The sequence below is a fragment of the Ruditapes philippinarum genome, unplaced genomic scaffold (assembly GCF_026571515.1).
Source record: "Ruditapes philippinarum isolate M1 unplaced genomic scaffold, ASM2657151v2 ctg384_1_1_1_1, whole genome shotgun sequence".
Classification (NCBI taxonomy): Eukaryota; Metazoa; Mollusca; class Bivalvia; order Venerida; family Veneridae; genus Ruditapes; species Ruditapes philippinarum.
This window is the reverse complement of record NW_026853376.1, coordinates 224,687-368,865: the sequence shown is the minus strand read 5'-3', so window position 1 is coordinate 368,865 and position 144,179 is coordinate 224,687. Positions and strand designations below refer to the sequence as shown.

General features: G+C 34.5%; 1 protein-coding gene and 2 long non-coding RNA genes across 10 annotated transcripts; 1 reads left to right on the top strand and 2 right to left on the bottom strand.

The window, feature by feature from the left end:
- Positions 1 to 25,829: 25,829 nt before the first annotated feature.
- On the bottom strand, positions 25,830 to 115,837 carry LOC132736687 (nuclear transcription factor Y subunit beta-like). 7 transcript variants are annotated; one of them, XM_060723873.1, is made up of 9 exons: positions 115,690 to 115,837; positions 102,243 to 102,338; positions 96,431 to 96,507; positions 96,061 to 96,126; positions 80,136 to 80,203; positions 79,264 to 79,393; positions 78,459 to 78,540; positions 65,955 to 66,031; positions 25,830 to 26,235 (listed from the first exon to the last, which is right to left on the bottom strand). In XM_060723873.1, the coding sequence occupies exons 2-9, from the start codon at positions 102,322 to 102,324 to the stop codon at positions 26,197 to 26,199; spliced, it is 621 nt and encodes a 206-aa protein (XP_060579856.1). In that variant the 5' UTR covers positions 102,325 to 102,338; positions 115,690 to 115,837; the 3' UTR covers positions 25,830 to 26,196. The 7 variants fall into 7 exon arrangements, with proteins under 7 accessions (XP_060579856.1, XP_060579857.1, XP_060579860.1 ...); XM_060723874.1 differs by having other exon boundaries at positions 102,243 to 102,348; positions 115,690 to 115,834; XM_060723877.1 differs by having other exon boundaries at positions 102,243 to 102,335; positions 115,690 to 115,818.
- Positions 49,228 to 55,345, bottom strand: LOC132736689 (uncharacterized). The gene is made up of 2 exons (XR_009626615.1): positions 54,686 to 55,345; positions 49,228 to 53,168 (listed from the first exon to the last, which is right to left on the bottom strand). It is a non-coding gene; the product is annotated as an uncharacterized LOC132736689 (long non-coding RNA).
- Positions 115,838 to 127,979: 12,142 nt separating the features above from the next.
- On the top strand, positions 127,980 to 143,266 carry LOC132736684 (uncharacterized). Of its 2 annotated transcripts, XR_009626612.1 has the most exons (4): positions 127,980 to 135,730; positions 136,167 to 136,293; positions 136,687 to 136,876; positions 141,151 to 143,266. It is a non-coding gene; the product is annotated as an uncharacterized LOC132736684 (long non-coding RNA). The 2 variants fall into 2 exon arrangements; XR_009626611.1 differs by having other exon boundaries at positions 127,980 to 136,293; positions 141,151 to 143,265.
- Positions 143,267 to 144,179: the final 913 nt, after the last annotated feature.

The following is a 144,179-nucleotide window of genomic DNA, read 5'->3' as shown; positions in this document are numbered from 1 at the left end:
CGAAAACAGAAAGGTGTAAATAAAATATAAAAACATGCAGCAAATTTTCTATAATCAAAGAACATTGTAAGCTGTGCAAGAATGCTACACTTACAACAGCGTGTGTAGGAGTTTTTGACGGCATATTAAAATGCATGTCAATGCATTCCATCTACTCGTAATTAATGTTGTTGCACGAAAATCACTAAAATTGCTTATATAAACTGTGAAATTTATCAATGCCCAGTCGCACATAGATATGAAACATAAGCAGAATGTGATTTTCAAGGACCCGTTTGATACGTTTGAATATACCAATATAATTTTAAAACCTTTTTTAAAAATTAATATGGTAATATAAATAAGCGAATCGCAAACCTTTCCCCTGTCTCTCGAAGGCTTAATTGTTTCCAAATGTTCAGTGATGGTTTAATCGTGAGCACCTATAATATACAAGAAAGATACTCTTTTTCATTTTGTCAACAACAGCGTGCTCCAACTTTTTTCAAGTGTACCTTTGTCAATATTTACACGGCTTTATTTATTGTGATAATAACACCAGTTTCGTCATAAAAGATGACTTTTTATAAAATTATTCACTCTTTTTTTCAATCAGTTTTACAATGATCGTATACAGAATACGATAAATTATCGGTAACACGATAAATTAGGATAAGTGTTATATTTCAAATATTCTTCACAAATCAGTCAAAACTATTTCAATACGATACATCAAATGAACGAACTAGATCTATAAACAAAACGGTTTCATTTTAATAAATCAATGGAAGTGCGTAGTTTTGTATATGCTTCTTATATATTTATGTACTTCATGCGTCAGGGTCTTTAAAAATGACCGAAAACAACACGGCATTAACCGCTCGATCACCTTGATAAAACATATGAAATATCAATATTTATTACATGCTTTTCGGTGGTTTATAGAAATATATCAGTGATATAAAACTAGTAATTTCACTGTTTGAAACAGTGAAATTACCACTTTGTTAATTTCACTGTTTTGAATATAAGCCCCTTACGTTGTTTCAGTGAAATACCAGCGTGCACAGTACTGGGTACCAACTTAATGACGTGACGTCGTAAATGACGTCACGTTGTATTATAATTTGGCGCGCTTTTCATTCAGTATTAGGTTGGTTTAATATATTTCACCGAGTGAGCACCAAAAGGAATATTTCACGAGTGGCACAGCAATGTTCAACAATAAAAACGTCTCAAAAAGAGCTATTTCATCGCCACATACGAAAAAAAATGTCCCAGATCATTGTAAAAGTGATTGAAACTTTTTATAAAATTATTCACTCTTTTAGTGAATAATTTTATAAAAAGTCATCTTTACGTAACTTTTGTATTACCTGTATTAAATGTTGAGATAAAAAACCTGATTACCAGAAAGATTGTATCTATGATACACGCGTGCTTAAACAATTATTTCACATTGATTTAACATGATAACTAAACAAGATTTCCCCTTTTTTCACAATTAATCGAAATTGCTTGGTATACTATTACTATTTGAGATAGTTTTGAAACTATGTGTTAAGGTTAGAAAAGAGATTTATGTATACTTTATGTTTTATGTTATAGGAACTATATTGAAGAGTGCTTAATCATATTTACAGTGAGAGCATATATCGGTGATAATCTCCATAATTGTGTCCTATGAACGTTCGATATTATTGACAATAACCGTATGTTTAGATATCAATGTTGAACAATAAAAACGTCTCAAAAAGAGCTATTTCATCGCCACATACGAAAAAAAATGTCCCAGATTGTTGTCAATAAACAAAAGTAAATAGATTGCTTTATTACATGCTTTTCGGTGGTTTATAGAAATATCAGTGATATAAAACTTGTAATTTCACTGTTTTGAATTGGCTGTTTTGGCTCACCCGTACGTTGTTTCAGTGAAATACCAGCGTACCAACTTAATGATGTGACGTCGTACATGACGTCACGTTGTATTATTTTTTGGCGCGCTTTTCATTCAGTTTTAGGTTTAATGTCTTTTTAAAACGTTTCTTCAAATAAAAAGAAATTTGTTTAGCTTAGTGTAAGAAATATATTTGACCTTGTGAACACCAAAAGTTCATATTTCACTCGTGGCTGCGCCACTCGTGAAATATACCTTTCGGTGTTCACTCAGTGAAATTATATTTCAATCTTACATGCAAAACAAACAAATATCCTCTATGTAAAAGTTGTTGAAACTATTTAGAAAATTGCAGCAGAGTAATGTTGCAGGAACAATTCAACTTGAATGAAAAATGTTAACGCCACATATGTCAGCTGTATTTCTTGCAACATTGATTACACAGGACAATCCAAATTATATCTCTGATAATCTAGGACGGTGTATAAATTTTAGTACTTGTGACAGAAATTAAGATTTTTATCACATAAACCGCGGCGCAGGAGTGTAAATAAAAACGATATTACACTAGTGTAATAACACTTTGACGTGACGTCATTTGCGTTATATATAAACATAGCGTTAAAGCGCGCTTATGTTAGCGCGTCAATGAAAAATTACTCATTTGTTCTTATTTTATATATGTGATAAAAAGAATATTATATTCGTGTAGATTCAATACTAAATTCATTGAACTGGTTGAATAAAACAATATTATGCTCGCATAATATGATTTTTTTTCAACTCGTTCAATAAATTTAGTATTAAACTATACTCATTCAATATCCACTATTTATTGAATACAGTGCGTATTGCGATTTCGGTTTTGAGAAACATGACTATTCTATGATAAACAGTAAATCTGATTGCTTCATATTTTAATTATATGATCCCGATTATATCAAACAATGTGTATAATTTTTTAATTTTAGAAAGTAAAAATTAGATATTTAACAATATGAGAATCGTACATGAACAGCTTAAAATCCAAAGAGATAAAATATAAACATTGGATGGAAAACATGTATTTTAAGCATATACTGTTCATCAAACAATTTAAAACATAAACTTTTCATCAAATGAAAACATCTCTTTCCAGTTAAATATTGCTACAAAAGTTAACAATTTTTTATTCTAGGCCTGTCAAAAATCTTTCTATCAACTATCTTTGTATCAACAACGCCTGTTTCGTATATCCTGGCACTAGATGTATTTTTTCTACATTAATTAAACATGATAACGGAATAAGATTGTCCCCGATCAGCACCAATAACCAGAGCTGCTGTTAATTAATTGAGATAATTTTGAAACTGAACAGTAATCTATGTTTTAAGAGTATTAAAGAAATTAAACATACATTATGTTGTAAGAGCTGTTCAACTACAACGGAAGAGTGCTACGTCATCTTGTTCACATTATATATGTATGTGCAAATCTATGTAAATTTCACCTAATATCGTCATTTACAAGAAGTGGCTTGATGAGAACAACAAAATCACAAAGGGGCTACCTAACACGAAACATGTTAAATTAAATGTGACCACATTATTGAGCATTATTGACCACATTAGTGACCACATGTGACCACATTATTATATACCAAAATTGTCTGAATTGTTATCAATAAAACTAAATGGAGTGTGTAACTTGATTGAGATTGCTACATCGAATAAAAACCACTAAAATAATTTGTCGTGCTATAACTATACGTAAAATGTATTATATTCCCGATTCAAAATCACAACCGAGGGTATTACTTGCTTTGAGTTATGATGAATTTAATTCAATCAAATCAAGAATCTTTTAATGTTGTACGCCTGTTAACTATTAAATACGATGCATAGATGTTTTGTTATTACCACATTGATCTATGCATTTCTCAAAATTAATAAATTTGTCCCCGAAAAGCGAAAAAAATCCAAAACTTGAGAAAAAAGTTCAACATAAGATGGATATTATTCAAACTTACAAGTCTCGCTCTTTTCCATTTCTAATAGTTTCATCATCATCGTCTAGATTTAACAAATATTCTTTGAGCATATACTGTTCATAAAACAATTTCAAACATAGACTGTTCATCAAATAAAAACATTAAATTTTTTAATTTTCTTTCTGCGGGAAAGAAACGAATCTCAATTGTTACGTTTTATGTTGTACAAATTAAACAATTTTCAATGATACACGCCTGTTTCATAATTGCCTAACAATTGAATTTTGTCCGCATTAATTAAACATGATTAACATAATTAAATTATTTTCAGGAACAGAGTTTAAAGAAAAAATCAAAACTTGAATTCAGAGAAAACCAAATATTCTTATGTTAGATCATCTTTATATTCTTATATTCAAACATACAAAATATCTAATTAATCAATCAATATCAACAGTACTGTACATACGCTCCTTTTCTCCTACTACATTAGAATGAAAAGGCCGCATATGGCAAATATGACCTTATGCCGCCAAGGGATTTCAAGTTAATAGAATAACTGTTCATTCTTATCAAATACACAAAACTTACACACACTTAGGGTGACATATGACACATCTGACCTTTACCACTGATTTTTATCTGAAATCGTGCACATTCACAATAAAATTTAAAACAATTATTCCTTTTGAAATACAATGTACATTGAATATAACTGTTCTTCATATATATATTGAGAATAATGGGTCACAGTTACTAAAATGATAGTTTGCACGTGTGTGTGGTGTAACAGGAATATGGTTTTCATTCCCACAATGTTCCATTGAATTAACTCTTGGTGTATTATCAGTGGGAAGTTTGGTATTGTCTGGTTGTATAATAACTGGTTTGCTTACATCATATTTCAGAATCGATTTGCTTGTAATGTCTATCTTTTTCCCAGTTTAATGGCTTCACATTAATAAATGGAGCCGAAGTCGAGCTTGAATATATCCGCACTTCACAATTGAAATAGTTTTTGTCAAATATGCCCTTTTACCGCTTATTTAGTTTCACTTATTAAGACCTTTTACGGCTCAATAAAATTTTAAAATAGTTGTTATGGCCCTTGATTCCTTATCAATAACAAAGTCAATAAATGGAATATAGCCAAAATATTTTTACAGAATATGCATATTGCTATGTGTATCACAGAAATGTTTAAATCTGATTTTCGACAAAAATGTTAGTTACGACCTTTTACCACTCAGGTGACGAGGAACTATTGTACGACCATGGAAGAGTGCTTCATCATACTCGTAGTGATAGTCGTATTTTGTCCATATTATTTATGTGCATAAAAAACTGATTTAATGGGTCCTGTCAAATTCCCCTATTTTCATCATTATCAAGAAATGATTTGTTTAGATCTCCATCTTAAAAAATAATAATGCTGCAAAATAAGTCCCCGATTGTTGTCAATAAAGCAAATTGGTGTGTGAAATTGCTATATCGCATACAAGTAATGAGAAAATTGTTTTAAAGTATAGTGTGTTTTAACTGTCATATTAGCGTGTTTTTTATGCCAAGCTAAATTTATATATATAATATGTCCTCTTCAACTATACATAAAATGTACTATGTTCCGGTTACCTAAAAAAACACTACTTGCTGTCAGTTTTGATAATGTTTGTTTATTTCATTTTACGCCTTTTCCCTACATTATTTCAGTCATTTCCTGGAGAGTTACACCAGACTACCTTCCTCCCTGCTAAACTGCCAAAGCATCTCCCGGGGATCGAGCCCACGCCAGAGAGGTAACTGTTAGAAGTCATCGACTCTAACCCCTCGACCACGAAAAATCAAATTGAGGATTGAACATATTGTACGCCTACGAAACATAGGTGTGATGTAATAACCACATTGATCGATGCATTTCTCCAAATTAATTGTCGATAAGAAAAAATACGATTGTCCCCGATTACCGAAAAAATATCAAAATGCTGTGTATTACTGGTTGTAGAATTTGAACCTGAAGATTTCTTTTTTTAATGAAATATATGAGATAATGTAAATATGATAGGAACTATCTAAAAGCCATGGAAGAGTAAGTTGCCATGCACATTATTTATTCAATACAAATACTCTTAATATGAGGATGTAAGATTCATTTTTTTACAGCATTATAATGCATTTTTTTAATGGTTGAAAAGTATTTTCTGTTTACATTGTAATATTAACCTGTTTGAAAATGTAAACTGTTTTTATACTATACAAACAAAATGATATACTATATCAACTCAGGGTCTTTCAAATAGAGAAACTCTGATCAACTATAAACTAAGTGTTTCCGGTTAAAATATGTGAATGAAAAAAATATTCAACTAGTTCAACTATAATGAAAAGTGTAACACCATAACAACAGTTTCACATTGCTTAAACATGACAAATCAAATTTATATATCTCTGTTCAAAATTTACACTTATTATCTAAGACGGTGCTTATTACATGTACATTTTCAGTTTTGAAAAAAAAATACATAATAACCAATAAATCTGCTTCGTGTTTATTAGGCATTATGCCCGATTAATTTAAACTATACAAAAAATGTGTATTATTTTTTATTAACTTGGGAATTGGTAAATGTATGAAAATCTGAGAATTGCTCAATATAAAAAATGTATCATGAACTGTATACTAAAAATCTACCGATGATTATTGTAACTTAAACGCCTCAGTATATTTTCTCAAAATTGATGGACACGAGAAACTACATAATTATGTCCCCGATTACCGCCTTTTACCCATAATACTGTGATCGAAAGTGATTTTATAACTGATGAGTACTTTGTGAAACAATATGATTTATTTAGTGGTTAAAGAACTATTCAAGCGCCATTAAATAATAAAGTAAAGCTATATTTGTTATAAAACATAAACGGCTCAACGAATATGACCCCGATTACCCACGAAAATCCAAAAGGTTGTGTACAACTTGAGATACATTAGATAGATATCATTGAAACTTACATGTCTCGCTCTTTTCCAAGACGTTTTCAACTGTTGTTCAACAAGGTCATAATTTTCAGTAGATCCACCTTCAATAGTATAATCAACATCGCCGTCCGTTTGTCTGTCACCTAAATTTAACCAATATTCTTTAAGCATCAAACAATTTCAAACATAGACTATTGAAAAAAAACAACGAAACATATCTTTCCATGGCGGCAGAAAAGTAAAGAATCTAAATGTGTTGAGTATTATGCCGTTAGCCTGTTAATAATTTATCTATGATACAAGCCTGTTTCATAATAGCCTTTAGATGTATTTTGTTCATAGTGATTAAATATGAAAACGAAAAAAGACTGTCCCCGATTAGGACCAATAAACAGAATTGCTATGTATCAACTGCGATGATTTTGAAACTGAAGAGTAATTTACAGTAGTAAAGAGTAAAGAGATTATGTATACATTATGTTGTAGGAACTATTTAACGACCATAGAAGAGTGTTTCATCATATCCACAGTGAGAGCCGTACCTTGTCCATATTCTCACCACATATATTGTTAAATGTGACCATATTTTACGAAAAATATTGTTGTCAATAAATCAAAATGGTGTGTGTAACTGGTAAAAGAAATTGCTTTATCGAATGGTGTTAATAGGTGAACAAAAAAGTTTGAGAAAATTGTTTTATAGTACTATCATAATATGCAAAACTGAACTTGTTGATACAAGTATTAACTTTAACTATACATAAAATGTATTATGTTCCCAATTTCCTATAAAAAAAAATAATACAAAACTGACTAATACTTGCTTTCAGTTTTGATAAATTAGACAATGTGGAATTTGTATCATGCTGTTGAACTGTACGATAACAAGTCTTACGTTAAATTCAGTGTGACATTTAATATCAATATTTAAGTACATGAAAAAGTGTGTCCCCGATTACCGCCAATTATCCAAAATAGTGTGTATTATTTTGAAAGAGGATTAATTTGTGAAACAATATGATTTTCTTTAGTGGTTACAGAACTATCTAGTGCCATTGAATAGTGTTTCTTCGCAGACACAATGAAAGCTTTATTTTGTCAAAATCAATCTAAAGAATAAACGGCTTAACGAATATGACCCGATTACCGCCAAAAATCCAAAATAGTGTGTATAACTTTTAAAACAAAAAATTAGATAGATATCATTTAAATTTACATGTCTCGCTCTTATTCATGACATTTTCAACTATTTTGTCCATTGAATCAAGGTCAGAATTTTCTGTTATTCTGCCTTCAATTCTGCTTTCACCTTAACAAATATTCTTTGTGCATGAACTGTTCATCAAACAATTTCCAACATTTACTGTCGTATCTTTCCAGTGAAATATGACGGCGGAAAGTAATTTTATAAAGTAAAGTTTTCAAATTGTTATACGATATGCCGTTAGCCTTTCGTAGACACCTGGCACAACATAAATTTTGTCAAATTTGATAAAATATGAAATCGAAGTAAAATATAGCACAAATAATCATAATTGCTGTGTATTAATTGAGATAATTTTTAAAACTGAAGAATAATTTATGTGTAGTTGTAAAGAGATTTTGTGTTGTCAAAACTATTAAACGACCATAGATGAGTGCTTCGTCAAGATTTTTTAAGCATATTAAAATCAAACAAACAAAATCATGGCGACGGAAAAGTAACAATTTATATTTGATATACTTACCTGTTATCGACAAATCAACCTCCTATAAATAAAATCAAATTAATTGAAAATGTTTTCTTGTCAAGTATTATATCTTTTATGAAATTAAATGTAAAATTATTCAGCGTCTGCAGACATAATAATCACAATCGATTCTAGATTTCTTATTTGGACTTTTGGTGTAGAAAATATTAAGTTATATAGATTTTGCAACATTTCAACATACCAGGAATTCCTTCTGTCTTTTCTATTCTTCACGGCTACAGGATCATTTATTATGCCAGAATGTTTGTAAAAGAACAAATTGTCCTTAATTTGGCCATGTTACTTCTCATGCTTCTAATGCTTTAATTCTTGAAAATCTATGCTTATTGTTATGATGTTAATGTTACGCAAGCAGCAGTTATCAAAATATATATGTTTACTGGCTTTCCATTACTAAATACATTCTAGTATTTCGGTCATGCCGAGTTAACAGTTCTGTTGGAATTTAAAATAAATGCTCACCTTTTAACCTTTTCCTAAGTTTCCTAAAGTTTTGCAGAAAAAGTATGCTTTCAAAACTATTTTAGTTATCAGTTAGTTAAACGGAACCGTGATGTAAAAGTAATTATTGTGCCTTTCTCCACGGTAAGTTTGGCACTCCCATAGTCAAATCCGAGCTCTTCGTCTGTAGTTATTTCACGAGTGGCAAAGGCACATAGATGCGGCTTGTTGTCAACAAAAACTGTAAAAATCTTTACATAAAAAATAATCGAATATTAACACTTTTTTTTAATATTGATTGTCAATTAATCCTAAGTACAAGAAAAAGTTAACCCTAAGGCCTGTAACTTGAGATTTTTAAAATACTTTTGTTTGACCAATGCAAAATACGTTCATTCATAAAAGATACTTAAAGATATAAATGTGTGGTAATATTACGAAGAAGTTTTCTCTAAACCATCGACGAACACGTAAGATAGTTTTTATTTGCGTATGAAAATGCAATACAAGAGGATATGAAATATGAAACAATTACTATAAATGTATTTAAGAAAAATACATAAGCTTCCATGGTCTTTCTCTGCATATTTTTTTTCTCGACGAATGGCTTCGTCAAGCAGAAAATTGCCTTGAGAAAATGACTGTGTTGTGATGAAAATCATTACAGTTTTAATGTAATATTTGTCGTTACCGGTGCAGATGTAAACGTAATCAATCCTTGACCCCCACACAGGCATTTGTTCGTTAATATCAGTTATCAGTAGAGGATTCAATCACAATAAATATGGCATGTCAATGTCATAATAATTTCAGACCGTTACATTGAATGTGTTACACCGAACGTCTAGAATTTTATCATTTTTATAAATAGAATACTTAGCTACTTAGCTGAGGAAATATTTGTGTATTGCTGTCTTCACATTATATTTAAAGTGATTGCGACTAGATGAGTGTGTTCGCTCATTGAAAGAACAAAAAAACATAATGGAGAATAATGAATGAGTGTATATATTGAATTTATTGAATGACTTAAAAATATTGTTATGCGAAAAAGTTCAATAAATTTTTCAATTCATTTGATGGGCGTGACGTCGAGGTACTTTGACGCAAGCTATTTGAACCGATCGACAATGTGACATCGCGACAACACGCCGCACGATAACGCGGCGTTTGGCGTGCCGCGCTAGAGTCAGGATGACTGATTAAGATTCAAAAGCGGCCCAAGAAAGCGCATGTGCAAATTTATGCAAATGACTATTTTTACAAACGCGGTTCTTTGAAGCACTTTGACAAATAGAAGACGACTATGAACGGAATTTAATATAGTATCGACTTTTGTTCTTCTATGAAAATTAACACATAAGTAAGTTTGAAGTGGATGACACGCATTTCAGATGAAGTACGGGACGAAACATCATAAAATAAAATCATGTGTGCTAGGAAAATTGTGGAGTTATTATATGTACATTTAAACAAGTACAAAACAAATTTCAGAGAAAAAAGGGAAAAACCTACTTTTTGGCTGCATCCGCCATCTTGTTTGTTTGGAACAGATTGATTCTCCCCCTTGAATTATATATGCATATTTGTGTTAAATATACATATATACATATAAACTTGCTTCTCTACATGTACAAGAATGATAGCAATTTGCACTCTGATTGTGTTAATCGAACCGATCTTAATAATAAAGTATCTTTCGAATATGACCTTGGTCCCACGTGTAAGCCGCCCAGGAACAAGGTTTACTTCTATTTATGCATTTTCCTCTGGTTCAAAAATAATTAATAAAAAATATAGATCTTCAGGTCTCGCCTAGATTGGCAACAATAAATAAATACAAATAAGATTAGTCACAATTATGTTAATCATCATGATGCGGTGCAAGTCTAGCGCTAATGTATACGGTGCTACAATTTTCGGTGCGGACCCATTATACGGTACCAAGAACTCGGTCAATTGTCACACTTTTATGACTTGTTAAGAAATTAAACAGCTTAAATCTGTGTGCAATATTCTGTGTATGCTTACAGTTATATTAAATAAATATTTTGATTGACAACATAATTATCTCTTTAAGAAGTTTTCCAAATGCTCATTTTCCCCAAGCCAGCTCTAGCTGTTTTCATTAAAACAAAGAAATCGTTAAAGTCTTAGATAAAAATTAGCTATAGACATAAGCTTCAATATTCCGTAGACACACTTACTTCAAAAGTGTGACTTTCAGGTCTTTTTCCATCATCCATGTTGTGTTCAGTGTTTCTTTTGACTAAAATGATACGGTGTTGCGCGCAGGATAAATTATCGACGGTACGCGATATAATGATGCGTATACCCTTCACACCCTTTACAGGACTGCTATATCTATATCGAGTTATTGCAACCAACTATTACAAACCGTAACTGTAAACCAACATAAAATCGTTGAAGTTATCGAAGTGAAGTCTGCACCAAACGTTCGATGTAAAACTGCCCATGTATTATTTTTTCTTACAAAACAAATCTTAGAAAAGTAAGCAGTACATCATTTGTGTACTTATTGTAACAGTTTTAGAAACTGTCACGTTTTTTATAGAATGTCAGACGATATAACAACTGTTAATTTCGTCAATGCTAAAAGTTCCTGGAAATGGCCGTCCAATTTCTCGATAAACTGGATTTTCTCATGAGATACATCGGTTTCTATAGTGTCCTGTTTGGGACAGTTAAAATATGGCCTGTTAAGATTGACTAAATTTCTTGTTTTAGCTCAACTGTTCGAAAAAAAGGAGAGAGCCATTGTAATTGTGAATATTGACAGAACTATCGCCCTGATTGAAAATTCTTAGGACTCTTGTTTTATTATCAAGCAGCGCACTTGCTCTTCTTAATATATAAGAAGCGATATTTAACATTCTCTTTTGTGGACTTTTTCTATAGTCAGTGGTACTAGATTTTTATATTTCGATTCGCAAAGCATAAGACAAATTAAATGTTGAATGGCACGAAAAGTATCTTGCGAGAATGTAAAATCTTGCTACTTTATCTATTAAAATACAGAAAGTCGGACAAACTTTTAGAAAAAATCGTGCATGTAGCAGTCCTTCAAATGTCCCAATAAGGACACCATATATCCACGTGGAAAGTAACGGTTATTTATAAGTGTCTATCAAGTGGCTGATTTGGAACGCTTTAGTGCGTTAACATGCTATCGCAAACACGACAAAGCGCCAAACGGCGCGTTGCCGGGCTTTCGTCTTGTCGTCCTGTCGCTAAACGGCGCGTTGTCGTCCGGCGTGTTGTCGCAATGTCACATTGTCGCTCGGTTCAAATAGAAGGATTGGCTTGTAAGCCAGCGACAGGGCGACATCACGCCACACGACAACGAGCCACAAGAGCGCTGTTTTGCGCTTTGTCGTGTTGTCGCTAGAGACAAGACGAAAAGGCGATAACGATACCGACAACGCAACGGGCAATGTACCAAATCAGCCACCATATCTTACCACGGATTTACATTACAAGGATCGGACACTATCGTGGACAGAATGAGAGATGCGAATGCGGAATGCGAAATATGACAGATTTTCACAAGAGTAGTGGTGTTATTTGCAGCTTTGTGAAAACTTTTACACGTATTATTTTGTGCCGCTCAAGTATAATTTATATATATGAAAATATACCGATAGAACGCTGCAACGCTGAGTTAAAAAAAGTACCTAATTTAAAAAATATTCGCCTATTGTTTAGGCATACTCTCTACACATTGACACCCTTTTACTTCAAGCACAAATTATTACCGCGATTCAAATTAAGATAATTATTTTTTACATGGTTGCATTGCAAAAAAATGTTTCTTGATTGCTTAAAAAACTTTTAAAGAAATACATGTTTGAAATTTGTCTTTATTCCTGTGAATTATTTCCAAATGATTTGTACATTTTTTATTTGATTACCTGAATATTAGTATAATTAGTAAAGATGTTTATTGTTTTATCACAAATATCTTTGTGATAAATAAAAAGAATAATTACAATAATTTATATGAGTGACATTTAAAAGGCCGGAATCGTAACAAGAGAGTACTTTACTGGTTCGATGAAAACAGATTTACAAAAAAATAATAAATGATGAAGGAAATTTAAATATTCTATGAAAATGGCAATATTGACAATATCAGCAATATCTTGTATTAAAAAAGTGAATAAAATTACTTTACGTGTTGAGCGAATTGTAAAGCCCGCAATACATTACCTGTAAAATAATTGTGCGTCAATTAATTTGACTACATAACCAAATAAATCTTAAATATTGCATCTTTGATCATCTGCGGCTTTTTTTTTATTTTGAAATTGAATTTATTATGTTACCGTAATAATAAATTTCAAATACCTTGCTTTCTATATAAAAAAAAATGTAAATTTACCGCGGATTTCGTCAAGTTGATTCTTTAATCATCGTTGCGGACAGATAGTCTGTATCTTTAAAAAATAAATTAAGATATTTGAATTAAACAAGTATTCTTCTTGAAAATAAACTTTAAATTTCCAAAATCGGAACATAAATGGGAAACCTATAAGGTATTTTGTATCCTTTGCAAACGGGCATGCCGGTAAATTATCGATCAATCGGGTTATCGATTTATCGGGTGCGTGACAAGATTATATAGGGTTAACTGGGAGTGTCTGAGCCCTGTAATATAAATTTGTGGGTGGGCCACGGCCACGGACCTTAAAGAAAATGTGGAATTATATCTTTTATGCAAATGGGAGTCAACTAAATTGTTGTTGAAATAGTTCATAAAAAGATAAAAGAAATTAATAAGCATTCTGAAAATAGTCAGAACAGGCTCTGTGCATTTTAGTGTTCAGTTTACCGAATTTTATCTAAAGGATAAAATCAGATAATTTTTAAGTCACAAATATATTTTAAATAGTTATTTTTTTTTTCAAAATCTTTAAGGAAACACTTTAATAAAGGCCTCAACAGACGGTAGGATTTTGAAGTACAACACCAATTAAAACTAAGATGTACAGACAAATCTTAATGTGTGAAGGCTACTATTTCTTGATTTCGGAAACCTTATGTCGATATGTAAGGGATAGAACATGTTCTATTTTGAAAATCTTGTTGCACCGATTTTTACAGACCTCCCTAAATGACAAGTAACAGATAAGCAAATTATCTCCTGATAATGGATGTAATGAATGAAATTCCAGAACAATTAGGGCTAAAAGGTAAGATGGGGTAAAAATGATGTTGAAAAATTCTTCAGGAGACCCAAAGTTGTGTTGTGTTCTAATCCCAAATTATTCCGAAAATGATTATGTCACGGTATTGAGTTGTTTGGGGAGGGGAGGTAGTTTGTAGGCGGCCACATAGCTTAGTCAGTAGAGCCGCAGAACGGTATTCCGAGGGTCCCAGGTTTAAGTCTCGGTCTGGCTTCACATTAAAAATATATATATTTATTATATACTTATAAATGAAATATTGAGAAATATTGATGAAATAAAATGCGTATTTTCATTTTCCGTATTTTCACTGTAAAAATTTATTTTTCACTGCAGTGAAACATATTTTCCGTATTTTCACTGGTGTCTTGCCGGACTACTTTCTTTTAAATTCTGCCAGTACACAAAATTTAAGGGAAAATCTTTCAAATTTTAATATCAAAAAAGAGAAAAATGTATATAATAAACAGAAAATTCAAGTTTTTTCTATAAATACAAGATTTATTTTCATTGAGTGGTATGAAAATAAATATTTCATGAGGTGTTTCAGTCATTACTCATGGCGAAAAAAAGTATTAAGTGAGTAAAGTATGTAAAGGATCCTTTTCAGGGGAAACCTCAGAAGATTCTTACAGAATAGAATTACCGTCTCAATACAAGTGTTGTATAGCTTTGAAAATTGTACATCTTATCTCTAATTAGTGCTGTACAACTAAATCCTACCGTCTGTTGAGGCCTTAACACTCATTTCATCCGGTTCCTCGTGACACATGTTAATATTTTTTAATGCAATTGTCACTTCACAAATTAATAAACATTGATGAGATCGGTGTAATACGATTTTCATAATTTTACGTGATATAGTCATAGTTCTAAAACGTCCCGTTGAATGATATTTATACAAGATGTAGCTGGAAACAAAACAAAAAAATATCTTCTTAATACAGAGGTAATAAAATTTAATCTTTAACACCCTGCTGTTTAAATTTAAATTACGGATGAAAAAGTCGTCTTATATATGATACCTTTAACAGACGTCTTTTGTATGCGCCTTTTGACCATTGGATTAGTCCTGCATATTTATTATATCTGTTATAATTATCAATAGACGTTTTTAGTACTTACCGCTTTAAGTCATCCCAAAATTACTATTTTCTGGTTGAAATAACATGGAATCACAACTAATAAAGCCTTAAAGTATCATACACTATTGTCAATTTTATAGGCTTTTGCCCTGCGCAGAATGCGCATGCGCGAAATGCAACATTGGTTGCTATGGAAGAATCGTATTGTAAAAACGTCTATAGTTCCGCTTTATACAGCCAGGTTAGTTTAATGTTAGAACACCATTTGAGAGAAATTCCTATGGAGGTTTGGGTTCAAATCCCAACGCTGGCTCATAGCAAGAACATTTTGATATCATTATTACTTTCAGATAAATAAGGGATACATTGCTATAAATTACATAATTTTACTCTTTCATTAAGCACTTCTTTACTTGAATTTCTGGCCAAAAAGACATTCATTAATAAATACAAAAAAATATATCCACAAGGGAGTGTATGGTCATAATTTTATTTAGTAGTAATTTCTAGCTGTTATCAATTATCCCTTGGTGTCATATAATAAGACTTTTGGTCTAAAGATAGGCAAATTAAAGAAGCAACAGACAGATACAATGTTGGCAGTTTTAAGTGACAATGATTGCATCTGTTCTCTCCCAACTGGGTATGGCAAATCCTTGGCCTATGAACTTTTGTCATTTATCGAACCAGCATGTTTGGTAATTGTGGATGTCCCCCCCACCCCCACAATGCCATTATTGTAGGCCTGTTTAAAATGCAGAACTTTAGCTCTCTCTCTGCAACTGTGACAGAAAATGGGCAGAAGCAGATCAGAGATAACCGTTTTACTTCAGTGTGTGCTAGGACGGCAAAAGACAATATTGTCCTGATAGTTTCAGGTAGGCCAAGTGTGCCAAAGGAAACTGTGCAGAAACACATCTTCAATCCAATATTGGAAGAACTGATAAAATTCCCTATCACTATCATCTATTGCAAATCATTACAGTGGATTGGTTATGGTTACCAGATGGCAAGGCAAATACTAGGAAAATATTTCTATTCTGGTGAAAGTAGATCTGAAAACTCCAGAGAAGTAATGTTCCATTCCTCAATGAAGAAAGATTCTGGAAAAGTAAGTTACACTATTTCTCATTTCTTAAATTTCATTTTATTCTTCCAACATCCTTGTTTAACCTAAAACCACCAACTTTCAACATAAAGTAAAAGTGGCGGCATGGCCGAGTGGTTAAACGCTTCGGACAAGAGATCGCTAGCCGCATGGGTTCCAACCCCGTCAGGGGCAAGTCGTTGTTTCCTTGAGCAAGAAACTTTATACTCATTGCTCAGTACTGGTTGTTTCCAGGAACAGATTCGAAAGTTTTTCTATAATCTTCCTTACACAATCAAACTAAAATAAATTCTGTATAAACCGAAGTAAAAGGTACTTTTATCAAAATTTCAGCTGAAGGCCATCCGTCTCTAATTTGCAGAAACAAGATGAAAAATGCCATATAAGACTTATCTTTTCAACTGTGGCACTACCTGAAACAATTTAAGACGGTTATCCATGCAGGTCCTCCAATTTCAATAGAAAGTATATTTGTTTCTACATTTAATACGTTTGAAAAAACAACTAGATCTGTACTTATGTAATTTAGGAGTAGAACTAAAGTTTATTGGTAAACTTAAACTTCTAAGTAAAACAATTTCCCGTATCATGCACTGTGTTTATAGTCATACTTGGAGGAACATATTAACGTAATTTGATCAATGGCATGCAGCGTAACTTAGACTACAATTGTTTTATGGGACGTTACTTTGATTTAAGCAATAGCAACAGAAAACACTTCTGACTTATTTCATAATGTTACTATTACTTTGACACAAAATACAAAAGAAATGCAAATAAATATGTTTATCTAAAGTATTTCTGTGAATACTGAAAAATATCAGTGTAATAGAATTCATATCTCACTGCTTGTAACAGTGAGAAATATTGATGTTCTGTTAAAATCATGAGTAACGTGAAAAAAGTCAACATAATTTGGCACAGTCTTTCTATTTCAATGACCAATTGTTAGACAGAAAATGACATTGGTTTGTTTTTACCTCAATCTTTATTATATATCTCACAATGAAGTAAGATATTTATTCTCACCTGCGATTTAAAACTCACTTGATAATGGTTGCGCCGATTAAACAAACTCGAAGCTTAAACAAGAGGGCCATGATGACCATAGATCGCTCACCTGACCCATCGAACTCATCCGACATGACAGGTGAGTCAAAAATGTGACCACTAGAGTGTAAACAAGGATAACAACCATATTTGAGCAGTGTGATCTGGTTTTTTAACCCAGGTGACCCATATTCGAACTTGACGAGTGTTAACAAGGTTTATCCATATTTGGGCGGTGTGACCCAGTTTTTCATCCGAGATGAACTATGTTGGAACTTGACCTAGAAATCAACAAAACAAATTTTCAGACCAATTTACAGGATATTTGGATCAAAACAGTAGCCACTAGAGTTTTAAAAAGATTTTTCTATTTTTAGCTCCTGTGACCTAGTTTTTCATGAGAGATGACCCATTTTCGAACTCCTCCGAGCTATCACCTAGACAAGCATCCTGACCAAGTTTGATGACAATTGAGTTAAAAATGTGACCACTAGAGTGTTAACAAAGTTTTTTCTATTTTAAGCTCCTGTGACCTAGTTTTTCATCCGAGATGACCTATATTCGAATTCATTTGAGCTATCGCCTAGACAAGCATCCTGACCAAGTTTGATAACACTTGTCAAATATGTGTCCGCAAGAGAGTTAACAAAGTTTTTCTATTTTTAGCTCCTAGATTTTTCATCCGAGAAGCATCCTGACCAAGTTTGATGATCATTGAGTCAAAAATGTGACCGCTAGAGTGTTTTTTCTATTTTAACTCCGGTGACCTTGTTTTTCATCCGAGATGACCCATGTTCGAACTCGTCGGAGCTTTCACCTAGACAAGCATCCTGACCAAGTTTTATGATGATTGAGGCCAAAATGTGACCGCTAGCGTGTTAACGAACAAGTGTGGACGGACGACAGACGACGGACATTCAACGATCCTAAAAGCTCACCCTGAGCAAGCTATATATTTAGCAAGCTATATAATTAACTACGGCCTTCGTGGTCAATTCATACGCATCAAAACTCCAAACTGGTGTTAAATAGGCGATAAACACCCCTAGACCGATATTATTTCATAAATATGCAGGAAATAATAAGACCAGGGGACCATCCTAAAATATTGTCTGTGAAGTTTTAAGACTAAATCTCTTGACTAAATCTCTTGTTTTAGCTAGACTATTCGAAAATTAGGGAGAGCTTTTGTAATTGTGAATTTTGACATCAATACAATCAAAGCATAGAAGGCGCCAAATTTGTTTGGGTCTCAGAATGCCAGAAAGGTGAAGGTTGTGAAATTATAAAACAATTTGTTTTTGTATTTTCTGATCGTAAGATCAGTAAATACATAGCTAACATCCACGGTCTAACACACAATTTCCTCACAGTCCTAACAACGCAAAGTAGTTCTAACTCAAAACTGCTTAAAAACCAGCAATTTAAAAGAAAGAATAATTTTTAATGTAGGCATTTAAAGAATTACAGTGCATTAAAAGTTTAGATTATCCGAGCAATTACCTGGACAACCATCCTGACCAAGTTTGATGATAATTGAGTCAAAAATGTGACCACTACAGTGTTAACAAGGTTTTTTCAATATTTTGACGGTGTGACCTAGTTTTTGAACCTAGGTGACTCATATTCAAACTTGACCTAGAAATCATCAAAACAAACTTTAAGACCAATTTCCAGGATATTTGGATCAAAACAGCAGCCACTAGAGTGTTACTAAGATTTTTCTATTTTTAGCTCCTGTGACCTAGATTTTTATCCAAGATAACCCACGTGTTCGAACTCATTCGAGCAATTACCTCGACAAGCATCCTGACCAAGTTTGATGATAATTGAGTCAACAAGAGCCCCCACCGGGCGGGGCAACGTTTGACTTTTTACTTTCTCTAAAAGCAAACAAAGAAATGTTTAAACAAAATCTTAACGTTTCCTTTTTAATCGGTAATTTTTTTTAATTAATCGGTCTGTCTTGTCACATTAGTTTTGTCTATATATATATATAAATAGAAACAAGCAGTTCTATAAATAGAAAATTCTATAAATAGATACACGTGGAGATACACTTCGTGTCACGTGGTGAAGTCACGTGGTGGATTCACGTGGTGAAGACACGTGGTGGAGTCACGTTGTGAAGTCACGTGGTGGTGTCACGTGGGGGAGTCACGTAGTAGAGTCACGTGGTGGTGTCACGTGATGGAGTCACGTGGTGAAGTCACTTGGTGGAGTCACGTGGTGAAGTCACGATAAACAACAAGGTCTTGTCCACTTTTTCTTATCAGTGTTAACTGTCAAATGCCATAATTTACAATAATCAAGCATGCAGTTTAGTGCTGTTTGAAGGCCAGTTTGACTTTCCGCGAAAACAACTTTATCATCAGCATGGAGTAATCATTACAACTTCAGGAATACATCAACTTCATCATTACTTAACTGTTCGTTTATCTGGTCTGATAAAAACTGCAACCCTTCACAATGTGTAGACATATAAAAAACCAAATCATTAAGGAAAATTGAAAAGAAAATTGGAGAAAGATTTTCTCCCTGACGCACACCTAAACAGCTTACAAATGTATCTGACAATGCATTATTCACTTTAACATAGTGTTAGCTTTGTGTAAAACATCTAAGCAAAAGAGAACAATCGTCGGTCACAGAATCCTTCAAAATAACCAATTGAAAATATTTGTGATACGTTTTAAATAAACGTACTTTTTTCACTCAGTTAATCTGTTTTAGAACTTAAATGTTAATTATTTTAATGAATTCCATGCTGCACACGTTTTGCCTGTTTTGCAAAAAATATTCCCGCTGCAAATAATCTCCGTTGGGTATTTTAGTGTCTGTGTTGAGCTAAGGGTTAAGGGAGAACCGCCTCTCTGATATCATAGTGGGCGTGGTTTAGGCTTTGTAACTTGTTATGTAATAATTCGTCAAATTACATTGATCATAATTGTCCTGGTTTCCTCCCCCCACCCCCGTCAACGAAGACTAAATGCTAGCATATTGAATTTGACGACAATTTAAGGCGGAGACGAACTTCAACAGATGCGAACCAAGTGACACTGCTTCAGTCATTACCTCTCTCAACGGTTAAGCTTTAGAACGATCGACTAAAGACTGGTTCATTGGGACGTTATTTATAAGCTAGATAATAATAAAAGAATATGATATTCAAACATGACACTATCACTTCAGTTAAACATTTATTTTAATCCCTTAAAGCTCTGTGACATGTTGTACATCAGAAAAGCTATTTTTATTAGAAAAATTGAAAACAATGTGATTTTGAAAGAAAAAAATGCAAAAAATCAAGTCTAAAATTTTCCCCATTGCTATACGAACAAATGCATACTAGACGGCACGCGCCGTCAAATAAAACACTGTAAAACACAAGTAAAATGGTTTCCTGCGGGGAACATTTTTAATGATATAAAGATATTTCATTTAACTATTTTCAACATTGTTTTGGAGATAAATAAACGTTTGTATCAGGAATATAGTTGACAATAAACGATCAATATAGAAGTAGGTCTTTGAAAACTGGTGACCGTTGAATACCGGAGAAGGTTGAACATAAAACAATTATTTCTGTTTAAGAAAATTATTAAATAGGACTACCATTTTATGAATAATTTCTTGCAAAAAAAACCCCAAAAAACACAAAGTTTACGCAGAAAATATTTCTATTTATTATGGCAGATGCCACTACGTATATTTTAATCTTGTAGATTTTCAGTATAAACAATTTATTGTTTATAAAATTTGAGATAGATTCTAAAGAATCATTGAAAATTTCAAACACATCATTCAAGTTTTTCCACCTTAAACGGTAAAATAATTATAGAAAATTAGAAATATCACGTTATAGCTTTTTGTTAAGTGTAATTCGGACTAATTCCCTAGAGGTAAATCCGTAACATACCCGCAAACGGTATTTAGCTAGGTTTTCGAAAGGTCAATTAACCAATCATGTCAGGTTTACAGATCACATGCTCCTCCATGTACCGAAAACAGGTCACGTGCTCCTCCATGCCTCAAAAGTTAAACGCGTACCAATACCCTGCTGAGACCGCAGGGTCCAGGTCAATCACGACTAAAGGCGGAATGTGATGCCAGTATATTTTTGGAGAAACTAATAATTAAAAGACTTTCGTCTTTAAGCTGATAGGACGACTTCCATATTCGTATATTTTTTTTTACTAAATTTAATTTTTAATAAGTCCGTAAAGCCACATTATCCTTTCCTTACTTAGACTTTACTTTTCTAGAGCCGCTTTCACCACCAGTCATATCCGTCTCTAAAATTCTCGCTTTGCTGTTCTGCCATTATTCATAGATGATGTCAGTCTTACTTACGTAAGTTTTAAGTCAACAAATTTTAAGCGTAACTATACGTAAAAACTTACGAAATTCTTACTTAAGCAAATTTTTAGTAAAACGTTTTTTACGTAAGAAATTAGACGCAAGTTATAACTTACGCAAATCTTAGGCGAAAGTACGTTAGTAAAACGCTGCCCTGGACAATGTTCAAAGTGTAAAAATGAACAAAGGGCAATAACTCCAAAATTAGGCAAGGCCTAGTTATGGTTCTTATGCACTGTACATCTACTCAATGTGATCTATCTACCTACAAAGTTTCATGTTAATAAATCTTGTTGTTACAGAATTATGTCCCAGACAAGAAAAACGGGCAGATGTCCGACCGAATAGGGATAAAGGGTCATTTCTATTATTTTCTTTTGTATTAAAGAGGGCCATGGCCCCTTATTCATTTGTTACTGAATTTATTCTATTGTTTTATTTGTTCTGTTTACAGTTAGATGGCCCCCTCTCCCTATTCGGTAGTGCGGACAGACGGACGAACAACCGGACGGGCAAACAAAGCGGCGACTTTATGCTCACCCTTCGGGTAGCATAATTATAACACACAGCTATAACTAGATCTATCATTCAGGGGTGTGGAATTTTGGATTTTTCCACTTGCCCACGTAAAAGTTGGACAAAAATTTCTACTTGTCCGCAGCTGAAGTTCACTTGCCCAAATAAACAGTAAAAAAAGTTTATTACAATGGCCTTATTTAACTAATGGGTCCTTGCTTACTGGGATTTTGCTAAAACTCGTATTAAGAGACACGTTTGAACAACATTTGATGTGATGTAAGAGTGTCCTTTCTTATTAATGATTTCCCTACATAAAGGGCCAAAGGCGTATCAACCATAGGCATAAGATAACCATTTGAGAGGTTTGTAGAACTCAAATATAATTGAATGTTACAATTTTTTTAACGTAGACGTCTCTTTTCTAAAACCGTCATTTTCCCGATATTACTGTTTTTTTAGTAATATCGGGAAAATGACGGTTTTAGAAAAGAGACATCTACGTTAAAAAAAATTGTAACATTCAATTATATTTGAGTTCTACAAACCTCTCAAATGGTTATTTTATCCCGAAACCAAGTGCCTATGGTATCAACAGTTTGCAACATGACAAAGTTTGTTTTCGGAGCGAAGTAAAATATCTTTAAACACACGAATGCGTTTGCGGTCATATTCGTTGTCTCTCTGCACTTTTGATGTATGCTTTTCAGATTATTTTCAGACCTAGCGAAAAATTAATCCACAATTTACAACAAATCACTTAATATATGATGCTGCACATTATTTACTTAGGCACCGTTTGGTTACCTTGATACAACCAATCGCTAAGCTTGTTTTCCAGTAGAAGCGAGAGGCCTCATACGGGGTTAAATAGCATCGTATAGTACAGATTTATTTGCGCTGTTGCAGATGGTGAACAAATAAATTTTACGCATTGTCCACTGGCATCAGAGCTTCAAGTTGCTGTCAGTTATTTTTTTATGCCACCACAGCATCTGCGATGGCATATACCGATTCACATCTGTGTGTGTGTGTGTGTGTGTGTGTGTGTGTGTGTGTGTTCTATATATTATATAGTGAACTTAAAAAATCCTCTTGTTAAAAACCACTAGTCCAATTTCAACCAAACTTGGCAGGATTGATCCTTGGGTAAAAGGCTTCCTAAGTTGTTCAAAGAATTTCATTCCATGCAGAAATCTGGTTGCCATGGCCAAAAGGAATTATAAGAATAAATTAAAAAAATATTCTTGTAAAGACCCAAAAGGCCTAGAGCTTAGATATTTTGCATAAGGCATTGTCTGGTAGACCTCTACCAAGAATGTTCAAATTATAGCCCTGTGGTCAAAATCGGCACCGCCCCAGGGGTCATTGATTTTCACTATATGTACATATAGTAAAAACTTAAAATACCTTCTTGTCTGAAGGTACGAGGCTTAGAGGATTGATACTTGGTATGTGTTATTATCTAAAGGTAATCTACCAAAGTTGTTCAAATTTTGCCTCTAGTATCAAAATCAGCCCGGCCCCGTGGGTCACATGTTTTCCTTATATGTATATAGTAAAGATCAGAGTAGGAATATATCAATGCACTTGAGTCTAGTGAATTTGGTGGTGAAGGTCATATTTCACACAACCTAAATTTCATGCCTACATCAAAGGACAACACAGTAAGACACTGTTCACTTTACATCTTAATCTGTGCACATGGTTCAAATTTCATAGCTGTACATCAAGGGACAAGAAAGAAGGTCACTGTCCCCTCGGGCAAGGCAAAATTTTGACCCAAGGGTTTAATTCAAAGCAATCTTGATACAGGTCCACCACACAACATTTCAAGTCAAATATCTAAGCTGTAGCTTTCTCCCATTCAGAAAACATTTGTTTTATTTTCTGTTTTTACTATGTTTACATAATGAGAATCACTGCCCCCGGGCAGGGCCAATTTTGACACCAGGGGAAAAATTTGAACAACTTTGGTAGAGGACCTATAGATGATATTATATAACAAACATCAAAGCTCTGCCTTGTACCTTCAGACAAAAAAATTTTAAATTTTTTTTACTATATGTACAAAATGAAAATCAATGACCCCCCGGGCGGAACCAATTTTGACCCCAAGGCTATAATTTGAACAATCTTGGTAGAGATTCACTTCGCAAAGTCTCATGCCAGCCTTTGTCAATTCAGAGAAAAAGAATTTTCAAGTTTTTCTTTATGCATATAAGGAAAACCAATGACCTCCACGGCAGGGCTGATTTTGACCCCAGGGCTATAATTTGAACAATCTTGGTAAGGGTTTATCAGACAATGCCTTATGCAAAATATCTAAGCTCTAGGCCTTTGGGTCTTTACAAGAAGGTATTTTAAGTTTTTACTATATGTACATAAAGTGAAAATCAATGATCCCCGGGGCGGGGCCGATTTTGACCCCAGGGCTATAATTTGAACAACAGACAATTCCTTATGCAAAATATCTAAGCTCTAGGCCTTTTGGGTTTTTACAAGAAGTTTTTTTAAATTTATTCTTATAATTCCTTTTGGTTGCCATGGCAACCAGATTTCTGCATGGAATGAAATTTTTTGAACAACTTGGAAGCCCTTCACCCAAGGATCAATCCTGCCAAGTTTGGTTGAAATTGGACTAGTTGTTTTTCACAAGAAGATTTTTTAAGTTCACTATATAATCTATAGAACACACACACAAAACACACCAACACACACACACACAAACAAACACACAGGTGAATCGCTATATGCCACCGTATCGCAGATGCTGCGGTGGCATAAAAATCCGTTCCTATATTACTAGTTAGTGTTGTATTAATGCGGTGGCATAGCATTTTTCACAAATGCAATCTTGTTTTTTTTTTTGGTGATATAAAATATATGTGCTCCAGTTTGTTGATACAAAACAATAAAATTATCAAAAACTACACTTTCACTCTTAGTCTCTTCTCTATAGTCTTCTATAAATTAACTTTGAACACAACCTATAGTAAATCAAGTATCAACTGTGTACAAAGAATTATTTCAATTAATTGCAATCCCAACCGAGATCTTCTTATAAGCTTGCTATACACCAAGTTTGATTACAATATCTTAATCCTTACTCTAGTTATTGTATGGAAACCACTTTTATACTTTTAGTGACCTTGACCCAAGGGGGTTCAAATGCAATACCAACCGGGGTCTTCATATGAGCTTGCTATGCAGCAAGTTTGATTACGATATCTCATTCCTAACTTTAGTTATTGTCCGGAAACCATTTTTCTATTTTTAGTAATGATAACCTTGACCCCAGGGGGCCCAAATGCAATACCAACAGGGGTCTTCATATAAGCTTGCTATACACCAAGTTTGAGTGAAATATTCTAGTTATGGTTTGGAAACCATGATGTGGATGGACTGACCGACCGACCAGCTGACTCCTATATAGCCCCAGCCCCCACCCTTATACTTCATTTAAAATTACAACAATGTAGCAACATAATCCATTTTTTTAAAGTTTTATAATCAAGTTTACAGGAGTTTATTAGCATATCTATAAACATGTATATATAATATTATACATATAAAGAGATAAAAAAAGTTTGACAATTTCAAAGGAGACAATATGATCATATTGTACAAGTATCTCAATGAAATTTCTTTCACACTAAAATAATCTCTATTTTGAGATAAAATCCTCATCATGTCCTGAATAATCAAATATTCACACTCTCTCCCATGGTTAAAAATTTGTAATGTCAATTTTGGCCAGCCAAATCACTCCATGTCCAGGACAAGACATAATAATATACAACAAGACAGCGTGCATCGTAGTAGCAGACTCTTGTGTCACATCGAGCTACATCTGATCACATCCCAACCCCTCCAAAATTTATCTGCTGTAAAGTCTGAAAGGTAAAAATGGCAATTTTTGTGAAAAGTGAGTTTAAATCTGGAAATATGATAAACAAGACCTTCCCTGAGACAGGACAATATACACCTGATAGCATATTTACAAGAAGTTATCATGGACATTGGACAAGAAGTGTCTAAAGAAAAAAGCAATTATCATAGAATTGCAAGCAATCCATAAGGTCCCCTACCGGTTAGAACCCTAGCAACATTCTGATGGGCCATTGGCCATTCAATTATACCATTGAATGAATGAATGACATGAACAAACTTAGATCTTTTGAGTTCTAAGTTTGTGTGTTAGTTTCCCTGCCAAGTAAGGAAATTATGTTTATACAACAGATAATCAAAAGGTCCAATTTTCTCAGATGAATAAGTATAATAAATGTTTCAACTTTTCTCTATTTTAAGTAAATTTGTTGGAAAACATCTTTAAAAGAGATCTCAGGAAACAGTTTTTATGAACAGACAGACAGACTGAAGGAGACTCTAAAGTTATTTTTTAAATATCCCTGTTACCAAAATATAACAGAGGAGATAACTCCTGAAATAAAGATGCTAGATTTATGAACATTGTCATACATGATGATACCATTTATAGTCACAAAGAAGAAAAGTAAAAAAATAACACTTTTCAAATATATCATTAACATGTATAGAAACAAAGATGAAAATTAAAACAAGAGGGCCATGATGGCCCTGAAGTCGCTCACCTGTATATAGGCCCCCGGAGCGGGGCCAGTTTAAACCCCAGGGCTTTTATTTGAACAAACTTGGTAGACACACATTAGAAGATATTTCATACTTAACATCTAAGGTCTAGCTCAGGTCAAGTTTTTTTCTTTACACATATAGTTAAAAACAATGACACACCTGGGGCAGGGCCAGTTTTGACCCAAGGGCTTTTATTTGAATAATCTTTGTAGACACTTACTAGAAAATGTTTCGTGCTTAATATCTAAACTCTAGCTATTCGGTTTTTTTCAAAGAAGACTTTTAAGTTTTTGCTATACACATATAAGGAAAATCAATGTCAGCCGGGGCGGGGCCAATTTTGACCCCAGGGCTTTTATTTGAACAAACTTTGTAGACACTCACTAAAAGATGCTTCGTGCTTAATATCTAAACTCTAGCTATTTGAGTTTTTTCAAAGAAGATTTTTTAAAGTTTTGTATAACACATATAAGGAAAAGGAATGACCCCCGGGGCTGGACCAATTTTGACCCCAGGGCTCTTATTTGAACAAACTTGGTAGACATCCATTAGAACATGTTTCATGCTAAATATCTTAGCTCTAGCTCTATGGGTTCTTTAAAAGTAGATTTTTTAAGTTTTTACTATATGCATATAGGGAAAATCAATGACCCCCTGTGGCGGGGCCAATTTTGACCCCAGGGCTTTTATTTGAACAAACTTGGAAGACACCAATTAGAAGATGTTTCATGCTAAATATCTTAACTCTAACTCTTTGGGTTCTTCAAAAGAAGATTTTTTAAAGTTTTTACTATATGCATATAGGGAAAATCAATGACCCCCTGGGGCGGGGCCAATTTTGACCGCAGGGCATTTATTTGTACAAACCTGGTAGACACTCACTAGAAGATGTTTCATGCCAAATATCTAAGATCTAGCTCTTTGGGTTTTTTAGAAGAAGATGTTTAAAGTTTTTTCTTTTGGTTGCCATGGCAACCAGAGTTCTGCATGGAATGGAATTCTTTGAACAACTTTGTTAAGGCTTCACACAAGGAACATCCCTGTGAAGTTTCATTATGATCTGCCTTATGGTTTCAGAGGAGATGTCGTTTGAAAAGTGTGAACAGACAACGGACGACGTACGACAGACGACGGACGAAGAGTGATCCTAATAGCTCACCCTGAGCATATGCTCAGGTGAGCTAAACCCAAGGAAATGTCGGAGGACAGTAACGCTCGACTATTCGAAAAGTTGTCAGTTTCATTGAGTATAATAATGCTTACCTATATGAATACATAAAATTGTCCGAAAAGGTACAAAGGCTTGTTATTAAGAAGTTTTATTCAGTTAATTACTGCTTTATTATTATGAATGCATAAAATTGTTCCAAAAAAGACACAAACCCTTCAGTAGTTATGGAGATATTTGCTTAACCAAGAATTTCTAAGTAGAAAAAGGGGCATAATTATGCAAAAAAGCACATCAGAGTTATTGGACTTGTGTCAATCATGTAAGATAATCACTGAGAACAAGTGTGTGAAGTTTCAAGCCATTCCCTTCAGTAGTTATGGAGATACCAGCTTGCAAGCAAAAACTTAACCAAGAATTTCTAAGTCGAAAAAAGGGCATAATTATGCAAAAAAGCCAGAGTTATGGGTCTTATTCAAATCATGTAAGATAATCACAGAGAACAAGCGTGTGAAGTTTCAATCCATTCCCTTCCGTAGTTATGGAGATACTGGCTTGCACGCAAAATCTTAACCAAGAATTTCTAAGTCGAAAAAGGGGCATAATTATGTAAGAAAGCAAATCAGAGTTATTGGACTTGTGCCAATCATGTTAGATAATCACAGAGAACAAGTGTGTGAAGTTTCAATCCATTCCCTTTCGTAGTTATGGAGATACCAGCTTGCACGCAAAAACTTAACCAAGAATTTCTTAGTCGAAAAAGGGGCATAATTATGTAAAAAAGCAAATCATTGTTATTGGACTTGCGCTAATCATGTAAGATAATCACAGAAAACAAGTGTGTGAAGTTTCAATCCATTCCCATTTAGTAGTTATGGAGATACCAGCTTGCACGCAAAAACTTAACCAAGAATTTCTAAGTCGAAAAAGGGGCATAATTATGCAAAAAAGCAAATCAGAGTTATTGGACTTTTGCCAATCATGTAAGATAATCACAGAGAACAAGTGTTTGAAGTTTCACACCATTCCCTTCAGTAGTTATGGAGATACCAGCTTGCACGCAAAAACTTAACCGTCGAAAAAGGGGCATAATTATGTAAACAAGCAATTATCATAGTATTGCAAGCAATCCATAAGTCCCCTACCGGTTAGAACCCCAGCAACATTCTGATGGGCCAATTTGGCCATTCAATTTTACCAGTGAATGAATGACATGAATGAACTTAAATCTTTTGAGTTCTAAGTTTGTCTATATCACAGTAATGTGTTAAGTTTCCCTGCCTTGTAAGGAAATTATGTTTATACAACCTTGTCATATTATTACGGTGTGGGATTTTAAGTACCGTAAATCCTATAAGGAATGAAGAAGTTGGAGTAAAAAATACCAATTTCTCAAAAAAAATCTAAGTTCAAAGGGGACATAATTCTGGAAATAGTCTTGCTAGAGTATTTAACCTTCTCAAAAATGTTGAGTGATAATAAGAAACATATATATGAAGTTTGAAGTAGATACATTAGGAAATTATTTAAAAAAGACAACATTTTTTTCATAAAAATTCTAAGTTCAAGGGAGGTAATACTGATAATTTTTGTGCTAGAGTTGTAAACCTTGTCACATATGATGTGGTTGATGACCAGAAACTTATATTTAAAGTTTGAAGTAAACACCTTAAGAAATAAAGAACTTATAGTGAAAAAGCTGAAAAATTTAAATCAGAAATCTTGAAATTCAGGCTATTTGTTGCCATAGCAACCAGAATTTTCAACATAGGAAGAAAAGAAAAAGATGTGCATAATCTCCAGACTGCCATCTACCCATATTTCAAGTTTCATAAAAATATGTTCAGTACTTTTTGAGTTATCACTGGATCCAGTTTATGTGTTAAATTTGCCATATTTTCAGACTATTTGTTGCCATAGCAACCAGAATTTTCAACATAGGAAGAAAAGAAAAAGATGTGCATAATCTCCAGACTGCCATCTACCCACATTTCAAGTTTCATAAAAATATGTTCAGTACTTTTTACATTATCACTGGATCCAGTTTATGTGTTAAATTTGCCATATTTTCAGTCTATTTGTTGCCATAGCAACCAGAATTCTCAACATAGGAAGAAAATAAAAGACATGCATAATCTACATACTGCCATCTATCCATATATCAGATAGTTTCATAAAAATATTTTCAGAACTTTTTTAAGTTATCGCGGGATCCAGTTTTGTGGACTGACGGACTGACAGACATCCGTTCTAACAGGAGTGTAATAATGTGGCTACTGTATTGTTCTCTCTTTTGTTCTTTTTACCCTCACAAAAGAAAATAGCCACATAAAAGCATTATGGAATGAATGAATAAAATGAAATAAACAAGAGCCATGTCAACATGGCCATCCCCCGCCGAATGTGTTTGCTCATTGGAAGAATGTATATGTAGTAGAGCAGAATAATTCCATTTTAAGAGGTCTTTTGGTAATGAAAACTGATGGCTATAGTGATTACAGATTTGAAACCTATGTGAATACTGATGGCTGAAAATAACAAAGGGCAATAACTGAAAAATAATGCAGGGTAGATTATCATTCTTGTGTGCTGCATCCCTCCTCAATAAAATCTATCCACCTATGAAGTTTCAAGTTGATACCTCAAATACTTTTTGAGAAAAAAATTGAATTGAAAAATTAAGTATGAAAAATAACAAAGGGCAATAACTCAAAAATTATAAAAGGTAGAGTTATCATTCTTGTGCACTGCACACCTCCTGAGTTAGATCTATGCACCTATGAAGTTTCATAATGATATCTCAAAGGCCTTTTGAGTTATGCTCTGGACAAAAATTAATTTTGAAAAATAAAAAAAGGGCAATAACTAAACAATTATGCAGGGTAGAGTTATCATTCTTGTGCACTGCACTCTTCCTCAATGAGATCCATCCACCTATGAAGTTTCAAGTTGATACCTCAAATACTTTTTGAGATAAATTCCAGACAAAATAGTATGAAAAAGAACAAAGGGCAATAATTCAAAAAATGTACAGGGAAGAGTTATCATTCTTGTGCACAGCATTCCTCCTCAATAAAATCTATCCACCTATGACATTTCATGTTGACATCTCAAACACTTTTGAGTTATGCTAAAATTAGGTATGAAAAATAACAAAGGGCAATAACTCTAAAATTATGAAAGGTAGAGTTATCATTCTTGTGCCCTGCACACCTCCTGAGTGAGATCAATGCACCTATGAAGTTTCATGTTGATATCTCAAAAGCTTTTTGAGTTATGCTCTGGACAAAAATTGATTTTGAAAAATAACAAAGGGCAATAACTCAAAAATTATGCAGGGTAGAGTTATCATTCTTGTGCACTGCACTCCTCCTCAATGAGGTCTATCGACCTATGAAGTTTCAAGTTGATACCTCAAATACTTTTTGAGATAAGCTCTGGACAAAATAGCATGAAAAAGAACAAAGGGCAATAACTCAACAAGAGGGCCATGATGGCCCTGAAGTCGCTCACCTTTTATTTGAACAAACTTTGTAGACACTCACTAGAAGATGCTTTGTGCTTAATATCTAAACTCTAGCTATTTGAGTTTTTTCAAAGAAGATTTTTTAAAGTTTTTGTATAACACATATAAGGAAAAGGAATGACCCCCGGGGCGGGGCCAATTTTAACCCCAGGGCTTTTATTTGAACAAACTTGGTAGACAATCACTAGAAGATGTTTCATGCTTAGTATCTAAACTCTAGCTATTTGGTTTTTTTCAAAGAAGATTTTTTAAGTTTTTGCTATACACATATAAGGAAAATCAATGACCCCCGGGGCGGGGCCAATTTTGACCCCAGAGCTCTTATTTGAACAAACTTGGTAGACATCCATTAGAACATGTTTCATGCTAAATATCTTAGCTCTAGCTCTTTGGGATCTTTAATAAAAGAAGATTTTTTAAGTTTTTACTATATGCATATAGGGAAAATTAATGACCCCCTGGGGCGGGGCCAATTTTGACCCCAGGGCTTTTATTTGAACAAACTTGGTAGACACCCATAAGAAGATGTTTCATGCTAAATATCTTCGCTCTAGCTCTTTGGGTTCTTTAAAAGAAATTTTTTTAAGTTTTTACTATATGCATATAGTGAAAATCAATGACCCCCTGGGGCGGGGCCAATTTTGACCCCAGGGCTTTTATTTGAACAAACTTGGTAGACATCCATTAGAACATGTTTCATGCCAAATATCTAAGCTCTAGCTCTTTGGTTTTTTAGAAGAAGATTTTTAAGTTTTTACTATATGCATATAGGGAAAATCAATGACCCCCTGGGGCGGGGCCAATTTTGACCCCAGGGCTTTTATTTGAACAAACTTGGTAGACACTCACTAGAAGATGTTTCATGCCAAATATCTAAGCTCTAGCTCTTTGGGTTTTTTAGAAGAAGATGTTTAAAGTTTTTTCTTTTGGTTGCCATGGCAACCAGAATTCTGCATGGAATTAAATTCTTTGAACAATTTTTAAAGGTGACCACCAAAGGAACATTCCTGTGAAGTTTGGATGAAATTGGCTTAGTGGTTTATGAGGAGATGTCATTTAAAGCAAAAGTTTACGGACGGACGGACGATGGACGGACGGACGCCGGACGAAAAGCGATCACAAAAGCTCACCCTGTCACTTTGTGACAGGTGAGCTAAAAATTGTATAGGGAAGAGTTATCATTCTTGCGCACAACATTCCTCCTCAATAAAATCTATCCACCTATGACATTTCATGTTGATATCTCAAACACTTTTTGAGTTATGCTCCACTCAGGTGAAAAATTAAGTATGAAAAATAACAAAGGGCAATAACTAAAAAATTATGAAAGGTAGAGTTATCATTCTTGTGCACTGCACACTTCCTGAGTGAGATCAATCATGGTTCATACCAAATTCTCAAATCAAAATTCAAGGACTTTTCAAGGACTTTTCAAGGTAAAATTGTCATTTTCAAGGCATTTTTTTCCCGATTGATCTTATTTAAAATTATACTTTTACAACCATATCTGTGATATACATTTTTATTGCAATTGATCTTATTTAAAATTATACTTTTACAACCATATCTGTGATATAAAACATGTAAATAAAACATGTGTATTTCAATTTAAGGTTCAAATGACTAGAATTGCAAAACAGTGACTATATTTAGAAAATCAGCACAGTCAGTAGAATATATGAACACCAAAACTGTAACATATAGGTGATTGAGTAAATTCACACAACTCTATCTAGTTTTTCCTTAGTTTCTTTTTTGGATTTCTCTTCCAATTTCCTCAACTTCCAGTTTCTTTTCTTTGAAGCCCTTTCTTAGAATGTTTGATTCAGTCACAAATCAATGATTACTAGAAGTGGGTGGGGGTGGTATTGTCATGTCATGCACAGTTTCCGTTGTGGATTGGGATGGCACAATGTTATTATTTGAATCAGATCTACTGCAATTTTCAGTTTTGACATTTATAGTTCCTTCCTGTCTGACAAATGCAAGGCCACACTTCGTCAATGACGACTTGATGTCTAGATTTTTTAGGTGCTTTGCACCCCTCGCATGCGATGTTAATGCACTCTCTCCCATTTGCGACAAATCGATGTTTTTCATACACATGGTACATTGTGCTTTTCGTGGGTCTTGTATAACTTGTTTTACCCAACTGTATTGTTGAAGCCATTTGAGCTAAAACGTACATTTCTTAGTGTATTTTCCCATTTTTTACTTCGCAATGGAAGCTGACATTTTGTACACAATTTGCGATGACGTCATACACAAGTGCTTGTTAAAATCCGTGCCAAAACCGTAACGCTGGCTAAACACTACTAAAACAGATCCAAATGGGCGCACTTGATCGGGCTGCCTTCGTTCACATGTCTGATTTGTAGCGGAAAATTTGCCTGACCTTTACAGCGACAGGTTTTATACCCTTTTGGATTTTCAAGGCATTTTACCGAAATTCAAGGGGGTTTACTGAAATTCAAGGACAATTTTAGTGTTTTTTCAAGGCAACCCTGAATTCAAGGACTTTTCAAGGTTGAAACCAAATTCAAGGACTTTTCAAGGCCCGTGCGAACCATGTCAATGCACCTATGAAGTTTCATGTTGATTTCTCATAGGCTTTTGGAGTTATGCTCTGGACAAAAATCAATTTTGAAAAATAACAAAGGGCAATAACTAAAAAATCATGCAAGGTAGAGTTATCATTCTTGTGCACTGCACTCCTCCTCAATGAGGTCTATCCACCTATGAAGTTTCAAGTTGATAACTCAAATACTTTTAGAGATATGCTCCGGACAAAAATGTCGGACGGAAGGACGGACGGACGGACGGAAGGTCGGACGGACGGAGACTATTTCTATATCCTCCGCCGAAATTTTTCGGCGGGGGATAAAAAAGGGAGAGATAGAAATATCATAGTAGGGAGGACAGAAAATGTTTAATGTGTTCAAGAAATGACTTAGAAGATGAATATCATTTTGTGCTTGTATGTGACGCTTATAAAAGTTTAAGGAAAAAATATTTATCAGAAATATATACAAAAAAGACCAAGTATGTTTAAATTCATAAGTTTGTTAAAAAGCGAGAATAAATACATTCTGCATAGACTTTCCATTTTTATTTTGAAGGCTTTTCAATTAAGGGATTCCAACACGAATACTCAAAATCAAATATCATTATACAGATGTCTTCTCTCTCATGTGCAACAAATTAAAACAAATTAAATACATTTATATCTAACCGTAATGATGCATACACAGTTAAACTTTGTTCGCTCGAACTCGGATCGCTCGAATACCTCCCTTTGCTCGAACTCATCGCCCAGTCCCGGCAAAATTGCTATATAATATATATTGTTCTACCTGGGCTAGCTCGAACTCTCGAACCTGATCTCTGGTCTCTTTGGCAGAAATATAGTGTAAATCACACCTTTTCAGTCGAACACAAACAGACAACAAAAGTTGCGGGTCGACATGTTCTAAATAATTTACAGTCGGTGACACAATTGTTTTTAACACCTCGTGATCGTGACAAAGGCAATTAAGGTTAATTGATACAAAATAAAAGGTGTTGTAACCGATTTGTTTGTTTTGATACAATTGTTCATTTGCCATCTTTAGTAACGATAAAAAGAAAATAACTCCTAAAATGCAAAAGGCAATAAATAAATGACGTTTACACGGACGGCTTTAATTACAACCGTGGTTCATGTAACGTGAATTGTAACAGTGTAATGTATTTATAGCATGATACTTGTATGTGTGTTTATTTTAGTAAATGACTACAAATAAATGCTGCTGTAAAATGTTGTTTTTTTATCACATACCCGTGCTGATTTTGTGACTCCGTAAATATGGTATTGCACGACTGTGCATATATTTTGACGTGACGTTATTAGCGTTATACAGACATAGTGTAAAGACGCGCTAAATGTAAGCGTTATACTATAGGCGCGTCAATGAAAAATGACTCTTATTTCACTTTAAACGGTCTTTATTTTGGGTATGTGATAAATAGAATACTGTAACCCAACGAATATTCGCAACCAATTAATATTCGCTTTATTCGCGGATGGCCACGAAGCGCGAATATTTGTTTGTGCGAATAAGTCTGCACGATTTCGCGAATAAATTGGAGAGACCATTTTTATTTTAGACGTTGTTCATGTAAAGCTACTTGACCGGATATATTCGAATTTTACGGGCACTTGTTAGGAAGTAATGAATTGTTATGAATATTGCCATAAAGCATTAAAAACACAAACTAAGTAAACTACTACTATTTTATAAATATCAAAAGAACTCTATGCCAATATAGCAATCAAAATAAACATCCACATTTTAATACAATTTATGAAATACTTGTAGGCCTATTGTCAATCACGTTCCGTATAGGGTACTATACGGAGCATGTGTCAGTTTTAAGATTCTTCACATTTAAATGTTTGAATAAATCGTTTGACAAAAGTGGGAAAACTATCGAGCATCACAAAAGGCTATTGTTTTTTGGATCCTATGAAATAATTGTTTGAGTGAATTGTTAAGACAAAGGTGGTATAAACCTATCGAGCATCACAAAAGGGTATTGGGTGTACATAATTACAAACAGAGAAATACAAGATGGTTTCATACTAGTATCCATTTTTACCCGTCAAACTTAACAGCCTGTATAGCTCAGTTGGTTAGATTGCGGACTCATATAACATAATTTTCTCGACGTGGGATCAATCCCTGATTGGAGATTTGGTGATAAAATATTCGCGAATATGTCCGACCTCGGCAAAACGCGAAAATTTGTATTCGCGAATATAAATTGGGTTACAGTATTAAATTTGTGTAAGTTCATTACTGAATTTATTGCACTCGTTGAATAAAATAATATTATGCTCGCCAGAGGCGAGCATAATATAATTTTATTCAACTCATGCAATAAATACAGTATTGAACTTATACTCATTCAATATCCTCTATTTAATATTTTATCAATTCATTGTTTAAAATAAAATTCATCCCATAATAAACATATAAATATATTTTGAACATTGTTCACAGTTTGGATAATGATCGACAAATCGAACTCAACCAATTACAATATGTATGAATATAGATTAACTCATTGTAGCGTTAATACTGTTTTCAATAGGATAATAATTATAAATATGACGTATTCGACAAACAGATGTACTAACAAACAATTATATTGACGTATTTATCATTTGACCAATGTAAGCTGGAAAACCTTTAAGCCTATGTTTTATGGAATAATAGTTCAACCTCTGTTGGCTCGAAATTCCGGTCTCTCGAACAAATTTGCACAGGCCCTCCGAGTTCGAGCGAACGAAGTTTGACTGTAATTCAATCCATGATTTTTGTATGCTACTTATTTATTTGTAATTATTGTATATGTATGTACCTAATGGTTGATGATGAAAAAACTGTAATGCTTAAATCTTAAACTATAATTATAATTTATATAGCACACGCACGTACGCACACACACACACACACACACAAGTGAATTGCTATATGCCACTGCATCACAGATGCTGCAGAGGCATAAAAATTACTTAATTTAACACTATCATTAATGAGTTGATTGCAAAAAAAAAAGAAACTTGACTCTGAGTGCCCTGATTGCCCTGGATCACACGTGATACATTACTAGAAAAGGTCATTTTTCAATGTTATAGTTAGTAAGATCATATCTGGTTTGTAACTTTTTTTCAAAGCTCCAATATTTTTTAAAATTGCTATGAAATGCTGCATGACAAATATCGAAACTCTTGGCAAAAGAAGACTTAAATATATTTTCTATACAAGTCTCTTGTCTCCCCCAGAGTGGGACCAATAATGACCCCGGGGGTATGATTTATACTTATTTTATGGAGAACCACATGGTGATTCTTCATGCAAAAAAAATATCTTAGTTTTATACTTCCAGAAGAGAATGTAGAAAATGTTTGCCTAATTGTAGCCAATTTTCACCCCAGGGGCATGACTTATGTAGAGATGCAATGCAGCATACCAACTATCTAAGCTCTTGGCACTGCAGTTTTACAAAAAAAATACTTTTATGTATTTTCCTATACAAGAGTACAAAAAAAACTAGAGTGAGGCCAATTTTGACCACAGTGACACGATAAATTAACTTTTTGTATGCAACTTGCCAAATATGTAAGCCCTAGGTGTTGTAATTTCTGAGAAGAAGTCTTTTAAAATAATATATGCAAATTGAAGCATGCAGGTTAAGTAACAAGAGCTGTCACAGGAGACAGCAAAGCTGGACTAATTAAATACTGAACACAGTAAGGAAGACAAAACTATGAAAGAATCGAAGCACTGAATGTACTGATGGGAGACTATGACAGAATGCTTCAGAGTAATAGTTTCTTGTGCTGTCATAACAAATATTACCAAAATAAGAAGATCTGTCCATTGCGTCATTTATCCATACTGTGTTTATCCATTCATATGGTTAATATGGTGGACTAATCATTTTGTTAATATTCCAGAACTTTTCATTACTACATTCGCAAACATCATGCAAATTTTGAAGACCTAACTGTGAAATGATATGCCAGCAAGTAACATAATTGAGATCAATAGACCCTTTCATTTAAGCGATCAGCGTCGAGGAAGAGTTACTTCCCTTACCGGATGTGACGTAAATGGTGGGATTGTACTATACAAAACCGCATAGAATGTTAGCTTATTGAAAGTTGAATGGTAAATACTGATCGTTTAATTAAGATTATAACATGAAAAATTTGACTCATGCATACACAAATTTTATATCAAGAAAATAAAAAAAATAAATACAAAAACTAAGATTAAGATTAATTCTTGCTATGGGGTAAAACAACGGAATTTCAAAGTGAATATATCTATTAGATTTTCTCTAATGCCAGGGCCAAAACCTAGTTACAAAATCAAATTTTTATATTTCATAAACACCCATCCTAGTTTCTGTGTGATTTTTCTGTCATTTAGAAAATTCCGGTGTATTTGTGACAAACATGAAAATAAGATTGTCAATGTCTTTTTTAATGATTGTTTACCAAGCTTCTGCTCAATAGCTATAATCACTATATACTATGTAGAAATTTTGTGAAAGCAACTCTTCTTAAACCGGATGGCAGATTTTGCTTAAACTTCCAGGGATGAACAACCTTAATGTGTAGATGGTTGTAAAGGAAGGAATTTTTCCTGCGACCAAATTTATCAGAATTATGGCCCTTTGTTGATTTTTTCACTATATACTTTGTAGAAATTTTGTGAACGCAACTACTCTTAAACCGGATGGCAGATTTTGCTTAAACTTCCAGGGATGAACAACCTTAATGTGTAGATGGTTGTAAAGGAAGGAATTTTTGCTGCGACCAAATTTAATAGAATTATGGCCCTTTGTTGATTTTCAGTTTTCAACTTGTGGCACATGTAGTCCAAAAAATATTTGACCTAGAGTCATAAGATTGAGAGAACTGTGGCGTGTGGGGGAATCTGTGTCCTATGGACACATTTCTAGTTTTCATAATTATAAGAATATATTTGTTATATCAAAATTATAACGTTATCATCTGTTGCGAATCTTAGCCACATGGTCTTCGTTCATTCAGGAATATTTATAAAATTTTATCCTTCACTGGTTCCTTGAAAAATTTATTATATTGTATAATGAAAAGGGACAAGTTTTGTGACGGACAGATGGACAGACAGACAGACGGACAGACAGACGACGGAGAAGTGATCCCTATATGTCGCCACTACTCCGTAGAGGTGACACAAAAATCAACAAAGGGCCAAAATTCTGTTAAATTTGGTCGCAGCAAAAATTCCTTCCTTTGCTGCCATCAACACATTAAGGTTGTTCATCCCTCGAAGTTTAAGCAAAATCTGCCATCCGGTTTAAGAGGAGTTGCGTTCACAAAATTTCTACATAGTATATAGTGAAAAAATCAACAAAGGGCCACAATTCTGTTAAATTTGGTCGCAGCGAAAATTCCTTCCTTTACTACCATCTACACATTAAGGTTGTTCATCCCTGGAAGTTAAAGCAAAATCTGCCATCCGGTTTAAGAGGAGTTGCGTTCACAAGATTTCGGGATGTATGGACGGACAAGTGCAACGCTATATGCTCCCACTTTGTTGGGAATAATAAAAGACCTTTTTCTCAGTAACTTATTTTATAAATAAATAGATTTGAATATATAAGCGCCACTGGGCCGTAACATATTAATTAACAGGGTGCATAATTTTATGTTGTATTTACAAGCGGCACTTGGTAGTGTTATCATAAATCACCAGGGTGCATATTTTAGAGTTAAAACATTACATCAAATTACGTCACTTTTGTTAAGTGTCAAAATATTTATGATCCCAGCATCCATATTTGGTTATGGATCATCCTAGGGACTTTATTGGTCATGCCTTACTGATTTGATACTCCAGAATGACTACATCATAATTCAGTTAAAAACGAATTTCTGTGTAACTGTTTCTTAACTTATTATTTGGTGATTTAAAATCATGATAAGCAGAATATGAATAAAACTAGAACTCCGCGAGTTGGATGTGTAGCCTTGTGAACAATATAGTTTAGGAGAAATGGCCAGGACAAAAATGAAATATGAAAATTAACAAAGGGCAATTACTCAAAAAATAAGAAGTGCAGAGCAGCAGTTTCTGTGCACTGCACTTCTTATCAATAAGATCTATCATCCTATGAAGTTTCAAGTCCATAGTTTTTATAATTTATGAGAAATGGCCTGGACAAAAATAAAGTATGAAAATTAATAAAGGGTAATAACTCAAAAATAAGAAGTGCAGAGTACCGCTTCTTGTACACTGCACTTATTCTTAATGTGATCTATCATTCCATGAAGTTTAAAGACCATAGCTTTTAAACTTTAGGAGAAAAGGCCTGGAAAAAATAAAGTATGAAAATAAACAAAGGGCAATAACTCAAAAAATAAGAAAATGCAGAGTAACGGTTCTTGTGCATTGCACTTCTTCTTAATGAGATCTATCATCCTATGAAGTTTCATGTCCATAGCTTTTATACTTGAGGAGAAATGGCCTGGACAAAAAAAAGTATGAAAATAAACAAAGGGCAATAACTCAAAAAATTAGAAATGCAGAGTACCGGTTCTTGTGCACTGCACTTCTTCTTAATAAGATCTATCATCCTATGAAGTTTCATAACCATAGATTTTAAACTTGAGGAGAAATGGCCTGGACAAAAATAAAGTATGAAAATTAACAAAGGGCAATAACTAAAAAAAACAAGAACGTGTTTGTTAAACACAAATGCCCCCGGCTCAGATTCTTGTGAGTAGCAATATTTCAAAAAATGTTCACCCATTCACTAAGTAATGGACAGAAAAATTGCCAAAAAATTGTAAACACAAGTTTTATAGCTTGACAAAGTCATGGCATTTTGTAATTGTGAAAAATATAAGTTGCCAAGTCATTGCTCTGACTTGTGAAGTTGAAAAATATTCAACTTCCTGCAAGTTATCTTCCTACCAAATATGAAATACATCTGTCATTAAATAAAGGCTGTATGGGCAAAAGTGTAAAATCTATTTTGAGCACTGGTGACCTTAACCAAACTGACCCCTAACTCTATCCAAAAGAAGAATATAATGTAAGTTATCTTCCTACCAAATATGAAATACATCTGTCAAAAAATAAAGGCTGTATGGGCAAAAGTGTAAAAATCTATTTTTAGCACTGGTGACCTTAACCAAACTGACCCCTAACTCTATCCAAAAGAAGAATACCATGTAAGTTATCTTCCTTCCAAATATGAAATACATCTGTCAATGAATAAAGGCTGTATTGGCAAAAGTGTAAAAATCTATTTTTAGCACTGGTGACCTTGACCCAACTGACCCCTTACTCCATCAAAAGGAAGAATACAATGCAAGTTATCTTCCTACCAAATATGAAATACATCTGTCAATAAATAAAAGCTGTATGGGCAAAAGTGTAAAAATCTATTAGCACAAGTGACCTTGACCCACTGATCCCTACCCCAATCAAAAGGATGAATACCATGCAAGTTATCTTCCTACCAAATATTAAACATATCTGTCACTTAATTAAAGGCTGTATGAGCAAATGTGTAAAAATCTATTTTTAGCACTGGTGACCTTGACCCAACTGACCACTAACTCCATCAAAGTTTATGTTTCTATCAATTATAAATAACATCTGTCTATAGAATAAGGTCAATACACTTGTAAAAATGTAAAAATCTATTTCTAACATTGGTGACCTTGACATTGGTAACATTGACCTTGACCCAAATGACCCCATACTACACCCAAAGAAGGAGGACCTCCCTTGGCATGTTTGTATTAAACTAAGACATCAACTAAAAAAAAAGGCTGTATGAGCAAAAATGTTTATATTTATTTTTTAAACCAGTGACCTTGACCCTAGAGACCGCTTACTCCAAAAAAATTAGAGGACCATCAAAGGTATCCACCTACTAAATATGAAAGATATCAGTAAAGAAATTAAGCAATTAGGAGAAATTTTAGATAAATCCAACTTGCCGAAATAGGTTAACCAGACAAGGCCCTATTTTTAAAGTGAAAAAAGGGAAATAACTGGGAAATATGGATGACACAGTTATATAACTTGGCAATATCATAAACTTTGTATTGATAAGTAAGTGTGGAAATTATAAAGCCATTAGTATAGATAGAACTTAAGATATTTCCAACTTGCCGTTTTAGGTTAACTATTATTCATTTTCTAAGTGCTGAAAAGGGCAATAACTTGGTAAATATGAAAGCCAGAGTTATGTAACTTGCCCAGATCATGTACATTGTATTGATTAGTAAGTATGTAAACTTAGAAGCCATTGGTACAGGTAGAACTTAAGAACAAGAGGGCCATGATGGCCCTATATCGCTCACCTTAAGGAATAGATCTTAACTGGATTTTTCTTATTTCAAACAAGCAACATGTTTATAAAATACTTTAATGTTATTTAGTTAGTGTCAAATGTAAAGTATTTTTGGCCAACAGCAACAGGAATGCAATCAAGTGTATAGAACTACCTCTTTTTTCTTTTCTTTAAAGTATAGGTTCCTAAAAAATACACTTCCTGTAGTGTGTTTACATCATGAAAATTTTAACATTGACATCATAATTAACAAGGCGAAGTACAAATTTGGATAATACTTCAATAAAAATAAGTCAAAGACAAAAATGGCCGGGTTGCATTTGTATACCAAATAACATGACTAATAAGGCTGTGATGTTACAAAAATGTACTACCATTGACCATTAATGTCGAACATTTAACTAAGTCGGTAAACAGGAAGTGGATAAGCGATAGACCTGAACTTGGGACCACATATTAATGCAGTCACATTACCAAATATCAAGAGGCTGTGTTATGTAGTTGCTGAGAAAACTGTTACGGAACTTTCCTTCCATTTACAACAAGAATTTGTAACAGAGTTACCAACGTTCCCCGCCTCAGGGAAGTTTTATATGAAGCATAAAATCAATGCTAGATCTGCAAATGCAACAATAAATTTATTACAGAAATAAAATGAAACACTGAATTTAAAAATCTATCATGTTAAGCTTTGACCTCTAAGTGTGACCTTGACCTTGGAGGTAGGGACACTGGTGTTACGCATGACATATCATCTTATCATTGTGACTATTTGTGCCAAGTATTTTCAAAATCCCTTGATCTATGAAGAAGTTATGGATGGGACACAAAATATACCATATAACAGACTCTGTTATTTTGACCTCTAAGTGTCACCTTGACCTTGGAGGTAGGGGTGCAGGTGTTGTACTTGACATATCGTCTTATTATTGTGACTATTTGTGCCAAGTTATTTCAAAATCCCTTGAACTATGAAACAATTCTACATTGGACACAATACAATGTATATACCCTATAAAAGGCTATGTTAACTTTTGACCTCAAAATGTGACCTTGACCTTGGAGGTAGGGATGCTGGTGTTGCTCATGACACATCGTCTTATTATAGTGACTATTTGTACCAAGTATTTTCAAAATCCTTTGAAATAAGAAAGAGTTATAGACCGGACACAAATTATACCCTATAACAGACTATGTTAATCTTTGAACTCCAAGTGTGACCTTGACCTTGGAGGTTGGTGACCGATTGTTGCACATGACACATCATCTCATTATTGTGAACAATTGTGGCAAGTATTTACAAAATAGCTTCAAAGATAAGAAAGTTATAGACCGGACACGAGATATACCCTCAAATAGACAATGTTGACCTTGAATGAGCAAGTGCAACCTTGACCCTGAGGTAGGGGTCTGGTTGTTGCGCATGACACATCATCTTATTATAACAAACATTTGTGCCAAGTTATTTCAGATTCCTTCAATAAATGACAAAGTTATGGACCGGACACGAAATATACCCTGTAACAGACTATGTTAATCTTTGACCTCCAATTGTGACCTTGACCTTGAAGGTAGGTGACCGGTTGTTGACCATGACACATCTTCTCATTATTGTGAACAATTGTGGCAAGTATTTACAAAATCCCTTCAAAGATAAACAAGAGGGCCATGATGGCCCTGAGGTCGCTCACCTGTATATAGCCCCCCCCCCACCCCCCGGCCAATTTTTACCCAAGGGCTTTTATTTGTTTATTTGAACAGACTTGGTAGACACCCATAAGAAGATGTTTTTTTATGCTAAAAATCTAAGTTCTAGCTCATTGGGTTTTTTAAAAGAAGATTTTTTAAGTTTTTACTATACACATATAGTTAAAAACAATGACACCCCTGGGGCAGGGCCAGTTTTGACCCCCGGGCTTTTATTTGAACAAACTTTGTAGATATTTACTTAAAGATGTTTCATGCTTAATATCTAAACTCTAGCTATTTGGGTTTTTTCAAAGAAGATTTTTAAGTTTTTGCAATACACATATAAGGAAAATCAATGACCCCCGGGGCGGGGCCAGTTTTGACCCCAGGGCTTTTATTTGAACATACTTGGTAGACACCCATTAGAACATGTTTCATGCTAAATATCTTAGCTCTAGCTCTTTGAGTTCTTTAAAAGAAGATTTTTTAAGTTTTTACTATGTGCATATAGGGAAAATCAATGACCCCCTAGGGCGGGGCCAATTTTGACCCCAGGGCTTTTATTTTAACAAACTTGGTAGACACTCATTAGAAGATGTTTCATGCTAAATATCTTAGCTCTAGCTCTTTGGGTTCTTTAAAAGAAGATTTTTTAAGTTTTTACTATATGCATATAGGGAAAATCAATGACCCCCTGGGGCGGGGCCAATTTTGACCCCAGGGCTTTTATTTGAACAAACTAGGTAGACACTCACTAGAAGATGTTTCATGCCAAATATCTTAGCTCAAGCTCTTTGGGTTCTTTAAAAGAAGATTTTTTAAGTTTTTACTATATGCATATAGGGTAAATCTATGACCCCCTGGGGCAGGGCCAATTTTGACCTCAGGGCTTTTATTTTAACAAACTTGGTAGACACTCATTAGAACATGTTTCATGCTAAATATCTTAGCTCTAGCTCTTTGGGTTCTTTAAAAGTAGATTTTTTAAGTTTTTACTATATGCATATAGGAAAAATCAATGACCCCCTGGGGCAGGGCCAATTTTGACCCCAAGGCTTTTATTTGAACAAACTTGGTAGACACTCACTAGAAGATGTTTCATGCCAAATATCTTAGCTCTAGCTCTTTGGGTTCTTTAAAAGAAGATTTTTTAAGTTTTTACTATATGCATAAAGGGAAAATCTATGACCCCCTGGGGCGGGGCCAATTTTGACCCCAGGGCTTTTATTTGAACAAACTTGGTAGACATTCACTAGAAGATGTTTCATGCCAAATATCTAAGCTCTAGCTCTTACGGTTCTTTAAAAGAAGATTTTTAAGTTTTTACTATATGCATATAGGGAAAATCAATGACCCCTGGGGCGGGGCCAATTTTGACCCCAGGGCTTTTATTTGAACAAACTTGGTAGACACTCACTAGAAGATGTTTCATGCTAAATATCTTAGCTCTAGCTCTTTGGGTTCTTTAAAAGAAGATTTTTTAAGTTTTTACTATATGCATATAGGGAAAATCTATGACCCCCTGGGGCGGTGCCAATTTTGACCCCAGGGCTTTTACTTGAACAGACCTGGTAGACATTCACTAGAAGATGTTTCATGCCAAATATCTAAGCTCTAGCTCTTACAGTTCTTTAAAAGAAGATTTTTTAAGTTTTTACTATATGCATATAGGGAAAATCAATGACCCCCCTGGGGCGGGGCCAATTTTGACCCCAGGGCTTATATTCGAACAAACTTAGTAGACACTCACTAGAAGATGTTTCATGCCAAATATCTTAGCTCTAGCTCTTTGGGTTCTTTAAAAGAAGATTTTTTAAGTTTTTACTATATGCATATAGGGAAAATCAATGACCCCCTGGGGCGGGGCCAATTTTGATCCCAGGGCTTTTATTTGAACAAACTTGGTAGACACTCATTAGAAGATTTTTCATGCCAAATATCTAAGCTCTAGCTCTTAGGGTTGTTTAAAAGAAGATATTTAAAGATTTTTCTTTCGGTTGCCATGGCAACCAGAGTTCTGCATGGAATTAAATTCTTTGAACAATTTTAAAGGTGACCACCAAAGGAACATTCCTGTGAAGTTTGGATGAAATTGGCTCAGTGGTTTATGAGGAGATGTCATTTAAAGCAAAAGTTTACGGACGGACGCCGGACGGACGGACGGACGCCGGACGAAAAGCGATCACAAAAGCTCACCCTGTCACTTTGTGACAGGTGAGCTAAAAAGTTATGGAACGGACACGACATATACCCTCAAATAGACAATGTTGACCTTGAATGAGCAAGTGCGACCTTGACCCTGGAGGTAGGGGTCTGGTTGTTGCGCATGACACATCGTCTTATTATAACAAACATTTGTGCCAAGTTATTTCAGATTCCTTCAATAAATGACAAAGTTATGGACCGGACACGAAAGTGTGACGGACGGACAGACGGACGGAAAGACGGACGGAGCCTATTTCTATATCCCCTTTTTTTCTTTGAAAAGGCGGGGGACAATTAATGCCGAAAATTTAACTAAGTCATCAAACGGGAAGTGGATGAGCCACATACCTGAAATCATATCTCATTGTCTGTGATTACATGTTGATGCTGTATACCAAATATCAAGAGGCTGTGATAAGTAGTTGCTGAGAAAATTGTTAGAAAAAATTCCTACCATTGACCATTATTATGAATTTAACTAAGTCAGTTAACATGAAGTGGATGAGTCACAGACCTGAAATCCAATCCCATGGTATGGGACAATGTGTTAATGCTGTATACAGAATATTATGAGGTTCTGTATAGTAGTTGCTGAGAAAACTGTTACCAACAAGAGCCACCGCCGGGCGGGGGCAACGCTTGACATTTTACTTTTTCTAAACGCAAACATAGAAAGGTTTGAACATATCTTAACGTTTCCTTTTTATAAATTTAGTTGGTCTGACTTGTCACATTAGTTTTGTTTATATATTTTGTATATATATATGAATAGAAACATTACGCAATTTCTAAAAATAGCAACATTGCGCAATTTCTAAAAATAGCATTATGACGCAATTTCTAAAAATAGAAACATTGACGCAATTTCTAAAAATAGAAACAATGACGCAATTTCTAAAAATAGAAACATTGACGCAATTTCTAAAAATAGCATTATGACGCAATTTCTAAAAATAGCAACAATGACGCTGACGCAATTTCTAAAAATAGAAACAATGACGCAATTTCTATAAATAGAAACAATGACGCAATTCTATAAATAGAAACATTATGCAATTCTTGTTGTTGTTGTTGTAAATATATATATATACAAACACACACACACCAATAAATATATAATTATGGTCATTTAATGCACAAATCTGAGAAAATTCAGTAATTTAACCTTCAAGGTCAAGGTCATTAAAGAGCCTAAGCAAATTTGGGTTTGATAAACAACAAGGTCTGGTCCTTAAGAATGTTCTGTTATAATATGAAGTTGATCCCTTCAATAATAGCAAAGTTACAGTCAGTTACCGCCAAAACAATGAAAATTTCAATAATTTGACCTTCAAAGACAATGTCATTAATGAGTGAAGGTCAAGGTCTTTCGGTATATTTTTAACAGTTATCTTTGAAGATAATTATGTTCAAGTTTCAAGACAATCCATTCAAAAATAACAAAGTTACAGCCAATAATTGCCAAAAAAAATGAAAATTTCAATAATTTGACCTTCAAAGTCAAGGTCATTTATGAGTGAAGGTCAAGGTCTGTCTAGTTATTTTTAAGTGATATCCCTGAAGATAATTATGTTCAAGTTTGAAGACAATCCATTCAAAAATAACAAAGTTACAGCCAATAATAGCCAAAAAAATGAAATTTCAATAATTTGACCTTCAAAGTCAAGGTCATTTATGAGTGAAGGTCAAGGTCTTGCTGGTTATTTTTAAGGGATATCCTTGAAGATTATTATGGTCAAGTTTGAAGACAATCCATTCAAAAATAACAAAGTTACAGCCAATAACAGCATGAACAAGCAAAAATTGGACTTTTAACCTTGAAGGTCAAGGTCATTTATGGATGAAGGTCAAGGTTAGTTTGGTCTACTGAAAGGTCTTGTCCCAAGGGTTGTTGTGGCCAAGTATGAAGACAATACACCAAGAAATAAAAAAGTTATGATCCAGCTACAAGTTTGCGGACGGCAACGGCATCGGCAACGCCGACCCGACTATAACAATACCTCTACTTTAAAAAAAAAAAAAAAAAGTCGAGCTAAAAATGGCCCAACCAATTCGCCTGCCTGCCCGGAATCAAGTCTCAATACATGATGGTAAACAGTTTATTTTTTGCATATGATTATGTAAAATTTTTCGAAAACCAGTATTATAGTTGTACCAGATATCCCATTAGTGTTTAAATATTAAAATAATTTTTGATAAAAGTGTTTACTCAGGGGTATCATGTTGGGGACAGGATCTAACCCACAAGCATCTATGGTTTATCATATTAGGACATCCCTTTCTACAAAAACTTTTTCCTGTTCACATGAGCAGAGCTGCATTACTGGTACTGGTACTGGTACTGCAGTATGTACTGCAGCGATTTTGCAAGTACTGATACTGAATTACTCTTACAAAATTTTGCTACTACTGGTACTGGTACTGCATTACTGTCTTAAAAAGTGGTACTGCTACTGCATTACCCAGTACTTTTGGTTTTTATAAAAATTAAAAATAACATCAATTTTTCTCATAAAATAAAGCTGTAAATTACATTAACTATATTTTATTTATGGGAAAAAGTAAGTTATCAAATCTAAAGATAATTTGCTGCGATATTCCTTCAAATGTTAACATAGTATTCATCATAAAAAGCACCAAAGACTTTAAGTAAAAATTAAATTAAGATAAACAGACTCAATAACTCTTTACCCTAAAATATTCTTATTAAAATCTTTTATTACTTTGTATTTACTAGTAAAAGAGAAAAATAAACACTAACTAGAGGATGCTTTTGTAAAAAAGCGCATGTCTCCCCCACTGCTGAGAATAACTGTGAATGGAAACAGGAATGGAAATGGAGATAAAAGAACAGAGTATATAAAACCAGACAACTGATATATCACTGATATATCAATAATAGTTAAATGTCCTCACTGATAAGAACTCTAGTTATCATCCGGAAATGAGAAAATGACCAATGGTCACTGTGACCTTAACCTTTGACCTACTGACCCCATAAACAAGAGGGATCATCTGCTCAATAAGACCAATCATCCTATGAAGTTTGAGGGTTGTAGGTCTAAAGGAACTCTAGTTATCATCCGGAAAGGAGAAATTAACCAACGGTCGCTGTGACCTTGACCTTTGACCTACTGACCATTAAAACAATAGGGATCATTTGATTAATAAGACCAATCATCCTATGAAGTTTGAGGGTTGTAGGTCAAAAGGAACTCTAGTTATCATCCGGAAATGAGAAATTGACCAACGGTCACCGTGACCTTGACCTTTGACCTACTGACCCCAAAAACAATAGGGATCATCTGCTCTATAAGACCAATCATCCTATGAAGTTTGAGGGCTGTAGGTCAAAAGGAACTCTAGTTATCATCCGGAAACGAGAAATTGACCAACGGTCACTGTGACCTTGACCTTTGAACTACTGACCCCAAAAACAATAGGGATCATCTGCTCAATAAGACCAATCATCCTATGAAGTTTGAGGTCTGTAGGTCTAAAGGAACTCTAGTTATCATCCGGAAACGAGAAATTGACCAACGGTCAGTGTGACCTTGACCTTTGACCTACTGACCCCAAAAACAATAGGGATCATCAGCTCTATAAGACCAATCATCCAATGAAGTTTGAGGGCTGTAGGTCAAAAGGAACTCTAGTTATCATCCGGAAACGAGAAATTGACCAACGGTCACTGTGACCTTGACCTTTGAACTACTGACCCCAAAAACAATAGGGATCATCTGCTCAATAAGACCATTCATCCTATGAAGTTTGAGAGCTGTAGGTCAAAAGGAACTCTAGTTATCGTCCGGAAACGAAGAATGGACGGACGGACTGACGGCCGGACGGACTGACGGACGGACAGGGCAAAAACAATATGTCTCCCCCCAGTTTGAGGGTTGTAGGTCAAAAGGAACTCTAGTTATCATCCGGAAATGAGAAATTGACCAACGGTCACTGTGACCTTGACCTTTGACCTACTGACCCCAAAAACAATAGGGATCATCTGCTCTATAAGACCAATCATCCTATGAAGTTTGAGGGCTGTAGGTCAAAAGGAACTCTAGTTATCATCCGGAAACGAGAAATTGACCAACGGTCACTGTGACCTTGACCTTTGAACTACTGACCCCAAAAACAATAGGGATCATCTGCTCAATAAGACCAATCATCCTATGAAGTTTGAGGTCTGTAGGTCTAAAGGAACTCTAGTTATCATCCGGAAACGAGAAATTGACCAACGGTCACTGTGACCTTGACCTTTGACCTACTGACCCCAAAAACAATAGGGATCATCAGCTCTATAAGACCAATCATCCTATGAAGTTTGAGGGCTGTAGGTCAAAAGGAACTCTAGTTATCATCCGGAAACGAGAAATTGACCAACGGTCACTGTGACCTTGACCTTTGAACTACTGACCCCAAAAACAATAGGGATCATCTGCTCAATAAGACCATTCATCCTATGAAGTTTGAGAGCTGTAGGTCAAAAGGAACTCTAGTTATCGTCCGGAAACGAAGAATGGACGGACTGACGGACGGACGGACGGACTGACGGACAGACAGGGCAAAAACAATATGTCTCCCCCCGAGGTGGGGGAGACATAATTAATTTCTTCTATTCTAAAAAATCCCATTTCAAGTGAAAAAAGTGATATTGTTAGCACCATAAAAAGTTGTTATTTACTTTGGTATTAATTGAACAGAGGTGTGAAAGGCAACAAAAGACTGTTGTGTTTTAAATGAAAGTTGTTTGCATTGTATTTATACAGTTGACTGGTTACTAAACAATTAGATATGACATGAATATATGTTGTAAATATTGTTTGTAAAAAGTATGTTAAAACTGTTGTAAATATCACGGATTTATATTACATTGTAATATAAATCCGTGTAAATATGTTATGTTAACTTTAAAGCAGCACACCTCCAGATTCATACTAATTTTCATGAACATTTTGAAAATGTATTTAAAGGTAAAATATTGTTTCATGAACAAAGAAAGTACTAGACACATTACAATCGGCACTTAAAATCCACGTAAATTACCAAAAAGAGGTCAAAACATGCATAAATAGCCCCTACTGCCTTAGTAACGCAGAAGAAATATGGTGATAAATACTACAAAATACAGTCATTAATTGCACATAAGATATAAATTATCACTTGAATCTTTAATTTGTTTACTTTTCTCAAAGTTTTAGTAATTTTTTTCCAAGTTAAATTTTCTTGAAATATTTTGGGTCATCTGGAGGCATGCTGCACAGCTTTAAAGTAAATTATGATTTTATTTCTTTGCTGAATAATATTTGAATTTATTTGTTTGACACAGTATCTATTCAAACTTTGATGAATATATAAAAGTAATGGTACTGATAATTAATTACTTCACCAAAAAAAGTGCTGGTACTGCAGTACCGAGCTAAAATCTAGTACTGGTACTGGTAATGGTACTGCATAATTTGCCAAGTACTGGTACTGGTACTTAAGTACTACACCCTTAGTACTGATGCAGCTCTGCACATGAGTGGCTCTATACACAGGTTTAATCATAAAATTAAATCATGTAAAATGTTATTAAAAAAAACAAACAGCAGGGATCTCAGGAAGGTCAGAATTTCACGTGGCAGACTGTTTGGCCAAAAATTTTCATGAGTCAAATCAGTTTTTTCTTGTGTTATTTTTCTACACGAATCATTTTCATGTTTTTAGAACTTACTGTTTGGGAAGTCATTTAGAGTAGATTTTCAAGTTTAAATTGATAACTATTGTAAGATTACGCAATTATAAGCTTCTTGCTTAGTTAACATGATGATAAAGATAATTAAGTATTTCTAGCACCATGGATAATTACCATAATTATTGTTCCATTTTCACTTACATTTATTGAGGTGATAAACACATGTGTACATGCAGGGGTAAAAGTTACAGAAACTGAAAATACTGAAAGAAAAAGTTGGGGACCAGGGGGCCGCTAGGGCCCCCGGTGGGTCCAGGGCAACACCCTGGCTAGGGGTTCAGGGGGCTGGAGGCCCTCAGAAGCTTTTGCAATTTAGTGAATTTAAAAGTTCAAAAAAAGGCTCAAATACATACTCAAGTGCTTTATTTATCTTCAGATGTAATTAATCTGATATGTTAAAATATACACAAATTCACTGAGCAATACTATTTAAGCAATATATACACATTCCACATAACAAATTATGTTCATTCTTTTTACTATTTTCAATTTCATATCTTAAATTTAATTTTTTCCATTGTCTTCCACTTGTTGATGCAGCACACTTTCAACTGACTTGACAATTTCTTCAGATGTGGAATCATTTTGAATTCTCAATCCTAAATGATCCATTACTACTTGACTAGTTTCATTATCAAAGTACTGAAAGATTATATTCAGTACTTTGTTATTGTTTTTTGTTAGTTGCCTCATCCATATTCAAAGATATTAACTTATCTTTCACTTTTGACTTCACTCCATCCTTAACAGATTTGGCTACACCATGTGTTGTTATGTACATTGGTTGGAGAAAGAGTAGTTTTTTCAAGAGCAGGCTTGTCTTCAGTTAAACGTTTGGCAAGATGTTAGAGATCGCCTGCTATGGAAAATGGCAGTCAATGTTCACTAAGAAAGGCAGTTGTGATTGCTCTTTGTTTGGCAATGCGATCTTGCATACTTTCAATCTTTTTGTCCACAGCTTTTGATGAGCCTGGCAGTACTTGAAAAAGACAATTTTCAAATAAAAGATGTATGAAAACATATCAAATAAAATATCAAACTCATAAATTGTCAATTTAGTTTGGAAACAAGGAGATAATCAAACTAAAAAAAAACATAGACAGAGCTCCAGATAATTTTTTTGGCCAAGGGGTTTTTACCCCTCAAAATTTTGAGTGAGGGGTAAAATGCAAAATCTGAAAAACGTAAGGGGTAAAATCTGTCAAAAAAGCATTTTGCATTTTTTATAAATAAATTAAACTTATTGTTTTTGTTTGTTTGTTTGTTTATTTTTCTTTTTTTAGAAAAACCTTTACAAATAAAATACTGATTCAATGTGAAACAATACAAAACATGCCCTGTAAAGTCAGACTTTCAGAGTATACTGGAACTCAAGTTTAGGATACACAGCAAAATTATTAGGGCTTCCCTTTTCAAAATTTGGAAGTAAAAGACTTCAAAATTTCTGATAATGGAAGTCACATTATATAGGTAATGAACGAAACGTATTAGATTTCCGGAAGTCACAGGCCAAAATGAAGGAGTAAATGACTCCTTAGCTTCCACTAGTGGAAGCACTGAAATTATTTTATTTTCTAAGAGTCAATATTTTTCTTTCTTTATTTCTGTTGGCACGTACCTTATCATGTACTCCAGTCTGAACAATTATTGTTAAAATTAGAATTAGAAAATAATAAACAAGATTTTTTTATCTTTCCTAAAAAGAAGTATTGGTCTGAGAGAAAATTGTCCGTAAATGCAGACTGGGTACGAAAATATTGAGTAAAAACTGCAGGTGAAAAACATGTTATTTTGTTGCAACAACAAGTGAAGGAAATTAAAATATATTTTCGTTTATATTGAGTCATAAGCATGTCAATAGATGCCTAAACAAACTTTATACTATGTTAACGACTACGATGATTATCTGGTACAAATTTTATCAATAAATTCACAGGTAGATCTATGGAGTTACCTCCCTTCTGTACTTCCTGCTACTTTCGTTTTTGACAACAGAATTTTTAGTAAAATGGAAATATATTGTATTTTTTATGCTCAAAACATCCTCTTTCTCAATATCAAATGTTTACACTTCAATTCCTTCACGCTTAATTTTTGACATACAAGCGTATTTTCATTTTGTTGTGCGTAACTGTGACGCACAAATTTTGAAAGTGATGCGTATTTTAGATTTTCTATGCGTATTTTACGCTTATACGCACGCTATCTGGAGCTCTGCATAGATAAAGAAAATCGTGTTCTTATCCTTAAAATAATATGAAGCTGGAAAAAAAAATCTCAAGACCTATTAAAAATTTGGGCATAGGTTCCCCTGCACAAGGCCATTTTTTAATTCAACCCCCAACCCTTGCCCAGACCACATGAAAGTTGGGGGAAGACAGAAGAAAAAGAGGGTGGGGTAATGTGCATTGTTTATTAACTACACAATGCACAACTAAACCTCTTTTCGTGGCTTACTCTAGATAGTGGCTAAACTACACAGAGAAATGATCTTACTTGGTCTAAGATTCTTTTAGTGGTCCTCATCTTCAGCTCATCGTGATTAAGAAGCACCTTTTTTCTGTTCGATTTGTCTAGATGATCGTTTTGGAACAGACTTCACAAAAGCCCATGTCATTTGGTTTTTTCAACCAAGCATCCCATTTTTCACCTTTAGAGTCCTTTTCCGCTAACCACTCCCACCTCCATTTGTTTTTTGCACCCTTTTTCAGATAACCAGGCGGTAAACACTTCACTGTTGTTGTCATTGTATTTGTACATGTATTTTGACATCAAGTGACTATACAACAAACGATTTCATTGGCTGGTAAAATTAAGGACGACCAATCAAATCTGATCTTATATATTCTAGCTCAATTTTTCATCGGCAATCTCCGTATTGTAATTGTTTTGATTCGTATACAAACGGGTCTGAGATGGACAAATTTATTTTAATATATATATCAAGTACTATCAGGCAATGTGCACACGCTAATTAATGAGGAATGCACACACACCCTTCCCGATTTCTCATCGGATTTACGCCATTCAGTAAATTGACCTCGGAGATCGCCGAAATGAGACGGTGTAAACATGTATAATTTTAGAAATCATATCACGGGAGGTGATATTTACATAAATACTAAATGTCATCCCTTAATACTTCACAAATAGTTAAAAAAAATACCTGTTTCAACGAAGCACACCGATAATTGTTGTCATCTTCACTTCTTTGTTTTGAAATACGAATTTATGTTACAAAATTTCTCAATTTCCTTGTTCAAGGCCGCCATTTTGTCCTAATTCCAGTTTAGTTTAGTTTATAGGTCAGATTGATACAGATGTTTTCTAAGACTCAGGACTGATTGATATCTATTATTTAATGATTTGAATTGTATGTTTATAATCAGAATGAAATATTATGTCATAAATCGTTCAGCAGATTCAGTAAGACCGGTGTACACAATGTTGAAATATATGATTTTTCCCGCAAACCGGAAGGAAGAATTTAAGTAATATCCGCACTGTAAATTAAACTTTTATCTTAATAAGCTATTTTTTGTGAAAAAATACAACATTTTTTGTTCACTTTCGTTTCTTTGTGCAATATCTTACACAATAAAATGTGCAAGTCAATGTCAAGAACCAAAATACATTGCATTTTATTTCGGAAATGACACAGTCTCCTTTCTGATGATGTTACGAAATTAAAGGGAGAATCCATTGTTGAATGGGGAAATCAACTACACTGTATCTCTGAAATTGGGGCTATTCTGATTGACTTTGTTTTGAATTAACATTCACATTCAACAACATTTTCATCTTTCTAATGCTTTAACAGAAAAAATCCTCAAAACAATGTCTGTTGAGACAAAAAATACAAGATACACTCTCAATTTATCCCTACAAAGACAGTTTATACAATCTTGCAATAAAAAAAACCTTTAACCCCCAAAACAGAGACCAATTTTCAACTGTAGACCATAATCTGATTATACTTTGTAGAAACCAACAAGCTCATGCCTTGTGAGAAATATCTAAGCTCTAGCCCTTTCCATTTTGAAGTATAAGAACTTTTAAGCTTTTTCTTTTAGTTGCCATAGCAACCAGAGTTTAGCATGGAATGGCATTCTTTGAACAATCTTGATAGAGCTTCATACAAAGAGTATTCCTGCCAAGTTTCATTAATATTGGCCAAGTGGTATTATAGAAGATGTCCTTTAAATAAAATGTGGACGGACGCCGGACGCTTTTGAATGGCCATCCTAAAAGCTCACCTGCACTATGTGCAAGGTGAGCTAAAAATCCAACTTGCCGTTCTAGGTTATCCTCGTACAGACAGACGGACGGACGGACGGTTCAATCACTATATGCCCGGGGGCATAAAAAGAAATGCAGAGTACCAGTTCTTGTGCACTGCACTTCTTCTTAATGAGATTTATCATCCTATGAAGTTTCAAGTCCATAGCTTTTATACATTAGGAGAAATGGCCCGGACAAAAATAAAGTATGAAAATAAACAAAGGGCAATAACTCAAAACAAGAGGGCCATGATGGCCCTAGATCGCTCACCTGACTTATCAAACTCATCCAAACAATTACCTAGACAAGCATTCTGACCAAGACTCATGACAGGTGAGTCAAAAATGTGACCACTACAGTGTTAACAAGGATTATCCATATTTGAGCAGTGCGACCTAGTTTTTTACCCAGGTGACACATATTCAAACTTGACCTAGAAATCATCAAAACAAACTTTCAGACCAATTTCCAGGATACTTGGATCAAAACAGTAGCAACTAGAGTGTTTACAAGATTTTTCTATTTTTAGCTCCGGTGACCTAGTTTCACATGCGATTTCAAACTCATCCAAGCAATTACCTAGACAAGCATCCTGACCAAGTTTGATGATAATTGAGTCGAAAATGTGACCACTAGAATGTTAACAAGGTTTTTCCATATTTGGGCTTTGTGACCTAGTTTTTCATCCAAGATGACCCATGTTCGATCTTGACTTAGAAATCATCAAAACAAACTTTAAGACCAATTAACAGAATATTTGGATCACAACAGTAGCCACTAGAGTGTTAACAAGATTTTTCTATTTTTAGCTCCTGTGACCTAGTTTTTCATCTGAGATGTCCCATGTTAGATTTATTCCCAGCAATGACCTAGACAAGTTTCCTGACCAAGTTTGATGACAATTGAGTCAAAATTGTGACCACTAGAGTGTTAACAAGGTTTTTCTATTTTTAGCTCCTGCGACCTAGTTTTTCATCCGAGATGACCCATGTTCGAACTCATCCGAGCTATCACCTACACAAGCATCTTGATCAAGTTTGATGATGATTGATGCAAAAATGTGACCGCTAGAGTGTTAACAAGGTTTTTCTATTTTTAGCTCCGGTGACCTACTTTTTCATCTGAGAGAACCCATGTTCAAACTCATCCAAGCTATCACCTAGACAAACATCTTGACCAAGTTTGATGATGACTGATGCAAAAATGTGACCGCTAGAGTGTTAACAAGGTTTTTCTATTTTTAGCTCCGGTGACCTACTTTTTCATCCGAGATGACCCATGTTCGAACTCATCCGAGCTCTCACCTAGACAAGCATCTTGACCAAGTTTGATGATGATTGATGCAAAAATGTGACCACTAGAGTGTTAACAAGGTTTTTCTATTTTTAGCTCCGGTGACCTACTTTTTCATCCGAGATGACCCATGTTCGAACTCATCCGAGCTATCACCTAGACAAGCATCCTGACCAAGTTTGATGATGATTGATGCAAAAATGTGACCGCTAGAGTGTTAACAAGGTTTTTCTATTTTTAGCTCCTGTGACCTAGATTTTCATCAGAGATGACCCATATTCGAACTCATCCGAGCTATTATCTAAACAAGCATCCTGACAAAGTTTGATGATGATTGGGTCAAAAATGTGACCACTAGAGTGTTAACAAGGTTTTTCTATTTATAGCTCCGGTGACCTAGTTTTTCATCCGAGATGACCCATATTCGAACTCATCCGAGCTATTATCTAAACAAGCATCCTGACAAAGTTTGATGATGATTGGGTCAAAAATGTGACCACTAGAGTGTTCACAAGGTTTTTCTATTTTTAGCTCCTGTGACCTAGTTTTTCATCAGAGATGACCCATGTTCGAACTCATCCAAGCAATTGACTAGACAAGCATTCTGACCAAGTTTGATGATGATTGGTTCAAAAATGTGACCACTAGAGTGTTCACAAGGTTTTTCTATTTATAGCTCCTGTGACCTACTTTTTCATCCGAGATGACCCATGTTCGAACTCATCCGAGCTATCACCTAGACAAACATCCTGACAATGTTTGATGATGATTGGGTCAAAAATGTGACCTCTAGAGTGTTCACAAGGTTTTTCTATTTTTAGCTCTTGTGACCTAGTTTTTCATCCGAGATGAGCCATGTTCGAACTCATCCGAGCTTTCAACTAGATAAGCATCCTGACCAAGTTTGATGATGATTGAGGCAAAAATGCGACCGCTAGAGTGTTCACAAGCAATTGTGGACGGACATTCACCGATCGTAAAAGCTCACCCTGAGCAAGCTCAGCTGAGCTAAAAAAAGAAATGCAGAGTACCGGTTCTTGTGCACTGCACTTCTTCTTAATGAGATCTATCATCCTATGAAGTTTCATGTCCATAGCTTTTATACTTGAGGAGAAATGGCCCGGACAAAAATAAAGTATGAAAATTAACAAAGGGCAATAACTCAAAAATTAAGAAGTACAGAGTACCGGTTCTTGTGCACTGCACTTCGGGTCATTATAAGAAGCATGCATACCAAGTTTGAAGTAAATCCGACTTATAATGACTGACTTATGCTGCGGACAAGCTTAAGGGGACGCAGACGCCAACAAAAGCAACCCCTATATGTCGCCTTTTTCAAGGTGACACAACAAGAGCCATATTAACATGGCCATCCCCCGCCGAATGTGTTTGCTCATTGGAAGAATGTATATGTAGCAAAGCAGAATAATTCAATTCAAAGAGGTCTTTTGGTAATGAAAACTGATGGCTGAAGTGATTACAGATTTGAAACCTATGGAATACTGATGGCTGAAAATAACAAAGGGCAATAACTGAAAAATATGCAGGGTAGGTAATCATTCTTGTGTGCTGCACTCCTCCTCAATGAGATCTACCCACCTATGAAGTTTCAAGTTGATACCTCTAACATTTTTTGCAAAAAGTATAAAAAATAACAAAGGGCAATAACTCAAAAATTATAAAGGATAGAGTTATCATTCTTGTGCACAGCATTCCTCCTCAATAAGATAAATCCACCTATAAAGTTTCATGTTAAGATTTCAAAGACTTTTTGAGTTATGATCCACTCAGGTGAAAAATTAAGTATGAAAAACTAGAACTGCCACTGTCATGGCGTGAGTACCCCGCATACCACTTTGTCAGAATCAACAGTGATCATTTAAAGCTCAAGGAGAACCTCCCTGCCAAATTTGAGGGTAGTAAGCCAGTGCATTGCTAAATTATGTATTCTACATGTTTTTTGTGGCAAAGGTCAAAGTGACCTTACCTTTGACCTCAAAACTGAAACTGCCACTGCATGACTTGAATACCGCCATTCATGCAGCTTTGCCTGGGGGTGTTTTATGATGAATGTGAAAATGTCAAAAACACTTAAGACATGCATTCTTAAGCATTTGAGCGGATAAACTTATTGTAGTAAAAGCCCCTGTGAACTTGACCTTTGACACAGTCACCTAAAAATCAATAGGGGTCATCCACTAGTCATAACCAACCACAATACCAAATATGAAGACTGCTTGCCAAAGCATTGTTACACAATTTAGCAGACAAGCTTTTTGAGCTAAAGGCCCCTGTGACCTTTTCCTTTGACCCAAAGACCTCAAAATCAATAAGGGTCATCTACTAATCATGTCTAACCTCCATGCCAAATATGAAGAATGTGGGTGAAAGGTATCTTAACTTATTGGACGAACAAGCTTTATATAGTCAAGGCCTCTGTGACCTTGACCTTTGACCCAGTGACCTCAAAATCAAAAGGGGTCATTAACTCATCTGTGGGTCAAAAGAATCTTAAGTTATAGGGCAGATAAGTTTTTTTTAATCAATGCCCCTGTGACCTTGACCTTAGACCCAGTGACCTCAAAATCAAAAGGGGTCACCTACTCATCATGACTAACTTCCATGCCAAATATGAAGACTGTGGGTCAAAGGAATTAGGGCTGGGGCGAGTATCCGAGTACTCGGATAATCATGAATCAAAGTGAAAAATCGAGTTTGAATATTCGTAAGCCCAGAGATCGTGGATCGCGATCTAATTTTTTTTATATACATTCACTGTTTCTCACACTCTTAAAATCGAGAAAAATACGATTTGAGTATAAATTATATGAAGTTTACCTAAATACAATTTGCCGGTTAAAGACCATGTACCATGATGCTGAGCTAGATAGTAATTGGTTTCAAAAAACAAAACAAAAATACTCATCCAAAGAATAAAAACATAAACAAAGTTTATATTTGATATGTTAAATGTATAGTATTGTTGCTGTTTTTTTAAATGAACATGTTTTTATAACTTTTGTACATGTTTTTATGGGTGTCTTGATAATAAAAGATTTGTGGTTTGATTTGTGAATCGTAAGTGCTGAATCGTGGTTCGGATCGGATCGTCACTTATCCGACGATCCACACCCCTAAAAGGAATCTTAAGTTATTGGGTGAACAAGAAAAAACCGACGAACAAGAGGGCCAAGATGGCCCTAGATCACTCCCCTGACCCATCAACCTCATCCGAGCAATGTCTTAGGCAAGTATCCTGACCAAGTTTGACAACAATTGTTTGTTAACAAGGTTTTTCCATATTTAGGCAATGTGACCTAGTTTTTGACCCCAGGTGACCCATATTTGAACTTGACCTAGAAACCATCAAAACAAACTTGTAGACCAATTTCCAGGATATGTGGATAACAACAGCAGCCAATAAAGAGTTCACAAGATTTTTCTATTTCTAGCTCATGTGACCTAGTTTTACATCAGAGAAGACCCATGTTCAAACTTCTCCAAGCAATTAACTAGATAAGCATCCTGACCAAGTTTAATGACAATAGTGTTAACAAGAGCCGTCGGTAGCCCAGCAACGCTCGACTATTCTTTGTGCTTAATAGTAAAAGAGCCTTGATAATGTTAAATTTTCTGAGTTAATAACAAAAGGACAAATTTATTCTTTAAATCCATGTTACAGTTATAGGCCTTGGAGAGAGTCCTATTATGCTCTCAAAGAAGAGTATAAAATTTCAACTTGTTTCAATAGAATATGAAAATATCTGAGGTGGTATGCAAACCTAAGTTGAACAAGAGCTGTCGGTAGGACAGCAACGCTCGACTATTCTAGTGCTTGATAGTAAAAAATAATGCTTGATACAGTTACCTACTCCTGTCTACAGGTTGGGGTCATGATGGTGAACAAGTGTGCAAAGTTTCAAAGCCATATGTCAATGGACTTTGAAAATATTTGAACTATTACAAAAACTTTAACGTAAATTCTAAGTCAAAAAAGGGGCATAATTCTGTCAAAATGCTTGATACAGTTACCTCCTCCTGTCTATAGGTTGGGGTCATGATGGTGAACAAGTGTGCAAAGTTTCAAAGCCATATGTCGATGGACTTTGAAAATATTTGAGGTATTACAAAAACTTTAACATAAATTCTAAGTTGAAAAAGGGGCATAATTCTGTCAAAATGCTTGATAGAGTTACTTCCTCCTGTCTACAGGTTGGGGTCATGATGGTGAACAAGTGTGCAAAGTTTCAAAGCCATATGTCAATGGACTTTGAAAATATTTGAACTATTACAAAAACTTTAACATAAGTGGTTACGCCGACGCCGACGCGGACGCTCGGGTGACTACAATAGCTCTACTTATTCTTATCGAATAGTCGAGCTAAAAAGGGGCATTATTCTGTCAAAATGCTTGATACAGTTACCTCCTCCTGTCTACAGGTTGGGGTTATAATGGTGAACAAGTGTGCAAAGTTTCAAAGCCATATGTCAATGGACTTTGAAAATATTTGAGGTATTACAAAAACTTTAACGTAAATTCTAAGTCGAAAAAGGGGCATTATTCTGTCATAATGCTTGATACAGTTACCTACTCCTGTGTACAGGTTGGGGTTATAATGGTGAACAAGTGTGCAAAGTTTCAAAGCAATATGTCAATGGACTTTGAAAATATTTGAAGTATTACAAAAACTTAAACATAAGCGTAACGCCAACGCCGACACAGAGGCTTGGGTGACTACAATATTCTTATCGAATAGTCGAGCTAAAAATGTTACCATTAAAGTTGTAACAAGGTTATTCTATATTTGAGCAGTGTGACCTAGTTTTTGACCCCAGATAATAAGATTTTTTTAAATAAGATTTTTGCATATCAGAACTTGACCTAGAAATCATCAAAATAAACTTTCAGATCAATTTCCAGGATGTTCAAAACAGTAGCCACTAGAGTGTAAATAAGATTTTTCTACTTTTAGCTCCTGTGACTTAGTTATTGACCGGCGACAACCCATATTGGGACTTGACCTAGAAATCATCAAAACAAATTTCCTGGTCAATTTCCAGGATATTTGGATCAAAACTGCAGCCACTAGAGTGTTAACAAGATTTTTATATTTTTAGCCCGATACCTAGTTTTTGACCAGAGATGACCCATATTCGAACATGATCTAGAAATCTTCAAAACAACCTTCCTGATCAATTTTCAGGATATTTGGATCAAAAATGCACCTACAGGAGGGTTTATCTATTTTTAGCTCCTGTGACCTAGTTTTCGACAAGAGATGACCCATAGAAATCATCAATGACCTAGAAATCATCAAAACAACTTTCCTGACAAAGTTCCAGAATATTTGGATCAAAACTGCAGCCACTAGTGTTAACAAGATTCTTCTAGTGACCTAGTTTTTGACTGGAGATGACCAATATTCAAACTTGACCTAGAAATCATCAAAACAATCTTCCTGACCAATTTCAAGGATATTTGGATCAAAACTGCAGACAGTAGTGTTAACAAGATTTTTCTATTTTTAGCTCCTGTGACCTAGTTTTTGACCGTAGTTAATCCATATTCTAACTTGACCTAGAAATCATCAAACTAAAACCTTCCTATTCAATTTCCAGGATATTTGGATAAAAATGCAGCCACTAGTGATAACAAAAATTTTCTATTTTTAGCTCCTGTGACCTAGTTTTTGACTGGAGACAACCCATATTCGAACTTGACCTAGAAATCATCAAAACAACTTTCCTAACAAGTTCCAGAATTTGGATCAAAAGTGCAGCCACTAGAGTGTTATCAAGATTTTTCTATTTTTAGCTCCTGTGACCTAGTTTTTGGCCAGAGATGACCATATTTGAACATGATCTAGAAATTATCAAAACAATCTTTCTAATCAATTTCCAGGACATTTAAATCAAAATTGTAGCCACTAGACTGTAAACAAGATTTTTCTATTTTTAGCACCTGTGACCTAGTTTTTGACCGGAGATGACCATATTCAAACTTGATCTAGAAATCATCAAAACAACGGTCCTGACAAATTTCCTGAATATTTGGATCAAAACTGCAGCCACTAGAGTGTTAACAAGCTTTTTCTGTTTTTAGCTCATGTGACCTAGTTTTTGACCCGATATGACCCATATTCGAATTTGACCTGTATTTCATTTTCACAAACATTCTGACAAAGTTTGATTATGATCCAATCAAAACCATGACTTCTAGAGTGTAGAAAACCCAATTGTTGAAGACACACAACACAAGATGACAGACATAGCCCCATCACTATACCACTATACTTTGTGGTCAGGTGAGCTAAAAAAAATCTAAGTTCGTGGGGAGATAATTCTTGCGATATTGGTGCAAAAGTTTTAAAACCTTGTCACAAAAGATGTGGATAATGATAAGGAACATATATTTGAAGTATGATCCCTTAAGAAATAAAGATGTAACAGTATATAAATAACAAATGGGTTTGTGGGTAACAGTAAAAATATCATCCAGAGGAAAATACTATTACCCGAGCAGTTAGCCACACTGAAATTTCTATCAATGTCTTTCCGGATTTATCATGTAACATTCAAGCAATAAAAAATGTAGGGCAGTGTTTTTATGATTTATACAGATTAAATCTTTACATTATCAGTCAATAACCATTTTTATAGAATAGTAAATTCTCTCTATTATGACCACTGATGTGAGTGACTCACAGTGGTCTTAGTTGTTAATTGGTATTAATTCTGACAAAGTGTAAGTCGCTTTACTAATTTATGAAGTCCAACTAAAATTAATGTATATGAACCAATGTCTCAGACTTCAATTAAGGTTTAGTTTTTTAGTTTATTCCATGTGGATTCTTTGTTAAACTAAAATGTTTTTCCTCTTTCATTTATCAGTTTATATAACTTTTATAAAGGACCAAGAAGGGTGATGCCTAATATCTGGCCCATAAATATTGTAGTTTCTGAGAATGAAATTTTTAAAGATCTTATTTCTAAAGTCTGTGAACTATTTATGGCTATGCATCAGACTGCAAGCATTCATAAACTTTTTGTACAGGACCAAATGAGGATCATTCCTGTAAAGTTTGGTTAAAATCCATTATGTATTTTAGGAAATGAATATGTTTGAAGAAATTGTAGACAACAAATATCTGAACAAAGGACACACTGCCATAACAAAAGTTTACCTTTATCACTTTGTATTCAGGTGAGGTAATAACGAGTTGATTGCAGCAAAAATCAAAACTTGAAAAATTGTTTACAATATGAGCATTATGGATACCATTTGAATAACCAGAGTGTAAAAATTTGAAAATGGAGAAAACAAGGTAACTAAGAAGTTACAGACAAATCAAGAATTGAGAAACTTTAGTAAGACTAGAAATGTGTCCATAGGACACGGGTGCCCCACACACCACTGTTCTGTCAATCTTATGACTCTAGGTCAAATATTTTGCGGACTATATGTGCCACAAGTTGAAAACTAAAAATCAACAAATAGCCATAATTCTCTTAAATTTGGTCGCAGCAAAAATTTCTTCCTTTACTACCATCTACACATTAAGGTTGTTCATCCCTGGAAGTTAAAGAAAAATCTGCCATCCGGTTTAAAAGGAGTTGCGTTCACAAAATTTCTACATAGTATATAGTGAAAAAATCAACAAAGGGCCACAATTCTATTAAATTTGGTCGCAGCAAAAAATTCCTTCCTTTACTACTATCTACACATTAAGGTTATTCATCCCTGGAAGTTTAAGCAAAATCTGCCATCTGGTTTAAGAGGAGTTCCGTTCACAAGATTTCGGGACGTACGGACAGACGGACGGACGGATGGACGGACAAGTGCAACGCTATATGCTCCCACTTTGTGGGGGCATAAAAATGTGTTTAGGATGATAAATGTAAAATAAATGTAAATCCTTTTATAAATGAGAAAATGTATAAAAACTGAGCTTATAATGACAATTTCTATTAGATGCTTAAAATTTTCAATGTACTGATTATCTAGTATCTATCATCAAGTAAAGGATAAATTCTTCACAAGTTTTCAGATTGTTCCTTCAGTTCTGATAAGTAGTACTTTTACTAACAATTAAAGTAATCTAATCTATATGATAATATATAAATAAATAAAAGCCAAAGTATGTCTAGTTTCTTTTTGAATATTTTTTTAATCAAGGAAAACATTACATACCCCTTGATTTGGAAATGTTGTAGCATATATAACACTTTGTTGACCATTGGGATCAATCATATTTGCTGCTAATGTTGCTAAAAATATAACAATCTTCATATTACAACAAGGAAGATAATTTAACTTTAAGAGAAGATAATTCCTTGCAAGAAAGTTAGAACATGTTCTATTTTTCTATAAGTTTTTGGCTGTCAAGACACTGATAACACCGTTTGACACAAAACATGTGCCCCGAAGGTGTGATAGTGTTGTTTTTTTATTATTTTCTGACTTTTTTGTTACTGATTCAGTGTTCATGACCTGTATATTTTAGTAAATGTTTAAAATATCTTGGTCAGAGGAACAGATCAATACACTGATACACAGAAGAGCAAAAAAAACAAACAAGAGGGCCATGATGGCCCTAGATCGCTCACCTGACCCATCAAACTCATCCAAACAATTACCTAGACCAGCATTCTGACCAAGTCTCATGACAGGTGAGTCAAAAATGTGACCACTACAGTGTTAACAAGGATTATCCATTTTGAGCAGTGTGACCTAGTTTTTTACCCAGGTGACCCATATTCAAACTTGACCTAGAAATCATCAAAACAAACTTTCAGACCAATTTCCAGGATACTTGGATCAAAACAGTAGCAACTAGAGTGTTAACAAGATTTTTCTATTTTTAGCTCAGGTGACCTAGTTTCACATGCGATTTCGAACTCATCCGAGCAATTACCTAGACAAGCATCCTGACCAAGTTTGATGATAATTGAGTCGAAAATGTGACCACTAGAATGTTAACAAGGTTTTTCCATATTTGGGCGGTGTGACCTAGTTTTTCATCCAAGATGACCCATGTTCGAACTTGACTTAGAAATCATCAAAACAAACTTTCAGACCAATTTACAGGATATTTGGATCAAAACAATAGCCACTAGAGTGTTAACAAGATTTTTCTATTTTTAGCTCCTGTGACCTAGTTTTTCATCCGAGATGACCAATGTTCGATCTCATCCAAGCTATCAACTAGACAAACATCCTGACCAAGCTTGATGATGATTGAGGCAAAATTGTGACCGCTAGAGTGTTAAGAAGGTTTTTCTATTTTTAGCTCTTGTGACCTAGTTTTTCATCCGAGATGACCCATGTTCTAACTCATCCGAGCTATCAACTAGATAAGCATCCTGACCAAGTTTGATGATGATTGAGGCAAAAATGTGACCGCTGGAGTGTTAACAAGGTTTTTCTATTTTTAGCTCCGGTGTCCTAGTTTTTCATCTGAGATGACCCATGTTAGAACTCATGCAAGCTATCACCTAGACAAGCATCCTGACCAAGTTTGATGATGATTGAGGCAAAAATGTGACCGCTAGTGTGTTAACAAAGTCTTTCTATTTTTAGCTACGGTGACCTACTTTTTCATCCGAGATGACCCATGTTCAAACTCATCTGAGCTATCACCTAGACAAGCATCCTGACCAAGTTTGATGATGATTGAGGCAAAAATGTGACCTCTAGAGTGTTAACAAGGTTTTTCTATTTTTAGCTCAGGTGACCTATTTTTTCATCCAGGATTACCCATATTCGAACTCATCCAAGCTATCACCTAGACAAGCATCTTGACCAAGTTTGATGATGATTGAGGCAAAAATGTGACCGCTAGAGTGTTAACAAGGTTTTTCTATTTTTAGCTCCAGTGACCTACTTTTTCATCCGTGATGACCCATGTTCGAACTCATCCGAGCTATCACCTAGGCAAACATCCTGACCAAGTTTGATGATGATTGAGGCAAAATTGTGACCTCTAGAGTGTTAACAAGGTTTTTCTATTTTTAGCTCTTGTGACCTAGTTTTTCATCCGAGATGACCCATGTTCGAAATTCATCCTAGCTATCAACTAGATAAGCATCCTGACCAAGTTTGATGATGATTGATGCAAAAATGTGACCTCTAGAGTGTTAACAAGGTTTTTCTATTTTTAGCTCCAGTGACCTAGTTTTTCATCTGAGATGACCCATGTTCAAACTCATCCGAGCTATCACCTAGACAAGCATCCTGACCAAGTTTGATGATGATTGATGCAAAAATGTGACCGCTAGAGTGTTAACAAGGTTTTTCTTTTTTTAGCTCCGGTGACCTACTTTTTCATCCGAGATGACCCATGTTCGAAATTCATCCGAGCTATCACCTAGACAAACATCCTGACCAAGTTTGATGATGATTGAGGCAAAAATGTGACCTCTAGAGTGTTAACAAGGTTTTTCTATTTTTAGCTCTTGTGACCTAGTTTTTCATCCGAGATGACCCATGTTCAAACTCATCTGAGCTATCACCTAGACAAGCATCCTGACCAAGTTTGATGATGATTGAGGCAAAAATGCGACCGCTAGAGTGTTAACAACAAAATGTGAACGGACGACGGACAGACGACGGACAATCATCGATCCTAAAAGCTCACCCTGAGCATGCTCAGGTGAGCTAAAAAAACATTAAAAAAATATCAGTTTTTCAAGTAGTCAAAATGGTTTTTAAATGATCTTGTTCATTTAGTGAATAACTTTCATCAAATAAAGAATTTGCATTATTTTTCCACATTTTCCATTATTTTAAAGGAATGTACACATTTCAATTTCATTTACTCCATTGTTTAAGCTAATTGCATCATTTTCCCGCTTTTTTATCATCACATTTTATGGAAACATGATAGTATTGCAAAGACAAAGGTATAAATCCTGGGCAATCTTAATTAGACATTTCAGTAAAAATTGTGCCTGATTAAATATTGGAAGGGCCATTTATTTAGCTTATCTAAATGTGACATGTAAGAAACTTGAATAGGTGTAGACACAGCCTTAGGAAGGCTTTGTAACTGTACTCCTTCAGTCCATTTACTAGTTTATATGTGTCAGATTTCTTAATATTTTCTAGTCTTTTAAATCTACATTGCAGTTTCAGAAAAACCCTCATTTTAACAAGAAATGGTTGAACTGGGTGATGATACCCGAATAGGTTTTGGACACAGGAAAGTATACCTCTTTTAGTGTCAGAGTTATGTCACAGAAAAAGTTCAAAGTGTAAAACTGAACAAAGGGCAATAACTCCAATATTAAGCAAGGCAGAAATGTGGTTCTTTTGCACTGCACTTCTTTTTAATGCGATCAATGCTCCTACAAAGTTTCATACTGATACCCCTTATTCTTTCAGAGTTATGTCACGGACAAAGTTCAAAGTGTAACAAGAGCACCGCTAGGCGGAGCATTATATGCCGAAAGTGTTCTTCTTTTTTTTTTAGTAACGATGAAGCATTTGTAAGACAGGGGAATTGAATAAAGTATTACCTCCTTCAAATAGCAAGCCTCCAATAAAGTTTGAATATTCATAATTGTGGGCCAAATGGAACTTAAGTTAACTCCGGAAACTGTTTTCAGTTTTATAGTAATAGTGACCTTGACCTTTGACCTCAAAATCAATAGGGGTGTTCTACCAAGTATGGACAAACATGAAGTTTGAATAATGTGGGGCAAATGGAACTTGAGTTATGCTCCGGAAACTGTTTTCAGTTTTAAGGTAATAGTGACCTTGACCTTTGAACTTGTGACCCCAAAATCAATAGGGGTGTTCTACCAAGTATGGACAAACATCCTATTAAGTTTGAACACTGTGGGCCAAATGGAACTTAAGTAATGCTCAGGAAACTGTTTTCAGTTTTAAGGTTATAGTGACCTTGACCTTTGACCTTGTGACCCTAAAATCAATAGGGGTCTTCTTCCCAATATGGACAATCATCCTATGAAGTTTGAACACTGTGGGCCAAATGGAACATAAGTTATGCTCCAGAAACTGTTTTCAGTTTTAATGTATTAGTGACCTTGACCTTTGACCTTGTGACCTCAAAATCAATAAGGGTCTTCTAGACAATATGGACAATCATCCTATGAAGTTTGAATATTGTGGGCCAAATGGAACTTAAGTTATGCTCCGGAAACCAAATTGCTAACGGACGGACGGACAGACGGACACCAGGGGGTATAACATAATATGCCCGAAATTCTTTTTGGCATATAAAAATGAACAAATGGCAATAACTCCAAAATTAGGCAAGACAGAGTAATGTTGTTTTTTTTTGCACTGCACTTCTACCCAATGAGATCTATCTACCTACAAAGTTTCATGTTGATATCTTTTATAGTTTTAGAGTTATATCCTAGACAATATTTACAGTATCTCTTATAGTTTTAGTTATATCCTAGACAATGTTCAAAGTGTAAAAATGAACAAATGGCAATAACTCCAAAATTAGCAAGACAGAGTTATGGTTGTTTTGCACTGCACTGCTATCTACCTACAAAGTTTCATGTTGATATCTTTTATAGTTTTAGAGTTATATCCCAGACAAAGTTCAAACTGTAAAAATGAACAAAGGGCAATAACTCCCAAATTAGCAAGACAGAGTTATGGTTGTTTTGCACTGCACTGCTATCTACCTACAAAGTTTCATGTTGATATCTCTTATAGTTTTAGAGTTATATCCCAGACAAAGTTCAAACTGTAAAAATGAACAAAGGGCAATAACTCCAAAATTAGCAAGACAGACAGACGGATGGACAAAACAGCGACTAGAAAATATTACAACTAAAGACAACAATGAACCACCACCAAGCTAGTCAAATACATCAGATTATTCATTGTAGTATATAACAAGATTGCATTTGTGAAAAATGCTATGCCACCGCATTAATACATGTACAACACTAAATAGTAATGTAGGAACAGAATTTTTTGTTTCTATACAATTGAAGATTGCCATAATGCATAGATCACTGACCTATCTAATTCTTATTATCAGATTAGTGGTTAAATCTATTGTTATTCAAATAAAAGATCAGAGTAGGAATCTATCAATGCAGTTGAGTCTAGTGAATTTGGTGGTGAAGGTCATATTTCACATGGCCAAAATTCCATGACTGTACATCAAAGGACAACACAGTAAGACACTTTGTCAAAATCTACGCCAGCTGATATCAAAGTCACTTTACATCTTAATCTGTGCACATGGTTCAAATTTCATAACTGCACATCAAAGGACAATAAAGTACATGTAGGTCACATCATCAAAATCTAGTTCACCTGATACCACAGTTCAATTTTACAAATAAAACTGTGCACATAGTCCAAATTTCATGGCTGTACATCATCAAAGGACAAGAAAATAGGTCACTGTCCCCTTAGTCAAGGCAAAATATTGACCCCAGGGTTTAATTCAAACAATCTTGATACAGGTCCACCAAACAACATTTTTTCATGTCAAATATCAAAGCTGTAGCTTTCTCCAATTCAGAAAACATTTGTTTTAGTTTCTGTTTTTACTATGTGTACATAATGAAAATCAATGCCCCCCGGGCAGGTCCAATTATGACACCAGGGGCAAAATTTGAACATCTTTGGTAGAGGACCTATGTTTGATATTATAAAGCAAACATCAAAGCTCTAAGCCTTGTACCTTCAGACAATAAGATTTTTTAAATTTTTTTTACTATATGGACATACATGTAGTGACTGAAAATCAATGACCCCCGGGCCGGGCCATTATTGACCCCACGGCTATAATCTTGCTAGAGGTTCACTACACAATGTTTCATGCAAAATATGTAACCTCTAGCATTTGTCAATTTAGAGAAGATGATTATTTAAAGTTTTTACTATATACATATAAGGAAAACCTATGGCCCCCCGGGTGGGGCTAATTTTGACACTAGAGACAAAGTTTTAATATCTTTGGTAGAGTACCTATAGATCATTAGATGAAATCATATACCAAATATCAAAGCTCTAAGTCTTGTACCCTCAGACAATAAGATTTTTTTAAATTCTTTTACTATATGTACAAAGTGAAAATCAATGACCCCCGGGGCGGGGCCAATTTTGACCCCAGGGCTATAAATTGAACAATCTTGGTAGATGTTCACTACACAATGTATCATGCAAAATATCAAACCTCTAGCCTTTGTCAATTTCGACAAGATGATTTTTTTAAGATTTTACTATATACATAAAGGAAAACCTATGACTCCTGGGCGGGGCTTATTTTGACTCTAGAGGCAAAATTTGAACACCTATAGATGATATCATATACGAAATATCAAAGCTATAAGCCTTGTACCTTCAGACAAGAAGGTATTTTGAGTTTTTACTATATGTACCTTAAGGATTAGATCTTAAAAGTATTTTTCTTTTTTTATATCTCACCTTAAGGATTAGATCTTGAAGTATTTTTCTTTTTAAAAACAAGCACCAGGTTTATAAAATTCTTTAATGTCGTTTTAAGGTTAGTGTCAAACAAGTGTATAGAAATACCTCTTTTTTTTTCTTTAAAGTACAGGTTGCTAAAAAATACTCTCCCTGTAGCGTGTTTACATCATGAAAATTTTAACAATGACATCATAATTAACAAGACGAAGTACAAATTTGGATAATACTTCAATAAAAATGGGTCAAAGACAAAAATGGACGGGTTGCATTTGTATACAAAATAACATGTTACAAAAATTTCCTACCATTGACCATTAATGTCAAACATTAAACTAAGTCTGTAAACAGGAATTGGATAAGCGATAGACCTGAACTTGGGACCACGTGTTAATGCAGTCACAATACCAAATATCAAGAGGCTGTGATATGTAGTTGCTGAGAAAACTGTTACGGAAATTTCCTTCCATTTACAATTAATGCCGAAAATTTAACTAGGTCAGCAAACGGGAAGAGGATGAGCCACATACCTAAAATCATATCCCATGGTATGTGACTACATGTTAATGCTGTATACCAAATATCAAGAGGCAGTGATAAGTAGTTGCTGAGAAAATTGTTACGAAAAATTCCTACCATTGACCATTATTATGAATATAACTAAGTCAGTAAACATGAAGTGGATGAGCGACAGACCTGAAATCGAATCCCATGGTATGGGACAACGTGTGAATGCTGTATATATTTGTGCTCCAATACGTAGTTGCTGAGAAAACTGTTACGAAAAATGACCCAACCAATTCGCCAGCCTGCCGTCTCAATACATGATGGTAAACAGTATTTTTTTTTTAATATATGTAATTTTTTTTTTCGAAAACCAGTATTATAGTCATAACAGATATCCCATTAGTGTTTAAATATAAAAAAAATTTTTAATAGTGTTTACTCAGGGGTATCATGTTGGGGGCAGGATCTAACCCCCAAGCATCTGTGGTTTATCATATTAGAACACCCCTTTCTACAAAAACTTCTTTCTGTTCACATGAGTGGCTCTATACACAGGTTTAATTGTAAAATTAAATCTTGTAAAATGTTATAAAAAAAAACAACAACAAACAACAGGAACAGGATCTCAGGAAGGTCAGAATTTCAAATGACAGACTGTTTGGCCAAAATTTTCATGAGTCAAATCAGTTTTTTCTTGTGTTATTTTTCTACATGAATCATTTTCATGTTTCAAAAATTACTGTTTGGGAAGTCATTTTGAGTAGATTTTCAAGTTTAAATTGATAATATTGTGAGGTTAGGTAATTTTTAAATTACGTAAGCTTCTTGTTTAGTTACCAATATGATAAAGATAATTAAGTATTACTAGCAACATGGATAATTACCATAATTATTGTTCCATTTTCACTTACATTTATTGAGGTCAACATCACATGTGTACATGTATAATTTTAGAAATCATAACACGGGAGGTGATATTTACATAAATACTGAATGTCATGCCTTAATACTTCACAAATAGTAAACAAAATACCTGTTTCAACGAAGCACACCGATAATTGTTGTCATCTTCACTTCTTTGTTTTGAAATACAAGTTTATGTTACAAAATTTCTCAATTTTCTTGTACATGGCGGCCATTTTGTCATACTTTCTCTTTAGTTCTATTTATAATCTCAACTCAAGGTCAGATTGATACAGATGTTTTCTGAGGCAAAGTTGTTGAATGGACTGATTGATATGCATTATTTAATGATCTGAATTGTATATCTTTCATAAATTTCAATAAAAATTTCATTCATTGAAAAAATTCATCTTGAAAAGGTATCTTGTAGTATCTATGATTTTTCCCACAAACCGGAAAGATGTAAAAATAATATCCGTACTGTAAATTAAACTTTTATCTTAATCAGCTAATTTTTGTGAAAAAAATACAAAATTTTTAGCTCACTTTCGTTTCTTTGTGAAATATCTTACACAATAAAATGTGCAAGTCATTGTCAAGAACTGAAATATTTTACATTGTATTTCGGAAATGACACAGTCTCCTTTTTGATGGTGTTACGAAATTAATGGAAGAATCCATTATTGAATGGGGAAAGCAACTTCACTGAAGCTCTCAAATTTGTGCTATTCTGATTGACTCTGTTTTTGAATTAACATTCACATTCAACAATCTTTCTAATGCTTTAACAGAAAAATCTTCATAACAATGTCTGTTGAGACAAAAAATACAAGATACACTATCTCAATTTATCCCTACAAAGAAAGTCTATATAAAACCTTGCAATAAAAAAACCCCTTTAACCCCCAAAACAGAGACCAATTTGCAACTCTAGACCATACTTTGTAGAAACCAACAAGCTAATGCCTTGTGTGAAATATCTAAGCTCTAGCCCTTTCCATTTTGAAGTATAAGAACTTTTAAGTTTTTTCTTTTAGTTGCCATAGCAACCAGAGTTTAGCATGGAATGGAATTCTTTGAACAATCTTGATAGAGCTTCATGCAAAGAGTATTCCTGCCAAGTTTCATTAATTTTGGCCAAGTGGTATTATAAAGATGTCGTTTGAATAAAATGTGGACGCCGGACACAAATTGATTGGCCATCCTAAAAGCTGCCTGCACCATGTGCAAGGTGAGCTAATAAAGACCCCCGGGCGGGGCCAATTTTGAACAATCTGGGTAGAGGTCTACCAGACAATGCCTTATGCAAAATATCTATGCTCTAGGCCTTGTGGGCCTTTACAAGAAGATTTTTTTAATTTATTCTTATAATTCCTTTTGGTTGCCATGGCAACCAGATTTCTGCATGGAATGAAATTCTTTGAACAACTTTAGAAGCCCTTCACCCAAGAATCAATCCAGTTTGGTTGAAATTGGACTAGTGGTTTTTCACAAGAAGATTTTATAAGTTCACTATATAATCTATTAATCTATAGAAAACACACACACATCACACACACACACTTTTTTAAGTTCACTATATAATCTATTAATCTATAGAAAACACACACACACACGCATGCACCAAAACACACACACACACACACACAGAGGTGAATCGCTATATGCCACCGCATTGCAGATGCTGCGGTGGCATAAAAATTCCTAGGAAAAATAAATTATTCAAAATCATGGTTTGGTCATTATAAATGATTCTGTATAAACAACAAGATATGTTTGTAAAACATGTATGCCCCCTATCAGCAGCCAATTAGTCATGTGATAAGGTTATTATGCATGACTTCTGACCAGGTGATCAAACAATTAATAAGGGTTATCAAGTATCTACTGGTCATGACCTTAACCTTTGACCCCTTGACCCAAAACTCAATAGGGGTCATCTGCTGGTCACGACCAATCATCATACAAAGTTTGAAGTTCCTAGGCCTAAGTGTTTTTAGTTAATTGATCGGAAACCGTTTTAACATACAAGGTCAATGTGACCTTGACCTTTGACCCCTTGACCCCAAAATCAATAGGTTATCTGCTGGTCATGACCAATCACCATACCATGTTTGAAGTTCCTAGGCCAAAGGGTTCTTAAGTTATTGATTTGAAAGAATTTTTACCTACAAGATCAATGTGACCTTGCCCTTTGACCCCTTAACCCCAATATCAATAGGGGTCATCTACTGGTCATGACCAATCACCATACCAAGTTTGAAGTTCCTAGGCCTTAAGGTTCTTTAGTTATTGATCGGAAACCGTTTTTACCTAAAAGGTCAATGTGACCTTGACCTTTGACCCCTTGACCCCAAAATCAATAGGGGTCATCTACTGACCATGACCAATCACCATACCAAGTTTGAAGTCCTTAGGCCTAAGGGTTCTTTCGTTATTGATTGGAAACCGTTTTTACCTACAAAGTCAATGTGACCTTGACCTTTGACCACTTAACCCAAAAATCAATAGGGGTCATCTGCTGGTCATGACCAATCACCATACCAAGTTTGAAGTTCCTAGGCCTTAAGGTTCTTTAGTTATTGATCGGAAATCGTTTTTACCTACAAGGTCAATGTGACCTTGACCTTTGACCCCTTAACCCCAAAATCAATAGGGGTCAACTGCTGGTCATGACCAATCACCATACCAAGTTTGAAGTTCCTAGGCCTAAGGGTTCTTTTGTTATTGATCAGAAACCGTTTTTACCCAAGAAGTCAATGTGACCTTGACCTTTGACCCTTGACCCCAAAATCAATAGGGGTCATCTACTGATCATGACCAATCACCATACCAAGTTTGAAGTTCCTAGGCCTTAAACTTCTTTAGTTATTGATCGGAAACTGTTATTGCTTACAAGGTCAATGTGACCTTGACCTTTGACCCCTTGACCCCAAAATCAATAGGGATCATCTACTGATCATGACCAATCACCATACCAAGTTTGAAGTTCCTAGGCCTTAAGGTTCTTTAGTTATTGATCGGAAACCGTTTTTGCTTACAAGGTCAATGTGACCTTGACCTTTGACCCATTGACCCCAAAATCAATAGGGGTCATCTACTGATCATGACCAATCACCATACCAAGTTTGAAGTTCCTAGACATTAAGGTTCTTTAGTTATTGATCGGAAACCGTTTTTGCTTACAAGGTCAATGTGACCTTGACCTTTGACCCCTTGACCCCAAAATCAATAGGGGTCATCTACTGGTCATGACCAATCACCATACCAAGTTTGAAGTTCCTAGGCCTAAGGGTTCTTTAGTTATCACTCGGAAACCATTTGGTCTACGGACCGACGGACCGACAAGTGCAAAGCAATATACCCCCTTTTCTTCGAAATGGGGGCATAATTATTTGTAACAGAGAAAACAATAATTTGTAACAGAGTTACCAACGTCCCCTGCCTAAGGAAAGTTTTATATGAAGCATAAAATTGTGCTATTTCAAAAGATTGAGGTATGGATCTCAGGACTTTCAGTCCAAAATTATGATCAATGATAGATCTGCAAATGCAACAATAATCTATAATGTTAAGCTTTGACCTCTAAGTGTGATCTTGACCTTGAAGGTAGGGCTGCAGGTGTTGTGCATGACATATTGTCTAATTATTGTAACTATTTGTGCCAAGTATTTTCAAAATCCCTTGAACTATGAAGAAGTTTTAGATCGGACACAAAATAAATCCTATTACAGACTATGTTAATCTTTGACCTCTTCGTGTGACCTTGGAGGTAGGGACCCATGTTTTGCACCTGACATATTGTCTTATTATTGTGATTATTTGTGCAAAGTATTTTTAAAATCCCTTGATCTATGAAAAAAGTATGGACTGGACACAAAATATACCCTATAACAGACTTTGTAAATCTTTGACCTCTAAGTGTGACCTTGACCTTGGAGGTAGGGGTGCAGGTGTTGTACTTGACATACTTGTGCCAAGTTATTTCCAAATACTGATGAAGTTCTAGATCGGACACAAAATATACCCTATAACAGACTATGTAAATTTTTGACCTCTAAGTGTGACCTTGAACTTGGAGGTAGGGATGCAGGTGTTGTGCATGACACATCGTCTTATTATAGTGAATTTTTGTGGCAAGTATTTACAAAATCCTCTGATCTATGAAAACGTTATGGACCACACACAAAATAAATTCTATAACAGACTATGTTAAACTTTGACCTCCAAATGTTACATTGACCTTGGAGGTAGGTGACCGGTTGTTGACCATGACACATCGTCTCATTATTGTGAACAATTGTGGCAAGTATTTACAAAATCCCTTCAAAGATAAGAAAGTTATGGACCAGACACAACATATACCCTCAAATAGACAATGTTGACCTTGAATGAGCAAGTGCAACCTTGACCCTGGAGGTAGGGGTCTGGTTGTTGCGTATGACACATCGTCTTATTATGACAAACATTTGTGCCCAATTTTTTCAGATTCCTTTGATAAATGACAAAGTTATGGACCGGATACCAAAGTATGATGGACGGACGGACAGATGGACAGACGGACGGACGGGCGGAGCCTATTTCTATATCCCTCTTTTTTCTTTATAAAGGCAGGGGACAATCAAATACATAAATAAATAACAAAGTTATGACAATCTTAGCTAAATTCAATAACTTCACATTGATGGCCAGGTCATTTATGGGTCATAGTCAAGTTTCAATTGAGATAGGACACTTTTAAATGCCTTATAACATTCAGTTTTTTGTTTTTTTCCATATTCTTATAGAAATAATCATGAATGTGGTGGTAGGTTACAAGTTAAACCATCATCTGTTGAAACAATTCAACATTACACATACATTGAAGTTCAAACCCTGCTGATTCAAGGTCATTCATATCTCCCTCAGCTACTCCAAGTGGTTTTTCTCCGCCTTTATTGGACTGAAAGTTAATGAAATAAACATCACTTATACAACATAAATTAATTTTAACTGCCTATTAGGTAACTATAAACGATACTGACAAAGAAAAAGGTTACAGGAGCTGGTTATTTTTCTTCAGTTTGTTATCTATTGTCTCAGATACAATGCCAGGCAACCAATGGACTGTCACCAGTGAGTTAAACATGAAAATTGTCTTTAATCATTAGTCAAGCCAACAAAAATGAAAAAATAAAATCAAAAAATAATTTTTGTTTTCTGACCAAAGCCACTCATTTCATATTACAATTTTAAACTATTCAAATTGGCTTGCTAGAATCAATACAATGACTGTTAGACAAAATACATTACAATAAAGCTTTTGATTCAACATGGGTGTCAATGTGGCATGCAAGTGATACAAAAATACTATCATGATCATCGCTTGTAAAATGCTTATACTTGTAAAATTTATATCATCAGTATAACATTCCTGGATGCCTCTAGATGAAAACCGATTAGGAATCAGTTGATACTTATCACTTGATACTTATCACTCTAAAAAGCAAGTCTGCTTACCTATATTCCCAAAATAGATTGATATTAAAGGCTTTTTCTGGAGTTCCAATGGTGATTTGTCCAAGCATTGGATAAAATATGCTTACACCATTCAAAAATGTAATAAAATATCAGCTATAAAATAAACATGTAAAAACATGGAGGGAGAATATTTTTTATTGCTTACCTCTCTGTATTTCTGTAAGTATTGCTTCAATGGCTCTACATAACTATCAAAACCTAATGTTGACATAGCAAATAATATATCTTCACCATTTATAGTTTTACGCTTTTCTTGATGGCATCTTTCACTGGCTCTGTTACATAGTTAAGGGGGGATAAGAATTTTTAATTGTATGATTGAATGACACACACAAAGTAACTTCCCCTTACAATAATAGAAACAGCTAGTTTTTTACACAGCTTTAATAATCAAGAAAAATTAAGCCTAGTTTTACAAACATAACAACAACATTTTATGTAAACTTTGTTGCAGTGTCCTTGTACAATAAAAACTCTCCTTTTACATTATTATTATTCAATCACAACAACATATCACAACATATTACACATATATGAGTCTGCAGCAAAACCACACAATCATAGCCTTTATACAGAGGATATTGAATGAGTGTAGTTTAATACTAAATTCATTGAACGAGTTGAATAAAATCATATTATGCGAGCCTCTGGCGAGCATAATATTGTTTTATTCAACGAGTTCAATAAATTTAGCATTGAATCTACATGAATATAATATTCTTTTTATCACATATATAAAATAAGAAAAGTAAACTGTTAAAATGAGTAATTTTATAAGAGTATCACTGAAGGCAATAGATTATCCACAAAACTGAAGATTAATGATTAGTCAACAAAGGCTGTAAGAGCAAAAGTAAACCAGTGAGATGGGTTCCAGTAATCCTTAACTTGACCAAAACTTAGGGGACAACTCAAGGTATCTACAAACCAAATATGATAGACATCAGTCAATGAATAAAGACTGCATATCATTAAAACTGAATCTAGTGATTAGAGATTGACATATTGAAAGGATACTCGCTGGTTATGAAACTTATAAATTCAGAAACACACTCTTGTACACACTCCTTTGCATCTTTAGCTATCTGAAAGATATACACTTTATCACATGTTTTTGCATTGTATTTGTAAAGTTTAAAATATTTCTAGATGACCTTGATTGTGAAGTAAACTTGATTTGAACATACATGTACATGTATCTTGAACTTGCTTCATAAAACTAACCAATATATTTGTCATATGATGAAATGAGAAAACACAGCCAATACCTTAGTTTGTCTTTTACATATTACAACTGGCACATAGGTAGACAAGCAAACACTTTAACTGCAAAAACTCTTCTCTCATTGTTGAATAATTATACTGTTATACTTTACTATACTGTCACTCACTGTTTCTTACTTTACTAAATGTATAGTATAAAAAATCTGTACCTCAAAAATATTGTCTTATATAGCAAACATGATGCTCAAAAGAAGAATTATGAATAAAACAAGTAACACAAAGCATATATCAAACTCACACATAACATGTAATATATACATTATATACATGTATATATATTACAATATTACATGTTATGTATGAATTTGGTATCTTAACACTTATTTATAATGTACACAAAATATATTGCTGTATAAATGTAACAAATTCTGGGATGTTTAAAACTTAAGTTACGCGAAAACTGATGACTGAGCATATAATCTCTATAAAGCTGCATGACTTCAGATTCACTGTCATCTGGGGATTGGCAGCTCACATTTATTGTGATTGATAGTGAAATCCTTTCTATGGTCATTTGTTCTGTACCTCTGCTCCAGCATGTTCAGAAGTTATCACTTCCTTGTAAAAGTGAAGGCAACTAGTACTAGTAAACTGCTTGACAGCCTTCCCAGTAACAATTAAGTGACTGAACTGTGCCCTGGTAAATTCAATGTGGCTTACTGTTGTGATTTAGAGCGAAAACTTCTAACACCTTCATGCTAATTTTCATGAAAATTTTGAAAATGTACTTAAAAGTTAATAATTGTGAAGTGAATAAATGTAAATTATTACATATTGCAAATGGTACTAGCAATCCCCATAAATTACTAAACAAGAGGGCCATTATGGCCCTGGGTTGCTCAAGTCAAAATTGTTATTCTTCAATGTCAGTAATAAGGTCACATTGGGTCTGTCGTTAAGAAGCTCAAGAATTTTAAAATATATGAAGATGTCTGCTACAAAATGTTTCATGACAAATATAACCAAAATTCTTGGGCATTGTAATTTCAAACAAACAAATAATATTTGCTGATGTTGGACACTATTCAAATCTAGAGAAGTGATCCCTCAGAAGCATTTTAATCACAACAAAATTAAATGAAAAATGCAGACTAGGTTTGATGTAATCTGTGAGAATTAATAAACAAGAGGGCCATCCGGTGGCCCTGAAATCGCTCACCTGTATATAGGCCCCTGGGCCAATGCCAATTTTAAACCAGGGTCTTTTATTTGAACAAACTTGGTAGACAGCCATTAGAAGATGTTTCATGATAAATATCTAAGCTTTAACTCTTTGGGGTTTTTATGAGAAGATTTTTTAAAGTTTTTACTATATACATATAGGAAAAAACAGTGACATCCCCCCCCCCCCCCAGGAGGGGCCAATTTTGACCCCAGGGCTTTAAACAAACTTGGTAGACACTAACTAGAAAATAATTCATGCTTAGTATCTAAACTCTAGGTCTTTTGGTTTTTTAAAAGAAGATTTTTAAGTAAAAATAAGTTTTTACTCTACAAAATAATGAAAATCAATGACACCCTTGGGCGGGGCCAATTTTTACCCCAGGGCTTTTATTTGAACAAACTTGGAAGAAACACACTAGAAGATGTTTCATGCTTAATATCTTAGCTCTAGCTATTTAGGGTTTTTAAAAGAAGATTTTTTTAAGTTTTTACTATATACAGTCGAGACTGTCATATGTGACTTTCCAAGGGATCTTCAGAAAAAGGTCACATATGACAGGGAGTCTCTAAATACAGTCTCAAAGACAAGATTGCATTTGAGAAAAATGCTATGCCACCGCATTAATACAACACTAAATAGTAGTGTAGGAACAGATTTTTTTTGTTTCTATACAATTTTGAAGATTGTCATAATGCATAGATCCCTGACCTATCTAATTCTTAATATCAGATTAGTGGTTAAATCTGTTGTTAACTCAATAAAAGATCAGAGTAGGAATATATCAATGCACTCGAGTCTAGTGAATTTGGTGGTGAAGGTCATATTTCACACAGCCTAAATTTCATGACTACATCAAAGGACAACACAGTAAGACACTTTGTAAAAATCTAGGTCAGCTGAAATCAAAGTTCACTTTACATCTTAATCTGTGCACATGGTTCAAATTTCATAGCTGTACATCAAAGGACAAGAAAGTAGGTCACATCATCAAAATCTAGGTCACCTGATATCAAAGTTCAATTTTACAACTAAAACTGTGCACATGGTCAAAATTTCATTGCTGTACATCAAAGGACAAGAAAGTAGGTCACTGTCCCCTCGGGCAAGGCAAAATTTTGGACCCAAGGATTTAATTCAAAACAATCTTGATACAGGTCCACCAAACAACATTTCAAGTCTTCAGACAAAAATATTTTTTATTTTTTTACTATATGTACATAATGAAAATCAATGACCCCCGGGGCGGGACCAATTTTGACCCCAGGGCTATAATTTGAACAATCTTGGTAAAGGTTCACTTCACAAAGTCTCATGCCATATATTTAACCTCTAGCCTTTGTCAATTCAGAGAAAAAGATTTTTCAATTCAGAGAAGAAGATTTTTCAAGTTTTTACTTTATACATATAAGGAAAACTATCGCCTCTGGGGCAGGGCAATTTTAACATTAGGGGCATAATTAAAACAACTTTAGTAGAGGACCTATAGATGATATTATATACCAAATATCAAAGCTCTAAGCCTTGTACCTTCAGACAAGAAGATTTTTTAATTTTTTACTATATGTACATAGTGAAAATCAATGACTCCTGGGGGTGGGGCCATATAATCTTGCTAGAGGTTCACTACATAATATTTCATGAAAAATATCTTAACTCTAGCCTTTGTAAATTTAGAGAAGATGATTTTTTTAAAGTTTTTACTAAATACATATAAGGAAAACCTTATGGCCACCGGGGAGGGGCTAATTTTGACACTAGAGGCAAAATTTGAACAACTTTAGTAGAGTACCTATAGATGATATCATTTAACAAATATTAAAGCTCTAGGCCTTGTACCTTCAGACAATAAGATTTTTTTATTTTTTACTATATGTATACATTGAAAATTAATGACCCCCGGGGCGGGGGCAATTTTCACCCCAGGGCTATAATTTGAACAATCTTGCTAGAAGTTCACTTCACAATGTTTCATGCAAAATATCTAACCTCTAGCATTTGTCAATTGCTAGAAGAATTTTTTTTAAAGTTTTTACTATATACATATAAGGAAAACCAATGACCCCCGGGGCGGGGCCGATTTTGACCCCAGGGCTATAATTTGAACAATTTGGGTAGAGGTCTACCAGACAATGCCTTATGCAAAATATCTAAGCTCTAGGCCTTTTTGGTCTTTACAAGAAGGATTTTAAGTTTTTACTATATGTACATATAGTGAAAATCAATGACCCCCGGGACAGGGCCGATTTTGACCCCAGGGCTATAATTTGAACAATCTTGGTAGATTTCTACCAGACAATGCCTTATGCAAAATATCTAAGCTCTAGGCCTTTAGGGTCTTTACAGGAAGGTATTTTATGTTTTTACTATATGTATATATAGTGAAAATCAATGACCCCCGGGGCGGGGCCGATTTTAACCCCAGGGCTATAATTTGAACAATCTTGGTAGAGGTATTCCAGACAATGCCTTATGCAAAATATCTAAGCTCTAGGCCTTTTGGATCTTTACAAGAAGATTTTTTAAATTTATTCTTATAATTCCTTTTGGTTGCCATGGCAACCAGATTTCTGCATGGAATGAAATTCTTTAAACAACTTTGGAAGCCCGTCACCCAAGGATCAATCCTGCCAAGTTTGGTTGAAATTGGACTAGTGGTTTTTCACAAGAAGATTTTTTAAGTTCACTATATAATCTATAGAACACACACACACACAAACAAACAAACACACACACACACACACACAGGTGAATCGCTATATGCCACCGCATCACAGATGCTGCGGTGGCATAAAAATTAAATTTAAATACCATCTATCTGTCTATATACCATTGTGACTTAACATACATAATTGTGTCTAACCAAATGCAAATAAACATTGCAAATAAAATTTTTAATGTAAATAAAATAAGAATCCATGTAAAACAAATATATTCGCATGTATATCATATAAAATTTTATTTTATTTTTTGTATTAAGATTTAAATTGAATCTTTATGGTATAAAATAAACTGGAATTTAATGCATTCAAATCATTGAAATAAATACCTTACTTGTTTAAAAGTTAAACATATCCATATCCAAAGTTTTTTCTGGTTTGGTATCAATATTTTTTCCGTATTAATTATGCAGCCATAGAAAGGTAAATTAAAAAAATGCTGCCTAAAAAAATCTTCTGTTGGCACTCTATAATAAAAAAAAAATCTGACACAAGTCTTTATCCAGTTAACTCATGTCATTATGTACATTACACACATCAATTGCATCATGCTTACCATATATGGCAGTAGGGAACAGCCGCTACGTCACTCGATACCTGTTTACATGTTAACTGTGTAATTAAACCTGGCAGAGGTGTGTAGAGTTTGTTTGCTAGTGGATTATAATTGGACTTAATTATTTTGGCCCTCTGGGTGTTAAAATAGGTATCATTTATCTGATTAACGGACAATTAAAAGGTGTGAAAGTCGTTGAAATCAGACAAAACATTGTATTGGGACCAGACAATTAGGCTTGCTTGTCACATATGACAGGGAGTCGTTTAATCAGACCATTTACATAGGAAAATACGTTGGGAGTACTGAAACAAGGTCGGATAAGACAGGGAGTCGTTGAATTCAAGGGGTCGCTAAGACAGTCTCAACTGTACAAATAAGGAACATCAATGACCCCCCATGGCCAAACCAATTTTAACCCCAGGGCATTTATTTGAACAAACTTGGTAGACACCCACTAGAAGATGTTTCATGCTTAATATTTAAGCTCCAGCTCTTGCGGTTTTCTAAAAGAAAATATTTTAAGTTTTTACTATAATTATACAAATAAGGAATATCAATGACCCCCCATGGCCAAACCAATTTTAACCCCAGGGCATTTATTTGAACAAACTTGGTAGACACCCACTAGAAGATGTTTCATGCTTAATATTTAAGCTCTAGCTATTTGGGGTTTTTAAAAGAAATTTTTTTTTTTTTTAAAGTTTTTACTATATACAAATAAGGACAAGAGCGATCAGTAATCACATGTGTCGCCTCATGATGGCCAATTTCATGTTAGGACAAATTTTGTGACAGACGGACAGACAGACGGACAGTGCACAACTAGACTTGGTACTGATCATTCCTGTAAAGTTTGGATAAAATTGCACCAGTAGTTTATGAGAAGTAGTCCGGACAAGCTTTTGCGTATCTGGCAACACACAGAAAAAAAACACCTTTTGATCAAAGGGCCATAACTCAGCCAAAAATCATTCAACCGGAAAACCCGTGCAATATGCGCAAGGACTTGAGCTACAGATCAATCCTGTAAAGTTTCATTGAAATTGCATTAGTGGTATAAGAGAAGTAGTCCGGGCAAACTTTAAAAATAAAAATTATTAAAGGGCCATAACTCAAACAAAAATCATTGAACCGGAAAATGCTGAAAATATGCACAACTAGACTTGGTACTGATCATTCCTGTAAAGTTTGGATGAAATTGCACCTGTAGTTTATGAGGAGTAGTCCGGACAAGCTTTTGTGTATCTGGCAACACACAGAAAAAGAAACCTTTTTATCAAAGGGCCATAACTCGGCCAAAAATCATTCAACCGGAAATCCCTTGCAATATGCGCAAGGACTTGAGCTACAGATCAATCCTGTAAAGTTTCATTGAAATTGCATTAGTGGTATAAGAGAAGTAGTCCGGACAAACTTTAAAATTAAAAATTATTAAAAGGCCATAACTCTGACAAAAACCATTGAACCGGAAAATGCTGACAATATGCACAACTAGACTTGGTACTGATCATTCCTGTAAAGTTTGGATGAAATTGCACCAGTAGTTTATGAGGAGTAGTCCGGACAAGTTTTGTGACGGACGGACGGACGACGGACGTTCTCACAGGACAGTAATTATGTGGCTACTCTATTGTTCTCTCTATTGTTCTTTTTAGCCACGCAAAAGAAAATAGCCACATAAAAGCATTACGGAATGAATGACATCAAAGAGAACCTATTGTCCCTCTAGCCACATAATTACTCTCCTGTGAGTGCGGACGGACAGACAGACAGACGGACAGACAGACGACGGAGAAGTGATCCCTATATGTCGCCACTACTCCGTAGAGGCGACACAAAAATCAATGACCCCTCGGAGCGGGGCCAATTTTGACCCCAGGACATTTATTTGAACAAACTTGGTAGACACTGACTAGTTGATGTTTCATGCCAAATATTTAAGCTTTAGCTCTTGTGGTTTTCTAAAAGAAGATATTTTAAGTTTTTACTTTATACAAATAAGGAAAATCATTGACCCCCCGAGACAGAGACAATTTTGACCCCAGGGCATTTATTTGAACAAACTTGGCAGACATTTACTAGAAGATGTTTAATGCTTAATATTTAAGCTCTAGCCATTTAAGGGGTTTTTAAAAGAAGTTTTTTTTAAAGTTTTTACTATTTACAAATAAGGAAAATCAATGACCCCCCGGGGCGAGGCCAATTTTGACCCCAGGGTATTTATTTGAACAAACTTGGTAGACACTGACAAGGTGATGTTTACTAGCTCTTGCGGTTTTCTAAAAGAAGATATTTTAAGTTTTTTCTTTCAGTTGCCATGGCAACCAGAGTTCTGCTTGGAATTAAATTCTTTGAACAATTTTTAAAGTTGACTACCAAAGGAACATTCCTGTGAAGTTTGGATGAAATTGGCCTGGTGGTTTATGAGGAGATGTTGTTTAAAGTAAAAGTTTACGGCCGGCCGGACGAAAAGCGATCACAAAAGCTCACAATGTCATTTTGTGACAGGTGAGCTAAAAAGAGCAATTATGTCAATATCCCTCAAGTTAAGTTAAATGTTTAAGTTTTGCTAATTATAAGATTGAAAACTCAACTTGTTGATGTAAATAAAAATATTAATGAAAAAGGTGAGACAGATGTTATTTCTGATGTAACTTATTCAGACATGAAATTATTGATTAGGAAAAATAGCTTCTTACACAGATTTACACTTCTTACTCATGTACAGTTTAGACTGTCTTAGTGACCCCCTGTATATAGCGACATTCTGTCTTTAGTGACCATAGTTAGGTGCACCGATAGTGAGGTGCGCCGAACAGTATTTACTATATAAAAGGTCTGTATGTAGCGACTCCCTGTCTAGTCCGTACAAAGACCATGATTTAGTCACCCGTTAAGATATATGAGCCGTGCAAAGCGACTTTTGCAAGGGGAGCAGGTATTGAGCTAGGGGGCGACTTTGGCGAAGAAGTCGCCTTCTGATTCGCAATTTCACCTCAAACAAACTTCAAAGCGATTTTGTAGTCGCCCGATGTTTTTAATGATCTGTCATACTTATTTACATTGCTAGGTCTGTTTACAATTTGTTTACCTCTCAATTTAAACCATTACCGTTAATCCGCTAGTTAAGAACGTGTGTTAACATCAACAAAGTCTAATACACGCCGCCAGGCAGAGTTCACTATGTATATCTTTCTCATTATGTATTCATGACGAATCAGAAGGCGCGTTGTATCTAAGGCAGTTTGCTTTGAACAATCGGTGACACACTAATACACTGTTTGTTTATAATTACACAAAATGGTGACAGATTCAATCAATTTTTTTGCCGATTGCATGATTGAAGACAACTGCATATACATAATTGCTGCGGTGTTTTGGCGAGTTAAGATAAACAATGCCAAACGTTTTAAAGGTGTAGTTATGTTCGAAAACTTGATTGTTAAATTTTTTTTCGGAGCACTAATCTGTAGAAATTATGTGAAGATTTGTATCTTATGTTTATTAATACCTTGAACTCCGATAAGGTAAGCAAGGCAAAAGTTAAAGTTAAGGACATAAGGTGAATATTACAGTTTGGGAATGTGTACATAAAAAAGTTTAACTAAATGTTGCAAACAAATAAAACACCAATTTCTCCCAACAATTTTTAATAAAGGTACATCAAAACAGAATCCTTAACTTTTATTCATTTTATTCTACTGAATGTGTTTTATTGTAAATCGTGTATCTTATTAGTTAAATTGAAATTAAACATTTTTTTACAAACAGATTTAATCAATATGTAACTTTTAAATACTAATGTAATGGTGTAGTTTATAACCTTAACCAATTATACATGCAGTTTTAATTCTGTCTTGTTTTTATAAATGATATATGGTATGTTTAATAACAATACAAATATAATTAAACCCCAAGTATGGTACTATCCTGCTTTTCAACAAAATATGTTCATATATCCGAATTATGTAGAGACTGTCCACAGTGACTCCCTGTCTATAATGCTCCCATTGAAGATCACTGTAAACAGTTTTTACTGTATAAGCAAATCTAATAAAATTGTGAAGAACAAGACTGTTAACAAAGTCTAATACCCTTGCCAAAAAAACTAAGAGCAATATACTTTGATTAAAAATGTCTTGGTATTTATATTTATCTAATGTTCCCATTCAAAGTGTTTGTCAAATAACCGATACAGTTTAAGACAATTACATATAATTAGGGCTCCCACGTTTACAATTATTTGTATACGTTTACACTATTGTTAAGAACCGAAAGGATACCGTTTAAAGGTGGTACTTCTATGTACAATACTACACCATGTATTCGAGTCGCCATATGATGACTAACTTTCTATTTTTAACACATGTACAAAACAAACAAATAAATAATGTTCAGGGCTCATTACAATTGTGTCACCCATTTTCTGCATTGAATCCCCATTTCTCTCTTTTGAAAGATCAAAGGAAAATCAAATTTACAAAAAAAAAATGTATTATGTCATAAACGATTACAGTCGAACTTCGTTCGCTCGAACTCGGAGGGCCCGTGAAAATTTGTTCGAGAGATCGGTAGTTCGAGCCAACCGAGGTTGAAATATTTGCATGTATAATAAGATCGTACATAGAGGCATATACCTGTTTGAATGTTCCCTTTGTTTTTATCCATCTGTATTGTTGTTACATTGTAACAATGATCGAAGAATTCAATAAAAATAATACAGTCTTCTTTATCTTATTTTATTATACACAATATAATACAGAGTTTACATTTATCGTGAATCACAATCTAAAAATAGCACAGGTAAATCTGTTCATTTATCATGGATCACAATCTAAAAATAGCACATACAAGTATCAATCTATTAATAGATCATGATTTTATAGCACATGTCAATACACAATTATCGGAAAAAGTCATTTATAGATGTCTGTTTCGCAGCGCTTTTATCAAAGTCTTTCCTTGCTAGTGATTTATAAATCGAGCACATCATTGTCAATTCAGAGTCAACGTTGCTCTGGCTCTCAAAAAAAGTTCTTAATGTTTCACAAGCTTTCATAGCTTCCCCAATCGATGGTGGCGCTGGCGGTATTGGTTCATCATCTTCTTCTGTTTCGGTTGAGTTCCGTGCTGAAACTAAGTCCTCAATAATGTCTCTATCACATGTTTCCGCACACACAGGGATATCTAAATCAATGTTCATGAATGAGTTAACGTCATTTTTTTCCATCTTGAATAATTCGACAAGTCTGGCGATAGGAATGTTGTCGTCCTCGTCGTCAGATTTATCTTCAACGGGCTGTTGGTCTTGAAATTTGAAGCCTGCGTGTCTGTAGCAGTTACTGATTGTTTGGGCAGTAATCATTGACCACGATTGTTTTAATAGACGTTACGCGTCTAGCACATTCAACACTTAATCCACGCGATTATCTATAGCTTCCAGTTGTTGTTTGATCACTTGACGACGGTAATGTACTTTTAAGTTTTTGATAATTCCTTGGCCTATAGACTGTGTATGACTGGTGGTATGTTGTGGTAAAAACACAATTTCAATATATTTGACTCCTTATATATGCAGATGCACCGGACAATCAATAATCACTATAGCAACTTTTCTGTTCTGACGATGAAATTGTTTATCAAGTTTCACTATCTATCAAGGATGTGAATAGTTCTCCTGTCATCTATGCCTTTGTGTTATTTTTGTACTCTACGGGTAATGTCTTGACATTCTTGAAATAGCTGGGATTAGCTATCACTAACAACGGAACCTTATCACCACCAGACCTATTGGAACACACGAGTACAGTTAAACATTCTTTGCTTCTCTTTCCACCCTGACAACTGACATTTTTGAATTCAAGTGTTTTTTCCGGTGTAAGTTTATAGAATAGCGCGGTTTCGTCGGCGTTGTAAATGTTCATAGGAGAATAATTCCTCAGAATTGTTTCTAGATGTCCTAACCAGGCGTCCATATCCGTCGAGTTACGATCTACCGATTTAGCTTCACCACATATTGTTTTAAATGTTATTCCGTGTCTTTCTTTGAAACGATCTAACCATCCAGTTGACTGTTTAAATTCTTCAATTCCCAACTGATCTGCGAAAAATTTAGACTTCTCTAAAAGAATAGGGCCACTAATGGCGATGTCTTGGTCACGAGCTTATTTGAACCATCGTAACAGCGCGGTCTCTAATTCTTCGTAGCATCCCTGGAAAAAGAATGAAAAAGAATTAAAATTTAAGCATTAACGTACATGTATAGCGTTATTAAGTTAAACACATATATTGTATGCATTAATGTGAAATGGATTTTTTTTAATGTTGCATGAATTAATCAAAATGCTTTCTTACAACTCTACAAAATAAGCTTACATATAGAAATCTTTATTTTAAGAACATTATTACTCTTTCATATGGAAATTAACTTACTTGTCTCATATTTTGACGTTTTGGTCCGTATTTGGTAAACCCTTCTTTAATTGTCTCAGCTTTTTTTATCCACCCTGACAATGTATTTTTCGGCACATCGAACATTTTAGCGATTTCAGTTTTTGATTTCTGACCCTTTTAAAAACTCAATAATAGCGTTGTACTTGATCTCTAATGGTTTTTGGTCTAATTTTCTTTTAGTGCCTTGTTTTCCTGTAGCCGACAAAGCTATCCCCCCGTTTCCGGGTCCTTCACTTTGTTTATTTATAGTTGTTTTCTCTGACATACTGTTTTGAGATATGAGAATGATACTAAATCGAAACCACTTTATACAAGCTAAAGAACTTGGGCACATTTCACTCATTTCTTTTAATTTCATTATTTAATATTAATATGCATTTTGTTTGCATCTTGATTAAAGACGGTCGGTAAACAAAACAAACAAATCGATGAGCGAATATCACCTGTCATTTTGTATAATTCAACCTTAATTGCCTTTATCACAAGGTGTTAAAAACACGAGACGCCAACCGTCACTAATAAGCGGGTCGTTCACAGCTTTTGAAATTTTTTTGTGTTCGACTGAAAAGGTGTGATTTTCACTATATTTCTATTGGAGGGACCGAACAACCTGTTGGAGAGTTCGAGCGATCAGTGTTCAAGCGATCCGAGGTAGAACAATATATGTTATATAGGGAATTTGCCGGGACCGGACGATGAGTTCGAGCGAAGGGAGGTGTTCGAGCGATCCGAGTTCGAGCGAACGAAGTTTAACTGTATTGCACAGCAATGCTGTGTGGAAGCTTGTAAACACCCATTTTCCGTTTTTGACTTTGGAATTAACCAATTAGAATTGATAAAATCCATGATTACAGGCAATGATCACAATATGTTCATTTCGATTAAACGGTAAAAAATATCGTAAACGTTTACGAATGAAAATCGAAACAAATCTGTTTAAACGTGTAACCGTGGGGGCCTTACATATAATGCAATTTAGTTGGTGTTTAGTAAAGTTTGTCATGTCTTATTTTTTTGTGTTTCATGTCTGACAAAAAGAGTTTTAAGAATTATAAACAAGCACATGTAGGTCTTAATCAAGCTTCTGTTTTCATATTGTAAACACATCTAAAAGGTCATACATTTACACAAATTTAGAGGATTGGTCATTTTTTTAAAAAGTTGTGTATTAAATAAATAAAACAAGAGGGCCATGATGGCCCTGGATCGCTCACCTGACACAACCGCATCTAAGCAATGTCTTAAACAAACATCATGACCAAGTTTGATGACAACCGAGTCAAACATGTGACCTCTAGTGTGTTATAAAGATTTTTCCATATTTGGGCAATGTGACCTAATTTTTGACCGGACACAACCCATATTCAAACTTGACCTAGAAATCATCAAAACAACCTTCCTGACCAATTTCCAGGAAATTTGGATCAAAACTGCAGCCACTAGAGTGTTAAAAAGATTTAGCTCCTGTGACCTAGTTTTTGATCGGACATGACCAATCTTAGCACTTGACCCAGAAAGCATCAAAACAACATTCTTGACAAATTTCCAGAATATTTGAATCAAAACTGCAGCCACTAGAGTGTAAACAAGCTTTTTCTATTTTTAGCTCCTGTGACCTAGTTTTTGACCTGAGATGACCCATCTTCGGACTTAACCCAGAAATCATCAAAACAACCTCCCTGACAAATTTCCAGAATATTTGAATCAATACTGCAGCCACTAGAGTGTTAACAAGCTTTTTCTATTTTTAGCTCCTGTGACCTAGTTTTTGACCGGAGATAACCCATCTACGAACTTGACCTAGAAATCATCAAAACAACCTTCCTGACAAATTTCCAGAATATTTGGATGAAAACTGCAGCCCCTAATGTGTTAACAAGCTTTTCTATTTTTAGCTCCTGTGACCTAGTTTTTGACCGGAGATGACCCATCTTTGAACTTGACTTAGATATCATCAAAACAACCTTCTTGAAAAATTTCCAGAATATTTAAATGAAAACTGCAGCCATTAGAGTGTTAACAAGCTTTTTCTATTTTTAGCTCCTGTGACCTAGTTTTTGACCTGAGATGACCCATCTTCGAACTTGACCTAGAAATCATCAAAACAACCTTTGTGACAAATTTCCAGAATGTTTGGATGAAAACTGCAACCATTAGAGTGTTAACAAGCTTTTTCTATTTTTAGCTCCTGTGACCTAGTTTTTGACCAGACATGACCCATCTTCAAACTTGACCTAGAAATCATTAAAACAACCTTCCTGACAAATTTCCAAAATATTTGGATGAAAACTGCAGCCACTAGAGTGTTAACAAGCTTTTTCTATTTTTAGCTCCTGTGACCTAGTTTTTGACCCGAGATAACCCATCTTCGAACTCGATCTGTATTTCATTGAGACAAACATTCTGACAAAGTTTGATGATGATCCAATCAAAACTGTGACTGCTAGACTGTTAACAACACAATTGTTGACGACGCACGACGACGGACATAGCCCCATCACTATACCTCACCTTGACCACTTCGTGGTCAGGTGAGCTAAAAATAGAAGATACTTAATAGCTCATATTGCCGACATGTTCTACCCTTATCTATAATTTGTCAATATTCCAAGCAAAGTCAATTGCCAAGTGAATTTTCTTTAACATGCCTTCAAAAATTATTGGCTAGAACGATCACTATATTTCTTTGGCATGATTAACACAGTAAGGACTATTTTTTGCATATTTTTATCTATATTTGTTAATTTCTATTGATTTTAAGTGCAGTTTGCAGTGTGTATATTACTTTGTTTGTTCACTTCACAATATTCAACTTTCAAATACCTTTTCTGGGGGCATGCTGCTTCCAAAGCAACAAAATCTACAATTTCCAATATTTTTGGTAAAACATGTATATATCTGCATATTGAAATAAATGTATTTAGATCTATTACAAAACAAATTATTATCATATCTTAATATTAAAACAAGAGGGCCATGATGGCCCTAGATCACTCACATGACTTATCAAACTCATCCAAACAATTACCTAGACAAACATTCTGACCAAGTCTCATGACAGGTGAGTCAAAAATGTGACCACTACAGTGTTAACAAGGATTATCCATATTTGAGCAGTGCAACCTAGTTTTTTACCCAGGTGACACATATTCAAACTTCACCTAGAAATCATCAAAACAAACTTTCAGACCAATTTCCAGGATACTTGGATCAAAACAGTAGCAACTAGAGTGTTAACAAGATTTTTCTATTTTTAGCTCCGGTGACCTAGTTTCACATGCGATTTCGAACTCATCCAAGCAATTACCTAGACAAGCATCCTGACCAAGTTTGATGATAATTGAGTCGAAAATGTGACCACTAGAATGTTAACAAGGTTTTTCCATATTTGGGCGGTGTGACCTAGTTTTTCATCCAAGATGACCCATGTTCGATCTTGACTTAGAAATCATCAAAACAAACTTTCAGACCAATTAACAGAATATTTGGATCACAACAGTAGCCACTAGAGTGTTAACAAGATTTTTCTATTTTTAGCTCCTGTGACCTAGTTTTTCATCCGAGATGTCCCATGTTTGATTTATTCCCAGCAATGACCTAGACAAGTTTCCTGACCAAGTTTGATGACAATTGAGTCAAAATTGTGACCACAAGAGTGTTAACAAGGTTTTTCTATTTTTAGCTCCTGTGACCTAGTTTTTCATCCGAGATGACCCATGTTCAAACTCATCCAAGCTATCACCTAGACAAACATCTTGACCAAGTTTGATGATGACTGATGCAAAAATGTGACCGCTAGAGTGTTAACAATGTTTTTCTATTTTTAGCTCCGGTGACCTACTTTTTGATCCGAGATGACCCATGTTCGAACTCATCCGAGCTATCACCTAGACAAACATCTTGACCAAGTTTGATGATGACTGATGCAAAAATCTGACCGCTAGAGTGTTAACAAGGTTTTTCTATTTTTAGCTCCGGTGACCTACTTTTTCATCCGAGATGACCCATGTTCGAACTCATCCAAGCTATCAACTAGATAAGCATCCTGACCAAGTTTGATGATGATTGATGCAAAAATGTGACCGCTAGAGTGTTAACAAGGTTTTTCTATTTATAGCTCCGGTGACCTAGTTTTTCATCCGAGATGACCCATATTTGAACTCATCCGAGCTATTATCTAAACAAGCATCCTGACAAAGTTTGATGATGATTGGGTCAAAAATGTGACCACTAGAGTGTTCACAAGGTTTTTCTATTTTTAGCTCCTGTGACCTAGTTTTTCATCAGAGATGACCCATGTTCAAACTCATCCAAGCAATTGACTAGACAAGCATTCTGACCAAGTTTGATGATGATTGGTTCAAAAATGTGACCACTAGAGTGTTCACAAGGTTTTTCTATTTATAGCTCCTGTGACCTACTTTTTCATCCGAGATGACCCATGTTCGAACTCATCCGAGCTATCACCTAGACAAACATCCTGACCAAGTTTGATGATGATTGGGTCAAAAATGTGACCTCTAGAGTGTTCACAAGGTTTTTCTATTTTTAGCTCTTGTGACCTAGTTTTTCATCCGAGATGAGCCATGTTCGAACTCATCCGAGCTTTCAACTAGATAAGCATCCTGACCAAGTTTGATGATGATTGAGGCAAAAATGCGACCGCTAGAGTGTTCACAAGCAATTGTGGACGGACGACAGACATTCACCGATCCTAAAAGCTCACCCTGAGCAAGCTCAGGTGAGCTAAAAAGTAATACAAACTTTTCCACTTTTTGGTATTGACCTCTTCATAATTCTAGCAACATTTGCAATAGGTAAAAATCTGTCCTGTAAACATGATAAATAATATATCATAATATAATATATACACAAATAACTATTTAAATATTTCTGATGTGACAATCTTTAAAACCTTTTAAAATAAGTTATTCCAGAAGAATACTTGTTGAACTTATCTAAAACCTATTACATCCGTGTATAATGAAATACAAATAACTACTGTTTGACTCAGTCATTTCAGTAATATTTTCTTTCTTAAGAAACACATATTTCCTTTTTTGGCTGCTATATTTCTCATGGATTGGCAAGTAAGAAAAGAAATAATAGTCTAACATAAAAGTAAGTAGTCTACCTGCTCTCTTAGTGGTTCATTGTCTTTTGGCATATCATCATTGTCCCCTGAATCTATCTGTTCCTCACCTTCCTGACCTATAACACAAGTAACAGATTAATACACACCTGTAGAGAGCTGTATAACACAAGTAACATATTAATACACAACTCTAGAGAGCTGTATAACACAAGTAGAGAGCTGTATAACACAAGTAACAGATTAACACACACCTGTAGAGAGCTGTATAACACAAGAAACAGATTAATACACACCTGTAGAAAGCTGTATAACACAAGTAACAGATTAATACACACCTGAAAAGAGCTGTATAACACAAGAAACAGATTAATACACAACTGAGGTTTATAAGCCTAAAAACATAAAATTTTATTTTTTTTACATAGATCAACGTGAGCACTTAAAACCAGGGCTCATCCGGAAGGGCGATTCATGCGAAAACTTTGCCGTGTATATTTCCATTTCGCTCTCCCGATTGATCAAAGAGAAGTCAACATCGCCGATAAAATCTTATTTCCCAAAGAGTAATTACTTGGCGATGTAAAGAGCAGATTGTATCCGCCCATATCACGACTGCTAATTATCATTATCCAATCAGAGCGTCGCTTTATACTACCCTTCTACCTGTATGCAAAGCGATAAATCAGTAAATAATGAGAGCATCGGCCCGAAACGGGTATAATTGTGTGACAGTTTTGCGAGTTAAATACAGGATTAGGCGATAATTATAGATTGTTTTTTCCCGATCATCTAAACATGTGCAAATCTTCCCTAATTGATATACACACCGTGTTAAACCCGAGTAAAGGCGATGTGCAATGGGTTTTTCACGGCTATCACAAAACTGTTAGTCAATTAAAAATATCAAATAAAAATTCTTGTTCACGACACACCATACATCTATGGTTATTTCATATACAAATGAAAAATTACAATCCTTCCATGCATACTGAAGTTTCAGAGCCGACATTACCACCACCGTCTATATCTATATAACATAAAAAATGACAAAGTTTGAACCCCAGCAGTGCACTTGACCTTAGTCGTAGAAACCCCAGTCTTGATTGCAACACACCATACATCTATGGTTAATTAATATGAGAAAGAAAAATTACAATCCTTTTATGAATACCGAAGTTTCAGAGAGAACACAACCACCACCTTCTATATTTTTATAACATAAAAAATGACAAAGTTTGAACCCCCACAGTGACCTTGACCTAACTCATAGAAATCTAAGTCTTGTTCGCGACACACCATATATCTATGGTTATTTCATATGTAAAAGAAAACTAAAATCCTTTCATGCATACCGAAGTTTCAGAGAGGACACAACCACCACCTTCTATATTTTTATAACATAAACAAGGAACATCGCAATGCGATGCAACCAGGTTTTCAGCAAAATATTTCACAGAAGCTTTGTCATGAAGGGGCATTTGTTTTTAATTGAACTTTTAGGAGGAATTATGGCTTTTTTAATATTCCTCAAACAAAAATGATTGAGAAATTTTATGTTGTCTATTCGCCTTTTTTTCCCAAATATTTTAGAAAGGTAAACAGTACTTTATTTTTGCTTAATTTTTGCATTTTTGCGTCTCTTGTCATTTTCTTTTGTCAACAATATTGGCGTGTGGTGTTTTGTGCGATATCAAGAAAAGTATGTTCACAATTTTAAAAAAATACTTGAATGATGTCTTGGAAGAAACATGGGAATTTAGTGAGCGCCAGGGCACTTGATGACAAAGCTTCTGTGAAAGTTTGGTCAAAATCCATTGAGAAATGTAGGAGAAGTTGCGCACTGTCGAAATTGTTCACTATATATTCTGTATAAGGAAAAAATATACAAAGGACCATAATTCGGTTAAATATTATCCAATCACAAAACCCCGACAATATGTGCCAGGCACTTGATAACAAAGCTTCTAAGAAAGTTTGGTCAAAATCCGTTGAGAAATGTAGGAGGAGTTGAGCACAGAAGAAATTGTTCTCTATATATTCTGTATAAGGAAAAAATATACAAAGGGCCATAATTCGGTTAAATATTATCCAATCACAAAACCCCGACAATATGTGCCAGGCACTTGATAACAAAGCTTCTAAGAAAGTTTGGTCAAAATCCGTTGAGAAATGTAGGAGGAGTTGCGCACAGAAGAAATTGTTCACTATATATTCTATATAAGGAAAAAAAACAAAGGGCCATAATTAGGTCAAATATATACCAATTGCAAAACCCTGGCAATATGTGACAGGGCACTTGATGACAAAGCTTCTGAGAAAGTTTGGTCAAAATCCGTTGAGAAATGTAGGAGGAGTTGCGCACAGAAGAAATTGTTCACTATATATTTTATATAAGGAAAAAAAACAAAGGGCCATAATTAGGTCAAATATTATCTAATCGCAAAACCCCGACAATATGCGCCAGGGCACTTGATGACAAAGCTTCTGTGAAAGTTTGGTCAAAATCCATTCAGAAATGTAGGAGGAGTTGCGCACAGAAGAAATTGTTTACGCCCGTCCGCCCGCCCATCCGCCCGCCCGCCGACATACCTCAATCTAATAACCAGTTTTTTCCTTCAGAAAACCTGGTTAAAAATGACAAAGTTTGAACCCCCACAGCGACCTTGACTTAACTCGTAGAAATCTAAGTCTCGTTCGCGATACACCATATATCTATGGTTATTTCATATGTAAAAGAAAATTAAAATCCTTTCATGCATACTGAAGTTTCAGAGCGGACACAACCACCACCTTCTATTTTATATAACATAAAAAATGACAAAGTTTGAACCCATTTATGTAATATAAAAAATGACAAAGTTTTAACCTCCACAGTGACCTTGACCTTGGTGGTAGAAACCAGAGTCTTGTTCCCGACACACCATACAGCTATGGTTACTTCATATGTGAAAGAAAAATTACAATCCTTCCATGCATACTGAAGTTTCAGAGCGACACGACCACTACCTTCTATTTTATATAACATAAAAAATGACAAAGTTTGAACCCCCACAGTGACCTTGACCTTAGTCGTAGGACCCTGAGTCTTGTTTGCGACACACCACACATCTATGGTTATTTCATATATGAAAGAAAAATTAAAATCCTTTTGTGCATACTGACGTTTCAGAGCGGACACGACCACCACTGTCTACACTGAAAGACTTTTCTAACGCAACACTTTTTTAATTCGTATTTCACAAAAACACTTCAAGATATCTTACTTATATTTTACCAGAACCGGTTTGACTACCTTTTGCAAATATTTTCAAAGAAATCATTCATTCATGACGGATTATCGGTTCCGCACGTTCTATAGGTATGAAATCAACTTTTTGCACAAGGAAAACGATTTTGGCAAACCTTTTCGATTTTATTTCAATATAACTATAGTATTGAGTCAGCAACATTGAAAAATCATAGATATCCGGTAAAACATTAAATGGTTCGCATGCAATTACAAGAGCGCGCACGCGCAATCGGCATGCTTCAGGCAGGTCATTCAGCCAGACAGGTAAGTTTGTGATATATTTTTAAATACTAACAATGCCAAGTTAATACTGCTTTATTTATGATATTTCTGATATGATACATAATTTGCTCAAAACTTAATATTTACTTTCCTATAATTAGAAGGAAAAAAAACATCACTCTTGTTTGTTTATTTTCAGGTGGCGCGAGTTTTTGGCAGAAATGTGTCTGTCATAGCCAGACTTCTGTTAAAGTACCAACGCACCGGTCGAGTTGAGGACGAGCGGCGGCAGCCTCGTGGAAGGGTCACAACACCTGTACAAGATGCCCAGATTATTGCAAGTAATCTTCAAAACCGATTTAAGACCGCCGAATCGACTGCATTAACAACAGTTGGTACACATGGCAGACACATTAGTAGCAAGACCGTTATCAGGCGTCTCCGCGACCGGAACATTCGAGCAAGACGACCATATCGTGGCCTTGTCCTGACTGCACGTCATCGTCAACAAAGGGAACAGTGGGCCCGCCGGCATCACCGCATGACACGTGCAGAGTGGGTAAATGTCCTCTTCACGGATGAAAGCCGCTTTAATTTGTTCTATAGTGATGGTCGGGTTCGAGTTTACCGACGAGGAGGGGAACGGTTGAACGACGCCTGCATCATTCAACATGACCGGTACGGCGGTGGTTCCGTAATGGTTTGGGCTGGTGTGTCCCTACATACCAAGACCGACTTGATCATCATTCGAGGAAATCTGACTGCTGTAAAATATCAACAGGACGTTCTTATTTCTGTCACTATTCCTCATCTTCAAGCTGGTGGACGGGGTATGATACTTATGCACGACGGCGCACCGGCACACACAGCACATACCACCCGGAACCTACTACAACAGCAAAACATTCAGCAGCTACCATGGCCGTCCAAGTCTCCAGATTTGAATGTTATTGAACACCTGTGGGATGAGTTGAATAGGCGTGTGCGCAGGCGAGCGGTACAACCCATGAACCTACCAGAGCTGGAACAGGCCCTGGTGCAGGAATGGAGGAACATTCCACAGCGATTTCTGAGGAATTATGTAATGTCCATGAGACAGAGGTGTATGAAAGTGATACAAGCTCAGGGAGGACATATTGGATATTAACTGATTAATATTATATTTTACTCATTCTGTGATAAGAGCTGTGATAAAACAATCATTTCACATGGTTGTGTTGTGAATTTTGCGATTTATTCTCTGTTACTCATGTTTCATTTCTGTTAAATTTTATACTTTTCCATTCATCGACTACAATAAACTTTTTACAATACATGTGTGAAGTGTTCATTAATCTATACTCTTAATTTCACGAATAACCATTCTTTTATAATCCAAAATACACTAAAAAGCACAAGTGTTGCGTAAGAAAAGTCTTTCAGTGTATATGTATAAAGCGGGACGGACGGACTGACGGACAGTTTGATTTTAATATGCCACCCTTTGGGGGCGTAAAAAAAGTCAAGCTAAAAAACTGTGAAAAACAAACAAGAACTCTGCTTGGCATTGTAGACTGAAATGTGTTTCGTCATATAAGACTATATCAACAAACGGACCTAAGCCCGCTACAGTGATGTTACATGCCAAATATCTAAGCATAAGTCTCACATGTGTTTTTCCTTAATAAGTCTATATAAATCGATTGACCCCTGGCCCGAGCCAATATTGAACCAATGGGCATGATTTATATCAGTTTTGAAAAAATTCAATAAGGCAATAATGCATGCCAAATATCTAAGCTCTAGACTTGTAGTTTCATACAAAGAAACTAAAATGCATTTTCCTGTAAAAGTCTATACATATTTAAATCGAGATATCCCTGGGGCTGGACCAACTTTGATCTAAGGAAGTTCGCACCTGTGTTAAGCACATCATCTGATTATGCTTAATTATACTAATAATTCTGCCAAAAAGTATCAATTTCTTGTAATTGATTCAAAAGATACAGAGCAGAAACGGAATTCTGAAATTGATACAATAATGACTAAGTGTGACCTTGACCTTAAGAAGGCCAAACATGCCCTCTGCATATCATCGTTAAAATTCTGCCCAGAAATTTCAATTTCCTTCCATTTGTTCAAACAGTACAGACAGGACACAAAACCTGAAACAAGTGCATAACATTATTCGCCAAATCTAATAATTCATATAATAGTTCTTTTTCTATGTTTTATACTGTGAAGAAATTGGATAAGCACCAAGAATTTATGGATTTACACTGCTTCAGTTCCAAGGAACATTTTGCCCTGTAAATTGAGTTCAAAACTGTAATATTGTAACAAGGAAAACAGACTCCTTACCTTCTATTTGGCCACCAGCAGCCTGGAAGAAGGTTTCTCCCATACTGTTTTCACTGTGTCCATCACCACCACCATCCATCATAGACGCACACACTTCTGAAGTACACTAAATGAAATTTATGGTACCATCAAAACTGATATTAAAATTTTAATGCAGTACAAGGAAAATCACCCTTCAGTTACCAACTCAAGAAACGTTTCAGCCTATTGATTTAATTTGATTAGGAGCCCTCTCAAAGAAATTGACGGCATGAAATACACAAACATAATAAAATATAGGAGTTATTAGTGACAGTGATTTACTCCTATAACATGTCTTTGACTGCAACTCAAAATCCTTGACTGAGAAAATACAAGAAAGGCCATGATGACCCTGAAAAGCTCACCAGGGGATATGGTCTACATAAACAAGATTTAATCACCTGGGTACATGCCAAATATCTCAGCTTAGACCTTTAAGTTTTAAAAGGAGTTAACTTCAACTTTTAAGTTTTAGGAAGTGGCTAGCTGTACAGGCCCATACGGCTAGCCAATAGTTCTAGCCGTATGTGAGTCACATACTACTAGCCAGGACACACTGTATTGCACTTTTCAGAATTATATGAAAGTCAAAATGCATATGTTCTTTTGTGACTTTTAACGAGGATTTTACCCAAGTAACTGCATTTGTCCTTGTGTGTTCACTTTAATGAAGATGCTCCCTCATTTTGTAAATAAACAAGAGCCACTGCCGAGCAGGGGCAACGCTCGACTTTTTACTTTTTCTAAAAGCAAACAAAGAAGCGTTTGAACAAATCTTAACATTTCCTTTTTATAATTTGAATAGGTCTGTCTTGTCACACTTGTTTTGTCAAAGTATTAATCCTTTCAATAAATAAATGGCAATGTTAAGAAAATATTATCTAAATTTAGAAGAAAAAAAATATACGCATATGTATCAAAGAAAAAAAGAGGAAAAAAAACAATAATTTAACCTTCAAGGTCAAGGTCATAAAAGGGCTAAGGTCAATTTGAGTTTGATATTCATGAAGGTCTTGTCCTTAAGAATGTTTTGTTTTAATATAAAGTCAATCTATTCAATAATAGCAAAGTTACAGCCATACTAAATTAAGATACAGCAAAAAAAGTGAAAATTTCAATAACTTGAATAAATGAAGGTCAAGGTCTGTCTGCTTTATTTAAAGGGTTCTCCTTGAAGATTATTATATTCAATTTTGAAGACAATCCATTCCAAAATAACAAAGTAATAGCCAATAATAGCAAGAACAAGCAAAATTTGGACATTTGACCTTGAAGGTCAATGTCATTTATGGATGAAGGTCTAGATTTGCCTGGTCTACTGAAAGGTCTTGTCCCAAGGGTTGTTGTGGCAGTCTGCGAAATTAGCAGTTGTCCTATTGCCTGAGACACACATTTTTTGGTCCGGACAACCAATTTTTAAAAGTTTACTTGCCTGACAGACAAGTAAAAATTTGCAGAAAGTATTCATCAAAATGTCAACAAATAGTGATAAAATGCAAGATAGCAATTCATATCAAATAAAATTATTTTGCTTACATTTATGACTGTTTCTCACTGGAGATAAGTTCGCAAATTTGATCAATAATTGCTTGGAGATATTCTGATGTAAATATACAGGCAACCAGTTTTTACTTCGGACAACCAGATTTCCCGAATGACAACAATTTTTAAAACCTAATTTCATTGACTGTTGTGGCCAAGTATGAAGACAATACACCAAGAACTTAAAAAGTTATGATCCAGGTTCAAGTTTGGGGACGCCAGGCAACGCCGCCAGGACTATAAACAAAACCTCTACTCTTTTTTTTTTTTTTTTAAAAAGTTGAGCTAAAATTGAATACGAAGGTAATGCAAGTGTTAATATTTTGATAAAAGTATCAATATTGCATGACGCATTATACAAAGTACATTGTGTTTGGAGTTAAGTTTTAGGAAGTGGCTAGCCCTACAGGCCCAAAAAGCCAAAAGTTCTAGCCATACTCAAGACACATTTTATGTCCATAAATGGGTATTTTAACCAAGAACCCGTATTTGTCAATGTATATGTTTTGCCATTTTTTTAAAAAAATCGATGGAAATACAAGTGTTGTCATCTTGATAAAAGTGTCAAAGTTACATGACGCATAACTATTCAAAGTACATCCATTGTATAGTGTATGCAAAGTTATCTTTATGATTAAATGATAAATATTTTAAGTTATAATGTCGTTTTTTATGCTTATTATTTTTATGCTTATTATTTGTTGTTTTATTTGTACAGGGTCTTTCTTCTATTTGAAAGACCCTGATTTGTATGAAAGACGAATTATTTGTTCATTTATTTATCAATTAAGCACATGGAAATCATATACCGTAACAATTAAATTAAATTAAAAATGCGTTTCACGGAACATGCAAACTTTCCTTACTGGTGGACAAACTTCTACTGTTAGTAACTGACGCAATTATTAGAGTCCCAACAATATATTTTCGTTCCTGTTTTTCATTTTAAAGGTGTTGAGAATTAAACTTCTTGAAACTAGAAATGTGTCATCATGCCACGGATGCCCCCGCATGCAGCCAAAATTTCAGATGGTGCATTAATTATTTTTTTCATTTTAAGCTCAAAGCCCTTAAAACTTTTCAATGTTAACACAAACCATTTTCATACAATGTTCAAGGCACTGAAATTATTCAGTCTTAACATTTTAAAAATAGCATATTGCATATTTATAGCCAAAATAATGGCTAAAAGTATGAGTGCTGAAACTGAAAGTTCAAAATTTTTCCAACATTCAGGAAAGATAAGTTTGTCTAAAATCATTGAACCACGACCAAATTCAAACTTAAACTGCTTATTCCTAAGATGTATCTATATTATTTTCAAAGTGAAAGGGACATAACTCTGCCAAAAAATCATCAAACCATGACAAAATTCCAATTTGACCTGCCCATTCCTTTGACATATCCAAATGTCAAATTTAAGTTGAATATGTAACACTGTTGGGTAGATAATGAACAGAAACTGTAAATTTCATATTATTTTCAAAGTGAAAGGGGCATTACTCTGCCAAAAATCATTGAACCATGACCAAATTCGAACTTGGCCTGGGCATTCCAAAAACATATTATACATATGTCAAATTTGAGTTAAATGTGTTGTACCATTGGGGAGATAATAAATGGAAACTGAAAATTTCATATTACTTTCAAAGTAAAAGGGGCATAACTCTGCCAAAAATCAATGAACCATGACCAAATTTGAACTTGACCTGCGCATTCCTTTGACACATCCATATGTCAAGTTTGAGTTGAATGTGTTGTACCTTTGGGGAGATAATGAACGGAAACTGAAAATTTCATATTGTTTTCAAAGTAAAAGGGGCATAACTCTGCCAAAAATCATCGAACCATGACCAAATTCAAACTTAACCTGTATTTTCTCATGACATATCCATATGTCAAGTTTGAGTTGAATGTGTTGTACCTTTGGGGAGATAATGAACGGAAACTGAAAATTTCATATTATTTTCAAAGTAAAAGGGGCATTACTCTGCCAAAAATCATAGAACCATGACCAAATTCGAACTTGACCTGTATTTTCTCATGACATATCCATATGTCAAGTTTGAGTTGAATGTGTTGTACCGTTGGGGAGATAATGAACGGAAACTGAAAATTTCATACTATTTTCAAAGTAAAAGGGGCATAACTCTGCCAAAAATCATCAAACCATGACCAAATTCGAACTTGACCTGTATTTTCTCATGACATATCCATATGTCAAGTTTGAGTTGAATGTGTTGTACCGTTGGGGAGATAATGAACGGAAACTGAAATTTCATATTATTTCCAAAGTAAAAGGGGCGTAACTCTGCCAAAAATCATCGAACTTGACCTGTATTTTCTCATGACATATCCATATGTCAAGTTTGAGTTGAATGTGTTGTAACGTTGGGGAGATAATGAACGGAAACTGAAAATTTCATATTATTTTCAAAGTAAAAGGGGCATAACTCTGCCAAAAATCATCGAAATGACCAAATTCGAACATGACCTGTATTTTCTCATGACATATCCATATGTCAAATTTGAGTTGAATGTGTGCAACCGTTCTTAAGATAATGAACGGAAACTGATGATGACGGAATGACAGAATGACGGAATGACGGAAGGACGGAATAGGGTAACACTATATGCCCCGGCCATTACATGGCGGGGGCATAACAAAAAGGATCATTATAATAATTATGTACAAGATTTCAATTGATGTTAATCAACTGCAACTAAACGCTCTTTGATGATGTTTTGATTGAACAGTTATTACAAATAATAATATAACTTTATCATATTTATATGCACAATACAAAACAAGAGGGCCATGATGGCCCTGAGGTCGCTCACCTGTATATAGCCCCCCACCCCCCGGCCCAATTTTTACCCAAGGACTTTTATTTGTTTATTTGAACAGACTTGGTAGACACCCATAGGAAGTTGTTTCATGCAAAACATCTAAGTTCTAGCTCATTGGGTTTTTTAAAAGAAGATTTTTTAAGTTTTTACTGTACACATATAGTTAAAAACAATGACACCCCTCGGGCAGGGCCAGTTTTGACCCCTGGGCTTTTATTTGAACAAACTTTGTAGATATTTACTTAAAGATGTTTCATGCTTAATATCTAAACTCTAGTTATTTGGGTTTTTTCAAAGAAGATTTTTAAGTTTTTGCTATGTATAAAAGGAAAATCAATGAACCCCGGGTGGGGCCAGTTTTGACCCCAGGGCTTTTATTTGAACAAACTTGGTAGACACCCATTAGAACATGTCTCATGCTAAATATCTTAGCTCTAGCTCTTTGGGTTCTTTAAAAGAAGATTTTATAAGTTTTTACTATATGCATATAAGGAATATCATTGACCCCCTGGGGCGGGGCCAATTTTGACCCCAGGGCTTTTATTTGAACAAACTTGGTAGACATTCACTAGAAGATGTTTCATGCCAAATATCTAAGCTCTAGCTCTTACGATTCTTTAAAAGAAGATTTTTTAAGTTTTAACTATATGCATATAGGGAAAATCAATGACCCCCGGGGCGGGGCCAATTTTGACCCCAGGGCTTTTATTTGAACAAACTTGGTAGACATTCACTAGAAGATGTTTCATGCCAAATATCTTAGCTCTAGCTCTTACAGTTCTTTAAAAGAAGATTTTTTAAGTTTTTACTTTATGCATATAGGGAAAATCAATGATCCCCCGGGGCGGGGCCAATTTTGACCCCAGGGCTTTTATTTGAACAAACTTGGTAGACATTCACCAGAAGATGTTTCATGCCAAATATCTAAGCTCTAGCTCTTACAGTTCTTTAAAAGAAGATTTTTTAAGTTTTGACTATACGCATATAGGGAAAATCAATGACCCCCTGGGGCGGGGCCAATTTTGACCCAAGGGCTTTTATTTGAACAAACTTGGTAGACATTCACTAGAAGATGTTTCATGCCAAATATCTAAGCTCTAGCTCTTTGGGTTCTTTAAAAGAAGGTTTTTTTAATTTTTTACTATATGCATATAGGGAAAATCAATGACCCCCTGGGGCGGGGCCAATTTTGACCCCAGGGCTTTTATTTGAACAAACTTGGTAGACATTCACTAGAAGATGTTTCATGCCAAATATCTAAGCTCTAGCTCTTACAGTTCTTTAAAAGAAGATTTTTTAAGTGTTTACTATATGCATATAGGGAAAATCAATGACCCCCTGGGGCGGGGCCAATTTTGACCCCAGGGCTTTTATTTGAACAAACTTGGTAGACACTCACTAGAAGATGTTCCATGCCAAATATCTTAGCTCTAGCTCTTACAGTTCTTTAAAAGAAGATTTTTTAAGTTTTTACTATATGCATATAGGGAAAATCAATGACCCCCCGGGGCGGGGCCAATTTTGACCCGAGGGCTTTTATTTGAACAAACTTGGTAGACATTCACCAGAAGATGTTTCATGCCAAATATCTAAGCTCTAGCTCTTACAGTTCTTTAAAAGAAGATTTTTTAAGTTTTTACTATATGCATATAGGGAAAATCAATGACCCCCTGGGGCGGGGCCAATTTTGACCCCAGGGCTTTTATTTGAACAAACTTGGTAGACATTTACTAGAAGATGTTTTATGCCAAATATCTAAGCTCTAGCTCTTACGGTTCTTTAAAAGAAGATTTTTTAAGTGTTTACTACATGTATATGCATATAGGGAAAATCAATTACCCCCCAGGGTGGGGCCAATTTTGACCCCAGGGCTTTTATTTGAACAAACTTGGTAGACATTCACTAGAAGATGTTTCATGCCAAATATCTAAGCTCTAGCTCTTTGGGTTCTTTAAAAGAAGATTTTTTAATTTTTTACTATATGCATATAGGGAAAATCAATGACCCCCTGGGGCGGGGCCAATTTTGACCCCAGGGCTTTTATTTGAACAAACTTTGTAGACATTCACTAGAAGATGTTTCATGCCAAATATCTAAGCTCTAGCTCTTACAGTTCTTTAAAAGAAGATTTTTTAAGTGTTTACTATATGCATATAGGGAAAATCAATGACCCCCATGGGCGGGGCCAATTTTGACCCCAGGGCTTTTATTTGAACAAACTTGGTAGACACTCACTAGAAGATGTTCCATGCTAAATATCTTAGCTCTAGCTCTTACAGTTCTTTAAAAGAAGAGATTTTAAGTTTTTACTATATGCATATAGGGAAAATCAATGACCCCCCGGGGCGGGGCCAATTTTGACCCCAGGGCTTTTATTTGAACAAACTTGGTAGACACTCATTAGAAGATGTTTCATGCCAAATATCTAAGCTCTAACTCTTAGGGTTGTTTAAAAGAAGATATTTAAAGATTTTTCTTTCGGTTGCCATGGCAACCAGAGTTCTGCATGGAATTAAATTCTTTGAACAATTTTTAAAGGTGACCACCAAAGGAACATTCCTGCGAAGTTTGGATGAAATTGGCTCAGTGGTTTATGAGGAGATGTCTTTTAAAGCAAAAGTTTACGGACGACGGACGGACGACGGACGGACGGACGGACGGACGCCGGACGAAAAGCGATCACAAAAGCTCACCCTGTCACTTTGTGACAGGTGAGCTAAAAAACTAGAACTATCACTAAATGTGATTAATACCCCCACAAGTCTGCTTCGGAAATGAGGATGTTACTAGTAACAGATTACCTTGTAAAAGAATTGAAACATAGAGTTATGGTTGTGGGCAATTAAAGATAATTGTGGTTCATGTATGTTGCATTTCCTTTCAATGTGGTTGGCCATTGATGAAGTTTAATTGAATTACTCTGTAATAAGTCCAGTAAGACAAAGAAAAAGAACAAAGGGCAATAACTCTATAAATACTGAAGATAGAGCTATAGTTCTTGTGCACTGCACTTCCTCTTATTGTGCTTGACCATTGTATGAAGTTGTTTTGAATTCCAACCAGTACGTTTTAAGTTATGCTCCGGACAAGGAAAAGTACCAAAGGGCAGTAACTCTGTATTTTGTCAAAATGGAGTTATGGCTCTTGTGCACTGCACTTCCTTTGAATGTCCTTGACAACTGTATGAAGTTGTACTGAATTCCAAAACAGTAGTTTTCAAGTTATGCTCTGGACAAAGAAAAGTAACAAAGGGCAATAACTCTGTAATTAGTCAAGATGGAGTTATGGTTCTTGTGCACTGCACTTCCCCTTATTGTGCTTGACCATTGTATGAAGTTGTTTTGAATTCCAACCAGTAGTTTTCAAGTCATGCTCTGGACAAGGAAAAGTAACAAAGGGCAGTAACTCTGTAATCAGTCAAGATGGAGTTTATGGTTCTTATGCACTGCACTTCCTCTCAATGTGCTTGACCATTGTATGAAGTTATAATGAATTCCAACAATAAGTCTTCAAGTTATGGTCCGGACAAAAGAAAGCAATGGAAAAGTAACAAAGGGCAATAACTCTGTAATTAGTCAAGATGGAGTTATGGTTCTTGTGCACTGCACTTCCCCTTATTGTGCTTGACCATTGTATGAAGTTGTTTTGAATACCAACCAGTAGTTTTAAAGTCATGCTCTGGACAAGGAAAAGAAACAAAGGGCAATAACTCTGTAATAAGTCAAAATGGGAGTTATGGTTCTTGTGCACTGCACTTCCTCTCAATGTGCTGGACCATTGTATGAAGTTATAATGAATTTCCAACAATTAGTCTTCAAGTTATGGTCCGGACAAAAGAAAGCAATGGAAAAGTAATAAAGGGCAATAACTCTGTAATTACTTTAGATAGAGTTATGGTTCTTATGCACTGCACTTCCTCTCAATGTGCCTGACCATTGTATGTAGTTATATTGAATTCCAACCATTAGTCTTCAAGTTATGCTCCGGACAAAAAAAAGAAGGCAATTGAAAAGCAACAAAGGGCAATAACTCTGTAATTACTTTAGACAGAGTTATGGTTCTTGTGCACTGCACTTCCCCTTATTGTGTTTGACAATTGTATGAAGTTGTTTTGAATTCCAACCAGTAGTTTTCAAGTTATGCCACGGACAAGGAAAAGTAACAAAGGGCAATAACTCTGTAATTAGTCAAGATAGAGTTATGTTTCTAACGCACTGCACTTCCTCTCAATGTGCTTGACCATTGTATGTAGTTATATTGAATTCCAACCATTAGTCTTCAAGTTATGCTCCGGACAAGGAAAATGCAACGGACAAAAAAAAAAGCAATGGAAAAGCAACAAAGGGCAATAACTCTGTAATTACTTTAGATAGAGTTATGGTTCTTGTGCACTGCACTTCCCCTTATTGTGTTTGACAATTGTATGAAGTTGTTTTGAATTCCAACCATTAGTTTTCAAGTTATGCCCCGGACAAGGAAAAGTAACAAAGGGCAATAACTCTGTAATTAGTCAAGATAGAGTTATGGTTCTTGTGCACTGCACTTCCTCTCAATGTGCTTGACCATTGTATGTAGTTATATTGAATTCCAACCATTAGTTTTCAAGTTATGCTCCGGACAAGGAAAATGCAACGGACGTCTGGACAGACCGGGACCGACCGCCCGACCGGACGAGTGCCGACCACCGGGGTGACCCTATATACCCCCGACCAAACTTCGTTTTTGGGGGGGTATAAATATTTCATTGAATTTTCAATAAAGCTGCCATTTTAAGTCGGGTAAATGTTTGACAAAAACCCCAGGCAGTCAGGTCTCTATCGATTACACTTTTTGCGGTGACTTTATTGAGATTACATATTCTCCTTTATAAAAAATAAAAACCCTTTAAAAATTGAATTTGTTAAAATGACCTAGCTTTATTCCTTAGAAGAGGAAATCAATTTTCCCGAAACTTTTGGGGTACCAAAAAGTTTTTGGGAAAATTGGTGGAAGTGAAAAAATGTTGGCGTTATGGAGTTTTTATATTAAAAGAGATGTGCTGAAAAAATGAGGCAGCAAGTTCATACCTTTACTAATATATATGGTTTCAATTTTTTAATATTTTTTGTGGGAAATGAAGGAAATTGAATTAGAATTTAGAAGCATATACAAAATATTAAAACAGCAGGTTTTTCAGTAGGATTTGGTGAGGGAGGTCATTACAGAATTTGAGCACTGTAGGTGCGATTTTTTTTAGGGGGGTCTGGGGGCAAGCACCCCCGCGATATTTTGAAAAAATAGATGTAAAATCATGATATCTGAGCTATTCTGGGGACAGAATTTAATATTTTGGACCTGTCAAAATATAGGAAATTTATGTCTAAATTAGAGTCTAAAATGAAGCTGAACTCAAATGTTGAGACAATCCCATAATTTGTAAACATCTCTATGGAAATCTAGTCATAGTCTTTTGAGTCTTGATTTAGTTTTTTCAGGGAAATGTCAATTGCATGTATAAACAAGAACTATTGAAATTACAAAACAAAACAAATTGTTCATGCAAAAATCATAATACACATATCATTATAGTTAGGGATTTACTTGATTGTAGATGAAAATAAAGTAACAAATCAATCTTTTGTTTTTTCATTTTTTTTCTCAGGTTTATAATTGTAAAAACACATGTGATTGATCACTTACAAGCACACTATCTAATAAAATCTGACTGTTAACATTGCCTGCCAGTATTACAGGGTTCAATGCTGTTTTTGCCAGGGATTCCACATCAGGGATATCTCCTAAATGTCAAAGATTCCTCACATCAAAATAGTAAAATGAAAGTTAAGATTAACATTTAGGGAGTGCAACACTCTGATATCATATCCTTTTTTCACATACAGGATATTGCCTTGTTTCACATACAGCTAAAACCGTTTTTGAGCTGTTTTGAAAAAAATGCTTAGATGCTTCAAAGAGTTTATTACAGTAGAACTGTTACTATGAACATAATTGATGTATTTTACACAGACAGATACGGAATATGATAAAGCTCACTGAAAAAACCATTTTGCTTAAACCGTTCCAGTGGCTTATGGTTAGAAATTAAGTAGGAACTAGGGAAAGAAAATGTCTTCCATGGTAGCCCAGGGTTCACTGAGAGAGCCCACTTATCATCTGCAGGTCTTATAAAATTTACAGATAATGATAAGGCTCTATTCCAATTAGATCTGGTTTGGATGAATTTTTGAAAAAAAAAAAAATATTTTCATGCAATGATCAGTTTTTTATAAAAATAGGTGTTTGCCTATTCCAACCTACACTTTTTATGGTATAAAGGAATTAGTACATTGATTTTTGTAAATTTTGAGAGGATTTACAAGTATTTTGCTAATTTCAAACTAAAAGTAAAATATCAAGAACAAGTTTAATTAATTTGTTTGCATTACTGCTACCTTTCAATGATTTAATTCTAACAAAAAAAAAAACAAAAAAAAAACAATACACAAGTTGCTCCAAGTCCAGGACAGGATGTGTTATATCCAACTTTACTTTATACTTAATTTACACTGTCCTGTCGGACTCCTTTCCAACCTGTGTGTATTGAATTTTATTTTAAGTTTTGACATCTGTCACATCAAAGGCACTCATCGCATGCAGTGATCATGCAGTTTAGAACACTGATTGGCTCAAAGAACTGTCAGATGAAATATACGTTACTTTGGTACATTTTTCACCTAGAAGGAGTTTTTATGAATTATTTTTATTCTGTTAATTATTCATACCTTTTAACTTTGCTCTAGGGAGAAAGAAAAATAAATTTAAATTAACAACAGAACTTTCCAGAATAATTGTGAATTTTTTTTAAAAATTACTGTTGCTGAATTTCTGCACCAAAAAAACAAAATAAACACTGGATAATGCATGAAAATTTAAACAAACTTAACTTCTGAAAACCTGTTTCGTGGTAACGGCCAACAATTCCGATCAGCTCGTGTCTGAAGTACACCACTTGTGAAATAATTATGCGATAATTTACCTTTCTTTCTATTTTCAAACCTTAAACCTGAGGTTTAAAAGCCTAAAAACATAACATTTGAATTTCTTACATAAATGAGCTGGGACACTTTAAACAGAAATATATGCAAAGATATTAAAGAAATATACTTTGAAATAAATTGAAAATCGTATTGTTATGCTTTTCTTAGCCTGATTAGAGTGAAAAGCGTTTAAATGCTTTTCACTTTGGGTCATTTTTTACAATTTGAATAATTATCCTGGAGTGAATGATCTGAAATTTTGCACAAAGATTAGTGGTCTAAGCCTACATCAAATGGAACATTTATCTTGAAAAAATATTTTCAGTCCCATCGTGTCAAAAAACCTCAGTGGAGTCCCTTTAATATTATGAAGTTAATGTATGACATAAACTTATTCTAGATTGTTTCTTTAGCCAAAACATTTTTTAAACAATATATATTATATCACAAATGAGTTGATGGATTGACTGTACAAAGAAAGAATAGCGTACAGGATTCAATGGAGTAGATTTTATTGGCGCTATTTTTCTTTTCTTTCTTGAACCTTGCTTTACTGGCATGACTTTTTTTGAATATTTATGATTTTATGCTATCAATTAACCTTTCCCCTTATATAAGCGTGTTTCGACGGCTTTTTGCCCCCCCCCTTTTGAGGCCTCAAACGGTGAACAAATGCCCTATTTAAGCCCCAAACACTGGTTTTCGTTTGAGAAATGTTGTTAAAAAAAGTGACCACTTTTTCGGCACCGTGACCCATCCAAATGTTACATCAGGGGGGGATGTGCCCCCTTCTGTTTGGGGGGTTTGAAGGGGGCGGAGTCCCCCTAATCGCCAAGAAAATTTTGGACATGTGACAGGCTAAAAATGGCCTCAGGTCGATCTTAGGGTAACTAGTAACCGACGCTGAAAAGCCTTTTACTCTATCTCAATTTATTGAGAAGTTGCAGCACTTTGAAATCAGTTTTAATGGAAAAAAACAATGCAAAATAGTGATTTTTGGCAATTTTGAGACGTCCCCCCGTTGCCATGGTAACAGGAAATTTACGATTGAGCATGCTGTTACAGAGGCTATGGTGTAGTCAACATTTGTGCCAAGTTTCATCAGTATTGAAGCATTTTTCATAGTTTCATAGCAGTTTGAACTTGTTACAGGAGGCTTTTCAATGAAAACGGCCATTTTTCGCAATATGCTCATGGGGTAAAAGGTTAAGAATATTTTTTCAAATTGCACAGCAATTTTATAGGGATCCCAACGGAATCCCCAGGTATTTCTCTCGACTTCTTGAAATTTTGCAATCCAAGAATCCCCTTATCGTCGAACCGAACTCTGTACAGTATTAGGGAATTATACGCGAATGCCATAGACAGAGGATACTGAATGAGTGTACATAGGTTTGATACTAAATTTATTGAACAAGTTGAATAAAAAAAAAAAAAATAGCGTAGTTGACAGTCTTTCATGGCCGGTGATAAATTTTTTTTATTTTGATTTTTTTTTGCAAATTTGAGGCAGCCTGAATTTCATTTTAGGCGGTCAAATCAGCCGCCAGCCGCCTCCTAATGAAAACCCTGAAAACATGTTTCAAATGAAAAATATACATAGTTTTGAGAGGTAGTAGGGTTGTAGATTTGGTGAGGGGGGGGTGTAGTGACCAATCAACCCGCCGAACACCTATCAGGCTATGGGTAGGCAGCGGGAGTGGAAACAAGCAATATTTTATTTCAGGCCTCTACCTTGCTTTTTAGGCCAATTATCATATTATTTTGATGTAGTATCACAACGAATAAAACAATTTCTTACTTAAAGTTATAACATACTACGGCGGTGTTTTCCCCAACACCGGAAATTAAAATCGAGGAAGTTATAAAATTTGCCAAGGCGGAACATAATTTCTTTGTTGTCCATTTCTTCCAAGAATTTTCATCAAAATTTAAAAAAATGTCCCAAGTAATCGGGTTTAAATGGTATTTTTCATAAAACACGTGTATTTGTTGATCATGTGAACACATAAACAAACCTAATCAAATTTGAGAAATTGGTTGGTCAGCTATCAAAGTGTTTAGCCAGTGAAATTTCAGCAATCTTCAGCCATTCAGATTCGACGTACTCAGTAAAGTCTCGTTAAAGCGAAAGAGCGACAATATCTCGTATACGGTATACGGTATACATCTGTCTAGCAACGTCAAACGCGTCTCGCGAGTGATGTAAGTCAAAATGAACTTAATCAGGATATTAAGAGACTTTGAAGCAATTCAACTCATCGACAGTATGTTTATAAAAGGATAAAGGGGGGAAAACTCAGTTTATACCGTTTCCAGGGTCCTTAAAATAGAATTAAATCTATTTTGCTGTAATATGTACATGTATATTACCAAGCACCTGTTTGGATTAGCCCCCATCGGCCCAAGGCACCCCCAAGATCCCCAAGACAACCCTGGGACAGAAAGATACACATTTTCAGTCCCAGGACTACCCAAAGACACCCCAAGAAACTTATATTTTGCGTAAGTTTTATTATATACGACGACTGATTATTTACATGTCATCAATGATTTCGAGACGTTTCGGCCCCAAGACGTATCGGCCCCAAACTACCCAAGACGTTTCGGCCCCAGACGTTTCGGCCCTTTACCAAATCGGCCCCAGAATAAGTACTGTATTTTAAACCGATAAATTAATAGCATCTCAATAAATAAATGAATCAATTAATATATATATTTAATCATTTTGTATAAAAACTAGATTATAATAGTAGTAGGGTTCCAAAAGTAATCAATACAAACAGAACAGAACAGAACATTAACTTTATTTGAAAAAATATAATACACAAATTAACAAACAATTATTTACAACATATATAGATAATATTTAATTTGAAAGATTAAGAAGCAAGGCACAAAACAATACACGAGACAGACATTAAATTATCATCAACAACTATTTAACAGCGACGAGTTTGATGAAGCGAAAACAATAACAAATGAACTATCGGTGCAATATATTAATTTTTGGGAAATCCTTTCTAAATTAATATATTAAAAACTGACCTACCTGTATCGCATACCTATATCGGACATTTCATAATATTTACACTTAAAATCCGATTGTAAGTATTAATATCAAGCAAATAATTTCTCTAATTTAATTTTATATATAATGCAATTATTCCAACAATTATACGCACAAACACTTTATTTTCGAATGTTATAACTTATCTATAGCAGGTACATAGCATTTTAAGTTTTTTCAATCAGTTTTATTACATCTAGCATTTATCATTATCTAATAACAATAATAAATAAAAATATTATCATGAGATGATTGCAAACCGTTTTTCTTAACATATCAAGCAATATACTAAAGTGGGGCCGAAACGTCTCGCGGAAAAGGGCCGAAACGTCCAGGGGCCGATTTTTTGACAGGGGCCGATTTGGTTTGGGGCCGAAACGTCCTGTTTCCTCATCAATACATGTACATCAAATATGGTCAATTATGTATCAGTAAAATATTTATTGATATGCTCTTTATAAAAAACAATATTTTTTCTTAAATCAACTTTACTGAAACATTAAGTAACAAAAAATCAATTTTATGCGTTTAATAATAATTAAGGCATCAAAAATATGTTACTCATAAGGGTGTCTTGGTGTATCTTTGGGTAAATAGACCGAACGGTCAAGATCAGGCAGGGTAACAATCAGTTGGAACTTAGCATTAATATGTTGGTCATCATGACAATCGAAGTGTCACGCGCAAGATATTCAGGTCTAGAGACTTGAATTTGGGGACTTAAATACATGGTGTAGTATAGTACAAAGAAGTACCACCGTTTCGGTATCGTTTCAGTTCTTAGCAATCGTGTAAACATTTACAAAAAATTGTAAACGTGGGAGCTTTATCTATATGGACAGCTTTCTGTCTTCTAGCTGATTTTATGCCATCCTTCTGGTGAAGAATGTGCAAAGGGGTTTTAGGGGAAAATATACCTATATTGGGCTACTGGTTAAACAGCCTTTAAAAAAGGGGAAATCACTAGGTGGTGAGGGTTAAATTAAAAATGACAATAATGCTCGTTTGTCATTTGTGGGTATGAAGAATCAATTAGCAATCAATAAGAGTTTAGTCAGAAATAATAGGACAGTGCTTCTACCCAATTACACAAGACCTGCAGTATTTGCAGGGGCTAAACTTAACAGCTAAATGGCTCATATTGAGGGATAAAGCTTTTTTCCCTAATCTTTCATATAATCCCTTTATTCATTGAATAAGTTTATAACTTAATATATAACCATGAAAGATAAAATAAAATTATTCTGAAATATTAAAGAATGTGCCCCATTTGGTAGAGACGTTACGGCTGTGACAAGACCAACAAATTGTAGGCGTATATGCCGGTTTTCCCTATAAAGGCAGACATCTGTGTAAAATCAATTTGTAAAATCTGTCGGTTATGCAGTCTAAAAATTGAGACTAGGCTACAGTAGGGTCGAAATGTCTTGAGGACAAAAGACTCGAGATCTCGCAAATTACTTCGAAATTATTAACGAAAGTTTTAGTCCTCGGGAACGAACTGACATCAATAAATAAACTTACTATTATTATTCATCAAATTTATAACATATTTTGCTTTAAAACTTACCTTATGGGCTAAACAGGCTGATATGCTTGTCAAGTAGGTCATAAAGTAAACCGGAAGTTGTCGCATTCATGTAACAGAGACATACATGTAGATTATCTACATCCCTGGCTATTTCTATTTCAATATTCACTTTGCAATTATCAACTACAAGATTTATTCGATAAAAATTGTCTTTTTTTTTTCAAAAAATTCTGGAATATCATGTGATGATAAGGCGCGGATGAGTATGTTGAATATTTCGAGCCGTCTCCATAGAACCAATTACTATTCCATTCCTAGAATTACTCGACCTTTCAAATTATATCTGCTACATTTCAAATACCGTAATTCAAGCTCAATTGCACATGATTTTCAAAAAATAAATTTCTTATCTCCTCTTCTATTCGCAATAAATCAAAGTTTTCGCACTATTTTTCACTCGCGGCGGTAATGCGTCGGTCATGGTCGGATAATCACTATGAATTCAACTTCCTAGAAAAATGTAAGAATACAATATAGCATATATAGTGGTGATGAAACGTCACTGCAGTGGGCGCTACCCTGTATGGTTGGAAGAATTAGATGATAATTTAAGATACTTTCAAACTTTGTGATTGTTGGCCAATGGCAATAATAACTTGGCAATTATTTTATTCTTATATCTTTATAGTAAGGGCAGACCAACAAGAAATGATATTCGTCCTCAATTTGATTAGAATTGCAAAAGGTACATAGTCGACTTTGCCGGGGTGTGTCGTCATATCCTCCAGTTTCAATGCGTAAATTATGTGCTGATATTCTGTATTTAGTTAAAGCTATTCTAATTTTTTTTCACAAACATCTGAAAAATATTTCTCCAACAAAAAATCGTGTTTAAATATTGAATAAAAATGTAAGCGACTCGAATTATTTATTTTAAGGCTCCCACGTTTACAATTTTTCGTAAACGTTTACACGATTGTTAAGAACCGAAACGATACCGTTTAAACGGTGGTACTTCGATCTATGTACAATACTACATCATGTATTCGAAACGCCAGATGATGACTAACTTTCTATTACAAAACAAACAAATAAATAATGTTCAGGGCTCATCACGATTGTGTCGGCACACATTTTCTGAATTGAATCTCCTTTTCTCTATTTTGAAAGATCAAAGGAAAATAAAATTTACAAAAAATGTATTATGTCACGAGCGATTATTGCACAGCAATGCTGTGTGGAAGGTTGTAAACACACATTTTCCGTTTAAACCAATTAGAATTGATAAAATCCATGATTACAGGCAATGATCAAGATATTTGTAAGACAATATGGTCATTTCGATTAAACGGTAAAAAATATCGCAAACGTTTACGAATGAAAATCGAAACGAATCCGTTTAAACGTGTAATCGTGGGGCCTTATTTCACAGTACCAATTTTGTTTGTAAGTATCAATAACTCTTAACTTTATCTCTTCAAACGGAATATCTATATCAAACTGGCAATTCCAAATATAACTGAAACGTGGCTATCTAATATCATTTTGATTTGAGTTGCCCACTTTTGAGAGAAATTATTTCTATTATCTGTATGATTTTTCAGCATGAGAATTGTTTGTTTAATAAGCGAATTTTGATCTTGTTTTAATATGTGTAACCAATACTTAAGCATATTTATTTTTCTATTACATTCCATCGGTAATCGTCCAGTTTCACCATATATAGTGCACATAAATTGGTTAACTTTTTGACACAAAGAACCCTTTTTAAAAATTTTGTATGTACAGCTTCGATATCTGGTGCTTTATGACTGTCCCATATTTGTGAACCAAAGACAAGAACGGAACCGACAAGAGTATCAAATAACGAAAGCTTTTGGGACATTGAGAATTCGGCGTATATTTTTTTGGGTGCGAAACCAGTTACCATTTTCAAACAAAGTTATTTCTAGATATTTAAAAAAGGCAGCTATTTCAATTAGAGTGATCAAATGTCGTATGTCTACTACGTTCAAAAATCATAGCTTTTGTTTTAGAAGTATTAATCTTTAATCCCCAGATATTACAATAATTAACCACATCGTTCAACATTAACTGTAAGGAAACTGGCGAAGAAGAAAATAGTGCCTGGTCGCCGGCATACAGAAGTAAAAAATTGGCACATCTGTTAATTAAGACAAAAGAAACATTTTGGGCATGGGACCCATTTTATATATGCCAATATGGTTGCCATCACAGACATTTTTAAAAATGGGCGCTATGACATGAAATTAACACTTTCCTATTCCAGTATAAGCTATATTTTACTTGAAATTATCACAGTTTTCACTTAACATGAGAGATTTGTATTGCTGATAATTAGAAGATTTTAGTTAACAACTATAATGTAATTTATTGTTTCTGTTTCCATGGTAGCAATTTCAGTAAACTGCCAATAAGTCTATTTTAGCGATCGGTTCGTGAACTCTTTGAATAATTTTAATTATTTTCTCATTTTCATTTTATTTGTTTTACTCCTAAGTAGACGATTGAACTTAATTAAGCATCAATAATTGAAGTGTATTGTTACATGCGAAATAAATAGAAGGATAAGACCCTGTCTTGAGTGAATATTTGAACAAATAAACCTTTTATTACTTTTTTTTAGTAATTTATGATAAAACTGGGACAGAAGATAGATGTATTTTTATGCCCCAGGATAAAATAATTATATATGTGAAAATAACAATATATCTGCATTGTATTCTATACGGTTTTTAGAATGACAAAACAATTAAAAAAATGTTTTATTCACCATTGACTTAATCACAGATGTTGTGTAAAAAAACTTAAGCAAAGAAGGGATGGGGTGAAGTGTCTCAATCAGATTTAATTGATATGAAATGTCTGAGATAATGGCCTGGAGTGAAGTGTCTGAGGGAACCCTCCAACCATACGGTTTCTGTACGGATTATAGTTCAAAAACCGGGGGATACTAATCGACGGTCTCCACAAAATCGACGGTCTCTGACGGTCTCCAAAAACCGTCGAAGACCGACCGTCGATTAGTAGGTTATTACACAAATCGACGGTCTCGCAATGACTTGAAAAGAATAATTTAGAAATGATTTATAATCGGTCAATTAATATTTTTCTTTCTTTTACGACAATACTTTATTTATGTTAATATTTAATGATATTAATGGGGAATGAAATGAATAGATAAAAAGGGAAAAAAATAATGAGGAAATAGGATATTGTTATGCAGAAAATTAGATATAAACGAATTGACAATGAAATATATTGAAATATAAAAATGCTATTATGTTTATTAATAAATATGAATGTCTAATATTTTTTTATTTATATTATTATTAGTATTAGTACTTAGTAGTAGAAGTATAATCTCGATGTTTTAGCTTTCAAATATATACATAAATTTGTGAGTTTATGCTCATTTGTATGTTTTCTAAAGACCGTCAATGGGGAGAGACCGTCGATTTTTAGTTTATAGATATCGACGGTCTCATGGTATAGTTATGTCTACAAAGGCCGTCGATTGTAGTAGACCGTCGATTCGCAGGTTACTATACAAATCGACGGTCTCGTCGTACGTCATATAAGCGTTTCTCTAAGACGATAGCTTATTTATTGATGTCATTTTTTCTGATTTGTAAATAACTAATAAGTTTGAAAAAAAAAATGTTAAAACATAATTATCATGGCAATAAAATGTTTGGAGACGAAGTGTCATAATTGAATCTGCCAGGTACGGCCGGAATAGGTTGGAGAGACAGAAACGTATCTGCCAAGTATGTGGTATCAATGAAATTGAAGATGAATTTCATTTTGTACTTAAATGTAAAGCTTATAAAGAATTGTTCTTCAGTGATTCTGTATTTATCTATTTTAAATATATTAAACGTTATTATTATGTTCATATAACGCATATAACGTGCTGGTTCTTTAAACACCAACTTTCAATTATGATAATTTATTCATTCTCTGTGATGTGCATGTATTTAATTTCATGTTGTATTAACAAGATACATGTATTGTATACGTTCTGTTCTGATTAAAATCGACTGATCTCTCTCAGGCCCATAGCTACGTTTCACGCTAAATTATTGCATAACACACAAATATCGCACTAACGATGGGGGTCGCAAATTGCGGTAACATACTCTAACAACTATTTATGGCCCAGTGACATCTGCCCAATTAAACGCTGCTGATAAATGGTATTCCTGATTAATATCATTTTATAGCAGAAATTTCCTCCACATACATCAGACATCGATGATTAAGCAGATCTCGTCGAATATTTATCCTTAATTTATTGAACTTTTATAGAAATATTCAGGTTAGATAGTTTCACCCATTTGTTTATTGTATTTACTCATTACATTTACATTTTTACGGCTGCGTTTTTATTGACGCTATACGTTAATAAACGAAAAAATGTCATATCTTCTGGATATTCTGGGACCTTATAATATTTAATGTGATTATGAACAGATAGAACGGTAATGAAAAAAAAGTGGATTTGTTTTAACCTTTTTCTTTTTTCAATGCATTGTGTTATAGCCAGGATAAATGTTTCGTACATGCTACAGAACGTATTATTTCCATTTGTAGATATTTTTTGACTTTTGTATAATAAACTAACTTACTCGATCTATCATTATATTTGGTACCTTTATTAATATACCGATTAATAGCTTTCAATGGACAGAAAATTAAAATAATTTCAGTCTAAATTACTTCTGCACCATTGTCTTAGACAAGTAGTTTGTCTAAGGAAAATAGTGGACTTCGCAGGCATCTTAGTGTGAAACTGATAGCGATCGCTGATTAGCTTAATTATCACTATGACCCCTGCCAGCTTGATTGACAGGCGGCGCAATGTCTTTTTTCTTCACATTAGCTTTTAGTATATTTCTTGTTTGTATATAAATGCATTTTGTACATTTCCTTAAACATTATTTTTGCCTTTTTCATTTGCCAATTCTACAGGTTTGATTATTTTAAACTTGGTTTTTCTTTGCATTCAGTAAAAAGTAGGCCCTTATATTAACGGCTTTTTATGTTTTAAATTTTTATTCCAGACGATTTTTAAAACAAAAATTGTGCTATAAAGAAATCAATTTTAATAAATTTCTGAAATAAATTTTTTGTAACTTTTCTTGTGAAATTTTTTTTATAAAACAGTCTCTCACATTTTTTGCATTATTCCATAATTGATTGCATAAATGTAATAAAATGTTTACTATGTTCATGTTTTATTTTACGTACTTTATAATTTTAAATAAATTAGCTGGTTTTATTTTATTTATTGTTTGATTTTATTAACCTGTCAATTCCATACTGATTATACGGTCAATGCACAGAATATATTAATATCCGATAAATGATCGGTAAATTCCGTGAGATGTACGCAGTAAAATGTTATTAAATTAATCTTGTTTCTATGAAGTAGTTACACTGACCGTTATAGCGAAATAGGGTAAACTACGAGTATATATTGTCTAAATGCCCTACGTGTTGTAAGATCGAGACAGCGTATGTCCATTTTTTTTCTTATTCATAACTATTTTCAACATTTTTTTACAATACAAAACGTGACAATTCAATGTTTCTTAGTTGTTTCATATCCGTTTAGACAATTTTGCAAACGCTTGACAATTTTCATTAAAATATACATAAATATAAAGAAAGAATAAGCCTAAAAAGGATTTAAAAAGAATGGATCGAACTTCGGACCTCTCATTCATTAGATATTCACTTAACCGACTGTGCTATTGCGGATGTTACGAAAATCTACATTAAGCTAGTGGGAGTTTTTAAAATGTTAGTCATAAACTCCATATCAATTCTCGTAAAATAAACGGACAAACCCGAAGTGGGATCGAATATTTAAATGAGCGCTATAATGTATTCATAATTGACAGGTCAATAAAATCAGACTATACATTGCCTTTAAGTGTGTTTTTTTGTTTGTTTAAATTTGCATTTTTGTATATTTCGTAAACCATTATTTTTGCCTTTTCCATTTGTCAATTCAACTGGTCATTTGTCAATTCAACAGGTTTCATTGTTTTAAACATCGTTTTCTTTTCATTCAGTAAAAAGAAGGCCCTTATATTAATAGCTTTTTATCTTTTAGTTTTTTTTTATTTCCAGACAGAAGTTGACGATTTTTTCATTCTAATAAATTTTTTTAATTATATTTTTGTTACTTTTCTAACTTTCATGTGATTTTTTTTAAATACATTATCTCACATTTTTTCTTTTAATAAAGTAAGGTTGGGCCATGAGAGAGTTCCTTCCCACGGTGTGGCCTGGATATTACATTTCGCAAACAGTCCAATCCGTTATTTATTGTTATTCTCATCTACCCTTTTGCGAAATGTAATAACTGAAAGCTATCAACAAACTAGATTAAATTATTCGATTTTCCACGTAGAAAAACAAAAACATTTTTAAGTTAACGATTATTTTATTTTAGAAAAAATGCTTATTGACCTGATTTTACTAAATCTCGTATAATAACCTATTAATCGACGGTCCTATCGTCGACGGTCTTTTGTTGTTAAAATATCTTTACGTATATTAAGTCAAAAATAGAGGACATTGAATGGTGCAATATATTCAGTATTGACTTACACGAATTTGATATTCTATTTATCACATAACCAAAATATAGACCGTTTAAAGTGAAATAAGAGTCATTTTTCATTGACGCACCTATAGTATAACGCTAACATTTAGCGCGTCTTTACACTATGTTTGTATAACGCTAATGACGTCACGTCAAAATATATGCACGGCCGTGCAATACCATATTTACGGAGTCGTAAAATCGGCACGGGTGTGTGATAAATGTATTTATTTTCCATTAAGACAATTAATTGATTATTGTTCAATTACAACTGAACTAACACAACATCTAAATTCTATTAAGATATTAATAACCATCAAAACATTTCTTCTTTTTTTTCATTATTACTGTATATTTTTGCATTAAAACACGGCACGGGTAATTAAATTTGAAAGACAGAATGACAAATAAGCAATAACACTTTTATTTTCAGTGATTAAATACCCGTTAAACATTCTAAACTATTGACATTAATCACTGAAAATAAAAGTGTTATTGCTTATTTGTCATTCTGTCTTTCAAATTTAATTACGTATATAACCTGGAGACCGTCGATTTGTGTAATAACCTACTAATCGACGGTCTCCTACAATTGACGGTCTTCGACGGTCTTTGGAGACTGGGGACCGTCGGAGACCGGAGACCGTCGATTAGTATCCCCCTTCAAAACCAGTCAAAAAAATGGCGGCGCCCATGACATTTATTAAAATATCTTGAATTTCAGGACACTTAGACAAGTAAATATTGTAATATAAGCGATACAACTTTCTAGATATATATTTTTAGGTTATGTCAAAAGTTTATGTATCCTACTCATATGTGTTGGTCAATATTCTGACATAACAGAATCGATAGTCTCGCGGTATAGTATACTGGATAGATGAATACCGAAATAAGCTGTTTTCGCGGCTACGAAAATAAGATTTATTTTTTATATCAATAAAATTGGTGCATTTATCTGTTTAAATAACTATGTTAATTAATATGTATGCGTTCTTTAAATGATTTTACAGCAAATTAAAGTTTTAGAACAAAAAAACCCTAAAAGTAAAAAGTGAAGTTTAAGCAGAAAATAGCCCGGGGTTCTATATGATATCACCAGAGACATAGATAACAGAGATAGGCAACTTCCTAACCAGTTAAAAAAATCACGCGTGCCTGCTAAACCTAAAAATTGTAGCAAGTAAAACTTATTAATCAGATATCAAAATCAGGAAAATAATACATTTTCTGAAAGCTTATGCATTTGTCTATGGCTGCAGGTAAAAATATTTACAGTTCCCATTTAAATAAATGACACATCAATATTTAAAGAGAACTACTTAATATTAATAATAATTTTTGTTACAAAATTATTCATATGACGAAAAAACTGGCTCAGTGGGTATGTTCTGCTATGTTTTTCAAAGTGAAAGGGCTTAAGGCATGTAAAGTTACCAACATTTTAACATGCAGCAATAGATGAAAGATTTACCTTACAAATTCATTGTTAAAGAAATATATATAAATGCATATACACTACAGTGAAAGTTGAGAAAACTGGACGCTGAGAAAATCGGAACTCTCTAAATACCGGACGATTAATTCAGTCCCAAATTGTCCCTTCGTTAAACTTTTGCATTAAACATTGACAATACCGGAATCTGTAAAAACCGAACATTGGACAGTTGATAGGGGACCATGAAGTCAATTATATAGATAATTACCCTGGCAATACCGGACGATGAAGGTGTGAATAACTTTTTGTTCTTGTCAATTGGTTGTGTCTAAAATGCTAACTGAGCGGTAATGGGACACTGATTGTCTGATTTGTTTATTATGTCCGTTTTCACAGTTTGAGTTATTGTAAGGCATAGATGTAACCGTTTTATATTAATGCCAAAATGTACGAGGAATTGGTAGTTAAAATCAGTATAAATAAAAAAATTGAGTAGTTTTATACTGCGTTGCTTTTGTATATTCATTTACCAAAATATCAACGAAGTAAACTATGTTCATTAAATCATTATCCTAGTACCCAAATGTAAACATGTGCAGATATAATAGGACTGTACCATTATGAGGTAACTGCTATTTGTTTTAAATCAAAATTTTATTTATTTAGATGCAATAAAGTGACAAAAATAAATAAAACATGTTACTTTGTAATTTATCATTTCTTAAGCAATTTACTTTCATATGATCATGAAAATCCAAATATACAGCATCCGTTGTAAGTCAGTGCTCGGTACATAGGATTCTAAAGGGGACATTGAGAACACTGGACCGCTGAGAAAACCAGACAAAACCCTCGGTCCGAAAGCCGTCCGGTTTTCTCAACTTTCACTGTATATATATATATAAATGCGTATATATAATTATATATATATAAATGTGTATGTATATATATACAAAATATATAGACAAAACTAATGTGACAAGACAGACAGTTTAAATTGATAAAAAGGAAACGTTAAGATTTGTTCAAACATTTCTTTGTTTGCTTTTAGAAAAAGTAAAAAGTCGAGCCCGGCGGTGGCTCTTGTTATACTTTGAATTTTACCCGGGACATTACTCTGAAACTATAAGAGATATGATCACGAAACTTTATAGATAGATAGATCTCATTGAATAGAAGTGCAGTGCAAAAAAACATAACATTGCCTTGCCCTTTGTTCATTTTTAGCTCACCTGTCACAAAGTGATATGGTGAGCTTTTGTGATCGCTTTTCTTCCGGCGTCTGTCCATCGTCCTTCCAGCGTCCGTCCGTAAACTTTTACTTTAAACAACATCTCCTCATAAACCGCTAAGCCAATTTCATCCAAACTTCACAGAAATGTTCCTTTGGTAGTCAACTTTAAAAATTGTTCAAAGAATTTCATTCCAAGCAAAACTCTGGTTGCCATGGCAACGGAAAGAAAAAATTAAAAATATCCTCTTTTAAAAACCCCAAAGAGCTAGAGCTTAAATGTTTGGCATGAAACATTATTTAGTCAGTGTTTGTTCAAATAAATGCCCTGGGTTCAAAATTGGACACACCCGGGGGGGGGGGGTTCATTGATTTTCCTTATTTATACATAGTAAAAACTTAAAAAATGTTCTTTTAAAAAAAAACGAAATAGCTAGAGCTTAGATATTAAGCATGAAACATCTTCTAGTAGATGTCTACTAAGTTTGTTCAAATAAAAACCGTAGGTTAAGAATTGGCCTCGCCCCAGGGGGTCATTGGAATTTCCTTATTTGTATATAGTTAAAACTTTAAAAATCTAGAGCTAGAGCTAAGATATTTAGCATGAAACATCTTGTTAAAGGTGTCTACCAAGTTTGTTCAAATAAGGGCCCTTGGGTTAAAATTGGCCCCACCCAGGGGGTTATTGATTTCCCAAGGTATATGTGTATAGTAAAAACTCAAAAAATCTTCTGATAAAAAACCCAATGAGCTAGAGTTTAGATACTAAGCATGAAATATCTTCTAGTGAGTGTCTACCAAGTTTATTCAAATAAAAGCCCATGGGTCAAAATTGGCCCCTCCCAGGGGGGGGAGGGGTCATTATTTTTCCCTATATTCACAAATAATACTAATTATATTTAAAAGAAACAAAAACTTTCGAAAGAAAAACATAAATCATGAATGTATTGTAAACAGTTAGTCGTTTCAGTCCAGCTTTAGTTGTGTCCCCTAGTTAATCAAATGCCAATTTTTTCTCTCTTCTTGGCCATTCTATATACAGTGCAGGATTTTAAATTGATTTTGGGCTTGTGTGGGTTATTTAATTCAGCGAGGTTTACATGTCACAGATATGTGTGTGAATTTTTAGTTTATTTATACTCTCCACCGGTTGCCCATGTGACAGTTATAATATGAATTTGAGATTTTGGAAACAATTTGATGTCTGCCTGATGGACAGGTAAAACAACAAAAGAGCAGATAAACGCTAACCGGTGCATGTTTTTCACCAAACTCCTCACAGTGATTACCTCCCTTGGCTGAATTGTAATCACTGCCTTCACAGACGATGATGAAAGTCACATGATGTAACGTCGAAATTCAAATGTAAATATTGACCGTTAAATAGAAAATCTAACGTCATTTTTCTCTTTCTGTTTTATTTTTAATTTTTTACACCTATGTCTGTTATATCTTATTAAAAAATTATCAAAAGTATAAAAAATAATGAAAAATAAATTAAAAAGCTAAAAAATATAAATATCAAAATATTGATATTTCAATGTTTGTGATGGCAGAGATCTCTGTACTGATAAGGGGAGATCATTGCGTAGGAGATTGGTTTTTCACACCTTTATGCACTCATAAATGTCCTAATTACAATTGCTTATTGTACTTGACTGTCCATTTGAACAAGCGTTATAGCGCCCTATAAATCTAGATCTACATGAATTTTAAAAAAAATTTCTTTTGGGAGCCAAGGTCTATGAGCGCTTTACTGAGATTAGCATTATAACAGAGAGCGATACATTGAGGCTACAGTGTATATAGTAAAAACTTAAAAAATCTTATTAAAACCCCAAAGAGCTAGAGCTTAGATATTTATCATGAAACATCTTCTAATTGGTGTCAACCATGTTTGTTCAAATAGTTTAAAACTGGCCCAGTGGCCTATATACAGGTGAGCGGTTTCAGGGCCATCATGGCCCTCTTGTTTAATACTTTCCTGTGTCCAAACCTTATCGGGGGAGCATCACCCAGTTCAACCGGTTCTTGTTTACAGAAATAATTAATAACAATTATTTTCCGTAAAAGTAGATATTATGTATTTGTTTCACTTCAAATCTTGAGTGGTCTACACAGTCATGAATAGTGCTCGGACCTGGTACTTTTGATTCAGTTTTTCTAGTTAATATTCAAATTTTGACTCACCTATTAACCTTTCACCCAATGAGCATAAATATGAAAATGGCCGTTTTCATTGAAAAGCCTCCTGTTACAAGTTCCAACTGCTATAAAAGTATGAAAAAATGCTTCAATACTGATGAAACTTGGCACATGTGTTGACAGAACCATAAACTCTGTAACAACATGCTCAATCTTAAATTTCCTGTTACCACGGCAACAAGGGGACATCTCAAAATTGTGAAAAATCACTATTTTGCATTGTTTTTTGTGCCCCCACTTAGTGGCGGGCATTTACATTTACCCTTGTCCGTCCGTCCTTCCGTCCGTCCGTTCTCTTTTGTGTCGCACGTACGGTAACTCAAAATGTATTTGACCTAGAGTCATGAAACTTTACAGGAATGTTGATCAGCATGTGTAGTTGTGCACCTGGGTATTTTCGTCTGGATATATTTAGTACCCTTGACTTAGTAAAATTTTGCAATTTTCAACTTGTGTCGCATGTAACTCAAAAAGTATTTGACCTAGAGTCATGAAACTTTACAGGAATGTTGATCAGCATGTGTAGTTGTGCACCTGGGTATTTATGTCTGGATATTTTTAGTATTTTTAGAGTTATTGCCCTTGACTTAGTAAAATTTTGCTTGTGTCGCATGTAACTCAAAAAGTATTTGACCTAGAGTCATGAAACTTAAAAGGAATGTTGATCAGCATGTGTAGTTGTGCACCTGGGTATTTTCGTCTGGATATATTTAGTACCCTTGACTTAGTAAAATTTTGCAATTTTCAACTTGTGTCGCATGTAACTCAAAAAGTATTTGACCTAGAGTCATGAAACTTTACAGGAATGTTGATCAGCATGTGTAGTTGTGCACCTGGGTATTTATGTCTGGATATTTTTAGTATTTTTAGAGTTATTGCCCTTGACTTAGTAAAATTTTGCTTGTGTCGCATGTAACTCAAAAAGTATTTGACCTAGAGTCATGAAACTTAAAAGGAATGTTGATCAGCATGTGTAGTTGTGCACCTGGGTATTTTCGTCTGGATTTATTTAGTATTTTTAGAGTTATTGCCGTTGGCTTAGTAAAATTTTGCAATTTTCAACTTGTGTCGCATGTAACGCAAAAAGTATTTGACCTAGAGTGGAATATTGATCAGCATGTGTAGTTGTGCACCTGGGTATTTTTATCTGGATTTATTTAGTATTTTTAGAGTTATTGCCCTTGACTTAGAAATTTTTTGCAATTTTCAACTTGTGTCGCATGTAACTCAAAAAGGATTTGACATAGAGTCGGGAAGGTTGCTCAGCATATTTAGTTTTGTGGATTTATCCAGTATTTGTAGAGATATTTCCCTTGACTTTGTAAAAACTGTTTCATTATGTTATTATTTGTTCTTGAGTGCTTGAGTTAGAATCAACCAACTTTACAGGAATAATGATCAACATCACTAAATTACAGGAATAATGATTCATATCACTGTGAAGCTATGCACCTGGGACTTTTTTTTCAGTTTTGTTAGAGTTATTGCCCTTGACTTACAGTAGTATAAATTTGCAATTTTCAACTTGTTCATGCATAGCTCAAAAAGTATTTCAGTTGTAGGCCTGAAAGTTTACAAGAATGTTGGTCAGCATGTGTACTTATGCACCTTGGGGTTTGCTTGTGGATTTATTCAGTATTTGTAAAGTTCTTGCCCTTTACTTAGTAAAAGATTTTTAGTTTTCAAAAAAAATTTGACCTAGAGTCATAAGATTGACAGAACAGTGTCGCGGTGGGGGCACCTGTGTCCTATGGACACATTTCTAATTTCCATCAAAACTGATTTCAAAGTGCTGCACTTCTCAATGCAATGAGATAGAGTAAAAGGCTTTTCAACGTTGGTTACACATCACCTTAAGATCAACCTGAGGCCATTTTTAGCCTGTCACATGTCCAAAATGTTCTTGGCGATGAGGGGGACTAGCGCCCCCACCTCAAACCCCCCAAACAGAATGGGGCACATCCCCCTTCTGTCAACCCCCTGATGTATAATTTTGATGGGGGACGCGCCGAAAAAGTGGTCACTTTTAACAACATTTCTCAAACGAAAAACAGTGTTTGGGGCCTAAATAGGGCATTTTTTTACTGTTTGAGGCCTCAAAAAGGGGGGGGGGGACAAAAAGCCGTCAAAACATGTCTATATGAGGGAAAAGGTTAAAGCTGATGAAATCTCAGGAGCTATGAATATTGTAAGTGCTTCATTGATTCGAATTTGCCTTGGACCATTGGAAGAGAAACTGGAGTCTGACTGGCATTTGGTGGCTTGAAGCAGCCTATTGTTTTACACATGAATTAATTCATGAATGTTCATTTTACTTCATTTTAAAATTTTTAGATTTGCCACTACTTGCCAGCTATTTCCACTGAAAAGGGTGGCATTAAGTGTAAAAAAGGTGCCATTAACTGGAAAATCACAAAATTCCACTCTTTTTCCACTGAAGTGGCAAAATTACCACCAAATGGCACTATCCGTTGTTGGCATTTAGGTGGCATTGAGTGGAAATTTGAACATAGACTTTTTTTATGGTGGCATAAGGGTGGAAATTGGTGAAAAATGAAACTTAGTTTATTTTGAAAGTGGAAAATGAGTGGCTTTTAGTGGAAAAGTGAAACTCTAACTATTTTCTGGGTGGCAAATATGTGGAAAAAAACTTAGAAAATTTTGTGAATAACTTTAAGTCGAAAAGGGAAACGCTTAACTATTTTCTGGGTGGCATAAAAATTGGTGGAAAAAACTGAGAAATCATTGCGCATTGCAGGATTGAAGATTTATTTAAGTCAAGCTCCAAACTGAAATAAATCTGTTTCTAGTTTTTACTCTACCAAAGCATCAAGTGAACTTTTTATCAAAAATATAATTTATTAAAGTTGAACAGTTAGAAAATTTATCAGAAACGGGTTTTTTTTAAAAATCTTTTATATGCAATACTAGAATGCCATGAACACAATTCTGATACAAAATCACTGCCTGTTATTAAGGTATGATAATTCAAGCTGTAAAGTAGCAGGAAAAGACGGAAATTGGACATAAAATCACTTTTCCAGGCATAAAACACACATAATTAAGATCAGGAAAAATTAGAAAAGCATGGGGTTACTTAACTTTCCATTTTTTAAGGCAGTACTTTTCTTTAGGGATGTTAAATTTGACTTCAAGTCAGAAATGCCTATGTTCCATTCTATGCTTGTAAAATAAAATTATGGCTGTAAAAGTGTACTTAGTTTTTTTAGTTGCAATCTGTACATTATATAGTTGAAATGTTCTTCTATGCCCAGAAAATGCATTTCTCTGTATAAAGTTTGTTGCTACTTCTATGACATTTAATGTCGATCTTGAATAAAGTTTGACTTTGGTCTTTTCTTCTAATTGAGATTTGTCTCTTTATTATCCTTAAACTGATATCTGGTGAGTACTAACACTTTTAATGTTATGCTTACAATAATTAAAGTGAAAAATACAAAGGGCAATAACTCCAAAAGTATGCAAAAGAGTTATGGTTCTTAAATATAGCACATTACTCAATAAGATCTATATCTGTGAAGTTTCAAATTAATATCTCCATACTTTTTAAGCTTAATGATCAAGACAAAAAAAAATTAAGCAGAGAAGTAAAAAATGGCAGTAAACCCCAAATCATGCAATAAAAAGTGATGGTTCCTAGGCATTGTTGGCATCCGCGCCGAAGCGCGACGCCCCTTATGGAATGAAATCAGATTTTGTGAAAGGGCAATTGCAACTTCTCGGGCCTTTTCGTCTGTCATAATAGCCGATCATTCCGATTGGTATGAGGGTGTTTGATTATCAAAAATGAAATGTCGGGATATGTACAATGAATTGCGAACTGGAGAATTTCGCAATGCAAACATATTCAAATGAAATTGTCTTATCCGTCAATTAATCGCGCTCTTTGTGTTTTTTATTAATCATGTGGGTTATTATGTATGTTACTGCTGTACCTATAAATATAATGATGACCTTAACATTGTGAAAGTCCGAAAATCTATTTATAGAAGTAGTTTTAGTTAAACAAAACGATCATTCGTGTCGCACTATGGTAATAAATAACGAACTGGATAATTTTGCAGGAAATGAAATAATTTTGAAATTGTCTTTTCCACATGTCTCTCCGGTTTTCTTTTTTACGGCCCTGATTGCACTTATGACATTTTTATCGTGAATATTTAAATAGACCTAGTTCATAACTTTAAATGTCGCTTTTATTAACAGGTCTAGCAGTAGTATTCTATAGTTCAAGTCTAACTGTTCTATATTTTTGTTTGAAGGCAATTGATTTTATGGTAGTTTGAGTGGAATGTTCACTTGCCGAATATTGTGACAATTTGACAACAGAAACTTTCGTTTGCAATTTTAACACAAGTTTTTATAGGTTTATTGATAGGAATGTATACACACTGGTGGGTCAGATGATGTTTTTGAAGTAATTCATTAAAATAGTAGATTGACCTCCCAATAAATCAATTAACAGACTTTGTTCATTTGACTACTATTTTGTTACATGTTCCAAAGAAAATACCACATGAACTTGAAATTCTATCAAATATCAAATATTAATGATGATATCCAAAAATATCCCCTATATAATATAAATAAATTTCTATCATATTGGGGGTATATGTTGGATATTATAGACCTGTATATTTTGGATATTATCGTTAATATTGATAGAATTTCAAGTTCCTGTGAAAAAAAAATTCTGATCTCTAGCATGCCTACCAAAGTTCATGATGAACAATGTCTGTTGTCTGCCCATTCATAAATGATATACAATTCTGGTAAACCCCAATTAACCATTGAAAAGTATAAGAATATCTGGTCATCAGATGTCTACTTAAGTTCATCTTCACTTGTTGCATTTCTTGCTTGGACGCCCTTTGATGCTTTGCATCAATGCTTTTCTTGTACTTCTCATAAATGAGATTTAGTTATATGTGGAGTTTAAAATTATTGTCTCTAACATCTTTTGTGCTATGCTTTGCAGACGAAACCTTACAAAGGGCAATAACTCCATAACTTTGCAGGAGAGAGTTATGTATTTTTAAGGAAAAAAAACATGAATCAAACTTGTTAACAATAATATTTAAATGCTATTTAATAAATATACATATAAAATAGATTAGCTTACAAGATAATGAAGCACTGTGCTTGCTAATTATACCTCACTCTAAGTAACCAAGTCTGTGTATGAAAATAAGTCATACACAATAGTATGCCTTTCAGAGGCTTTAAATCTATTGTAAAAATAATTGTGTGAAAAGTAAATAACTCATAATGTCTGATAATTTCTTATAATCAGGATAAGTAAATACTAGCTAGTAAATACTGCATCCTCTAAGATTTAACATTACACAGCATACAAAACAGATCTGATAAAACTACTGCCCTCTTATCTAGTAATCTATGCATGGGGGTTAATAGTTTACTCATGCTGACCAGACTGTTCCATTTGATTATTTTGTGAGAGGCAACATTACACATGTTATTATGTAGAATCTGTGTTAAAATAGCATGCTAAATTATCTTTCAAAAACTTATTTCTACTCAAACTATTTAGGTATTAGACATAGTTTATACATTCAAATGAATGTAAAAAATAAAATGATGGGTGCTATGGTTTTTGGATAACCCCTCACAATTTAAAATTATAATGGACTCTCCATGCAGTTACAAAGTTGTAACGTTTGAATTCAAAGGAATTGAGGTCAGTTAAAGCTTGCAAACACAAAGGAAATTATTGGTATTGTAGCAATTCTGGAGATATTTTGTTTAAAATGTAAGGGTGAATATTTGATTTCTCAAAGAATACATTAAAAGTCTTATTAGTGTGGTAAATAGAAATGAGAAGTTTTAGATGAAGTGTGAATGTGTAGATTATAACATTAGACAAGGAGATAAACAGCACTATCATTCCAAGTCAAAGTTTCAGGTAAACAACTTTTACGTACAATAATTATTGTTATTGATGCAGAAACTGTTTTTTAACAGTAAAAATATGAAGTGGTATTGTATAAAATTATGTTTTATATTTGTTTTGTTTGTAACTTGACTAAAAAAGAAAGCTGCATGTACCAGACTAAACAATTATAGAAATTAATCAGTAAGTACAATAACATTATGTACAATATTACATCAATCAAACTATAGATAACCAGGTACCTATTACTACAACTTTCATGCTATAAACATTTTTCCTTGTGTGTCAGTAACTGTTCTTTTAGTAAGTTTCATTCCTTCATTGTTGTAATTCATTTTTCATAGTGCAGTATAGATATATAACCATCACTAGACAGTCTAGAGTAACAAGCTGTTAGGAGATTCAGTTCATAACAGAAACAGCATTAAATAAGATTTTTCTTTCGCAGACACAAAGCAATAAGGAGCAGCCTGGAGCAACGCGCTTGTTCTTCAGTGGCTTTACAAAGGTTACATCTTGCTTTGTTTCTCAGTTAATTCAAAGATTTTAGAATTGATAGGAAAGAAGTGTCACAGGTAACTCAATAAGACACTTTTCAGTTCTTAATAAATATAGCTATTAGTCACTATTTACAAACCTACTTTTATTCAAACTCTTTATGACACTTTAATTTGCATTTACATTTTGTTTTACAAATTTTAGAGTTTTTGTACACTTTAGCTTGAAATTTTGTCAAATATTTATCCTGATGAAGGTTTGTTAAGAACTGAAACTAGAAGATTATTAATTACTCAACCTGCAATGGTGTTGATGTGTTGTATTTCCTTATTTCTTTCTTATTTTAAAATTTTAGAGTTGTATACATATACCAAGGTCTTACAAAAGTTTTTCATTTTCTGTCTTTACTTATTGGATATTGATAATCATTTTCTGTCTTTACTTATTGGATATTGATAATCATATTTTAGGACCAAGTGATGGCAGAACTGAATCCATATTCCTCAAATGAGAAAGGTACAGCAAGGCTCTTCAGAATGCTATTCAATATACATGTAGAAGAGATTAAAAGCTGCTCATTGTTTGGCATGAGGAAAGGGAACAGAGAGTCTGACGCCAGACCTGCTTGTGCAGACAAGGCATAAGTTAAGTTCTTGGAAGGTAACTAATGAACTGAATGAAAATATCAGTTTTGATTCTGCGTATATTTTCTGCCTTGGAGTAAATAAGAAAAGTCTGATTCTTCCACGTCTGCAATGCTGTTTTGTTAAAGTGTTTTAATCATATCTATGCACTCAACTTGAATATAGAAATATCCAATTGTCATATAAAAATGTAAGCTAATGTTTTTAACCAGGTTTTTCGAAGGAAAAAACTGGTTATTAGATTGAGGTATGCCGGCGGGCGGATGGGCGGGCGGGCGGCGGGCGTAACAATTTCTTCTGTGCGCAACTCCTCCTACATTTCTCAACGGATTTTGACCAAACTTTTACAGAAGCTTTGTCATCAAGTGCCCTGGTGCATATTGTTGGGGTTTTGCCATTGGATAATATTTGACCTAATTATGGCCCTTTGTTGTTTTTCTTATATAGAATATATAGTGAACAATTACTTCTGTGCGCAACTCCTCCTACATTTCTCAACGGATTTTGACCAAACTTTCACAGAAGCTTTGTCATCAAGTGCACTGGCACATATTGTCCGGGTTTTGCGATTGGATAATATTTGACCTAATTATGGCCCTTTGTTTTTTTTCCTTATATAGAATATATAGTGAACAATTTCTTCTGTGCGCAACTCCTCCTACATTTCTCAACGGATTTTGACCAAACTTTCACAGAAGCTTTGTCATCAAGTGCCCTGGCACATATTGTCCGGGTTTTGTGATTGGATAATATTTGACCTAATTATGGCCCTTTGTTTTTTTTCCTTATATAGAATATATAGTGAATAATTTCTTCTGTGCGCAACTCCTCCTACATTTCTCAACGGATTTTGACCAAACTTTCTCAGAAGCTTTGTTATCAAGTGCCCTGGCACATATTGTTGGGGTTTTGTGATTGGATAATATTTGACCTAATTATGGCCCTTTGTTTTTTTCCTTATACATCTAATATATAGTGAACAATTTCTTCTGTGCGCAACTTCTCCTACATTTCTCAACGGATTTTGATCAAACTTTAACAGAAGCTTTGTTATCAAGTGCCCTGGCGCATATTGTCGGGGTTTTGTGATTGGATAATATTTGACCTAATTATGGCCCTTTGTTTTTTTTTCCTTATACAGAATTATCAATATATAGTGAACAAATTCTTCTGTGCTGAACTAGTCCTACATTTCTCATCAGATTTTGTTCAAACTTTCACAGAAGCTTTGTCATCAAGTGCCCTGGCGCATATTGTAGAGGTTTTGTGATTGGATAATTTTTGACCTAATTATGGCCCTTTGTTTTTTTTCCTTATACAGAATATATTTTTTCCTTATACAGAATATATAGTGAACACTTCTTCTGTGGCAATTCCTCCTACATTATTCATGTTTTACATTGCACATAGTTACATTGTTTATTGCTTGTATTTGTATTTCAAATACAACATATTTATCTACAATGGAGATCATTGAAAACCTGGTTTTGTGGCATTGCCATGTTTCTTGTTAATTATACCCCCACAAACGAAGTTTAGGGGGGGTATATAGGAGTCAGCTTGTCGGTCGGTCGGTCGGTCGGTCCGTCGGTCGGTCCACATCATGGTTTCCGGATGATATCTAGAGTTTGGAATGAGGTATTGTAATCAAACTTGGTATATAGCCACCTTATGTGGAAACTCCGGTTGGTATTGCATTTGGAACCCCTTGGGTCAAGGTCAAGGTCACTGTTACTAAAAATAGAAAAATGGTTTCCAGACAATAACTAGAGTTAGGAATGAGATATTGTTATCAAATTTTGCGTATAGCAAGCTTATATGAAGACCTGGGTTGGTATTGCATTTAGGCCCCCTGGGGTCAAGGTCAAGGTCATTGTTACTAAAAATAGAAAAACGGTTTCCGGACAATAACTTGAGTTAGGAATGAGATATTGTTATCAAACTTGGTGTATAGCAAGCTTATATAAAGACCTGGGTTGGTATTGCATTTGGACCCCCTGGGGTCAAGGTCAAGGTCACTGTTACTAAAAATAGAAAAATGGTTTCCAGACAATAACTAGAGTTAGGAATGAGATATTGTAATCAAACTTGGTGTATAACAAGCTTATATGAAGACCTGGGTTGGTATTGCATTTGGGCCCCCTGGGGTCAAGGTCAAGGTCACTGTTACTAAAAATAGAAAAATGGTTTCCGGACAATAACTAGAGTTAGGAATGAGATATTGTTATCAAACTTGGTGTATAGCAAGCTTATATGAAGACCTGGGTTGGTATTGCATTTGGGCCCCCTGGGGTCAAGGTCAAGGTCACTGTTACTAAAAATAGAAAAAAGGTTTCCGGACAATAACTAGAGTTAGGAATGAGATATTGTAATCAAATTTGGTGTATAGCAAGCTTATATGAAGAACGGGTTGGTATTGCATTTGGACCCCCTGGGGTCAAGGTCAAGGTCACCGTGACTAAAAATAGAAAAATGGTTTCCGGACAATAACTAGAGTTAGGAATGAGATATTGTTATCAAACTTGGTGTATAGCAAGCTTATATGAAGACCTGGGTTGGTATTGCATTTGGGGCCCCTGGGGTCAAGGTCACCGTTACTTAAAATAGAAAAATGGTTTCCGGACACTAACTAAAGAGATAGGAATGAGATTTTGTAATCAAACATGGTGTATAGCAAGCTTATATGAAGACCCAGGTTGGTATTGCATCCCCCCCCTGGGGTGAAGGTCACCATTACTAAAAATATAAAAATGGTTTCCGGACAAAAACTAGAGTTAAGAATGAGATATTGTAATCAACCTTGGTGTATAGCAAGCTTATATGAAGACCTGGTTTGGTATTGCATTTGGACCCCCTGGGGTCAAGGTCACTGTTACTAAAAATAGTAAAATGGTTTCCGGACAATAACTAGGGAGTTAGGAATGAGATATTGTTATCAAACTTGGTGTATAGCAAGCTTATATGAAGACCTGGGTTGGGATTGCATTTGGGTCCCCTGGGGTCAAGGTCAAGGTCACTGTTACTAAAAATAGAAAAATGGTTTCCGGACAATAACTAGAGTTAGGAATGAGATATTGTAATCAAACTTGGTGTATAGCAAGCTTATATGAAGACCTGGGTTGGTATTGCATTTGGACCCCCTGGGGTCAAGGTCAAGGTCACTGTTACTAAAAATAGAAAAATGGTTTCCGGACAATAACTAGAGTTAGGAATGAGATATTGTAATCAAACTTGGTGTATAGCAAGCTTATATGAAGACCCCGGTTGGTATTGCATTTGGACCCCCTGGGGTCAAGGTCAAGGTCACCGTTACTAAAAATAGAAAAATGGTTTCCGGACAATAACTAGAGTTAGGAATGAGATATTGTAATCAACCTTGGTGTATAGCAAGCTTATATGAAGACCTGGGTTGGTATTGCATTTGGACCCCCTGGGATCAAGGTCACGATTGCTAAAAATAGAAAAATGGTTTCCGGACAATAACTAGAGGTAGGAATGAGATATTGTTATCAAACTAGGTGTATAGCAAGCTTATATGAAGACCTGGGTTGGTATTGCATTTGGGTCCCCTGGGGTCAAGGTCAAGGTCACTGTTACTAAAAATAGAAAAATGGTATCCGGACAATAACTAGAGTTAGGAATGAGATATTGTTATAAAACTTGGTGTATAGCAATCTTATATGAAGACCTTGGTTGGTATTGCATTTGGGCCCCCTGGGGTCAAGGTCACCGTTACTTAAAATAGAAAAATGGTTTCCAGACAATAACTAGAGGTAGGATTCAGATATTGTTATCAAACTTGGTGTATAGCAAGCTTATATGAAGACCTGGGTTGGTATTGCATTTGGACCCCCTGGGGTCAAGGTCACTGTTACTAAAAATAGAAAAATGGTTTCTGGACAATAACTAGAGTTAGGAATGACATATTGTTATCAAACTTGGCGTATAGCAAGCTGATATGAAGAACGGGTTGGTATTGCATTTGGACCCCCTAGGGTCAAGGTCACCGTTACAGTGTTACTAAAAATAGAAAAATGGTTTCCGGACAATAACTAGACTTAGGAATGAGATATTGTTATCAAACTTGGTGTATAGCAAGCTTATATGAAGACCTGGGTTGGGATTACAATTAATTGAAATATTTCTTTGTACACAGTTGATAGTTTGTGTTCAAATTTTTCTTCAGACTACTTATTTTTCAAATAGTCAAAGCTGCTGGTGGGGGTATTAATCACCTTCAGTGATAGGTCTAGTTATTGTATTAATCATTCATAATATTTTTTGTTTTAGATTGTGCGCAGGAAAAGTGGCCGACAACCCAAAGGACTGAAATCCATAGGGTGATTCTGCACCTCCTCAAACTGTCCAGGAATAGCAAGATAAACTGAAGAAAATAAATGGACTAATGTTTTGCTATTTTTTGAGACAATAATTTCATATGGAGACATTAAAAAGGATTATTTTTAAAATTTGTTTGTTTCTCTTTTATGGTACAGGGTGACTTTCAAGCAGTTTCCAGCTATTGCCACCCACAAGGTGGAAAATTTCTGAAAGGGTGAAAATAGGTGGCATTTAGTGAAAACTGAATTTGCCACTTTTAGGTGGAAAAATGGTGGAAAAGTGTCTAAATACTCCACCAACTTTCCACCCTAATGGTGGCAAAAGGTGGAAATAAGTGGCATTTTGTGGAAAATGAGTTTGCCAGTGAATGGTGGCATTATGGTGGAAATTCGTCTAAATACTCCACCAATTTTCCACCCTGATGGTGGCGATAAGTGGAAACAAGTGGCAAATAGTGGAAAATGAGTTTGCCACCCTAAGGTTGCATAATGGTGAAAGTTTGTCTAAATACTCCACCAACTTTCCACTCATTGGTGGCATTTAGTGTACAAAAGGTGAATTTACTGGAAAATTCTCTACCATCAGTCCTGCTCAAATTTTTCACCATTTTCATGATTTGGGTGGTGTTTTGGTGGCATTATTGGTGGAAAATTGTCTAAATACTCCACCATTGAAAAGGGTGGCATTGAAGTGGCAAATCTAGGGACGGGACTACAGCAATGTGGATCAATAACCTGAATTATTTTTTCATTCAAATATCATAATCTTAGTTATCTTTTAGCTTTGTTAAAGCAATTTAAATGGGTTACAAGGTTTGAACTTACTACTTTCAGGCTGCATTTGTACTCTGATGAACAATAGCGGCATTTTGCTTTAAAATTCCCACTTGTATGCTTTGGTAATATCAAAGATTTATATAACAGGGATCGGATACTCCCAGTTAACCGTATATAAATGCTCAAATATCTTGTTGCGCACCCGATAATGGTATTTGCGGGCGCTAAGCGTGAATGCCCGTTCGCAACAGATATCTACTATACAAAATACCATATAGCTTTTCCATTTATTATTTAAAGTTTATTTTGAAGAAAAATACATGTTTAATACAAATATCTAATTTAACTCTGCAGTTCTTATTTTTTGAGTTATTGCCCTTTGTTAATTTTCATACTTTAATTTTGTCCGGGCCATTTCTCTTCAACTAAAAAAGCTATGGACTTGAAACTTCATAGGATGATAGATCTCATTATTAAGAAGTGCAGTGCACAAGAACCAGTACTCTGCACTTCCTAATTTTTGAGTTATTGCCCTTTGTTAATTTTCATACTTTATTTTTGTCCGGGCCATTTCTCCTAATGTATAAAAGCCATGGACTTGAAACTTCATAGGATGATAGGTCTCATTAAGAAGAAGTGCAGTGCACAAGAACTGGTACTCTGCATTTCTTATTTTTTGAGTTATTGCCCTTTGTTTATTTTCATACTTTAATTTTGTCCGGGCCATTTCTCCTTAAGTATAAAAGCTATGGACTTGAAACTTCATAGGATGATAGATCTCATTATTAAGAAGTGCAGTGCACAAGAATCGGTACTCTGCATTTCTTAATTTTTGAGTTATGGCCCTTTGTTAATTTTCATACTTAATTTTTGTCCAGGCCATTTCTCCGAACGTATAAAAGTTATGGACTTGAAACTTCATAGGATGATAGATCTCATTAAAAAGAAGTGCAATGCATAAGAACTGATACTCTGCATTTCTTATTTTTGAGTTATTGCCCTTTGTTGATTTTCTTACTTTATTTTTGTCCTGGTCATTTCTCCTCAAGTATGAAAGCTATGGACTTGAAACATCATAGAATGATAGATCTTATTGATAAGAAGTGCAGTGTACAGAAACTGCTGCTCTGCACTTATTATTTTTTTAGTTATTGCCCTTTGTTATTTTTCATATTTCATTTTTGTCCTGGCCATTTCCCCTAAACTACATTGTTCACAAGGCGACACATCCGACTCGCGGAGTTCTAGTTTGACATAAGGTATGCACATGTCTTTTGTAAAAATCATTTTCTGCCTTATTCAAACCCTAATATGTTTATCTCGACATTTCATTTCCTCGATACTTTTTGGACGGTCCCGATGACTTCGAGATAACGAGAGTCGACTGTATATTAATTATAAGACAGTTTCTTCCCTTATTTTGGGTATCTTTATTGTTTTTATGATTATGAGCATCTTTTTTGTTCTTGTTAACATCTTATGCTATAAAATATGCTTATGCCTGAAGATTTGGATATGACCACCCTAAAGACACTATAAGGAACTGAAAAATTGACAACATAGGTTAGATATGTAACTTAAAGGATACCTGTCTGGAAAATTTAAACAAACCTAACTGTACAGAAATCGAGTTATGGCCGATTTTCTGACCTTAATCTTGGATGTTAGAAGGGCCCCTTTTCAGAAATAAGGAACCTTTAAATGATCTACAATGTCATCCTTATGGAAAATATTTTCCCATTCATTTTGGTAAGAAGCAAATGGTAACATTCAGCTAACAATCCACATAAGGAAAATGATTGTTTCTACTAAAAGTTAATGAAATATGTAATAACAATGTTACCCTACCCCATCCATTTTTAAAACTTGTTTGACCATTTACCTACTTAAAAAGCCTAATTAAAAAATTTCCTAAAATTGACCAAAATCAGTGCCTGTTTTCAAAGTTTCTCTAAATTTTCTCCTAAGTATATTGGTTGATCTTGTAAAATATTTAATACTTTTACCTGTAGTTATGATTTTATTACACTTTGAAAATATCAGATACCATATTTGTTATAAGATTTAGTATTTATATTAAGTAATTAAAATTAAACATTTTTTCTTCCCAATAGGGATATGAGAGATGAGAGATACATAAATAATGTAAAAAGAAAAAAAAAAGTTTAATTTTAATTTAATTTAGTTTGTTAATTGATTTAT

Bases quoted from the DNA above. Each gene is read 5' to 3' on its own strand.
- LOC132736687 (XM_060723873.1), bottom strand. From the start codon at position 102,324: ATGATGGATGGTGGTGGTGATGGACACAGTGAAAACAGTATGGGAGAA. The intron at 96,127-96,430 runs GTAGACTACTTA...TCATGTTTACAG, and splicing joins ATGAACCACTAAGAGAGCAG to GACAGATTTTTACCTATTGC. The intron at 66,032-78,458 runs GTATGTGTAATG...TTATATTTTTAG, and splicing joins AGCAGGGTTTGAACTTCAAT to CAACATTAGCAGCAAATATG.